Source organism: Phacochoerus africanus, chromosome 6, assembly GCF_016906955.1.
Source record: "Phacochoerus africanus isolate WHEZ1 chromosome 6, ROS_Pafr_v1, whole genome shotgun sequence".
Lineage (NCBI taxonomy): Eukaryota > Metazoa > Chordata > Mammalia > Artiodactyla > Suidae > Phacochoerus > Phacochoerus africanus.
The window spans coordinates 1,207,697-1,345,791 of NC_062549.1; the positions used below are offsets into that span (position 1 = coordinate 1,207,697).

The window sequence follows — 138,095 nt, forward strand, 5'->3', positions numbered from 1 at the left end:
TCTGCAGGGGTTCCTGTGGTTTGGGTACAGGCTCCCCCCTTCCAGCCTTACGTTCTAACTGGCTGTTCTGTCTGGCTGGCTTTACTGAGATGCTGGACCTCTTTGGGGGGTTCCTGCCATCTTACTCTGATTAGGTGCCCAGTCCCCCCCATTTCTCTTTTCCTTCTACTTGTTAATTGACATAATGAGGTTTTGTTCTTGTAAAGCTCTTACATTCGTTCTTTCTGTTGGATCGGACACGTATTCGCTGTTCATGGTTAGAGTGTGTGTGCGCACCTCCTGTCCGCAGGCAGAGCGTGTCACAGCCCCTCCCGTGTTGGGCGTGGGCCGCCGTCCTCGCTGCGCGGTGGGTTTACTTTCGGGCCGACCCTCCGCCTGCGCCACTGCAATGGGCATCGAAGACATCGGCCTGCGAGCATCTCCTCCCCTCGTTTCCTAGTAAGACTGTGCAGGCAGTTCTCGCGTGAAAGCTGCCTGATGAACTGGCTCGGGTTTTACGTCTTCGTCAGCATCTGTTCTCACTTTACCTGTAAAAAGGAAGCGAGCTGGGCGTCCAGTTCTGGGTGGACAGGCAGTTCCTCAGCGCCGTGAAGCCCCGACTCCACGGTCTCCTGTCTCTTGCTCAGGGCAGGTCACTGGCGGAGTGACTGCTGGTGGTGGAGCCCTTCTCGGGCCTCGGTATGTCTGCTGCCTCCACTGTGCTGTGTCGAGGTGCGGCCTCCTGTTTGTGTGGGAGGCTCACACACGTTATGCTTCCTGGGTCTGGGAGTCTTTCATTAAATAGAGGTCTTGGAGTTCCCTTCGTGGCTCCATGCTTAATGAATCCGACTAGGAACCATGAGGTTGCGGGTTCAATCCCTGGCCTGACTCAGTGGGTTAAGGATCCCGCATTGCTGTGGCTCTGGCATAGGCCGGTGACTACAGCTCTGATTTGACCCCTAGCCTGGGAACCTCCACATGCTGCAGGAGCAGCCCAAGAAATGGCAGAAAGACAAAAAAATAATAAAAATAAATAGCGGTCTTGCCGGAACAAGTGAGTGGGCTGTGCAGTGCAGTCCCATGACCGTGACAGTGGCTCAGGGCTGCCACAGGCTGGGGTCCGTCCGAGCCTCCAGGCAGCCTCAGCTGTCGGCTTGCACTTGCTTACACACGCCCGGGGGGGATCCTGGGTCCTGGGAATGGTTGGAACTTTGAGGAGAGATTCCAGCACTCGCCTCTTTAACTGATGGCCTTGTCGCCCGGATTCTGGGGAGGCGGGCTCAGCTGTTCCCTGCCTGGCCTTCGCCCCCGCTGTGGCCTATGGGGAAGCAGAAGCGTCTGCGCAGCCCGGGGCCCCTGCAGGCCCAGCTCCCTCTCCTGTCCGTCGGGGACGCCCGTGACATCTCTGCCAGACCCTCTCTCCTACAGATGTCTGAACACTTCCACCACGTCTCTCGGCTCCAGAGGTTTCTTCCGCTACTAATGCGTCTTCAGCTCTGTCTGCTACTCAGCCTACTCACTGAGGTCCAGTTGCACTGTTTCCATTTCTAAAAGGTGAACTTTTTTGTTGTTGTTGTTGTTGCTATTTCTTGGGCCGCTCCCGTGGCATATGGAGGTTCCCAGGCTAGGGGTCGAATCAGAGCCGTAGCCACCAGTCTACGCCAGAGCCACAGCAACGCGGGATCCGAGCCGCGTCTGCAACCTACACCACAGCTCACGGCAACGCCGGATCCTTAACCCACTGAGCAAGGGCAGGGACCGAACCCGCACCCTCATGGTTCCTAGTCGGATTCGTTAACCACTGTGCCACGACGGGAACTCCCTTTTTTTTTTTTTTTTTTTTTGTCTTTCTGCCTTTTCTAGGGCCGCTCCCGTGGCATGTGGAGGTTCCCAGACTAGGGGTCCAATCGGAGCTACAGCTGCCGGCCTGCACCACAGCCACAGCAACGCCAGATCTGAGCTGCGTCTGTGACCTACACCACGGCTCACAGCAACCCTGGATCCTTAACCCACTGAGGCCAAGGAGTGAACCCACATCCTCATGGATGTGAGTCGGGTTAACCGCTGAGCCACAACAGGAACTCCTCGTGCGAGTTCCTGACGTACAGCAGTGACCGTCTTTATATGTATACTCTCTCACTTTCTTTTCCATCAGTTTATCCCAAGATACGGAGTACCCGTCCCCGTGCCGTACGGGAGGTCCTTGCTGGTCACCTGTCTGCTGCGTAGTGGAGTGGACGCCAACCCCCACCTCCTAACACCGCCCTTCTGCTCTCCCCTTCCCCCTTTGATGAGCATACGTGTGTTTTCTGTTTTGTGAATAAGCTTATTTGTACCGTATCTTAGATTCCACATATAAGCACGATCGCATATTTCTCTTCACTCAGTGTGATAATCTAAGTCCATCCACTTAATGTTGCTGAAGCTGGCATTATCTGACTTTTTATACCTGAGTAATAATATTCCATTGTATACATGGGCGCATCTTCATCCACCCCTGTCAATGGACGTGAGGTTGTTTCTGTCTTGGCTACTGTGAGTAGCGCTGCCGTGAGCACAGGGGTGCATGTGTCTTTCTGAATGAGTCTGGTTTGGATATATTCTTAGAAGTGGGATTGCTGCATAACATGGTAATTCTATTTTTAGTTCCTTTTTTTTTTGTCTTTTTAGGGCTGCACCCAGGGCATATGGAAGTTCCCAGGCCAGGGGTCTAATCTGCAGCTGCCGGCCTACACCACAGCCACAGCAACACCAGATCTGAGTGATGTCTGCAACTTACACAGGATCCTTAATCCACTGAGCAGGGACGGGGCTCGAACCTGCGTCTTCATGGATACTGATCAGGTTCCCTAGTGCTGAGCTACAGCGGGAACTCCTATGTTTGGTTTCTTGAGGAACCTCCACACTGTTCACCACAGTGGCTGCACCCGTTTGCATTCCCACCAGCAGTGCGGGAGGCTCCTTTTCTCCACACCCTCCAGCACTTGCTGTCTGTGGACTTCCCTCTGACCAGTGTGAGGCGATACCTCTCTGTAGTTCCGGTTTGCATTTCTCTAATGATTAGCAGTGTTGAGCATTTTTTAACGTGCCTGTTGGCTATCTGTACGTATGTATTCTTTGGAGAAATGTCTGTTTTGGTCTTCTGCCCATTCTCTGATTGGGTTGTTTGGTTTCTGGATATTGAGTTATAGGAGCTGTCTGTATATTTCAGAAACTAAGCCTTTGTCGGTTGCATCACTTGCAAATACTTCCTCCCATTCTTTAGGCTTTTTTTTTTTTTTTATGGTTTCCTTTGCTGTGCACAAGTCTGTACGTTTGATTGTGTCCCATTTGTTTATTTTTGTTATTTCTTTAGCCTTGGGCGACTGACCTCAGAGGACACTGCTGTGACTGAAGCCAGAGAATGTCTTGCCTCTGTTCTCTCGTTTTCTGGGGTCACATGCCTTAGGGTCAAGCTTTTCAGCCGCTTGGGTCCCACGGTGTGAGGGGTGTTCTACGTTGACTGATTTACATGCAGCCGTCCTGCTTTCCCAGCACCACTTGCCGAGAGACTGTCTTTTCTCCATTTCACATTCTTGCCTCCTTTGCTGAAGAGCGACCGTAGGCCTTGCAAGTTCATTTCCAGGCTGTTTCGTTCCATCAGTCCATGTCAGTTTTTGGCTCCACACCACGCTGTCTTGATGACTGTGGCTTTGTGGTGTTGCCTGAAGTCTGGGAGGGTTATGCTTCCTGCTTGGTTCTTTTTCCTCAGGATGCTCTGGCAATTCTGGGTCTCTTATGGCTCCTAATACATTTTCATCTTTTAAAATTACATTTCTGCATGACTTATTGTGGTTTGCGAAGAGTCACGGGTGCTTTGATGGGGATTTCATTCCGTCTGTAGATCGTTTTGGGTAGTGAGACCCTTGTAACGGTATCCTCCCATCCCAGAACTGAGGTCTCTTTCCATTTCTTTAAATAATCTTGTTTCCTTTACCAACTTTTATTGTTTTTAGAGTATAAGTGTTTCACCTCCTGGGTCAGGTTTATTCCTAGGTATGTAGATGTGTGTGTGTATACATACTGTATACATGTGTGTATGATACATACTGATATATATCATATACACATGTATATGTAGTAATATATAGTACACATATTAAATATGTACATACACAAAATATTTCTATATATATTTGATGCTATTTTAAAAGATTTTTTTTAACTTGCTATTTCATCGTGACTGTAAAGAAATGCAACTGATTTTTGTAGTTAATCTTGTATCCTGCTATCTTGCTAAATCCATGGATCAGTTCTAGAAGTTTCTGTGTGGAGCTTTAGGGTTTTCTGTACAGTGTCATGTCACCTGCATGTAGTGACGTTACCTCTTTCCTTCCAGCCTGGATACCTTTTTGTTTCTTGTCTGACTGCTGTGGCTAGAACTAGTACTATGCTGAATGGAAGGGGTGAGAGCAGGCATCCTTCTTGTTCCAGGTTTTAGCAGGAACACGTCTTTCTTCTTTCAACTCTTTGTAACTACGCTCTTGCCTGCGTCACCCTGCGGTCTCACCAGCTGCAGTTCTCTGTGCTTGTCTGTTCTTGGCTTTTTGTTGAGCCTCAGCCAGTGAGACACCCTCCTGTTTACCTGGTGATTTCTGTAAGCTCCCAGCTCGATCTCATGAGCGGGGCCCTACAGGGTCTAATCTAAGCAGGGGAAGCCTTCCTCCAGACAGTGGGTGCTTTGGCATTTGGTGGCAGCTGGGGGGCACCATGGACCTGGGACAGACAGTTCAGCCCATCTGAGGGTCTTGGCTCAGTGCAGGACTCACAGGTTCCTCTTCCCACCTCACCTCGGCCCGCAAGGCAGCAGCACAGGGGCTGTGGTGCCGCTGAATCTGCTCTGAGGCAGCTCTGCCCCCACAGGCTGCACAACCTTGTAGCCTAAAGCTCACACCTTAAAAAGAAATCGGGGCCAACAAGAGCCCCAGAACTGAGCTACTATTTTGGACATCCCAGCCGGCCACCAGACCCAATGATTCAGTCAGTAGCTGAGCTAGAGCAGAGACGGCTGAGGCCAGGGACACCAAACCAGCCTGAGCGGGAGGATCCGGGTCCTGTTCTGGACCCCGGACCAGGTGACCGCTCAGGTCTGTCTTAGTCATTCCAGTAAACTGTCAACAGCAGGACCTCACTCGTGTCTTTAGGGCGGAGTCTTATGATACGCACGGGGCTTGTCTCCAACAGAAACTCCCTTCCGACGGCAGGTGACATCCACACGTGTCCGCTGTGCTGTGATGTCAGCGATGGGGTCACACACAGAGTTCACCCGGAGCCGTCTCACCTTTCACCTCATCTCCCAGCTGCAAACCGCGAGGTCCTGTGAGTGAGCACGTGTCTCACGCTCCTCACAGTCCCGTGGGCCCTGACCTGTGCTTTGTACACAGCTTCCAGTCCTTCTGCTGAGTAAGCCCTTCAAGCAGCCAGCTCAGGAATCCCCTCCCTTGGGCACTCCTGCCCCAGTCTTGTTTCCTCATCTCTCTGCCACTGGTTCTCTGCATGTGCTTCTGTTCCTGGGCTGTTAGCTGGCAGCCCTTGAGAGCAGACATCATGCTGGCTTTCCCCCCACGGCAGTGGTGTAGAGCCTGGACAGGCAATGCTGAGGAAGTTGAAAGTATAAACACCTTAAGCTTGCTCTGTCTTGGGACACCTCCTGAAGCTGAGCAGCGCTCTGTATGCTGAAAGGGTGCGAAAATGAGAGAGTCAGTTACCTCTTGTTCTGGCCAAAGCCCTGTGGGCCGCCCTCCGTCACGCTCCCCTGCAGAGCTCGTGCCCTTGAACCTGTGTTTCTGTGGAGGGCACGCCCTGTACCTGGGGCTGTGCTAAAATCATTCTGGCTGCAGGGTTCACACTTCGATAGAGACCCAGACGTAAGCACAGAGCGTTGAGGAGAGGTAGCAGGCGACTCTTGCCTTTTCAAAAGTGCTATGAAACTAAAAACACCAAACCCACCAGAGTTCCCACTATGGCACAACAGGCTTGGCAGCATCTCTGCAGTGCCGGGACACAGGTTTGTTCCCTGGCCTTGCACAGCAGGTTAAAGGATCCAGTGTTACCACAGCCGTGGTGTAAGCTGCAACTGGGGCTCAGATCTGATCCCTGGCCCAGGAACTCCCTGTGTCACACGGCAACCAAAAAAGACAAAACAAAACAAACCTGCTGATCCATGGACGAACCTGAAAACATTAAGCAAAGGGGGAGAAACCTGCAAGTGTGTCATCGTATTTATGTAAAGTTCTAGAACACACGAGACGAGTGACAGATCCGAGGGCACAGGTTGCCTCTGAGGATGTGGGGCCGATGCGAGGGCATGAGGAGGTCATCTGGGGGGGAAGTGCTACATTTTGATGGTGTGGTGGTCACACAGGGCAAAACTCACAAACCAAACACTCAGGACCCCTGCGTTTCACCACATGTAAATGAGACTTCAGGAAAACACCAATGCTAAGAAAATGAAAAATTAATTTCAGAGGTGCCAGCACGCTCCTTTCCTTTGGGAAAACCTCTGCTTCCCTAGTGGAGCCTGCTCTCCCCAGCTTGTCTTCCTCCCCCACCGCCCACAGAACAAAGCCCACAGACCCGGCACGGGGGCAAAGCCAGGCGGCTGCTCAGTTTTCTGCTGCACATTCACCCCATCACAGGGTCACTCCGTGCCATGAACCCGCCGGTGCTGGATGAGATGAAAGCTCAAGCGGAAGGCCCTGCCGCACTCGGCACACCGGAAGGGCTTCTCCCCGGTGTGGATCCTCTGGTGCCGGAAGAAGCCTGACAAGGCCCTGAAGGCGCGGCCACACTCGCTGCACTCGTAGGGCTTCTCCCCGGTATGGATGCGCCGGTGCTCGCTGAGGAAGGAGCTGCGGCTGAAGGCACGCCCACACTCCTGGCAGGCGTAGGGCTTCTCCCCGGTGTGGACCCGCTGGTGCTGGATCAGGTTGGAGCTCTGGCTGAAGGCTTTCCCACACTCCTTGCACTCGTAGGGATTCTCTCCGTGGTGGATGCGCTGATGCCGGACAACATTTGAGCTGTGGATGAAGGTCTTCCCACAGTCACTGCACTCGTACAGCCGCTCCCCAGTGTGGATGCGCCGGTGCTTCACTGCATCCGACCTCTGCCCGAAGGACTTGCCACACTCGGCACATCCATACGGCTTTTCTCCCGTGTGGCTCCTCTGGTGTCTGACGAGGTTAAAGCTCTGGCTGAAGGCTTTCCCACACTCCTTGCAAATGTACGGCCTCTCCCCATTGTGGGTGCGCTGGTGCCTGACGACGTGGGAGCTGTGGATGAAGGCCTTCCCGCAGTCGCTGCACTCGTAGGGCTTCTCCCCAGAGTGGATGCTCTGATGCTTCACCGCATCCGAGTAGCATTTGAAGCTCCTGTCACAGGTGCTGCACTGATAAGGCCGCCCTTTCCAGGGGCCTCGCCCATCAGTCACATGGCCTGTGTTCAGGGTGACCTCTGACCCGGACATGCTGTCCTCACGGCCACTCGGCCCTCCAGTTTCCTCATCAACAGCCAGGCCGGGCCTCTCTTCAGCTTCCTCCTTTGCACAGGGATCCAGAAACCCTGGGGCCTGGGGAGGCCCCTGGAACAGTCCTGGCACGGCCTCTCCATGGAACCCCCCCTCTCCCAGGGCTGCCTGCTGTGGCATCAGCCTTGTGCTCGGAGCCCCTTGCTCAGCCGCTGAAGCAGCACAGCTGGAAGCTCAGCCGCCGCTTGACGCTTGTGCTCAGAAAGCTGGAAAAGGGCAGAGACACAGGATGTAAAAAGAGAATGGCGGCAGCGCCACAGCTGCCCCAGAGAGCCGTGTGACGACAGAGCTACCGGAGGGACACCAGGGGGGAGCAGATGTCCCCGGGGGCACAGGCACGGACAAGGGGCTAGGGGAGGGCCAATGTGGAGCCTTCCCTGTGACTGTGGATGGCGCCCACCCCTCTCACCTTAGACAGAGCCCTGGCTCTGGGGGCGGCCTGGTTTGGCCTCACGGCCCGGAACACCGAGGACCGTGGCTGCCGCAAAGCCGAGGGACGCCAAGGTGGGCCCCGTAGGCACAGGGCGGCCGGGCTGATGGCACACATCCAGGCCCTTTCCCTCCCTGACCCTGGGCTTCCACAGCCACACGGCTCCCCCAACCCACCAAGATCCACAGGCAGCCTCCTTCCCCAGACAGGTCAGCACGCGAGGCACAGCCCCTGCTGAGGGAGGCGGAGCTGACTGTGCTGAGGTGGCCTCCTGGTCCTGGCTCGGGGGTGGTGAACAGCTGGTTACACAAGGCCCTTGGCTCGTGGGCACCGAACACCCACCTGTTTAGACCAAAGCTTTAGGGGTGTGGCTCTCAGAATGCTGTGTCGTTACTGGAGCCACCATAGGGAGCGCCTGGGGGGTGAGACAGGGCCAGGGCCGCCTGGGTGAGCACATCCCTGGGTTAAGAGGAAGCCCTTCTGCCTGCAAGCAGTTAGAAGCCTGGCCACACCTCGCAGGCACTCGAGACGGCAGGTGGGCTGGGGTCAGGAGGCTGTCCTGGGCAGGTTAGAGTGGACAAGTGCCCGCAGACTGTCGCCATCCAGGGGGCTGCAGACCTTGCAGCGGGGCGCTGGGGAGGCCCGGCCCTGGCAGGGAGCAGGGGAGGCCTGGGGAGGCCCGGCCCTGGCAGGCAGCAGGGAAGGCGCTGGGGAGGCCCGGCCCTGGTTTCGGAGTTTGAGAGACGTGGAAGTTCAAGAAACTGACTCAGGGGCACTGATTATGACGAATGGAATTACTCAAGGTTAAAATGAGGCCGCACGCTCTCTCTCCAGTCCTACCCGGCCAGGCTCCAGGTCCTGCCAGTGACAGCCCTCAGGGACCCTGAATGGCACCTGTTCTCAGTGGGGGCAATTCAGCCCCAGGCACGTGGGGCCACATTTGAAAACACTTTTGGTGTCACAACCAGGACGGGGTGCTCCTGGCACCTAGAGGGGAGAAGCCAGGGAGGCTGCTCAACACCCTACAAGGCACAGCCACCCCCCAACAGAGACGCCCCGTCCCAGGGCGCCCACACGGGAAGCCCTGACAGGCAGAGGCACAGGCCTGGGAGGCAGAACCTGGGCCGCCAGGTGTCCTGAGCAGGAAGCCCCGGCCGGCACAGATGCAGGTCACCGCGCTGAGGCCCTGAGACCAGCCCCCAGCCTGGGGCCCCACAGGCCCTGTATCTCGGGCACAGCCCAGACAGGGTGTTTCTCTTTGCTCCTTTTCCAAGGGAATGGCTTCACTGTGACTAACCTGTTTTCCTCCACACTGTGGATGGCAGCATTTGTTAAAACTGAGCCCCAAATCACGCGACTGAAGAACCCGTCTGAGCCGAAGCTGGTGAGGATTAAGGTCAGACAAGGGGAGAAGCAGAGTCCTGGGCCAGTGGGGCGGCTCCACGGCTGGGCCCCTGGGTCACCCCCAAAGGGAGAACATGCCTGACTTGGGGGTTCTGTGATTTCTGGAAGGACGGAAACATGAGTGTCCTGCAAGCCACGGCGGCGTTCTCCCCAGGCTCCCACCACTGAGCCAGAACCTTCGGGAGGGTATGATGTAGAAGAGGCAGAACAGGGAGTTCCCATCGTGGTTCAGCAGCTAACAAACCCGACTGACCAGCTTCCACGAGGACCGGGGCCCATCCCTGGCCTTGCTCGGTGGGTGGAGGATCCGGCGTTGCCTTGAGCTGTGCCGTAGGTCGCAGATGTGGCTTGGATCCTACGTGGCTGTGGCTGTGGCGTAGGCCAGCGGCTGTAGCTCCGACTGGACCCCTAGCCTTGGAACCTCCATATGCTGCAGGTGCGGCCCTTAAAAGACAAGGAAAAAAAAGAGAAAAGCCAGAACAGGGCATGTTTGCTAAGGGAAGGTGGTGTGGTTAACACTGGTCACATGACAATTTAGCAACAGGAAACTGCATACGAGCCCTCAGCTTCTGCCAGCCCCCAAATGTGGCTTGAAATTCAGAACACAGAGGCCTGGAGCCAAGGGGGGAGGCGGCCAGCGGGTAGGAGGCCAGCTAGATTTCCATCCACCACACGCGTCCTGCCCACTGGCCCTGAGCCCAAGCCTGCTGACACTGCTGGGCCTTGGTGAGACACAACCGAGAATGAATACGCTCATTCTCCAGAGTTGGTGGCATAAGCCTCCAAGACTCCACAGATCACATTACAAAGCTGCAGTGATTAAAACAGTGTGGCACTGGCGTGAAAACTGACACACAGACCAGAGTAGAGAGCCCAGAAATAAACCCGCACACCCGTGGTCACTTCACCTTTGACAAAAGAGGCCAAGGACGCACAGTGCCTTTTTCCCAGTCTCTTCAGCAAGTGGTGTTGGGAAAACGGCACGGCTGCAGGCAAGTCAGTCAATTTGGAGCACACCCTCCCAGCACACACACAACAATAAACTCCAAGTGGCTGCAAGACTTCAGTCGAAGACATGACACTGTAATGCCAGGAGAGGACACAGGCAAGACCTCCTGGGACATAAACCACAGCACTGCTCAGGCCAGTCACCCACAGCAACAGCAACAAAAGCAAAAATACGCACATGGCACCTGGTCAACCTTACAAACGTCTGCGCAGCAAAAGAAACTATAAACAAAACAAAAACTACAGACTGGAAGAAAATATTTGCAAATGATGCAACCAACAAGGGCTTAATTTCCAAAATGTACAAACAGCTCATACAACTCGATATTCAAAAACCAAACAACCCACTTAAAAAATGGGCAGAAGACCTAAACAGACATTTTTCCAAAGAATATTCACAGATGGCCAAGAGGCACATGAAAAGATGCTCAACATTGCTAATTATTAGAGAAATGCAAACCAAAACTACAATGAGGTGTCACCTCACACAGGTCAGAATGGCCACTATTAAAAAAACCTAGACAGAGAAAATCTGTTACCAGAGCGGGGGGAGGGTAAATTAAGCGTTTGGGATTCGCAGACACAAGTGTCTACACGTACAACCAACCACAAAGTCCTACTGTATAGCCCGGGGAACTGCACTCAGTGTCCTGTAATAAACCAGAACGGAAAATAATGTGAAAGATAAACATATAAAACCGAATCTATATGTAACTGAATCGGTCTCCTGTACCCTGGAAACGAACGATGCTGTAAACCAACTATACTTCGATAAAATGAGGACAGAAAATCTTGTTCTCGGAAGTGTCCAGGTGGGGGAACCAAGAGAAAGCTGGAGGGGAGCGCGCCCGGAGAGCCAGGCAGAGAGGGGGCCGGGGAGCACGACAGGGGAGGAGCCCCTCACCGGTGCATGCGCTCATCAGGGCAGTCCTCTCTGGGCCACTCTGGACCCGGGCTCTGCCTGCTGCTTCCTGCAGAGAGGCCAGCAGTGGGACAACCTGTGCAAGAGCAGGACAGGGGACAAAATGACAGAGTGGGGTGAGGTCAGGGTGTCTTCAGAGAAGGGAGGGCCCTACCAGAGCCACCTCCCTAAAATCAAGGGCCTGAATAAACAGACACCCCAGAAGCTAGAGTTCCATGGGACACACTGGGAACTCCGTCCCGGCCATGCTGGCTCCCCTCACCCCTGCTCCTGGCAGATTTGGAGCAAAGACAGGTGTGGTAACACATGTTAGTGGCCTGCTGTGGTCTCAGCTCCAGGAGGAACTAACCAGCATTTTTTTTTTTTTGGCTTTTTAGGGCCGAACCCTCAGTATATGGAGGTTCCCAGGCTAGAGGTCCAATTGGAGCTGTAGCCCCAGCCTAAGCCACAGCCACAGCAGTGCCAGATCCGAGCCACATCTGCAACCTACACCACAGCTCATGGCATCGCCAGATCCTTAACCCACTGAGCGAGGCCAGGGATCGAACCTGCGTCCTCAAGGATGCCAGTCAGGTTCGCTTCTGCTGAGTCACACGACAGGAACTCCTAACCAGCACCTTTAATCAGCTCTTAAATGCTAAATACGTAGAAATGTCATGTATTTAAAAATTTTCTTGATAAATACAAAGATTCGAACATGAAAGTATGAAACAAAAACAATGACCTGAATGGTGCAACTTTGAAGAAAGCTTTTGCACAGCTTGACACCAAAGGTTTAGTCTGAGAGATTTAACTACACAAGGATATTTAAAGTAAAAAAACAAAGATGGACAAACAAACAACTGGGCAGAGTTCCTGCTGTGGCACAGTGGTTAAGAATTCAACTGCAGCAGCTCAGGCGCTGTGGAGGGGAGGGTTTGATCCCTGGCCCAGCGCAGTGGGTTAAAGGATCTGGCATCTCCACAGCTGCAGCAGTTAGCAGCTGCTGCTCAGATTCAACTCCCGGCCAGGGAAATTCCACATGCAGTGGGTGGGCCATTAAGAACAAAAATAAAGGCGTTCCCACTGTGCCTCAACGGGTTAAACACCCTCACGTTGTCTCCGTGAGGACGCTGGTTCCATCTTTGGCCTTGCTCAGCTGGTTAAGGAACTGATGTTGTCTCAAGCTTCTGCAGATGGGATCCAGGATGGCTGTGGCTGTGGCATACCCTTCAGCTGCAGCTGAGATTCGACCCCTAGCCTGGTAACTTCCATACGCCACAGGTGCGGCCATAAAAAGACCCAAAAAACTGGGGGAGGGGGATATTTGCAACATAGATGTTCATGTCCTTAACATATAAAAACCACTATATACTCATGAGAAAACAAAAAATTAATAAAAGTTATAAACAAGTAATCTGCAAAAGAAAACAAGTAGCCAACATACTTTTTAACCACTGTTCCACCTTGTTTGCAATTAAAAATGTAATTTAAGGCGTTCCCGCTGTGGCTCAGCGGTAACGAAGCCGACTAGTATCCATGAGTTACGTGGGTTCCATCCCTGGCCTTGCTCAGTGGGTTAAGGAACCAGCTCAGCTGTGTGATATAGTTGCAGACGTGGCTTGGCCCCCGCATTGCTGTGTAGCTCCGATTCCACCCCTAGCCTGAGAACTTCCACCCGCCGCAGGTGCGGCGGCAACAAAAAAGCAAAAAAACCCAAAACACACTTAAACAGTGGCACCTTACGAGCACGGAGATTAAGGGAAACAGGAGGTCGGCCCCCCGGGGTCTCACCCCCGTCGGGGAGGCCGGCCCTCGGGGTCTCATCCTGGGCGGGGAAGCGGTCGCCGCCCGCGCGGGGGGCGTGCCGCTCTCCTCCCGGACGCGCGCCCTTCCGCGGAGACAGCCCGGAATGGGCAGGGCCCCGTGCCCCGGTCTCCGTTTCCCGCGTCGGCAGCCCCGCGCCCCCTCCTCCCACCTCCCCGGCGCCCCCCGGGGCACTCACCCGCAGCCTCCGCCGCCCGCCGCCCGCGCCGCCCGCGCCGTCCGCGCCGTCCGCCGCCGACCGGAAGCGCCGTCTCCGCCTGCGCCTCGGCGGCGCGGGCACTTCCGGGGACGCTCTAGGCCCGGAGGACCGCGCACTCGGCGGCTCTGGAGGCCACGGGCCGGCGCCGCAGACGCCAGGGGGCGATTCCCCAGCTTCGCCCGCAGGTGCCGGCCGCCTTCACCTCCACCTGCCCCCGCCCCCCAGCCCCGTCCCGCGCCCGCGGTCCTCGCTCCCCAGGCCTCTGGGCGCCTCCTGAGCATCCCCCCCACCCCGCGGCCTCCAACCAGGTTCCGAGGATTGGGGACCGATGAGAGAATGAATGGACGGGTGAAGTCAGTGCTCGTGGAGAAGGGGGCAGCGCCGCAGGGGAGAGGCCGGCAGAACCGAAGGGGCCACCGGGAGACCCACCCCATGGAGGAAGCCCGCCGAGGGCATGGAGCCTCGAACCTGCCCTGGCCCGGGAGCCGAGCCTCACGGCGGCTGGTGGTGCAGGTGGACTCCCCCTCGTGGGCCAAGGGCAGGCAGAAATCCCCTTCGTCCTGGTGCTTCTGCCAGCGGCGCCGTCCTCCCTCCCGCGGCCCATGTTCGCCCTCGCTGCGGGCACACACCACCTGTCCCGGTGCCCCCAGCACTGGTTTTCAGTGACCGCACGCCCGTTCAGCATCCCAGTTTCTTTGGATTACCCGACTGCTGTGCTGGGGTCTCGCCTAGGCTGCCGTCAAGGTGCTGGCCAGCACTGGGGTCTCCGGGGAGGGCTAGGTGGGGGAGCCTCTGCTCGCAGGCTCTGCGGGTGGAGGTAGGATCCAGTTCCTTGCAGCGGGGGGGGGGGGGGGGGGGGGGGGAATCTGGGGGCTGCAGACCTTCCCGCAGAATGGATGTTTCTGCTCCAAAACCTTCCTGCATCTGCCCCAGACAGTAAAGGGGGCCTGGGCGTGGCTGTCTCTCTGCTCCGGGCCCTCTCCTGTGGTCTCTCCTCAGCCACCTTGTTCTAACATGCTTCTGGAAAGCCCAGGCCCAGAGAGCCCCCAGACGACTCCCTGCTCCCTGACAGTGTCCCTTTACGGGTGGTCTGCTGCTCTGGCATCCAGCCCATCGGCCTCTGCCTGCTGGTGCCGAACCGAAACGCAGAGACAGAGATTTGGGGAAAGGAGGAAAAAATAGCTTTATGGCTTTGCCAGGCAAAGGAGGGTCACGGCAGGCCAGTGCCTTGAAGACTGTGGGGCGTGCCCCCCAACCCCCGTAAAAAGGAGAAAAACAGGCTTTCCCATAGGAATCAGGACGGGGACAAACACGCATTCTTCTCTCTTTGGGGGATCTTAGTCACCAGACCTGGAGTCAGGAGATCTCGGCTTCCTGGCGTGGTCTTCTGGGTTACTGCCGAGAGTAACAGCACTTGCCAAAAGGGCCTATTGATCAGAGAAGATCAGAACAAACTCGGAAAGTTCCTGAAAAACATCGTGTGCTAATCATCTTTAGTGCACAGGCAGTTATGCTCAGGGTGCCTCATCTTTAGTTTACGGGTGACTGTGTTTAGGATGCAATTAAGTCAGGGAGCAGGACAGGGAAGGCCTCTAAGCTGTTCAGTTTTAAGCATTCATTTCTAAAAGAACCGTAAGAAATATAACTTCTCTTTCAGGGGTATGAGGCGCCTGCATCAAATCCCCCCCTTTTCTTTGATGCGCTGCTATCTTGGGAACAGGCCTTGGGCAAGAAAGGGAATAATGGGTTTGGACAGAGATGTTTGTTAATCAGCAAGGACTTCCGTGCTGGGGGGGCTTTGGTGTTCAATCCCCACTTCCGGTTTACTTTCCTGTCGCAAGACATGTTTCTTTGAAAGCTCCATCTTGTCCTTCTTTGCTCTATCCCATCTTCCTGCTTGAAAAACAGTCAGGTGCTGGTGAATGACTTAAGCTTAAGAACTGTTACGTGCCTAGAGGTCAGAGTAAGAGCTTAACCTTTCACCAGCTAAGTGGCTTTTAAAATAGTAAAAGAACTTCTATAACAGTAAACAAGCCCTGTATCCTCCACCCATGGCCCCTCCTCACTTGATGGCATCTAAAGAGCACAATAAAAGCCGTGCGGTTTCTGGAGGCAGGGCTCTTGGTCCCTGAGATCTTGAGTCCCCCGTTCCCACCTTTACTTAAGGTAAATGTCTCTGTGTCTTACTTTATGTTAACTTTTTTCCTTAAGTTCCACAGCACCCGTTCTTCAGCCCCTTCCTGCTGAGCTGGTCTCGGCACATTTCTCCGCGCCTTTCAGGGAACGGGGCCACGACCGCTCTCTGGCTACTTCCTGCTGACATGGGGCGTAGTCCTGCCTCCATGTGGGGAACAGACACCAAACTACAAACCGTCCTGAGCTCCAAGCCCTGGATCCGAGCCCTGTGTGATTAGGCCTCGGTGCCCTGAGCCTTCTGGTGCAACAGACCCTGAAAGAAGTAAGAGTGACAACTGGACTTCAACAGACAAAAATAGATCTCAGTCCCTGAGAATTCAGGAGAATTAGCCCCAAACCCAGTCTGGAACTGTCACTTTGGGGAGACTTGCGGCCAAGCAGCCAGTCGTCCATTTTTGTCTAAGTCCGTGTTTAAATTCCGGTGTGATACTGACAGATACACAGCAGGAGCTGTGGGCCATCACGCATTTCTTCCTTTCCCGGCCGAAGTCTGGTCTGAAGCAACTTCACTGGATTCCTCGGAGCCGTAAGACGGCAGCCACCAGCTGCCAGCGGACATTGCTCTAAGAATGGCTGGGACATCCCAAGTTGGACCCAGCTCAGAACATTCTCAGCGACACAAGAGCTTGTCTGAAATTGCAACCCCAAGGCCGCCTGGCGTTGCTTTGGATGTCTGGCCATGCTGCTCCGTTTTTAATAGTATTTTCCTTGGTGGCCACGGCAGGTGTCATTGGTAATGATTTTAGTGCTTTTCTAGGTATGAGGAGAGGCCAGAATTGGGCTCATAAAATCTTCTCCTGAAAATAACTGTCTGAAGACCTGTTCTGCCAGTTTTCTCAGAGTGCAGAGGGCCTGACTCCTGATTTCCACCCTGAGCTCTTTCAGGGCTCTGACTCAGTCCACGTGGGGTGGAGGGCGGTTGCCCATCTCCAGTTCACAGGGCTCCCTCATGGTCGTAAACTCGACCGTGGTTTGGGAGGCATTTCATGACCATTTCGTCCCACGGTGCTAGGAATGCTCGTTCCCAGGTCCGGCAGAGGTTGCACGGACAGGCCACTCAACGTGCTTCGCTGGGCGGGGCCTTGTGACAGTTGCCAGAAGTCTCCGGACCTCCTGTCTTACTCGTCTGCGGTGGTCCGGGAAATAGTCCGTCTCGCGGCATCTTCCCACATCTAGAGTTACACTATTACAGCAAAGAACCGCATATTTGGGTAACTGCTTCAAGTCCCCCAGTCATAATTATTTTTCTAGGAGGCTCAGTCACACAGTTGGTAAAATAAGGAACAATAATCTCGTAAAACAGGCAAAATACAAGCAATACAGCTGAGCGAGTTATACGTGGGTATTTAAGCCAATAGCTTCCTACTCCAAAACAGTTTTAGAAAATGTTGTCAAGACGAGGGAGCAGGTCACTTAAAGCAGCAAAGGACCTCAGAAGTCAGGAGGCTGATAGCCTGGTTACTATTGTTTAAAGTCTGTTGGGAGTTCCCTTCGTGGCGCACTGGAAACGAATCCGACTAGGAACCATGAGGTTGCGGGTTCGATCCCCGGCCTCGCTCAGTGGGTTAAGAATCTTGCCGTGAACTGTGGTGTAGGTTGCAGACGCGGCTTGGATCCCGCGTTGCTGTGACTGTGGTGTAGGCCGGCGACTACATCTCTGATTTGACCCCTAGCCTGGGAACCTCCATATGCCGTGGGAGCAGTCCTAGAAAAGGCAAAAAGACAAAAAAAAAAGAAAGAAAGAAAGTCAAGTCTGTTGGGTGAAACTCCTTAAGGCTTTGAGGTGGCTGATTACGGGTTCCGATCCCACTGACAGGGCCACGATAGCTGCGAAGCTGTCAGACTCTTGGAATACAGATTGCTTGACCCCACGGGCTCTTCCCAAGGGTAGACCGGTTGGCGTCCTCTTCAAGTTGTTACGTAGGCCACCTTGAGTCTGAGGGCGTCTGGAGTGCATCTTCCTACCCATCCTGGGGGACGCCAAGGCCATAAATGAGTTCTACGAATTCACCATGTTCCACTCCGTGTGACCCAGCGAACCTCCGGTCATCTGACCCCGTCTGCTCCACACCAGCCACGATCGCCAAGGGTAGCAATAGGCAGGCACTGTTCACAAGGCACCAGCCTGTTTTCCTAAGGTTACTGGGCCCGGCTGGTCGCTCTTAGTCGGGGTTGATTGCTCTCTCACCGTAGGAGAGCCTTCGATCGTAAATGGCCACTGCCTGGTGTTAACCGCTAAACCCATCTCACAGCTGTGGGAGGTTCCCTTCTAAGAAACAGGAGGTTACAATTTTTGATTGAGACTTAGCTCATTGTTCTGAGCTTGACTGACCCGAAAAGAAAATTCATAATTCTGGTCATGGTCAGAGCAGGTATTACTAATTGGCCAGGTGAAAAACTCCCATTCAGTAATAAATTTCCTAAGGGTTATTCAGTCAGCGCCTTGGGGAGGAGAAAGCCACCGAAGCACCCCGAAACTGCTGGACACAGGTAATTGGTCACCAACCCAATAATCAGAGGGGTTTTAAGAATTAGCACAGGATCCTGCGCCTGAGGGAGAAGCATTTGATTCATATGCAAAATGTCAGGAAGTCCAGAGGACCTCTTGGGGGGTTCCCGTCCTGGCGCGGTGCTTAATGAATCCGACTGGGAACCATGGGGTTGAGGGTGGGTTAGGTCCCTGGCCTCGCTCAGTGGGTTAAGGATCTGGCGTTGCTACGGCTGTGGTGGAGGCCGGCAGCTGTAGCTCTGATTGGACCCCTAGCCTGGGAATCTTCACATGCCACGGGTGCAGTCCTAAAAAGACAAAAAAAAAAATTATAAATCATCATACGAGTAGGTCTAGCATCCTGGGTCTACTTCTGATGCCAACTTCTCGTCCTGGTGCAGCTTTTCCTCCATGTGGGCATGGTTTTGTCTGCGGTCCTCTCTACAGACCAGGCCAGTGCCGGGGCCTGTTTCGGCAATACGGTCTGAAAATCAGGAACTTGTATTTTCCAAAACAGACCTCCCTAAAGAGGAAACATTTTTGCAAAGGCATTAAAGCCATTAACAGCCTATAATGACAAAAGACTTAAGAAAACACATTTGAGATCTGATTACAGTGCAGTTGACAAAGAAACTTGGTTAGTGCTGAGACCTCACACTGTATCATGTGGAGCTTCTTATCACTCACTTGAGATGCTCTTCCCGGGTGCCCCCAGTCACTCTGACCCTGTGCCCCACGCCTGGGAGGCCTCAGAGGCCTTCTGAACCCTCCCAAGTTTAGCACAAGTCAAAAAACTTTAATTAGACAGGCAGAATTATAGGCCACCGTGGATAACACTCCCCCAAAGTCACCAGAGGTCCTGAAAGCAAACACAGATCACCCAAAGGCAAAGGACTTCACACAATCCGTTGTCCAAAGTGGCATTCCGAGACTTTGTCCTCTTAGGAGAGAGAGAGAAGCCAAATTCCAGTTTTGCGCCACCTTGCTTTTTAGCAGTAACTTCGTAAGTGATTCTAAACTTGGTCCGGACCCTGCATGGAACTCTGCTCGGGTCCACGTCCCCACGCCCTGCCTCGCCTGCCGTGTCCACGGCGGCCGTTGCCTCTTCTCTTCCACGCAGAGCGCCGCGCTCAGGACAGGCGTTCCTTTCCCGCACACAACGCAGCTCCTCTCCTCGTTTCTTCTTTACTGGAAGCTCTCGCAAGTCTTTTTCTAAAGCCACCACGGACTGTCTTTTATAATGTCTAAAAACGTGTGTTTTTCTTGTAGAGAACATCTCAGGATGGCAGGAAACATGTTGATTAATCATCCCAAATACCTTCAGGATCTCTGTTTATTTATTACGTGAGAATTGCAACGATTCTTAATATTTACTTATTTATTTTGGTCTTTAGGGCTGCACCTGTGGCACATGGAGGTTCCCAGGCTAGGGGTCCAAACAGAGCTACAGCTGCCGGCCTACGTCAGAGCCACAGCAACGCAGGATCCGAGCCGCATCTGCAACCTACACCACAGCTCATGGCAACACCAGATCCTTAACCCACGGAGCAAGGCCAGGGATTGAACCCGCAACCTCGTGGCTCCTAGTTGGATTTGTTTCCAATGCACCACGACAGGAACTCCTAATATCTCTGTTTAGTAACCGGTGTCTCAGTGTATCGTTTGACTTCTATTAAACCGGGTACAGTAAGACGTTACACTTAATGTCGTAACTGGAATAACTGTCTATTAGGTGTTTTTTCTTTTTGCCTTTTCTTGGGCCGCTCCTGCGGCATATGGAGGTTCCCAGGGTAGGGGTCGAATCGGAGCTGTAGCCCCCGGCCTACACCACAGCCACAGCAACGCAGGATCCAAGCCGCATCTGCGACCTACACCACAGCTCATGGCAACGCCAGATCCTCCACCCACGGAGCGAGGCCAGGGATCGAACCCGCGACCTCATGGTTCCTAGTCGGATTCGATCGCCACTGAGCCCCGACGGGAACTCCAACATGTCTATTAATTAGATCAACAAACTTCAATTCTAATACAAGATATGAATTTAATACTGAATATTTCCCAGGGCACGTGAACCTAAACGCCACTCTGGCCGGTTCGTCCCTTTCGTGTTTTGAGAATCTGTGCTGTGTGCACTGGTTTCCTTTAGGCCAATTGAGTAGAGCTCACTGAATCTGCCTTTTGATAAAACCATGACACATGGGACATACATTCAATCACACAGACGGACACGGAGAGGCCAGAGCTGCATTTTCCAAGCTTAGTCCCGAGTCAGATAGTACAAATAAAACTCACCAGTTACAAGTTTTGAAAAGAGTTCTTTCCCATTTTTTTCCTCACGTCTCAGGACAGAGAGATGGTCTAGATGAGATAAGTGTTGCTGAGAGGCCCCCGCCCGCCCCGGCCCGGCCTGGTCTCAAGGCGCAGGGCGAGAAAAGCCAATTCTCCCAGAAGGGCTTGTCCCCTCGGGGTCAGAATTCTGCAGCTTGCTTCTTTTTCAATCGCATATGCAAACGGGGGAACGGACGTATCTTGGGCTTCAACGGCTTCAAAAGGAGGAAACGAGGCCAGCTCAGAAGCAGGAGGGAAAGAGGTCGGCCCCGTCGCGTGGCCCCTTGCCCAGCCGGGGCGCTTTGGCCGGTCATCTGCGTCAGGAGACCAGGGACGAAAGAGTCCCGGTGGCGGCCGCGGGGGCCGCTCCATCGGCGGCAGGCTGGCCCTCAAGCGCCCCGAGGGGCCGGGGTGTCAGTCAAGGCCAAGAAGGGATATGTCCCACCAGAACTGCGCGTTCTGAAAAGCTATTTTCCTTCCAAGCTGGTTTCTCTAGGAGTTCCTGTCGTGGCGCAGTGGTGAACGAATCCGACTAGGAACCATGAGGTTGTGGGTTCGGTCCCTGCCCTTGCTCAGTGGGTTAACGATCCGGCGTTGCCGTGAGCTGTGGTGTAGGCTGCAGACGTGGCTCGGATCCCGCGTTGCTGTGGCTCTGGCGTAGGCCAGTGGCTACAGCTCTGATTCGACCCCTAGCCTGGAACCTCCATATGCCGCGGGAGCGGCCCAAGAAATGGCAAAAAGATAGATAAAAACAAAACAAAAAAACAACAAAACAAAAAAGCGGGTTTCTCCAGTAACTGTGCACCAGGAGAGCCCATGTGGACTAACTGTGGAGCAGCTTTTCCCTTTCACACATACTTGAGTAGATTCTCGCAAGAGTAAGTTTGTAAGTCTGGCCGAGGTGTCAGCTGGAGGCGGCTCTCTGGTGCTCCTCCTTCTCCTGTTTGAGACTCTCTTTCCTGTTTTTTTTTTTGTCTTTTTTTGCCATTTCTTGGGCCGCTCCTGAGGCATATGGAGGTTCCCAGGCTAGGGGTCGAATCGGAGCTGTAGCCACTGGCCTGCGCCAGAGCCACAGCACAGCGGGGTCCGAGCTGCGTCTGCAACCTACACCACAGCTCACGGCAATGCCGGGTCCTTAACCCACTGAGCAAGGGCAGGGATCGAACCCGCAACCTCATGGTTCCCAGTCGGATTCGTTAACCACTGCGCCACGACGGGAATTCCTATTTCCTGTCTTAAAATTGAGTTTGTTGGGGGTAAAGTTTCCTCAGGGCACTGTGTGATGGGCCAGTGTGCTGCCTGAGAGCTTCACTGCTCTAGGTTTTAGCCCAGAGTCACTTCCGCTCTCCCTTACGTGTCTCCAGTCTCCCCGTGGCATCTAAGATGCCACGGATGCTCAGATCGCCGGCCGACCGGTTCTCGCGCACATCCCCGGTTAAGCAGGTTTGATTAACGAGTGGGTTTCCCTGTGGGGCGGCTGCTCGGCGTGAGGACCCGGCCCCGTTACACCTCTCAGTCGCCTGCGAAGACCATCCCCGGCCGGGGGGAGTCTGTCCCTTTTCTTCGGAGCAGATGCGCTCACCTGACATCTTCACCTCTGTCCCGACACATTTCAGGCTGGCAGCCAAACTGAGCGACGCATCTGATCAGCCTCGACCCCTCGGTCTCGTCCAAAGAAGCCAGTCGCGGTAGCTCAGGCCCTGGTTCACAGCGGTCGACTCGTTAAGCCTGCGAACTCCCCAGGGGGCCGCCCGATGGAATTTCGGAGAAGTTTCCCAGGCTGGCTTTTCTTCCCTTGGCTCGCAAAACTGAGGCCTGGGCTAGAAGCTCTGGCCAACTCTTTTCTAGGCACCATCAGATGGACTTAAAACTCGTGCCCCAAACCGAAAGCAAAACCAGAATCCTTGCCAGCCAAGAGGAAGCCTCCGAGTTACACACGGGATCCCCCAAAGGAAAATCCCCACAGGCTCCCCAAATGGACAAGGTCCACGGGGCCTGGGAGGGCACGAGGGGGACTCACCCAGATGCTGGTGGAGGCATCGCGACGTCCCAGATGCTACTTTTCTCCTTCCCAAAGGTGTCTTGGACTGGGAAGCTGGGGTCTGCAGGAGCGGAGGGGAAGGAAGGGGCCCCCAAGGCCAGCGGAGCCCGGCAGCTGCTGGGGTGGTCCTTGCCTTCTGACCACGTTTCCACTTCTGGGACGGCCCGTCGGGGCTCCTCAGGCACAGCCCGGCCGCAGGAGACTCTCAGCGCTCTGGCCTCCGAAAGAGTCCTCCAGCCCTCTGCTTACCTGCAGGGAGACGGGCGTGGAGAGGAAGCTCAGGGCGCCCGTCCGGTCAAGCCGGGGAGCCCTGCGGGGCCGCTGCCCACCAGCGGATCCTGGGCGAGCCCACGGAATTTGTCGCCAGAGTTCGGCCTCTGCCTGCCGGTGCCGAACCAAAACGCAGAGACAGAGATTTGTGGAAAGGAGGAAAAAATAGCTTTATGGCTTTACCAGGCAAAGGAGGGTCACGGCAGGCCAGTGCCTTGAAGACTGTGGGCCGTGCCCCCCAACCCCTGTAAAAAGGAGAAAAACAGGCTTTCCCATAGGAATCAGGACGGGGACAAACACGCATTCTTCCCTCTTAGTCACCAGAGCTGGAGTCAGGAGATCTCGGCTTCCTGGCATGGTTGTCTGGGTTACTGCCGAGAGTAACAGCACTTGCCAAGAGGGCCTATCGATCAGAGAAGATCAGAACAAACTCGGAAAGTTCCTGAAAAACATCGTGTGCTAATCGTCTTTAGTGCACAGGCAGTTATGCTCAGGGTGCCTCATCTTTAGTTTACGGGTGACTGTGTTTATGGAGAAGGACGAGGAAAGACTCTAAGCTGTCCAGTTTTAAAGTATTCATTTCTAAAAGAAGCGTAGGGAATGTCACTTTTCTCTCAGGGGTATGAGGCGCCTGCATCAAGGGGCGCTCCCACTGCGGGGCTGGGCCATGGACCCTGGCCAGAGAGGCCGGATCTCAGAAGCCTGGAACTCCTGCCACCTGCTGGCAGGTGCGCCCAGGGCAGGACAGCGGCAGGCGTTGCCTGATCAGCCTGATGCTGGGCCCTCCCCTCCACCCCCCCTCTCCAGGGTCACCTCGTCCTGCATCTCCGCCGCCCCCCCAGCTGTGAGGCCAGTGGCCATTTCCCAAAGCCGCCAGGCTGGCCCCCCGCCGCCCCAGCCTCTGCTCATCCCATCGCTTCCTCATTGGACGAGGGCTGAGCGCCGCCAGCAGGAATCCCGCCACCATGTGTCCCCGGGTGTCACTAGAGGGAAGTGGTGGCGCCGCTCCTGGCTGGATAGTGATGGTTCTGACATGGGTGTGGTCTGGCTTTTCGGAGCTTCCCGCCTCTTGCATTTTGAAGCCCCAAAGCTGCCCGTGGGCTGCGGCCGGAGCCGGGCTCGGGCGGGGCGGGGCCGACACCCCGGCGCAGGAGGGCGCGCTCTTCCCCAAACCGACCCAGCTTCTCCCCCCGGGTGCCTGGAGGCGCCTTCTGTTCACGCGGCTGCCTTGTGGGATGTGCTGGGCTTTTCTTTTCCAGCACGTTCGGGAGTGCCCCTGGGGGCTGTCGTTAGCTTCTGCTCAGGACCCCTCCCCTCATGCGGTCCCTTCCGGGGTGCTCCTCTCCCTCCATCGCCCCAGATGATTCTGGAACCCCCGCCCTCAGGCTCCCCAGGATGGGCCTGTGACCCGTCTCTCTGAGGGTTTTCACAGAGGCTGGGGGAGGGCAGCCAGCGGCCGGAGCCTGAGACCACATGGGGCTGTGGAGACAGGAGGAGAGGGGGCCTGGTCACCTCAGGGCTCCCGTCCCGGCCAGAACACAGGATCCTTCGGGCCCTGAAGCAGCCCCTCGATGCGTCGCACCGCCCAAGCCAGGCCCGAGGGTTACTGTGACCTGCTGTGCCGCATGAAGTGGGTCCTCCTGGCTTCCACATCCAGGCCCTGGGCCCCGGAGAGCCTGGGCAGTGCCGAGGGAGGCAGAGAGGCTTCATGGTGCCAGGGCGGGGTGGGTGCAGAGAGGGGAAAGCAGGGCTCAGACTGGCCTGGGGCTCCGACCAGGCCTGTCCCGACCCTCCACCCAGCAGCCCTCGGGGACGTGGCAGAACCACTCCGGCCTCGCCAGCCACATCCACCCGGGGCGGCCTTCGCGGAGATCAGCACCTCTTCCGACGTCAGCAAGTGCCCAAGGCTGCTCTGCAGACCAGGAAGTGTGTGTTTCCCAAGGGAGGCGCTGCAGCATGGAGAGGAGAAGCCACAGGTCTCACCTGGTCCAGCTAAGCCAGGCTGCGCTGGGCTGACAGACCAGCTCCGAACCTCCTGGCTGGAAACCACAGGTCCCTGTTCGGTGCTGCTCTCGGGCTCGGCTCTGCCGGGCATCCTTCCAGGGCTGGGCCAACAGAACAGGCATGATGGGAACGCGGCTGCTGGTCATGCCAGTGGAGGACGAGGCCTGCTGGCCCTTCAGGGTTCCCTTTTACTGCCCAGAGAGTCTTCGGCACAGCCAAGTTCAAGAGAACGCGGGCCTGGGGCCTCCCACTGCCTGGGGAGGGGGAGATGACGGGGACGGGCACAGCAGGCAGGCCTTCCGTTGGCGGCAGGGCTGGGAGGGAAGGAACCCAGGTAGCCCGAATCCCCGCCGACTGCCCAGGGCCCAGAAGGAGATTCAGAGCCCAAGAGCAGACAGCGGGAGGCAGGCAAAGGCCCCTCGTCACTGAAGGGGCAAAGGGTGGCCAGAGACTGGCCCCATCCCCAGAGGGCAGAAAATGGATGCACCGGAGAAGCCCTCCCAGTGCCTGCAGCTGAAGACCTTCCCCCCTGCACCTGGGGCTCCCAGCCAGCCCTGGGACCAGGGGACGCCCCCACCCCGAGTCCCCCACCCATCTCCTACCAGCCCCCCTCTGCCTCCTGTATCTGGAGGTGTTTCACTGCATGCTGCAGCAGGAAACGCCCAGTAAATGAGCACCACACACTGCACTATTTATTTGTAACAAATTTAAAGAATCATGAAACACACACACAAATGAGACATCTAGGGTTTTTTTTTTTGCTTTTTTTTGAGGGCTGCACCCGCGGCATATGGAGGTTCCCAGGTTAGGGGTTCTAATCGGAGCTCCAGCCACCGGCCTACACCACAGCTCACAGCAACGCCAGATCCTTAACCCACCACTGAGCGAGGCCAGGGATCGAACCCTCATCATTCCTCACTAGCCGGATTCGTTTCCGCTGCACCACAACGCAAGTTCCCAAATGAGACATCTTAAAGAGACGACCCAAAAAGCAGACTCTTCCCCAGCACAGTACCTCCGGAACACAGGAAGGCCAATCTTCCCACAAACGACACGACAAACATGAGTCCAGCACACCATTCCCCAGACTTCCATCCCACGGAAGTGCAGTCCAGGCATAAGAGCCCAGGAGGCCCAGGCAGAGGACCACCTCCAGAACACCGCCCAAGCTAAGCGGGGCCTGTGCCCTGCACTCTTCTCCCGGCACCAAAAGCTCGGGAAGGAACGCCACACGGGGAAACCTGGCCCTGCGCTCCAGGTGAACAGACACAGCAACCAACTCACAATTGAGGCTTCACCCCCGCCCCCTTAGCGCGCCCCGCCCCCTTAGCGCGCCCCGCCCCCTTAGCGCGCCCCGCCCCCTTAGCGCGCCCCGCCCCCTTAGCGCGCCCCGCCCCCTTAGCGCGCCCCGCCCCCTTAGCGCGCCCCGCCCCCTTAGCGCGCCCCGCCCCCTTAGCGCGCCCCGCCCCCTTAGCGCGCCCCGCCCCCTTAGCGCGCCCCGCCCCCTTAGCGCGCCCCGCCCCCTTAGCGCGCCCCGCCCCCTTAGCGCGCCCCGCCCCCTTAGCGCGCCCCGCCCCCTTAGCGCGCCCCGCCCCCTTAGCGCGCCCCGCCCCCTTAGCGCGCCCCGCCCCCTTAGCGCGCCCCGCCCCCTTAGCGCGCCCCGCCCCCTTAGCGCGCCCCGCCCCCTTAGCGCGCCCCGCCCCCTTAGCGCGCCCCGCCCCCTTAGCGCGCCCCGCCCCCTTAGCGCGCCCCGCCCCCTTAGCGCGCCCCGCCCCCTTAGCGCGCCCCGCCCCCTTAGCGCGCCCCGCCCCCTTAGCGCGCCCCGCCCCCTTAGCGCGCCCCGCCCCCTTAGCGCGCCCCGCCCCCTTAGCGCGCCCCGCCCCCTCAGCGCGCCCCGCCCCCTCAGCGCGCCCCGCCCCCTCAGCGCGCCCCGCCCCCTCAGCGCGCCACGCCCCCTCAGCGCGCCACGCCCCCTCAGCGCGCCACGCCCCCTCAGCGCGCCACGCCCCCTCAGCGCGCCACGCCCCCTCAGCGCGCCACGCCCCTCAGCGCGCCACGCCCCCTCAGCGCGCCACGCCCCCTCAGCGCGCCACGCCCCCTCAGCGCGCCACGCCCCCTCAGCGCGCCACGCCTACAGCCACGCCTCCTGACGCGCCCTGCCCCTTTACGCGTCCCCGCCCCCTAGCATGTTGCGACCTTCCCCTTACGTGCCCCTCCCACTACCCTCCACACCACGCCCCCTTACGCACTCTGCCCCTTTAGCGTGCCCCTGTCCTCTTAACGCGCCACGCCCAGCCCTGGTCCCCTATGCTGAGCTGTGGTCTAGGCCTCGGCCAAGGCTGCCTTCAGGGTGCCCACTAACCCCTCTGGCGCTCCCTACATTACCCTGTCAAGAGCAAAGCCAGGAGTTCCCGTCGTGGCTCAGTGGTAATGAACCTGACTAGTATCCATGACGATGCGGGTTTGCTCCCTGCCCTTGCTAAGTGGGTTAAGGATCCGGTGTTGCTGTGAGATGTGGTGTAGGTCACAGACATGGCTCTGATCTGGCATTGCTGTGGCTGCAGCTCCAATTGGACCCCCAGCTTGGGAACTCCATATGCCATGGGTGCAGCCAAAAGACCGAAAAAAAAAAAAAAAACAAGGCCTCCATGTCGTCCAGGGAGAGAAAGGGCACAGCCACCCTGCCTCACCTTCTGTCCTGTCCGCAATAGGGACTCTTTTCATGCTTGTTTCACGTGGAGGCCCAGAGGGCAGCCAAGGCCCTGCTGGAGGTGGGGGCGAGGGAGTATGCCCAGGCATCTTCACCAGGGTCCAGGTTGTGGGCCAGCTTCAGTCAGGGTCCCATGGTGGTCTCCATGCACCCAGAGCGGGGAAACAGGCGTCACCAGCAACCAAGTGCTGTCCACTCAAGGTCTGCTCCACGTTGCAGAGGCCCCAGAGGACCTCTGGGACACACTGGCCACCTCAGTTCCAGCCGTGGGTGAAGTGGAAAGCCTTCTCCCCCAGGTGAACCCGCTGGTGCCAAGAAAGAAGCCCGACAGGGCCCTGAAGGCGTGGCCATACTCGCCGCACTCGTAGGCTTCTCCCCGGCGTGGATGCACCTGTGCTTGCTGAGGAAGGAGCTGCCACTGAAGGCGTGCCCACACTGCTGGCAGGTGCAGCGCTTCTCCTGGGTGTGGACCTGCTGGTGCTGAATGGGGCTGAAGGCCTGGCCACATTCTGGAACCGCAGATGCTGCTTGAGTGAGTGGTGCACGAAGGCTTTCCTGTCTTGGCTGCACTTCTGAGGTTTCTCCCTGTTGGGAAACTTCCGCTGCTTCAGGACTCCGGCCCTCCATGCGCGGAGGCTTGTTCTCCCAGCTGGGCCTCCCCACACTTGCTGGATTCTGAGTGGCTCCTCCAGCTGGGGTCACTGGGGCTCCCTCCTGCGCAATCTTCCTGGAGGGTCACCAGGTTGGCAGCGAAGCTGGCTTGGCTTCTGGGCTCAGGTTCATGGTTCCTCTGCTCCCCGGGAATCGCCTGGTGAGGGCAGGTCTTGTGTGGCTGCCACACCCACCCCGTGACCCTTGATGGTTTCAGCAGGGCCTGGCAGCTCCCTGGCCCTGTTGTCCCCGGGGTGCCCTGGGGTTCTGCCTCCTCCAGGGTTTCCTGCCTGGGAATCTGCTCTCCACTCTGAGCTCCACCCTCTTGGTCTGAAACCAGAAAGAGAGGTAGCAAATGACACTAGACCCTGAACCAGAGCACGGAGAGACTGCAGGGAGGCAGCAGCATCTCACCTAAGTCAGTGTCAAGGGACAAAGGAAATTAGGCCTCCGTCTGGGATGGGGCTGTACAGGGCTCAAGGTCAGGAGAGGAAGGGTGAGAAAAGGGGGCAAACTCCCAAAACGCTATTTAAGAAAAAGAAACCTGGGAGCACGCCTAGCCAGTCCGGTTTGGTGCTGCCTGGTTCTAAATAACTTTTGCTCAAATAATCCCTTAAAATTAAAACAAAACAAAAAAGAATTTTGTTAAAACCTGTGCTCCTTCAGGACCAGCCTTCAATTTCCCCTGAGCTCAGGGACCAGGCTGATTTCCCAGGAGGGGAGGGAGACTGCACAGCCCTCCAGGGGGCTGCACACTGAATGCCAGATGTCAAGGTCAGGGCCTGTGGCCCAAGGGACAAAGACGGGGGCTGGGAAGGAGTACCCAGTCCCTGGACCCCGCCCCCGGAAGAGGAGAGCCAGGCCCTGTCTCCGCGGCAGGCGGAGGGCTGTGTGTGTGTGTGTGTGTGTGTGTGTGTGTGTGTGTAAATCACAGCGGGTGACAGCGCTGCTCGCTATCCCCCGGGGACGAGGACTCCGTGCGGATCCGGATCCGTGGCAAGGTCTTGAGGAAAGCAAATCCCAGCCATGCTGCTAGGTTGGTGCCCAGGGCCTGATGCCCTCCCCAGGGGCACAGCAGCCGGGACTTTACACTCTCAGCTTCTCCCAAAGGGAAACCTAGCCTTTCCCGGGATTTTCAAATCTCTCAGCGGACCCCTTAAAATAAGGAGGTGGGAGGAGAATATTTTGGGGGCCTATGCGCGGCGGGCGGGCTGCGCCTTTTTCTAGGGACGCAGCTCCGAGGCTGGGGGGTCGAGGAGCTTGTCGCGGGGCTGAGAGCGGCGAGGGGCGCTGCCGGCTAGTCGAGAAGACGGCGGGAGGGAAGGCCCAGCGCCCCGCACCGCGAGGGCCACTCACCTGCAGCCCGAACCTGGCTGGAGCCGAGCCGGAAGCGCGCGCCGCGCCCAGGGTGAGCCCCACCCCGCGCCGTTCGGAGAACTTCCGGGAGCTCTAGGAAGCTCGGGGGCCCCCGGGGGCCCCTCCCGGGGCACCGAGCTGGGGGACGGAGCTGGGGGAGGGGCCCAAAGCACCGGCTCGGAGGAGCGGCCCGGGGACCCCGTCTGGAGACCCGGAGAGCCTCAGGGCGGTGGGGCTGCGCGCCGCTGGAGCTGTCCGAGGTGCTGGCCTAGGCGGAAGATGGGGCCTCGGAGAAGTCGGTGGGGCAGAGACTCTGGGAGGCAATGACCAAGAGGAAATGGGTGTAGGCCCCTGAAAGGCCGTGGGCAGGGCTTTGGGAAGCAGGCGAGGGACACCATTCAACTCGTGGCTCTAGAAGACTCTGGTCGATGGGGTGGGGAGTGGGAAGGCGAGTTCTGGGTTGTCGCAGTGAGTAGTTTCCGGGAGGAAGGGCGCATGCGGTCCTTGCAACAGTCTGAAGGGACTGAGTGCCCAGAAAAGAAACGCGGGGGTTACCCTGGCATAACCACTACCTTCGCATCCTGAGGGCTCTTCTTGCCACTGAGTGCAGCCGGGCTATGGCAGGCCCAGAGGGCAGAGCTGGCATTCTGGCCCAAGCCAGAGTTGTGCAGCAGTTTGAGTTGCCTGTCCAGGTGGTGACTGAGCAGGGCTTGGGCAACCACCTACTCAGGTGCGCCTGCTTCGAGGGACTGGATGAGACCAGAGACGCCAAAGCTGGCACACTGTCAGCATCACTGGGGGCATTGGAACTAAGCAGATTCCCTGGCTCTACCCCAGGCCCACTGAATCTGTCCTCCCTGGTGGGGCCTGAGAAGCTTGGAGCCTTGGGTTTAAAAGATTTAAAAGATAAAGTCAGGGGATGTGGCCACTGATACAAGTGGCCAGCCCAGTGACTTTTGAATCATGCAGAGGTGCACAGGCTGTATGCACAGCCCAGAGCAGGTGCTCCAGAAAGGCTTACTGAGCGGATGGCGAGGGGATAGGCAGACATCATCAGCTATTTTGAGGGGTTAGTGCATTATTGCCCAGGTGGAAAGCAAGGCGTTAAAATTCTTACTTGCCACCTTCTGGTTCTGGCTTGTGCTCTGCCAGCTCGTCACATGACGATCTTGTCTAGCGCTTGCAGAAGCCCTGGGACGTAGACTCATTACCGACAACATACTGGTGCGGCTTGGCGAGCATGTGGACCTTGCCCGAGATGGCCTAGAAGCCGAGGCAGAGCTGGGCTACGAGGTAGCGTGAGTGGCGTTAGGAGCTGGATGCTGGGACAGGCTGCCTGCCTGCCCACCTGCTTAGGGGCACACGGCACACAGCAGATGAGTCCATGGACCATGAGTTGGCTTCCACTTGTGGGTCATTAGTCCAGCGTTGCTCAGAGACACCATGGGATACTGAGGCAGCCCGATATGGAATGTCACGTAGCAACTCAAAGACCAAGCATGTGGGCAGCACCGGTGTTGAAAGTGTGTGCAGAGGGACTCATGGTTCTGCCTGCCCATCCCAGCCTCTTGCACCCAGCCATGGCTGTGACCATGAGTCAGCTGAACAGCAATCTCTGAGCCCATCTCCCTGGTCACAACCCCTGGCCGAGGCACGAGGCCCCAGCAGAGCCCTTCTCCGGGAGGCTTCTCTTACCCCTCTAGGGGCTAAAACAGACGGACGGAGGGCTGGGGCCTCTTTGAGCTCTGCTCTGTGTCACAGCGAGAGAGCACGCCTGTAGCAGGAAGAACACGGCCAACCCTATGGCATCAACAACAATTCTTGTCTTTGCTTGTGACAGTTAAGTTCATCAGTCAGCTGGACTGGGCCCCAGGGCGTCCGCATAGTTGGTCAAACTTTATTCTGGGTCAGATCAACATCTGAGTCGGCAGCTGAGTGAGGCAGGATGTTCTCCCTTACTTGGGGGGGGGGGGGGTCCCAGCCAATCAGAGGAAAGACTGAATAGGACAAGGAGGCAGAGTGACAGGGAACCCCGCCCGCCTGACTGGAGCTGGCACATCAGTGCCATTCTGCCTTTGGATGTGGACGGAAACAGCGGCTTCTCCTGGGTCCCGGGTCTCCTGGCGTTCAGACCACATGACACTACCGGCTCTCCTGGGTCTCCAGCATCCCAGCTGCAGGTCTTGGGACTTCTCAGCCTCCATAATCTCATGAGCCAACTCCTAATATCTGTCTACCTACCTGCCTAGGTACCCGACTGCTTCTGTCTCTCCGTAACACTAATACCTCCTTTTTTTTTTTTTTTTTTCTAATTAGAACACAGATTTGGAGATTAGTAAGGTGGCCAACCTTAAAGTTAAATGTAGAGTTGGGTTTTATTTTATTTTTGTCTTTTTGCCATTTCTTGGGCCGCTCTCGCGGCATATGGAGGTTCCCAGGCTAGGGGTCGAATCGGAGCTGTAGCCACTGACCTACGCCAGAGCCACAGCAACGCAGGATCCGGGCCCTGTCTGCGACCTACACCACAGCTTACCACAACAACGGATCCTTAACCCACTGAGCAAGGGCAGGGATGGAACCCGCAACCTCATGGTTCCTAGTCGGATTCGTTAACCACTGCGCCACAACGGGAACTCCTAGAGTTGGGCTTTAAATTCCAAAGTTGATTTTCTTCTTCTTTTCCTTTTGGCCACGCCATGACATGTGGAAGTTCCCAGGCAGGGATCAAACCCTCGCCACAGCAGTGACCCAAGCCTCAGCAGTGACAACGCTGGATCCTTAGCCCACTGAGCCACCAGGGAACCCACAAAGTCGATTTCCTTCCTTTCCTTGCTGTGGCTGCACCGCGGGAATGGACGTTCCCGGGCCAGGGACTCAATTCGATCCTCCGACCCACGGGCCGGGCGGGGAGCAAAGCCTCACCTCCACAGTGGCCTAAACTGCCAGTCAGATTCTTAATCCGCTGCCCCACGGCAGGAGCGCCCAAAGGCCACTTCCTAACCATTATGCCACACTGCTCATACTGATGTAAAAATAAAGACCCGTACCCACCTAAAAAGTCTCCGCACTCAGGCCTGTTTCTGTCCATTGTTCGCGGACCCACAGGCAGTGCGGTCCGTCCCACGTTCCGCACACACAGCCCAAGGCGGTGACTAAGTCAGCTCTCGGGCCCTCCTCCCTCGCGTGGGGCCGGGGAGCGCCCGAGGACCGTCTTTCTTTACGGTTCCAGCCCCTCTGGCGCCTTTGTTTCCTGCTAGGGCCCAAAGTGGACTCCGCCCTACACAGATGACCCCTCTCTGGCCTCTGCTGCTTCTCACTCAGTGCCCCTGTGCTCGCCGGGGCCAGCTCCAGCCCCAGGTGGCTCTCTGCTCAGACTGTCCACTAACTGTCCTTGACCTGTCCCTGTCGTCAGCCGTCTTTCCTGCAGCCCCCTCTCACGGGACTTCGCCGTGTGCTTGGGGGCGTACAAAGTCCCTACAGCCGTCCTCGCAAACACCCTAAGCAGCATCGAGAGACCGCTGTCCCCGTTTCCAGAGGAGGACACAGGCTCAGAGACAGACGGCAAGCGCCCAGGGCTTCAGGGAACATCTGGCCAGATGCTGACAAACAACAGCGGGCACGGAGGTGGCGACGCCCCAGGAGCCCAGGAGCCAGCCAGTCCGGGTTCCCGGCAAGCGCCGAGTGGATCTGACGGAAGGAACGCAACGCAAATGCCACTCAGGCCGTCTCGTGGGCTCTGCCGGACAAGGGGGGACACAGAGACCTTGCTGAGAGTTGACCACCCTCCCCGCTTCCCGGCAGCCTTCCTGACTTGCCTGCCCCGAAAATGGATGGGGGGGTGTGACCACTCCCTCCCCACCTGGTGGCCCCCTCTGGGACAGTGGAGGACTGCCGGGTTCAGCTTGCTCTTGGGGGTGCCCAAGAGGCCCAGTCGTGGCACAGGCATCCAAGTCCAGCCTCGGCGCTGAGGCTGCAGGACGAACCTTCTGGAGCACAGGCTGACCCACTGCTCCCTGTGAAGCCCTGAGGACTCTGCTCACCCGCCCTGCAGCCTGGCTGCCCAAGAGCAGAAGCACTGCGATACCTGCGCAGAATTAGGGTCAGGGGAGTGAGGAGAGAGAAGGCTTTCTCTTTTCCAGGGCCTCACTGGGCACCAGTGGAGAGGACTCAAGGAGGTGCCTTGGCCCTGGGGTTGGGGTGGGGTCAGAAGCCCTCGGTAGCTGCGGCCCTGGGAGTGCAGCCTGGAGAGGCAGGGCGGCCCATCGCTGGGCTGGCTGCTAGCAGCCACTGGGAAAAAGGAAGGCTGGGGAGGTTAGGCCTGGAGCTGCTGCCTTGGGAGAGGCCAGGCTACTCCTCCACGTGGGGCAGGAGCGGGGTCCCAACAGCCCAGGAGGGAGCAGGGAGAAGACACCCCCACTCACAGAGCTGCCCCCTCTACCGCAGGGGCTGGAGGTGGAAGAGCTACAGGGCAGAGCTGAAGCTACCACCCAGCTGCAGCGGCCCACAACTGTCAGGAGGGGAACCCCTGGGCCTCCAAATTCCATAAAGCCTGGGCAGGGGCGCCTTCCACTGAAGCCCGCTGGCCTCAGGCAGCCACCAGCAGGTGCAGAGGCAGGTGAGAAGCACACAGAGCAGCCGGGAGGGCTCGCGGCTGAAGAGCACACTACACGCCTCTCCCAGACGCATGGGGTGGGGTGGGGGACAGGACTGCCGGAGACCGCAGCCCAGGGTGCCAGCGGGCACCCGGCCGGCCCGCCTAGCCTGGGTCTCGGCCTCGGAACACCCATCTTGGGGTGCTGACCACACCCGGCTCCTCCACGAGGACACGCCGGGGCATGGGGCAGCCCCACGGCCTTCCTTGTCGCTGTCAGGTAGAAAAAATTTATTCGGGACACAGCGCACGGTGCCGGTTGTGCCAAACGGGTGGCGCACAGAGGCAGGAGCCCTCCCCAAAGTCCCCTCCTCACCAGGCCGCTGTCCCCGGCCCCTCGCGGCTCCTCCAGGCCTCGCGTGCCCGCTACTCCCGGGAGTGGACCCTCTGGTGCTGGATGAGCTGGGAACTCTGGCCGAAGGCCTTGCCGCAGGCGCCGCAGGCAAAGGGCTTCTCGCCCGTGTGGGTCCGCAGGTGCCGGAAGAAGTGCGAGCGGCCGCGGAAGGCCTTGCCGCAGTCGGGGCACTCGTAGGGCTTCTCGCCCGTGTGGATGCGCTGGTGCTCGATGAGCACAGAGCTCCAGATGAAGGCCTTGCCGCACTGGCTGCAGGCGTAGGGCTTCTCGCCCGTGTGCAGCCGCTGGTGGCGCAGCAGGTTGGAGCTCTGGCTGAAGGCCTGGCCGCACTCGCCGCACGCGTAGGGCTTCTCGCCGTTGTGGACCCGCACGTGTTGCGTGAAGTGCGAGCTGTGGCTGAAGGCGCGGCCGCACTGGCCGCACTCGTAGGGCTTCTCGCCTGTGTGGATGCGGTGGTGCTGGATGAAGCCGGACCAGCCGCGGAAGCGCTTGCCGCAGTCGGGGCACTCGTAGGGCTTCTCGCCCGTGTGGATGCGCTGGTGCTTCAGCAGCAGCGAGTTATACCTGAAGCTCTTGCCGCAGGCCTCACAGCGGTGCGGCTTCCCGCCCCGAGGGCCGCCCTGCCGGGCCCCGAGGCCCGAGCCCCTGGCACAGCTGCCTGCCAGCTCGGCGGCCCGCTCCGGGCCACCCTCTGTCCCCGCGGCTCCCTGCGGCCCCAGCCAGGGGCCTCCTCTCTCCTGGGTGCAGGGCCCGGCTCCCGGCGGCTGCTCCAAGCTGCACTCCTGCCCCAAGCCATCCCCACACTTGGGCCTCCGGGCGAGACGCCTCAGCAGGGTCCGGAGCGCGCCCCGGTCCCGGCCCCCGCGAACCTCCTCTCCAGGGCCGCGCGGGCGGGGAGACGACGGAGCCAGCTGGGGCTCCGACTCGGAATCTGGAGTGAGAAACGCGAGAGGCGGGGCGCACTCAGTGGCCCCCGAGGCCGTCCCTCCCGGGGACCCTGCCCCATTCCAGGTGATGTGGCCAGCGGGGAGCCCCCGCCCCGGTGGAGGCTGCCCAGAACCCCGAGGGAGTGAGGCTCTCGCCCCTGGACTGGCCAAGGTCTGGGCGGCAACTGCCTCTCAGTCCAGCTCTCCTGCCCACCTGGAAGGTCGGCTTTCCAGGGACCAGACCTTGGACACCTCCAGGCTCGGCTGGTGGGGGGGGGGGCGCGCAGACCCCGAGGGGACACCCCAAGGGCTTCTCTGTGGGAGGGGGCGGCAAGAGGAAGGAGAACAAGGGGCTGAGAGCAGGGATGAAGGAAGCCCCAGCCAGGCCTTGGGGAGAAGGGGACCAGAGCTGGACGGAGGGGACAAGTGGAGGCCAAGGGCACTTCGCAAGGGGTGGGGACAGGACGCCTTCCCAGCTGCCAGCCTGGGGTGGCAGTGATGCCAAGCTGGGCACTCTAGCTGGACAGGCAGGGGCCCATGGGGGTCTGGGCTGCACTCGCAGTCCAGAGAGTGTCACAGCAACAAGACTGAGACCGAATGGGGAAGGGCCGAGGGGGACAGAAGAGCACTGTGGTCCAGGGAGAAGTGGGGCCTGCAACCACGGGTAATGCCCTTCTGGGCAGACCCAGGAGCAGGTCTGCTCACTCACCTGGCAGGCAGGTGTCTCTGGCGATTTGGCCCTCCTGCTCGTCCTGGAGGTCCAGGTCCCACAGCCCCTCCTCCTGTGGCAGCTGGGAGGGCACCTCAGGGCTGCAGACGGGGAAACCTGGGGGGCACAGGGAGCTGGGGCTCAGCGTCCCTTCTCTAGAATTGGTCATGACCCCCAACACACACACGCCTCCTCGCCCTCCAGAGGCTCCCCGAGAGCCACCAAGGATTGGGGTGATCAGGAGGTGGTGCCCCGAGGCACTGCTTGGCTGTGCTGCAATACTGGTGGGGTTGGTGGGCGCCAACCAAAAGCCACCCCGGGCCTTTCAACTGCTCTCCCAGCTCCCCCCCGCCCTGGTATGGGCAGGCCTGGCAGCATGGGCTGCTCTGGGTGCTGCCCTCACCCATCTGAGGGCTCAGGGCCTGGCACGGCCTGGTCTTGCCAGGTGGACAAGCTGCTGCTTGTGTGGCTCGTCGAGACGCCCTCCCTCCCACAGTGCCCAGTGCCATGTCCCCCTAGGCTGGGCACCTCTGGGGCGGCTATGACGCAGGGACAGCTCGGCCACCCTCACTAGTGACAGCGACCGGCTTACCCGACCCGGGCCGAGGCCCCCAGGCCCAGGGCTCGAGTGGACACCGCAGCGCTGGGGGGTGGTGCTCCAGGGGGAGGACAAGGAGGCCGGGAGGGCGATGGGTGCTTTTTCGGGGGGCTGGAAGCTTTCCTTGTTTATAAAATGGCACAGAAAGTGTGTCCTGAGGCCTGGATGTGGGGGAGAGGAGCAGGCCGGGCAGAGGACAGCCAGCGGGCACCAGCCACTGGGGTGCCTCCCCACCCCTGGGCTTAGGCCCCAGGTGTCCAGCCTCCGGTGCTGCTTGCCCTTGTTCACAGATAGGGCTCCAGACCAAAGCTTCCAGAACTCACTCTGGCAGCACCAGCTCTGGTGGGCACAGCCTGGGCACCAGTCCCCGAGAAGCTGGATTTGCCCTTGGCCAGCCCAGCATAGCCTGGCTCTGCTGCGAGCCTCAGGGAGCTGCCGGGAGAAGCGGGACGGCGCCCTGCCCACTGCCCGCACCCAGAGGCTCATGAGGGGCAGCCTCGACCGCATTACTGCACGACCCCAGCTTCATGCCCAGCCCAGGCCCCGGGGCCAGAGCCGCGCCCCCTCCGCCCCTGCTGCTCCCTGCACCTCTTATAGCAAGGGCTCCCCTTCTGAGGAGGCCCTCTGCTCCCTAAGCCCGAGCAGCCCTGGCGCCCAGTGCTGCGCTCAGCCCCTCGGGCCTAGAAACTGGCTCCTGGAACGATCAAGGATGTGGGAGGTCGGAGGGACCCCAGGCCTCTCGGGACGGAGCCCAGCATGCTCTTTCTGGCCCGTCTCACGGACTCTGGTTTGAGCGTGGGGAGGCGGGTTCCTGAAACGCCGGGGTCTTTCCTGTGAAAGCCTCCGCGCACCCGGAGCAAAGCAGAAGCCAGCAGCGGAGGAGGGCGCGCCGGGCTGCGAGGGGACGTCTCCGCCCTGGATAACCACGTGGACGCCGGGCCTGTCCTGAGGAGGGGGGTGATGCCCCCACTCGGGGCCTCCCTGACTCTGTCCCTGCCTGCACGGTGCCCTCTCCAGAGCCTGTGGTGGCCCTGCGTTGCTCTTTCATTCCAGCAGGGTCCCCCCACATGCTTCCGGCACAGCGCACGGAGGGCTGAAGCGGCTGGCTGCTCCCCCCTTCCTCCCACCGGGCAAGCCCTGGGCACGTCAGGGCACTTAGACATGGCTCGGGGACCCCAGACCAGCCTTCTGGGCCCTTCTGCCTGTGGCTGGTGGAGAGCAGGTGGGGCAGCCCCACCTGTGTGGGCTTGGGGGCTTGTAGGCGGGTACCAGCCATCCTCTCCTGCGGACAGCCCCTCCCGTCCTGCTGGGCCGCCTCCCCGAAAGGAGAAGCACGGCTTGCTGGGCCTGTGGGGGCCAAGGGCGTGGACTTGAGTCAGAGTGTTGTGGTGGGAGGCCTGCTGGCCTCCACGGGCTTCCGGGTCCCCATCGGAAACACAGAGACAGGAGGTCCTACTTGCCAGGCTGGTGTGAGGGTGACGTGAGAAACTGAAGGTCAGGTGTGGCCCCCACATTGGGACTGCAGGAGGGGCGGGGGCGTGGCCCATGGGGACAGGGTGCTGCGAGCCCTGGGAAAGGTCTTGAAACCACTGCGGAGGGACAGGCGGCTGGCTCGGCGCAGGCCTGCACCCTGTATGTGCCAGGGCATGTGTGGGCTCCTGGCAGGCAGCATCCAGCTCTACCCTCAACCCACACCCCTGGCCTGGCCACCACAGGGACGGCAAGTGGGCCAAGGGGGGTCCTGGAGGCAGGCTCGGCACAGGGCACGCTGGCAGCTCCTGCTCCACCCTGCACTGGCCCATTAGCGCTCTTGCCACCCCCGAGCTCTCTGGGCCTCCGAGTCCTCATCTGTTTGCGCCCGTCTGGGAGCGCTGAGCCCGGGCTTCGAGAGAATCCACCCAGAGCCTTCGGCACAGAGCTGGCGCCCGGCACAGTTCTGCTCGACAAAGCAGCTGCCGTGACATACTCTCTGTGGCACCGGGACCTGCCAAGAGCCAGAGCCCCGGGCGCAGAGTGGGCCCTGCCCCTGCCCACTGCCAGCTCTTTAGGACAGCAGTGCAGGCTAAAGGGACTGGCCCTGAGTGGGATGGGACACCTCTGGGCCCTTGTCCTGGCTGTCACCAGCTCATCTGTGTCCTCGACTGTGAGAAGAGTGAGAACAGGCCTCCTGCAGGCCAGGGGGCATGGAAGGACCCCCCACCCCCGGACTTCCTGACCGCTGAGTGCGAAAAGGGGCCACCACAGGCTTGGACGTCCTCCTCCAACCAGCTGTTGGCTAGTTCTGCACCTGGACACCCGTAGACTCTGCCAGGGGGTGAAGCAAGGCCAGCGGCTCCTTCCCTGCAGGTCCCACCCAGACCAGCTCGCCCAGAACTTTTGACACCATCTTCCTGGCGGGGACAGAGGCTCCGAGAGGGAAATGAGGTGACTCTCCCCTGTTGCACAGGGCCTGCCACTAAGGCTGCTTGTTACACCCCTACTCCCCCAAAGAAACACAGTCCAGGGGACTGTCCCCTAGGGAGTCGCTGCTCATAGAGCTCGGTCCCCAGCCCCCACCACTGCCCAAGGCCCAGCCCAGGCACCAGGGTACAGGGGTCCCAGCACCCAGGGAGCCGCCTGCCCGCGGTGACAGTGCCCAGAGGAAGCAGGAGCACAGTGCAGGGCAAATACCATGTTGCTGACCGTGAAGCTGGGCTCCAGGTGTCCCTGGTGACTCGAGACCAACAGGGGACAGGACGTGAGGGGGCTCCTGACTGTCCACCAGGGCTGCCATCGTCCCCCAAGGCCTGCTGAGGTGTGCGCACCCGGACCTGGGAAATGAAAACGACAGCAGGATGAACGGGTTAGAGGGATCTGAGGGGAGGGCGTGCAAGCCAGCTGCCCATCAGCCACAGGGGAGCTGGAGGCCCCGCCACTGGGTCAGAGAAACAAAATACCAAGGAGGGACATGTGAGGCCCGGGACGCGGGGCTACCAGGTCCCTGGCATGTTAGTTCGCCACGTGGGTGGTGCCAGCACACCTACAGAGACTGAGCTGAAGCTCCCATCCCAGCAATGGCCTGGAATGTCATCCCACCCGCGACCTTGCCCACAGAGCACAGCAAGCTGCTTCTCCCAGAAATACTTCCCACATCACAGCTGGGGGCGGGGGGGGCAAAAACCTTCAGCTGCCTGCGGGAGCGTCAGCATTCCAGGTCACATTTTCAGAGGAAAACCCTCCTCAGAGGCTGCAGGCTGGGACCTCCACGCCCAGCCCTGCCCGCGGTGCTCGGAGGCGCCTCTGGCCTCAAAGATACTTTTTTTCGTCTGGTTTGCAGAAACGGTGATGCAGTAGGGTCCGTGTTTGGGGTGAAAAGGAGGCAGGGGAAGGACAAAAGTGAGGGCACACCCAGCAAGGGCACGGGCAGTACCTGCTTCAAGGAGTTGGGGAGGCAGCCCCCACAGGGCTCAGCAGCGCAGGCCTTCTGGGGCGGCCTCATCGGACCTCACCCCCTAGGATGGGGAGGGCGCTGGCAGCCAGGGAAGCCGACACAGGGTGGGGCTGCAGTCGTGACATCTGGGTGCAGGTCCTCACCGCCCTAAGTCACGTCTTAGGTTAACTGCCGGGGGACTTGTCTGGGAAAGGGGACGCTCACCCTCTCGGGTTGTCTGAGGGGAGGTGGCGGTCACGCAGGGAGGCCAGTGCAAACTCACGTTCATGCTGCTGCAACGGCCTGAAGGCAGAGGCGACACAAACGCCACCGGCCCAAGAACATGCCTTCCTCCACCCCCCCCTTCCAGCTTGGAGCCTGTGCCCAGTGGGAAAGGGCCCGAATTCGGGGCGCTCCGCAGCAGAGAGCAGGCTGCCCGGGCTGAGTCCGGCCGCGAGCCGTGGGCCAGACGCAGCTCTGAGCCTCAGTCTCCTATCTGCAAACTGGGCATCACGACAGCTCCCGTCCTTGGGGCTCCAGGCGGGGGGAGAGGGAGACGCCCCACAAACGGACGCCGGCGGTCGCCAGGGGCCAGCGCGCCCGCTGCGGCCCGCCACCCGCGCCCCCAGCCCCCAGGCCGCGGCGGCAGACCCGGCCCGCGAGGGCCGCACGCGAGCGCAGGCCCGGCCGGGGACCCCCGCCGCCGCCGCCCAGCGCCCACTCACCTTCCGCGCGGGAGGCGGCCGCCCGCGCGCCGGCCGGAAGTGCGCCTGCGCCCCGCCCGCCCCGCGCTTCCGGGACGCTCTGGGCGCCGGGAGGACGGCGGCTCGGTGACCTCGCGAGGTCCGGAGCCCCCGGGGCGGCCGGCTCCCCTCCCCGCCGCGCGTGCTGCGGTCCGGTGGGCGAGGGCGCTCGCCGAGCGGGGGCTGCTCCGCGGGTGCCCGAGGCCCGTCACCACCGCAGCCGCGCTGAGAGCCGGCTCCTCCGCGTGCAGCGGACCAGCCCGCGCCCTCGGGGCGGGGATGCCCAGCCCGTCGAGGCCGGTGGCCCCTGGTTGGTCGGCTGAGCTCGCGGCACCCGGTCCGCCGCTTCCAGGGAAGCCGGCGTCCGGCACGGGCCCCTCCGTGCTGAGCGAGGGCTGCATCGCACACGTACACCCAGCAAAGCCCTTTTACCCCCTGGATTTCTCCCCGCGACATCCGCAATATGAAAAGCTCCCCCCACATCTAACTGGAAGGTATTTTTCCTTCCTCCGGATGTTTCATGGACCCGCATGGTTTGCTGGGGAATTGCTGAAGACATTCTTCCTCCCTTTTTGGGGGGTGTCTCAAACGTCCCCTAAACGGTGAGGCCACGTGAAACGCGCTCCCAAACTCCAGGGCTTGAGGCGTGTGTTACAGGTTTTCCCAAACACGTTTTCGTGGAATCCTCCCTGAAGGTCATCAGAGTCTCCTTCTCAGCCTGGTTCTTAGAATGCTTCTTCCAACTTGCAAGAAAGAAGGTGTGACCCAGCAGGACCCTGTGAGGCCTTCCGAGGGTGGACCCCCCACTCATGGCCTCTGCCTGCCTGTCTCTAGGGAAACTTTAGTCAAAGAATCAATTTAATCAGAGAAGTGAGAAAATAGAGGAAAAAAAAGGAAAATTAGAGTTCCCTTCGTGGCTCAGCGGTTGACAAACCTGACTAGGATCCATGAGGATGCGGGTTTGATCCCTGGCCTCGCTCAGTGGGTTAAGGATCTGGCGTTGCTGTGAGCTGTGTAGGCTGCAGACGCGGCGCGGCTCAGATCCCATGTGGCTGTGTCTGTGGTGCAGGCTGGCAGCTGTAGCTCTGTTTCAACCCCTAGCCTGGGAACCTCCAAATGGTGCTGGTGTGGCCCCAAAAAGCAAAACAAACAAAAAAAACAGAAAATAGTCAAGTAAGACAGAATAGTTTAGCCATTCAACGAAGTCAAGGACCTTTAGTTAGTTCTTTTTCGAGGACTATAGATAACATTCTGAGTCATGTCCTTGAAGCTGTTTGGAGGTGCTGGAGCCCCACCAGGTGGAAGACGTCAACTGGGTGCTGCCCACACGCCGGTGGACCCCTCACGGGTCAGAGCCCGGAGGTTGATTACGCTGACTCCCAGGGACCTCCCCACCCACCAATCAGGAAAATGTCCCGGCATGGATCACACCCTGCTCCTTGATGCCGTAAGACTCCTCACTACCCCCTCAGGGGACACAGTTGTGGAGGCTCTAGCCTGCTGTGGTCCCCTCTGCCTGCAGTTAAAGCTACTTGTTCCGTTTCCTCCAACTCCGGCTCTGATTCTCCTTGGCACCGGTGCCCAGAGGCAGCCGATACTGGCAACAAAGTCAAGGGTCACCCCCTCTTGCTGGGAACAGCAGCCAGTGGGAGAAGAATCCCACGAACCTGTCCAGTAGGGATGGCAGTCCAACAGGGTGGCTTGCCCACGGCCACCCCTGAGCCTGGGGGGAAGGATGGCAAGAAGACAGCAAGGGAGGGGCCACAGCCCCAAGCCTGAGCATCACATCACAGAGGAAGAGGCATCTGGTCCCAGGGCGGGGGCCGAGGCAGCAGGGAAACTGGACAGAAGAAGGACCGAGTGTGTGGGGAAGGGCTGCCCCTGTGGGGGTGAAGAGCTGGGAGAGGCTGAAGCACAGATCGCCTGGCGCTGGAGAAAAGGTGCCCGCGCCTGGAGGAGCTGACTCGTGCCAAAAGCTAGGGGTGGAGATAGTACCGCCACCTGCTCCTCCAGCCCTGCTCACTGTAGGGTCTCTAAGTTACTCCTGCTCCTCTCTGCCCAACCTAGTACCAGGCCCTGGGCCACAAGCTGGTCCCTGCCTTGAAGGGCTAAGGAGGTGACATTAGAGAAGAGAGGGAGGGAGGAGGCGAGCTAGTCACACAACGGCTGGAGGTGAGAGTAATCAGAGAAGAGCGTGCAAAGGTCCTGGGGCATCACGGAGCATCACTGAGGATTTGGAGGGCCAGGCAGGCGGGAGAGTCATGAGCAAGCAGGGACAGAACGAGCCGGACCCTTTGAAGCCAGTCAGGAGCCCGGATTTCATTCTCTGTGCACCAGGAGCCACTGCAGCTGGGGAGTGAAGAGTGCAGCTAAGACCAGTTTGGGGCGGCGGCGGTGGAGAGGCAGGAATGAAGGGGAGGGACCGGCGAGGAGAGGAGGCTCGGTGGGGCCCCGTTGGTGGACACAAATGACAGCACTCGCTGCTGGCTGGGACATGGGGCTCAGGCTGGAGTGTGGCTGGTGGCTGCTTCCGGAGATGGAGACGGGACGGAGTCAGGGAGCTGGTAGGGAGGAGGGGCTTGCGACACGAGCGCACAACCTCCTTCTGTCTGGAGCGTCCTCCCTGGCGGTGGACGGAGGTGCCTGGGGGCTGGACTCCCCCCACCCCCGTTCCCTCATTGGCCCCCTGGTTTAGTTTCAGGGGGGTGGAGGGGGGCCCTTCTGTTTGCCCTGAGGCGGGAGACCTTGGGTTCTAATTACTGCTACCAAGACTTCTGGCCCATCACCACATTTCTGCCTTCCTCTGCAACCCCTTCAGGGGGACCTGGGCCCCGTCCCCAGGCCCTTCCCAACCTTCAGGGGCGCCTTGCCAGGTGCAGGGGCTTCTGCTGAAAGCCGCCCCCTCCAGTCTTCCAGCTTCTGAACCTCGGCCCTCCTGAACCTTGCCTTTAGCCCTTCACCTAACGTCCCAGCAGCACCTCTCCTCGGTTGTGACAAGCAAAATGTCCCCAGATATCACCAGCGTCCCCTTCTGAGGGCAGGACTGCCCCTTGCGAGAAGAGGGGCTGTAACAAGGCGAGTAGGGGCACAGGAGGGCGGTCAGGGCAGAGCTGCCGGGGGGGTGACTGCGGGGTCTGGGCAATGACAGAGCCTGGGTCCTCCAGGTAGAGAGGTCCCCCCACCCCTGGTTTTTCAAAGTCTGCCTCACGCGACTTCACTTTTATGAAAGACCCATGTGCGTACCCGTTTCCCAACAAATCCAAAGAGTATTTTAGCTTTTTTGAATAAAGGTAAAAAGTGAAGAGTGCTCAGCTGTCACGTAGCAGCTTTTCCAGACGCAGCGAGGGCGGCTCCTGACACGCTTGTTCCTGGAGCCACCCTCGGCACAGGCGCCAGGGCCGGGACTTGCCTCTGTGCTGCATCTCCTCTTGTCCCTGCTCTGCGAGCAAGATGGGCCCGAGCGCCTCTGCGCTTTGAGCCATTTCGGCTTCGGAGGGTGTCCCCGGTGCCTTGGCTTCTGGACAGTGGGGGAGCCTGCACCCAGGGTCGGGGCGGGGGGTGTCTATCGAGGGACACGCATTGTGCCACAGGGAGGTGCCGTGCCCATTCTAAGTTTGCACATTCTTTTTTTTTTTTTTTTGGTCTTTTGTCTTTTTAGGGCCACACCCGTGGCATATGGAGGTTCCCAGGCTAGGGCTCGAATCAGAGCTACAGCTGCTGGCCTACACCACAGCCACCGCAACACGGGATCCAAGCCACATCTGAGACCTACACCACAGTTCGAGACAACACCAGATCCTCGACCCACTGAACGAGGCCAGGGATCGAACCCGCATCCTCACGGATACCAGTTGGGCTCATAAAGCCCTGAGCTGCGACAGGAATGCCACGTTCCTTTTCTGATTTGTGTGTTGGCCTCCTACAAGTCTGGTTAATGTGAGGTGGCCCCCAAGAGACCTATCCAGGGGCAGCGACCATCAGGTCTCTGGCTCTGCAGGCCTGGGGCTGGGAGATGCCGGCAGGGGGGCCTCCCTGGGAAATCCTGGCTGCAGGCAGAGCAGCTGAATGCAGCCAACAGGGCGGGTCAGATGTTCACTGTGGCAGAAAGCAAGATCCAGAGGCAGCAGGACAAAGGGCGTCCTGTGATGGATGCTGGGGCTGCTGGGAAGAGACGTGGGGGGCAGGGCAGCACCACGTGGGTTCAGAGGACCACGTGACAAGAGAGCCGCGAAGACAGGAACACCGGCCCACACGAAGGCCACGCTTCCTGTCTCCGGATGACGATGACGGGAGGGAAGATACAATGAAGCACAAGTGCAACGACCTTGACTAGCTGGATGGCTGCATCTCTAAACAGTGAAAACAGCGGGGCATCCCCTGGTGGCCCAGCAGTCAAGGACCCAGCGACGTCACTGCGGTGGCTCAGGTCACTGCTCTGGCGCAGGTTCAGTCCCTGGCCCGGGAACTTCCACGTGCTGTGGGGGTGGCCAAAAAAACCAGCGGGGAAAACTAGACTGGAGAAAGCGTCTACACCAGCAGAGGCCCAGGACCGCCAGCTGCAAGTGACCGTTTTCAGCCCACAGCCACCTCAGTTTGCCAGGGAGCACGAGGAGGAGTCCGGTACCCTGTGTGCTCCAGCTTCCAGTAACCCCAAGAGTGGAACCAAAAGGGAACGACCAGGAGTTCCCGTCGTGGTGCAGCAGAAACAAATCCGACTAGGAACCATGAGGTTGCAGGTTCGATCCCTGGTCTTGCTCAGTGGGTTAAGGATCCAGCGTAGCTGTGAGCTGTGGTGTAGGTCACAGATGAGACTCAGATCCTGTGTTGCTGGGGCTGTGGTGCAGGCCAGCAGCTGTAGCTCCCATTAGACCCCTAGCCTGGGACCCTCTATATGCTGCAGGTGTGGCCCTAAAAAAAAAAAAAAAAAAAAAAGGGACGAACTGAGTGCCTCGTGGGAGAGGCCACAGTGACACAGTCACATGCCACAGGAAGCTCGAGGGTGTGTGTGCTGGGCCCAAGGTGCCTGGGAGCTCACCCCATGAGATGCCTGGCCTCAGGCCTTGGACACCCCTGGCTGCAGAGTCTGCAGCGTCGGCCTCGGCCTGTGCCTGGGCCTGGACCCTTCAGGGACTCTGGACAAGGGGTGGAGCAGCAGCTTCGTGGTCGCCAAGACGTGGCTGCAGTTTGTGCCTTGGGAGCCAGGACGCAGCAGACTCCGAGCTCAGCACGGCCTGAGCCCACAGTCAGGACATGGGTGGCCGGGGCCTTTCCTCCCCCCACGGCCTCTCTTCTTTCCTCTCATCTCCGTTCCTCCCTGGAGCCGAGGAACGAGGTCCCGCTGCTGGTTCTGGGGTTCTTTTCTACACCTGTTTCTGGCTTTGGGGCCCATCTGCTCTCACAACCTGAAAAGGATGGACGTTCCTTTGGACTAAACGAAGCAGGACAATCAGCATGGGGTCCCTCTGCTGGGAGAAGAGCCAGCCGTGCGGTAGGGACATGGCTCTGGGCACACGCACGCGGGCACTTGCAGCGGTAACGCTGTCGATCCTGGGGCGCCACAGCGGGAACTCCTCGATAACAGCTTTTAAACGTTGAGTTTTGTTAATAGTGCATCCTGTGTGACGAAGTCAGTGGCGTTAAATACTCACAATGCTGTGTATCCATGTCCACCACCCACACCCCAAACCTTTTCACCCTCCCAACCGCACCTCTGAGCCCAGCAAGCCCCCAGCGTCCCACTTTCTGTGCATCTTGCCTGCTCTGGGGACCTCGTATAAAAGGAGTCGCTCAGTACGTGTCCCTCGTGCCTGGCTTTCACCAAGCATCGTGTCTTCAAGGTTTATCCCCGGCATCGCGTGTGAGTGCCCAGTTCCTCCTGCGGCTACTATGCCTCCGTGTGCAGGGCCCACGCCGTTTACCTGTTTACCTGTTCATCGGCAGAGGGACCCGTCCGTGGGTCCCACCAGAGGCGACCGTGAGTCCCGCTGACGCGAATGGTGGTGTGAAGACACCTGCTTGAGTCCCCGCGTCCACTCTTCCCAGGTGTGAACCTCCGCCGGTTTCTGCACGTTGGTCGCTGTGACAGTCTTGCTAAATGAGCCCTTCATAAGTGACCTCCACAGCTGGTGGTCACTTCCGTGGCCACATGCAGGCAGTGACAGCCGCTGAGAATGACAGTTAAGGGCTGCCCTCCTAAGGCTGCTCCTGGGCTTCACTCCTTGTCTTACTGCCCCGGCCGGAATCTCCGAGACGGAAGAGCAGGGGTGACGGCGGCCGCTCCGCGTTGCTCCTGTTTGCAAACGTTTAACACCTAAGCCTAAGGTTTTGCTTGCTGCGTGTTTTGGGAGACGTCCTACATCCGGTTTGGAAACGCCCATTATAGTCCGTGTGGGTGAAGAGGTATTAATCACGAATGGATGTCCAATTTTAGCAAATATTTTCTGTGGCTGTTGAGATGACACTATGGTGCCCCAGTTCTCCGTAAAACTGAAAATGTGAGAGATCACACCCTTTTTTTTTTTTTTGGTCTTTTGTTGTTGTTGTTATTGTTGTTGTTGTTGCTGTTGCTATTTCTTGGGCCGCTCCCGCGGCATATGGAGCTTCCCAGGCTAGGGGTTGAATCGGAGCTGTAGCCACCGGCCTACACCAGAGCCACAGCAACGCGGGATCCGAGCCGCGTCTGCAACCTACACCACAGCTCATGGCAACGGCGGATTGTCAACCCACTGAGCAAGGGCAGGGACCGAACCCGCAACCTCGTGGTTCCTAGTCGGATTCGTTAACCACTGCGCCACGACGGGAATTCCGATCACACCCATTTTGAGCCAAATTTGCCTTTCTAGAAAAAGAACGGTCCTGCCACAGTCCCTCTTAATCGCTCCGGATTTGATCTGCAGTGTTTTGTTTAGCGCTTTTTCATCTCTAAGCCCGTGGCACTGAGCTGTCACTGAGACAGCGTGTTATACGAGCCTCATAAAGGAAGGCGGGAGTGTCTCCTCTTCGACATCTGGGAGGCGGGAGGCACCTGCTGCCTGAGTCACCTGCACACCGTCTGGACTCGCCGTCACTGCGAGCGAGACTGTGGTCTGTGGCTGCAAGTCTGTCTGGGGCTTAGCGGTTCTGCGGGCTGTTCCCTCTGGCGTCGCTTCAGTAACTCGTCTTTCTTCCGTAACCCGCTTCATCCAAGTTCTCCCATCTCCTGACTTGACGGTTTAGCGTTTTAGTCTCTGCCCCTCCTCTCTTCCTGGATCCCGCTGCCAGCGATTGTCAGTTTCCGCAGTCCTGTCAAAGAACCGACTTTTGCTTTTTTTTTTTTGTCTTTTTGCTATTTCGTGGGCCACTCTCACGGCATATGGAGGTTCCCAGGCTAGGGGTCGAATCGGAGCTATAGCTGCCAGCCTATGCCAGAGCCACAGCAACGCAGGATCCGAGCCGCGTCTGTGACCTACACCACAGCTCACGGCAACGCCGGATCGTCAACCCACTGAGCAAGGGCAGGGACTGAACCCACAAACTCATGGTTCCTAGTCGGATTCGTTAACCACTGCGCCACCACGGGAACTCCCGACTTTTGCTTTTAAATTCTCTCCGTGGCATCCATGGGAGGTTCCCAGGCTAGGGGTCAAATTGGAGCTGCAGCTGCCAGCCTGTGCAGGATCCGAGCTGTGTCTGTGACCGGATCCTTAACCCACTGAGCAGGGCCAGGTATCAAACCCACATCTTCATGGATACCGGTCAGGCCTGTAAGCCACTGAGCCACGATGGGCACGCTGCCGTTTTTCCCTTTGGGATGTACAGCCTGTAGACGGCCAGCTCTGCTGACCACGTGAGGCCACAGATTTCCACCTCGCCTTAGCTGCACGCAGAGGTTCTGGCAAGTTGTATTTTCATTATCATTACGGTTTAAGTATTTTATGACTTTTAAAATTTTTAACTGTAATTTTTGTCTTTTTAGAGCTGTACCGGCGGCATATGGAGGCTCCCAAACTAGGGGTCGAAATCAGAGCTACGGCGGCCAGCATACACCACAGCCACAGCCACGCGGGATCTGAGCCTCATCTGCGACCTACACCACAGCTCACGGCCACACCGGATCCTTAACCCACTGAGCAAGGCCGGTGATCAAACCTGTGTCCTCATGGACACTAGTCGGGTTTGTTACACAGCTGAGCCACGATGGGACCCCAAGTGTTTCATAACTTTTATTATGTTTTTTCCTTTGACTTAGGTAACTTAGGTTTTCTTTTCCTGGAATTTGAGTTTCACTTGAATAGCAAGAGCAAAACAAAAACAAACCCCCCTAAACAACCCATCAAATCTGATGAATCTGAAAGACTCGGCTTCAGAGCTTGGCGATGGTGTGGCGTCATGATGGTTCACTCAGAAGAAGCAGGAAGCGAGCCCTCCCGTCTTCACCAAAACGCCACGGGCAAAAACACCACGAGCGCAGGTCAGCAGCCGTGGCCTGGATGCCACTCCCGGCCCGGGAGCTCCATGTGCCGTGGGTGTGGCCATTAAAGAGGAAGAGAAGAAGATGACGAAGTGGTTTTAGTTTGACCGCGTGATTTTCCTCATGCCTCCTGCTAAAAAATCACTTTTCCGTTGTCTTCCGGGTTGATTTCGCTTTCCTGAGAGAAGCACGGAGGCCGCCAGCCGGCGCCGCCGTCTCACGCCGGGAGGCAAACGTCCCCTCGCTGAGGACACTGACATGTGACCAGAGGACAGTGGCGGACCCCTGGGGCCAGCGCCGCACTGAGGATGTCACTCACAGTCACAGGCGAGCGCTGTCAGCGTCCCCCCGGGGAACGCGAAGCACGAGGAGCAGGACTGGCCCGAGAGACCGAGCACCTGGCCACCCGCTTCCTCTTTAGGAATCGAAGGTGTCACATCAGAAGTTGCTTCTCCTCTACCAGCCCGGCGAGATGACAACTCACCTGCTGTCTGTGCGCTGCTGGGGCACTTAGGCAGCAGCATTTGCCAGAATGCTCTCTCCCTGCAGTTCACGTCTGGAGACCCACCCCGTTGGCCCTAAATGTGGAGGAGACGCCGCATTGTTTATAACGACCTAAACAGGAAATGGCCTACAGGCTCTTGTTAGGAGATGGTTAGAGCAACTTTTTTTTTGCCTTTTAGGGCCTCACCCTTGGCACATGGAGGTTCCCAGGCTGGGGGTCCAATCCGAACTGTAGCTGCCAGCCTACACCCCAGCCACAGCAACGCGGGATCCAAGCGGCGTCTGCAACCTACACCCCAGCTCCCGGCAACGCCAGATCCTTAACCCACTGAGAGAGGCCGGGCATCGAACCCATGTCCTCACGGATGCCAGTCGGGTTCACTAACCACTGAGCCACGACGGGAACTGCTGAACCAGTGTTTCTAATCCACGGATTGGCAGGCAACTGCAGAAAGACGGCTTTTCCGTGGGAAATACCATGGAAACGTGGTTACACAGAAAACGGCGGCTCTTCTCTCTGCGCGTGAAGCACCGTAAGCTCGGGTGCACGTCACACGATGCTCTTCACACAAAATACATCCGTCAGGGCAAGTCAACAGCGACCCAAGGGAACCAGATGGAGCGGACGCAGAGCCCCTGGCCCGCGGGAGCACCGTGGCTGACGGCCGCCTCCACGGCCTCTCCCCGGCGCAGCAAGGCCAACAGCGGGGCCGCCGGCTCCGGGCGTCTCCCCGCCCCTCCCCGCGGCCTCTCCGGGCCTCCGCGCCCAGCCCTCCTCCTGCCGACGCTGGGTCTGCAGGACCTCGGGACTCCCAGCACGCGGGGCCTTTCTCGCCCCGGCCCCACCTTCCTGCTTCTGGAAGCAAAGCTCCGCGGATACGCACGCCGGTCTCTGCCTGGCACCGCCGAGCTGCGTCGGGACGGGACCTCGTGCCAACAAGCCGGGAACCACCTGCCTCGGGCCCCTCACAGCAAAGGCCTGCCAGCCCTCAGTCTAGATTCAGGGACGCCCGACGCTGAGCCGGTCTGCGTCGCCACCGCTCAGGGTCCGTGTGGGTCCTGCCGTCGTCGCTCCCTTGTCAGCCTCTGCGCAAACTTCCAACATCAGGACGCCGTGGCCTGGAGGCCGTGACCTTCGCATACATTTTCGTGACGAGGATGCTGCCTGGGACGGCCACAGGCCCTCGGACTGGGGAGCAGTGACCCTGTGTGTCCCCCCCTCCCCGGGACAGTCTGGACTCAAGTTTGCCAGACGTCCCAGTCGCGTCCCTCACAGCACCTGCCCCACCCGGGACCAAAGGCGTGTCCCCCCTAGGCCAGCCCAGCACCTGCTCGGAGATTCTGCCTCAGCGCCCCGCCATCTCCTGGTCGGTGAGAGCAGGACCGCGGGCCCGTCACCTGGGCCGGGCTGTCGCGTGGGAGGAGGGCCTGCCGAGCCCGGGGGGGAGGCGCCAGCTCGGGCAGAGCTGCTCTGCCGTCGCAGCTTTTACGGAGAAGAGGTCAGCACCTGTCAGGCTGGGGAGACACTTGTCGTGGGAGCCCCCGCGACGAAGGCTGCTCTGTTTTCTGGGTCCAAACTGCTGAAAACCTAAATATCAGCATTTTCCTATTACCTTCCCTCCTGGATGGCAGTCGCCTCGCCCCTCCCACACCACGTGGAAATGCTGGGACAGAGCACCCCCCCCCCAGGAGAGCACAGAGGCCGTCCAGACCCCTCCCGGAGGGAACCACGGGCAGGCCCAGCATGGGGACGTGACGGGGGCAGGATGGAGCCTGGGGGCGAGGCCCGCAGAAGTGGGACAAACCTGAATGGAGAGCTGGCCCTGGGGACGGACCCACCGCCTGGCGTCTGAAGGGATCCCAGCTACCATGGGCGTCCCAGGGCCCCGCGTGGCCGGGGCAGGGATCTCGCGTGGCGGCAGCATTTGGTGTCACGGTGGTTCACCTGGTGAGTCAGGTCCCTCAGCCGGGATGGGGGCTGAGCTGCGAGGACCACAGGGGGTCCAGTTCCTGGGGAGGGGGGCCGCGTTCAAGTGGTGCCCCAGCCGAGGAGGGAAGGCAGAGGACGAGGCCCAGCACTGCCACCACAGCCAGCCGGGGGACAGCGGGGTCCCTGGAGCTCATTGCAAAGCACTGCCGTCCAGCTCAGGGCCAGGCCACATGGAGATGGACTCAGGACGCTGAGGGCTGAGAGGCTGCAGACCAGTCTCCAAAGGAGCAGTGGTTGGGGAGCCAGCGTGGGCACCACAGGCAGAGACAGCAGCGGGAGGTGGGGGCTGTGCCAGGGCCCGAAGCCTGCCCCTGGTGCCGCAGCTGTCAGAAGCGTCCTTGTCATCGTGGTGACACGATGGAGGTCTCCAGCCAGACCTGGGTGTTCCTGGTGAGGGTGGGACCCCCAACCTGAGTGGACAAGGCCCGATCGAGGGGGCGCCAGGGCAGCCCTGCCAGGATGGGTCTCGAGCCCACAAAGCCCGCCCGCATCTGGCGGATGACTCACCCTGGTCAGTGCTTCTTCCGCGGGTGACGTTTCCGATGGCGAATGAGACACGAGCTGGGGTGAAAGTCCCCCCACATTCCTCACACCCCTCCAGTTTCTCTCCAGTGTGGGTTTGCTGGTGGTTTAGCGGATCTGAACCGCAGTTAGATGCCGCACACACGGCGTTGAAAGGGCTTGTCTCCATGGTGAACGCGCTGGGTTTGGTCACGTCAGAGCTGTGCCGGAATGGCTTCCCGCCCGAGCTCAGGGGAAGGCCTCTCTCCAGCAGGGACCCGCTGGTGGCGAACAGGGTCCGTCGGATGTTTAAAGACGCACCTGCCCCAGCTGCGTTCCTCGGGCTGCCTCCCCTGGAGGGGCGGGAACCCGGGAACCCCTGGAAGTCATCTTTCCATGAAGCACCAGAGGCCTCAGGCACATGTCTCACCCTCAGGGCTCAGGCTGGGCTCCTTCCTGTGCGTTTTGGTCAAAGCGCATCTCTGGTTGGTTTTTCCGCAGACACGTCTTCTTTTGGGGAGTCCTTCCGAGCACCTCCTTCTCCCTCCGGGGTCTGGTCTCTTTTCTGCCAGCGGGCCTTTCCATCCCTCTCATTCCCAGGGGAGGGGAAGGAGCACTGGAAGCCGGCAAGAGCCAGGAGACGAGCCAGCAGCACAATCCCCCGGCCGTGGGAGTTTCCGCGTCGCTCCGCTTCTTCAGAGGTTGTGCTCTGGCCAAGAGTCTTTGTTTTTCTGAGCTTGTAACCGAAGTTCTGGCACAGAAACTCTGCAACAGAGAGAAGCGCACACCAACCCTTGACGGTGGACAACCAGCCTGCGAACATTAAACGGGAGTCCGGGAAGAACAAGGCCGTGAGCTCTGCGAGCGCCGCGTCTCCACGGATGGACAGGCAGCGAAGGTGTTTGGAGGCGCGGGATCACGGCCCCCTTCCTGCCCCTGCTCATGTGTCCCCCTTGGACACCTAATCAGCCCCGGGCTGGACACGACCAAAGAGCACTCAATCTCCCAGAGCACCTCTCCTCTCTCCGGTTCCCCTTGTCTTGGTGGATGGCAGTGTCACTGACTCAGCTGCTGACCAGGAAGCCCTTGCTCCTGTGCCAGGGGGATGGCGTCCCCACACCTGCGACCAGTGGGACTCATGTGGACCATGGACCAAGGACGGCTGGGCGGTCCCCCAGGCGGACTTCTGGTCTCTTACTTGCTCCTCCGCTTCTTGTACTTGGGACCAGACAGAGTGTTTTGGGAGCTACTGGCGGCAGGAGCCACGCGTGACCGTCTCGGAAGGCACCTCCCATCAGCTGGAGCCTGTATTCTGAGCTGCACGAAGCTCAGGGCTGGCCCCTGAGTGGGTGCCCTTGCTCTCTCCCCAGGGTCCATCCTCCACACAGCAGCCAGTGAACGCCCGTCACATCCCTGCCCGAGTCCCCAGTGGCTTGCGAGCCCTGCTGTCCCCCCCCCCCCCCCCCCCGCCGCCTTAGGTTCCCCACGCATTCCCGGTCCTTTCTGCACAGCCCCTGGCAGCAGGTGGTGGTGCTGCCGGCCCCCACTCACCCGGAGCTCTGCTCGGAGGGCTCGTCGGAGGCCTCCCCGCCCACACTCCCCGCTCCTGTACGGGCTCTGGTTCTCCTCGTGGCATGTGCCCAGAGCTGACTCATCCGCGGAGGGCCAAGGCTGCCAGGGAACCACCACCGAGGAGCTTGCTTGCATTGCCTAAAAAACTTGATGTGCTCTGTCCCATCTAAAAGCATTCCAGGAGTTCCCGTCGTGGCTCAGTGGTTAAGGAATCCGACTAGGAACCATGAGGTTGTGGATTCGAGCCCTGGCTTCGCTCAGTGGGTTAAGGATCCACTGTTGCCGTGAGCTGCGGTGCAGGTCGCAGACGCGGCTTGGCTCCCACGTTGCTGTGGCTGTGGTGTAGGCTGGCAGTTACAGCTCCGATTCGACCCCTAGCCTGGGAACCTCCACATGCCGCGAGAGTGGCCCTAGAAAAGGCAAGAAGACAAATAAATAAATAAATAAAAGCATTCCGGTTTCACCACAGCCTCAGACAGGAGTCAGTCGGGCCCAGGTGCTTGTAGAAACTCCACCTGCATGGTTCTTGTTTCTTTGGTTAAGGACCTCATCAACTTTTTTTTTTTTTTGGTTTTAGTTCTGAGCTTCCTTGATCTGCCTCTCCGTGCCAAATGATGGAATTCCAGGACAGAGCCTTGACAAACTTCAGGCTCTTTAAATAACTGCTGGCCGAAGAAATCCCATAAGGTCAGGAGAAAGCAGTTTCTCCTGAGCTCCGAAGGAAGCACGTGTTCTGAGCCCTCAAACCGTCCTGAGAAGCCCTCTCCTGGCCTGGGCTGCTTACCCGTGTCCTGACAGGCTGTCTCAACCAAGAGGGCGGCCTCCTAGCTGCGAACATTCCAAGTGGCCTGCGTTTTGGGATATAAACCCTTTGAATCCCCTTTAAGTCAAAGGGGATCCTTGGGCTCTTGTCCGCTGCTCTCCCACACAGAGGCAGCACGTGAAATGACGGTACATTCCCCACCTGGACGAGACCTAGAGACTGCTTTCTTCTCGATGATGGGTCTGGTTTGGATTCAGGCCAGCGTCACTCTCCGAAGGCTCGACTGGAAGTGGCTTCTGGAAAGAGGCTGTCTTCAGCATCAGGCGGGAGCCAGAACTGAGGATGATACAAGCCATCTCGGTGGAGGGAAGCGTGCAGACATAAGGGGGCATCTTGGCTGGGGAGGTAGGTGGCACCAGGGCAGAGGATCACAGCCCGTCAGCCAGGCTGGCGTTTGAGCTGGGGTCTAGTTCTAGGAAGCAACAGTGAAAACCAAGAACTGACAGGAAAGTGCCATCAGCCTCTAGCCTGCGCCCCTCCAGAGCAGGTGTGGACTCATCCGGGCTCCATGCTGACCCACGTGGTGGAGAGCAGCGACCCCTGACACCTGCCGGCTGTGCCCCACGACTGCTCCCCTACCAGGTCTCCTGCTACCCTGGAGACGTGTGGCAAAGTCTCCAGACAAAGTCAGGGTTCTTCAGGGCAAGGATCTCATCTTTTTCATCTCTGAATCCCTTGTTACTTGGCTGGAGCCTGCACATTTTGCTGCTCAGGAACATTCTAGACAACCGTCTGCTCAACTCGAGCTGGCAAGTACTCAATGGCAGAGACCTGATGTCCTCACTTGGTCCCGTGCACACCAAGGAATACAATGATAATTAAAATTGGAGGAGACCTGAGGCCATTCTCTTGGTCCTCTCATTTCACAGGCCCTTGGGCTCGGTGACTGCTATGACCACACCGAAAACCCAATCCACCTGGCCAGAGCCATTGAGAACCCTGGCTGAAAGGCAGGGATGTTGGTACCTGCTGTGCGACTTCACTGCAGCGCCTTCGCACTCTGGCCCAGGCCTCTCCTAACACGAAGTTTTGGGTATGCACCGTCCCTGGAAACCTCGCTCGCCCTCAGAAGCCTGGGTCTCAGGGAGAGACTGATTTCTAGCTGGTCTGAGATCCAGGGGCAAACATGCACCCAAGCCGTCTGTGGGCACGGTCTTCCCCGCAGCAGTGTCGAAGCCGGGAGAGGGGCCCCGAGAGCGCCCCGCCAACGACAGAGCCTCTCCAGGCGTGTGCAGGGCCCCGGACTCCTCCGCCTCGATCCGCACCCGGCTGGTCCTCGCGTGACTTGCCCTCCTATCCGTGGCGCCCAGGAGCCGAGAGGGGGCGGGTGCAGCTCTGGGAAAGGGACCCACGCGGCGCCAGAGGGACCCAACGAGTCCCGTCTGGAGGGCGGGGCGGGCGCGCCCCCGAAAGGGCCCCGGCCTGGAGGGGACGCCTCCCCGCGCCGACCCCCAGCCACCCCTCGGGCCGCTCAGCGCCCGCCCTCCGGAAGCGGCCCGGCCGAGCGGCTGGCGGAAGCCCCGCCTCAGGGTCCGCCCCTTCCGGCGCCGCTCTAGGAGGCGAGACCCCCCCCGCCTCTCGGTGGTGCGCCGTGGATGACTCGGCCGCGAGCCGGCCCCTCCCACTCTGCTCGGGTGCCCCACGCCCCCTCATCCCCGCCCCTCCCTTACTCTTGGGTCCCCCAACGCACCCCCGCACCCCCTGACTCGTGTGTGCCCTCCCCTCCAGGCCCCTGTTTGAGGTCCTTACCCGGCGGGCACGCGGTGGCCTGCGTTCAGTTGCGCTGGCTGCTCGCTCTGCCTGGGAGTCTGGTCCCCAGCTCTCTGGCTCACTTCCTGCCTGCTGAGCGCTCACCTCCTAGAGCCCCCCTTTGTACCCTAGGGTCTGCTGGGTACCACTATCTTAGTAGCTTAAAACAACACGTGTTTGTTATACCACGTTCCTGTGGGAACGGAGTGCAGGCGCGGCTTAGCTGGTCCTCTGCTCAGTGTCGCAGAGCTACCGTCGCAGTGTCCGCGAGGCTGTGTTCTCAGCTGGCTGCCAAGCTGCGGAAGGATCTGCTTCCACGCTCATGCAGGTGTTGGCAAGATTCGTCTCTGGTGGCTGTGTGCCCGAGGGCCAGCTTCTTCTGGGCTGTTGGCAACTGACCTTAGGTCTTAGGGTCAGCTCACAGTTGCCTGCCACGTGGGCCTCTCTGCGCTCTTTCAGGGCCAGAGGAGAGCCTCCCACTCCCGTCGGCCTGGATGGAGTCGGATAACCTAAGCTTAGGAGCGACCTCCCGTCTCTGCCCTGCTGTTTAGAACGCGGTCCTGGTGCCGCCTGCACTGTCGGGGGTCACGTCCTGGGCCACCACAGCATCCTGCCTCTTCCTCCACCTCCCAGCCCCCACCTTCCCTCCACTTTTCCATAGCACTTTCCAGTTTCTCACGTTAAGTAACTTCTGTAACATACTAACTTCCTTACTATTGTCTTTATTCTGTTTGTGTTCCCCTTCCACCGAAGAATCAAGTCTTTGAGGGCAGAGGGGTTTTGCTAGTTCTCTCGGTGAATGTGTCCTTACCGGCCCTCGGGGTCTCCTTATGTGCTGTGCGGTGAATGGGCACGTGGACAGTTACCCGCTCATGGGCTGCGCCACAAGCCAAATGCTGCCCTTCTCCCTCATATCTCTGTCTCTAGCCCCTCTGTCCCGCTGTCGCCCCGACTTCACCTTGGCAGGGGCTTCGTGTACCCCGATCTCACCATATTCAAGACCAGACTCAGCTCTGCTCCCTCTTTGACTGCTGTCAATGTAAAGAATATATTAATAGCCAGGTATTGTACCAGCAAAAGCGAATTTTTTCCCAGTCTAGCCGGAGGAATTGCAATTCAGGAGATGCGAGCTATGGTAGACCATAGGCAAGTCCAGAGAAGAAGGAAGAGGAACTTGCTTTTATAAGAAAAAGGGAGAAGGCGGGAGGTCGAGGGTGAGGCTTGATGGTCTCTTCAGGCTGGAGAGGTCCCCTCACCTCGGCCCTGCAGCGACTGCTGGCCTCCCTCTTGCTGGCCCTTCCCCTTTCCTGAGAGCCTGACAAGAAACATTCCTTCCTTCCTTCCTCCTTCCCTGTTTCCCGCCTCCCTCCCTCCCTTTTTTGGCCACCCCTGAGGCATTCGGAAATTCCAGGGCCGGGGACTGAACCCTCTGCACAGCAGCTACCGACCCACCCACCCGAGCCACTGCGGTGACTACGCCAGATCCTTAACCTGCTGCGCCACCCGGGAAGTGCCAAACATACGTTTCTACACAGCCTGAGCTCCACTGCGCCTTCCTGACTGGCGCACCCCCTGTCCTCCAAGACTCTGCCCTGTTTAGCCCTCAGTGGGGGCCTCTGTCCCACGTTTACAACCTAAAGTTGACGTGGTGTGCTTGTGTGTCTGTCTCTCCACATGACACACCACCCGTGACTTGGGTCAGTGCCTGCATGTTCATCTTTGTACCCCCGGAACCCCAAACACGGCCCAGCCCACAGGGGGTGCCAAATCAGTATTATGGGGTGACCCATGACTGGTGGCTGGACAGAGAAAAAGAGACGGAGAAGCAGCAGCACAGCAGGAAGAAAGGCATTTTCCTGTTTCTGAGGAGAAACCAAGCTTGGCCTCCTGGTGGCCCTGGTGGCTCCCTCCTGCGCCCCTTTGGTGAGAACTCTACCAAGAACTCCAGGTGATGCGGGCAGCACTGGTGTGTGGTCTGGTCAGAGGCCATTTCCCCGGCCAGGAAGGCCTGGTGTCGCCCAGCCCAGCCCAGCCACCCCCGCCCCAGCTGCCCTGTAGGACGTAAAGCCAGGTCGAGGGGCGGAGGAGGAAGGCGGGCCTCTTTACACAGGGTGGCCTCTGTAAGGAGGAGCCCTGGGGGACCAGGAGGCTTTTCTGGAACAGCCTTTGCTCCAGAGCCGTGTGCTAGCCGCTCACCTCCCAGCACACCCACTTCTTTCTTGGTGGGTGCTGCCTCTCCACGGCGGCGGGAGCAGCTGCATACAACGTGCTTGTGTTCTGATGTGGGGACCTGGTGGTCATGGATGGGGGGGGGACCCAGAAGGAGAGAAGGGAATTCTGGGACACAGAAAGCCATGTGGGAGGTAAGCTTAGCTTAGCGAGAAGGAGCTGTGTTCACCTCGGTTGAATGTTATCCTTAACCCGTCCCGTCGCTGACACACATTCGGAGGGCTTGTCCCCATTCCTTCTCTCTCGCCTCCTCACGTTGTGTTTTGTTGTATTTTTCTTTTTTGGCATGCGCAGGATCCTGGGCCAGGGGTCCAACCTGTGCCTCGGAAGCAACCTGCGCTGCTGCAGTGACAACGCCAGATTCTCAACGTGCTGTGCCACCAGAGGACTCCGTGTCCCCACTTTGTAGAAGTTACGTTACTTCTCCTTGGTCGGAACGTACAGATGAAGCACATTCTTCCACGCAGTTTCCCTTGCTGTTAGGTCCCCAATCTGTGCATGAAATGATCACACCATCTGTCTTTTTGGAAGCTCCTCTTATCTCTTGGTTGGAGGAAGCTTCTAGCACTTCCCTCCGGATGGGCTCAAAGGAACAGGATCCCTGCGCTCCCGCAGGATGACAGCTTGAGTGGGTACCCAACCCTCAGTTCACAGGCTTTTCCAGTTTTCTTTAAATTTAAATTGGGCTCCATTGTGGCCTTGTTCACTGCTGTGGATTTGGAGAAGTTGGATGCTGGTGAATTCTCCTGCTCTGAGAAATTATTTGACCTTGGCCTGGGAGCCTTGGCTTTTTCTTTATTGTTAAAGCCTCGGAGTTTTTTTGGGTTTCCCTGGGGGCTCGGTGGGTTAAGGATCCGGCCTTGTCACTGCTGTGTTGTGGGTTCAATCCCTGGCCTGGAACTTCTGCAAGCTGTGGGCTCCGCCAAGAAAAGCTACAATAAAAGTCTCGGAGTTTTTCTAGGAGGGCTCTGACTTGGTCCTTGTGGTTTCGATTCCTGGTACTTGGTGGTCCCTTTCAAGATGTAGATTTAGGTCTTCTATATTTCCGGAAACTGTTCTTGGACTAGAGTCTTAAGTACTCTGTTCCATCGTCTTATTTTCTTGAGGAATTCCAACTCTCCATACATTCTCTCCTCTTGGCCCATCTTCCGTTTTGATCATTTTCTCTCTGACGCTTCTTACTTTTTCATTTTAAATTCTCTTTGTTATTTTCCTGCTTTCCTTATTAATTCATTCAAATGAATTCATTCCTCTTGCACCTATTGTTCAGGCTTCCTTCCTTCCTTCCTTTTTTTTTTTTTTAAGGGTCCCACTGGTGGCATTGGAGGTTTCCAGGCTACAGGTCTAATCAGAGCTGTAGCCGCCAGCCTACACCACAGCCACAGCAACATCAGGTCTGAGCCGTGCCTGTGACCTACACCACAGCTCATGGCAATGCTGGATCCTTAACCCACTGAGTGAGGCCAGGGATCAAACCTGAGTCCTCGTGGATACGAGTCAGATTCATTTCCACTGAGCCACGATGGGAACTCCCAGGCTTCATTTCTGATTGGCTGTTGATTTTTCTTCTGTTTTCCTGAGTTCCCTTATTTCTTCCTGGTTTTTGTTCATTTCTGTTTTTTTTTTTTCTTTCTTTCTTTTTTTCTTTTTGCCTTTTCTAGGGCCAAACCCGCAGCATATGAAGTTTCCCGGGCTAGGGGTCTAATTGGAACTGTAGCTGCCAGCCTGCACCAGAGATGCAGCAACGTAGGATCTGAGCCGCGTCTTTGACCTACACCACAGCTCACGGCCACGCCGGATCCTTAATCCACTGAGGGAGGCCAGGGATCGAACCCACAACCTCATTGTTCCTAGTCAGATTCGTTAACCACTGAGCCATGATGGGAACTCCTGTTCATTTCTGTTCTGATTCAAGGTGTTTTTTTTTTTTTCTTTGTTGGTTTCCATATTTCCAAATGCTTTTGGATATTTGATTCAGTTTGGACTTAGAGTTTCTTTCTATTCTGCTGTTGGCTATTTTGGGAATTTTCACCAGGGGAATTGCTGGATCCCCATTTTTCCTCTTGGTATAGTGGTTTCGAGAGATGGCAAATTCCCCCCGGGCATTTATCTGTAGGACGTGCGTATGGGTCATCATACAAGATTCCTTGTCCAAGGAGGACCTCTTGCGTCAGTGTAAAAAAGTGTAGTTGTGGAGCTTCCGTGGTGGCGCAGTGGAAATGAATGCGACTAGGAACCATGAGGTTGTGGGTTTGATCCCTGACCTCGCTCAGTGGCTTAAGGATCCGGCGTTGCCGTGAGCTGTGGTGTAGGTCGCAGACGTGGCTCGGATCCCTCATGGCTGTGGCTCTGGCGTAGGCCGGCGGCTACAGCTCCGATTCGACCCCTAGGCTGGGAACCTCCATATGCCGAGGGAGCGGTCCAAAGAAATAGCAAAAAAAAAAAAAAAAAAAGGATAGTTTCTTCACCGAATGGCTTTTATTTGTGGAGGGTGGGGTTGTCAGTGGGGAAAGGTTGTGTGATTGATTTTTAAAAACTTTCGGAGTTCCCATCATGGCTCAGTGGTTAAGGAATCCGACTAGGAACCATGAGGCTGTGGGTTCAATCCCTGGCCTTGCTCAGTGGGTTAACGATCCGGTGTTGCCGTGACCTGTGGTGTAGGTTGCAGACGCGGCTCGAATCCCGTGTTGCTGTGGTTCTGGCGTAGGCTGGCGGCGACAGCTCCAATTAGATCCCTAGCCTGGGGACCTCTATATGCCAAGGGTGCGGCCCTATAAAAGGCAAAAACAAAAAACAAAAACAAAAACAAAACAAAACAAAAAACTTTCCTTCTTGTCTACAGCCACAGCACCCTGAACAGGCTCGATCACGTCTAAAAATTTTCTTTTGTTTCGCGGGACCTTAAATTCCCCCTCTTGCATCTTGTTTTATAGGCACGTAGAATTTTGGATGTTTTCTGCCTTACAGTTGTGCCCAGGGCATGAGTTTCCTGTTGTTTCAGTCGTTCTTGTTCTTCACTGAGGTTGAGAAGGATGTGCTGGAAGAGTCGGGTTTATGCTGCTGTTCCTTCACTGGGTAGAATTCCCTCAATACATATTTTTTCCAATGAATGATAATAGCTGATGTTTAATGGATTTTTAGTAAGAGTTTATTGAATGTTCTAAGCATGTGACATGTGTTATCTAACCTTCACAGCGACCCAATGATTTAGGTACTATTGCATCTCCATAATGTGGCTGAATTAATTGGAGAACAGAGAAGTCAAACACGTTTCCAGAGGTCACAGAGCTGGTGCACGCAGAGCCAGGATTTGAGCCAAGTATTCTTAACCACCACACTACCTGCAAACACACACACACACACACACACACACACACACACACACACACACACACGCATATGCCACCAGACATCCATAAAATGACTGTCCTCAAGATATTGTTAAGTAAAAAGAAAGCATGTTTTATTATGAAAGCAGACGACAGCTAAAACAAAACCTTTCCTGATGTATTTGTTTGGTATGTCCGTGTGAGCACAGAGACATACACACTAAGCTAGGGGCCAGCAAACATTTTCTGTGAAGGTCCAGCTAGTACATACATTAGGCTTTGCAGGCCGGATGGCTTCCGTTGTAGCTGTTCAATTTCGCCCTGGAAGTGTGCAAGTGGCCGCCTAGACAAACGCAGACAAATAAGCGTGGCTGGGTTTCAGTGCATCTTCATTTACGAAAGCAGGTAGCTGTCTGATTTGGCCCCCGGATGTAGTTTGCTGTGCTTTGGGTACCTGATGGGGTATATGTGGGTGAGATAAAACAAGAGGGAAGATGAATGGAGAATTAAAATTGTGCCAAAATACGAAACACACACACTGTAATATTAAAATAAAGATGTGGTATTTATTGTAACCAGGCAAAACTTAAGTAAGTGTATGGACACATGAAAACAGAATTTGATTAATTAATGGGGTTGTGGAAGATTTTTTGTCTTAGATTTCTGAAGTTATTTTAATAGTGCTGTGAAAATTAATAAATAGAAAGCTTATTTAAAATGGAGTCAGGGAGTTCCCATCATGGCTCAGCGGTTAACAAACCCAACTAGCAACCATGAAGACGTGGGTCTGATCCCTAGCCTCGCTCAGTGGGTTAAGGATCTGGTGTTGCCGTGACCTGTGGTGTAGGTGGAAGACTCGGCTCGGATCCCAAGTTGCTGTGGCTGTGGCGTGGGCCAGTGGCTACAGCTCCGATTGAACCCCTAACCTGGAAACTTCCATATGCCATGGGTGAGACCCTAAAAAGACAAAAAAAAAAAAAAAAAGGTGGAGTCAGGAGGCCATCATAGCTCAAATCAAAGCCACTACACCGGGAGCTCCTTTTCCTCCAATGGCGTCTGTGTTTATGACAGAATCTCCTAACTTCCCTTCTCCTCTACAAAAGTTCCTCTTCTTTGTTCTCCAGACTTAGCTGTGATTTCCCATACATTTCAGGTCCTGAATTGCAGTTCTTTGTTGTCCTTCAAGAAGCCCATTTTGTTGGCAAAATCACGAGCTGTTATATTGCTTTAGATTAAAATTACTCAGTGTCAGATAAGTGGGATCCAGAGAAGACCCCCCCCCCCCCAGTAACTTCCAGGCCAGGGAGCAAAGAGGTGACCCACTGAGCTCACTGCTTTCTTGCCAGTCCAGGAGCTTGAGGGTTAGTTTTCTCTTGGAAAACCACAAACATTTACATCCATAGTATGCTCTTGGAGTAACCCATGACTTTAGGAGGCTATGGAAAAGATTAAAAATAGCTCTTTATCCAAAATCTATTTGATGCCAAGTTCTCACTGGACTGCTGGTCTGAAGGTAAAGATTTCTGAGCTGAAATCAACAGCATCTGATGAGACAGCTTTCCCAAGGTGTCCAGAGCAGACCTGTGAGCAGGTTTAGAATTCTCTTTCTTCTAGACTATAAGCTGACTCTGATTGTCTTATCCAAACTCACAACATTTGAATTTGCAGCTTACAGACTGTATTATTAACACATTTCATTCCAGTTTCTTTTAAGATAACAATACTGTTCAATTCATGTTTTTTTTTCTTTTTTCTTTTTTTCTTTTTTTATTACTCAATGAATTTATTACATTTATGGTTGTACAATGATCATCACAATACAACTTTATAGGATTTCCATCCCACACCCCCACACCCCTAAACTGTCTCCTTTGGAAACCATAAGTTTTTCAACGTCTGTGAGTCAGTATCTGTTCTTCAAAGAAGTTGATTCTGTCCTTTTTCTGGATTCCACAAGTCAGTGAAAGCATTTGATGTTGGTGTCTCACTGTCTGACTGACTTCACTTAGCATGATAATTTCTAGGTCCATCCATGTTGCTAAAAATGCTGTTATGTTGTTCCTTTTAATGGCTGAGTAATATTCCATTGTGTATATGTACCACAACTTCTTGATCCACTCCTCTGTCGATGGACATTTAGGTGGTTTCCATATCTTGGCTATTGAAAATAGTGCTGCAATGGAAATACAAAGGATCATGAGAGACTTCTATATGCAACTATATGCCAATAAAACAGAAAACCTAGAAGAAATGGACAAATTCTTAGAAAGGTACAATCTTCTAAGACTAAACCAAGATGAACTAGAAAAGATGAATGGACCCATCACAAGAACTGAAATTGAAACTGTGATTAAAAAACTTCCAACAAAAAAAGTCCAGGACCAGATGGCTTCACAGGCAAATTCTATTGAACATTTTTAGAGAAGAGCTAATACCCATCCTTCTGAGACTATTTCAAAAAATTGCAGAGGAAGGGATACTCCCAAACTCATTCTATGAGGCCACCATCCCCCTCATACCACAACCAGACAAAGACACCACAAAAAAAGAAAACTACAGACCAACTTCACTGATGAACATCGATGCGAAAATCCTCAACAAAATACTAGCAAACCATGTCCAACAATACATGAAAAGGATTGTACATCATGATCAAGTGGGATTTATCCCAGGGATGCAAGGGTTCTTCAATATCCACAGATCAATCAGTGTGACACACACATGAACAAACCGAAGAATAAAAACCATGTGCTCTTCTCAATAGACACAGAAAAAGCCTTTGACAAAATCCAACACCCATGTCTGATCAAAACCCTTCAGAAAGTAGGCATAGTGGGAACCTACCTCAACATCATAAAGGCCATATGTGACAAACCCACAGCCAACATCATTCTCAATGGTGAAAAGCTGAAAGAATTCCCGCTGAGATCAGGAACAAGACAAGGATGTCCGCTCTCACCACTACTCTTCTTCAACATAGTTTTGGAAGTCCTAGCCACGGCAGTCAGAGAAGTAAAAGAAATAAAAGGAATCCAAATTGAAAAGGAAGAAGTAAAACTATCCCTATTTGCAGATGACATGATACTATACCTAGAGAATCCTAAAGACGCTACCAGAAAACTGTTAGAGCTCATCCATGAATTTGGCCAAGTTGCAGGATACAAAATTAATACATAGAAATAGATGGCATTTCTATACACTAACAATGAAAGATGAGACAGAGAAATTAGGGAAGCAATCCCATTTTCCATCACATCCAAAAGAATCAAATACCTAGGAGTAAACCTACCTAAAGAGACAAAAGACCTGTACTCTGAAAACTGTAAGACACTGATGAAAGAAATCCGAGATGACACAAAGCGATGGAAAGACGTACCATGCTCTTGGGTTGGAAGAGTCAATATGATCAAAACGTTCAATTCATGTTTATTCCTGCACTGTGTCCTCTCAAGACCCTGGTTTAATTTCCTGCATTTTGAGCATGTTCTTGCTATAGTCTGTATCCTAAGATGTAGATTTTAGATGGGAAATGACTGAGAGAGCTTCCTTCTAACCCTTCTTCTTACTCAAATGTGACCTCAGGAATTTTCCAACCTGGGCACTTTCCCTCCATCATGGGACAGGACACCTAGGAAAGGTCCTTCCTGGTGTTGAGGGACAAAAGGCACAATTCTGGAAAAAGCCTGACTCTTGATCTGCAATGCTTTCAGAGAAAGATCTTGATCAAAACGGGGAAATGTGAAAATTCATAAACAGAAACATCGGAATTCCCTTGTGGGCCAGCAGGTTAAGGGTCCAGCATGGTCACTGCAGTGACTTGGGTCACAGCTGTGGTGTGGGTTTGATCCCTGGCCCAGGAACTTCCACATGCCATGGGCACAGCCAAAAACAAACAAACAAACAAACAAACAAACACAAAACAAACCCAAACCCCAAACCAGAAATATCCCTAAAACGGAGTCAGGAGGCCAGAGGGGGGAGCTCGCAAGTGCTCCTGCTCCACATGGTTGGAGATTCTTGGCTGTGCGATGTCTCCATTTGCATAATCTCATCTGGCCTCACCGACCAGAGTAAACAACTCAGGCTGATGGTGCCGACCCCACTCTCCAGAGAAAACAGCTCAGGCTCGGAGAGTTAAGGGACCTGCAGTCCATCACACAGCTGGACCCAGACGCCTGCTGCACCGCATGGGAGCGTGAAGCCCTCAGCACATCCCCACTGGTAAGGTCCACTTGCTAGTGGCAAGCGGGGGACCTAGGGGGATGTCCAGGCTGGTCCCAGCTCTGGGAGAGGCCTCTGAAGTGATCCTTACGTGGCAAAGCAGGTGCTGCTGAACCCTGGACCCCTTTGCCCTGCTTGGCAGGACCGCTGCTTCCTTACTGGCTTTTATCATTCCGTGTTCTGGTTCCCAAACCTGCTCTCCATCAGCCTCACCACACTTCCTCAGGTGCCTCCAAGAGCGAGTGGAACAGAGAACCATGGGGGTTATACCCCCACCCCCATAATCTTAGACATGTCCAGTGATTCTGATGGTCGGTCAGGTTTGAGCAGCATTGCAAGGCACGGTCTCTCAGCGCAGTGGTGGTCACCCCAGCTGTTCATCTGGAACACGTAAGCCCTCCCAGGGGCACTAAGTTTTTTTTTTTTTTTTTTGGCCAAACCCAAGGCATATGGAAGTTCCCAGGGCAGGGATCGAATCCGAGCTGCAGCTGTTGCAATGCCAGATCCTTAACCTGCAGCATCACAGCAGGCACTCCTCAGAGGTGCTAATTTGATGGTGAACTGGGGGAGTAGGCACCTGTCTTTGGTATTTTTTTTTTGTCTTTTTGCCATTTCTTGGGCCACTCCCACGGCATATGGAGGTTCTCAGGCTAGGGGTCCAATCGGAGCTGTAGCCACCAGCCTACACCAGAGCCACAGCAACGCGGGATCCGAGCCGCGTCTGCAACCTACACCACAGTTCACGGCAATGCCGGATCCTTAACCCACTGAGCAAGGCCAGGGATGGAACCCGAAAGCTCATGGTTCCTAGTCCGGTTCATTAACCACTGCGCCACGATGGGAACTCCTGTCTTTGGTACTTTCTAAAGCACCTCTAGGCGATTCTAGGTCATTCTGAGCCGCTGTGCATGTACACACCAGGGAGAGACTCACAGGGGTCAGGCCAGCGGTTCAGTCTGAGCAACACTGATTCCTGACCCGTGGACGTGTTCCTCGACTCTGTGTCACGCAGGCTAACACCTGCCTCGGAGGCTCAGGGCTGACGAGAAGGTGGGTGGTTAGTACACTTGCGAGTCAATGACGTAAATGTCCCCACGTGCCTCCGCTCACACACCTACGAGGAGTTAGATCCCTAGGTGGTACCCGGGCCTGGAGGGGGCGGGTGAGGGAGAGCGGGCCCCCAGCCGACATCCCCAGAGGCCTTCGGTGTCGGTTCTCTCTCAGGTCCACCCTGGGCTGAGGCTGTGTTCGTCTGGGCAGCTTCTCTTTCATGGCAGCTGGTGCGTCATCCACTGTCTGGAGCTGAGGGTTTTCCTGCAACCATTGCGTTCAAGAGTCTCTTGCCAGAGAATGTTCTGAGGCTGGGGTTCCACAGGATGGCTCCTCTCCAGGATGCAACCTCTGCCCTGCTGAGATCCCTCGTGCCCCCACCTCCACCACGTACCCCGGGTCTCTGGCAGGATGATGGGTTTGAGGAACAGGGCACCACGCGTGGAGGCTTTCCCCATGTTACTCCAGTATATTCCGTGCCCCACGCACCAGTTCTCCAAGGCTGGGAGCCGCGAGCCACCCTGGTCCTCTGGGTGAGGGGGGCTTCGCTCGGCTCAGCACCCTTGACGCTGAACCGCCTTCCTGGTCTGAACCCGAGGGGGCGCCTCTCTCACCAGCTTTCGGGCGGGAGCCCTTGACGTATGCAGGCCTGGGTCTCCCGCTGACACTGCCTCCCTTCTGGAGAGTTCCTGGCGGGACTGGGTGCCAAGGAGCCCGTGGCCTTGCTCAGCTCTGGCCGCTCTTCTGCAAACCTCTGCGGTCGCCAGAGGGCACCTCTCAGTGTCGTCTGTCCAAGGCCAGCGGCCAGGAATCTCTGTTCTCAGGAATGTCCTGCTTTGGGGCCACTGCCTCATCCTCACCCAGTCCTCACGGTCAAGAACAAGGACAGGAAATGCGACCATGGCCACCTGCTTCCTGAGCTGGGAGAAAGGAAGTTGCGTGGAAAACACTAACGGAATGGAGCCTGGGTGGGGTCCGGTGGCCGGGGAGCCCCTGCACACTGGGCAGGACCCCAGCAGCCCTTCGTCCAGCTGGCAGCTCTTGTGGGCCCCCCGAAAAAGGGAACACAGTGTCCTTCCTGAGCTTGCTGCCAGGGCTGTGCCAGGGGAACACAGGGCCTGAGAGGGCCCCCCTCGGAGGGGGGTGGCAGCTGAGAAAAGGGCTCATTTGTTCCCTTTTGTCCCCTTCTCATGGGGCTGGTTTCTCATGGGGGAGGGGAAGGGGGCAGGGCAAGTGGGCCCCCCCCCAGTACTGGGAGGAGACAGAGGCACGCCTCCAAAGCCCAAAGTTCAGGGCCCTGAGGAACTGCACCCCGGCATCGTGGAGCACCAGCGCCTGGCGGCCAGCACCCAGCCAGCCTGCACAGGGTCCTAGGAGACAGGCTCGGTGTTTCTCCAGTCTTGCGGAAGAGAGAGTGGGACACAGAGGGCTTGCCAAACACCCTCGGCTGGGAGGCCTCGCAGGCGTCTCAGCCCTGGTGCTTTTCAGGCCCCTTTATTGCTTCTGGGTTCCACGTCACGCTGGAAAGACCAAGAAGCCCCAACAGCATCCCAACCGCAGGGCAGAGTCCTTACCCCGGACCACCAGGCTCCAGAAACTTCTAGTGTTCTAGAGACGTGCCCCTGGGGGCTGAGCACCTGCTCATGGAGAGGGGCAAGCTCTGGAAAGTCCCAGGGCCTGAGCGCCGAGGCTCAGAGGCTGGTCCTCAGCCCATGCCCCCCCGCCCTGCCCCGTGCTGCTGGCCATGGGTGAGCTGGGCTCCTGGAGAGGGCAGCCAGCTCTCATCCAGAAGAGGGGACCTCACAGAGCACCTCTGTCACCGGCGGGGAGCGTTAACAGCTTGCCTGTGCGAAGGGCGCTTCGCAAGGGCTGTGTCTGTCTGAAGCCCGCGTCCTGGGCCAGCGCCTTCACCGCTTTGATGATGGAAAGTCACGGAGGCTCCCACACCCACATGCGCCACAGCGCCCCAACAGCAGGCGGGGCGGGGCGGAAGAGGGGGCGCGGACGGTGAGGGGGGGGATCCCGAACAGCACCCCAGACGGGCTGTTGGGGGGCCCTCTGTGGGGTGAGCGTTGGGATGCTGCAGGCACGGCCCCCTTTTTTTTTTTGCGGCCTATGGAGCTTCCCAGCCTAGGGGTCGAATTGGAGCTACAGCTGCCGCTCTACGCCACAGTCACAGCAGCATCAGATCCGAGCTGTGTCTGCGACCTACACCACAGGTCACGGCAACGCCAGATCCTTAACGCACTGAGCGAGGCCGGGGATTGGACCTGCCACCTTGTGGTTCCTAGTCGGATTATTTCCAGGCACAGGCTCTTGAGAGGCCGAGGTGGACTCAGGCCAAGTCACCGTGGAAACCGTGCCCTCTGCAGGGCAGGGCCAGCCTGGGGGATGGGGCTGGCAGGTGCGCAGGGGCTGTTTCCTTTGGCCAAGAAGGTCTGAGTGCTGACGCGGGGCTCCCAGCTTATGATGTCAGGTGCAGGTGCCGCTGCCTGGCCACCAGCCGTGCTCAGGAGGGCCACAGGCACGGCCTGGCACTATGAGCGGAGTCTTCTCTTTTTGAGCACGTGCTCCAGCCCGCCCTCCGTCTGCCTGCAGGTCCCCCTGGGCCAAGCCTTCGCTGCCATCCCCACCATCCTGGCAAACACTTCCTCTAAGCTCAGCTCAGGGCTGCTGCCCACCCTCTGTGCCCCCGCGGAGCCCTGTCGCAGCCCCTTGTGATGGGCTGGATTGTGTCTCCAAAGTCATAAGCTCAAGTCCTCACCCCAGGACCTCGGAACGGGGCTGTGTTTGGAGATGGAGTCTTTACGGAGGTGGTGAAGGTCCAGGAGGCCACGAGGGGTTCCGCACCCAAGGCGACTGGGGTCCTTAGAAGAGGAGACCAGGACACGGACGCGCACAGAGGGCTGACCGCGCAAGGACACGGGGAGGAGGTGGCTGTCCCCACGCCAGGGAGAGGGGCCTCGGGAGGAACCAGCCTGGCTGATGCCTTGGCCTAGAACGTCCAGCCTCCAGGACTGGGAGACAGTATGTTTCTGTCACTTAAGCCACCCCAGGCAGTGGTACTTGGTTACTTTGCAGTGGGATGGAGGTGGGCACAGGCTGATGTCAGGGCTTCTGGTGGCGGGTGGATTTTTGGGGTCCCCACGCTGCGTGCGACCGTGAAGTTTGAGGAAAGACAGTGAGTACTTTCCGACAGGCTCGGAGCCCCGGGCCCGCGGGAGTAAGAAAGCCTGAGGTCCTGCGGCGGGGGCTGGGCCCTCTTACTTCCTGGGAGTTGGGGGGATGCCCTCTGTGGGGGAGGGGGAGGGAGCGAGCTTTGGCCAGGGTGCCCCGTGCCTTGCAGCCCGTCTCAGAGCCTTGTGGGGAGATGATGAGGAAGAGAGGCAGGAGCGCGGGCTCAGGAGGTGGGGGGGCTTCTGCCCTGCCCCTCGGGTGGTGTGTAGCTGGCACGTCGAGCCCAGTGGTAAGAGGCAGGAGCCTGCTGGGGAGGAACCTCGTCCTCCGGGTGCCTGTTTCCAAGGCAACCCCTGGGTGGGGCAGACACCTGGGGGAGCACCTGGGGGAGCACCTGGTGGGCTCGGGAGAGTCTGTGGTCCTCTGCCTCCCTCCCCGCCCACCCCCCAGCCCCTGCCTAGGCTCTGTGCACGTACGTTTCTCTCCCGCGGGGGCATTGGATGACCAGGTGACTCTGCGCCCGTGTCCTCAGCTGGTCAGAGCCGAGGGGAGGGAGGTGTGGTTAGAATTTGTCCCATGTGTCGGGTTCAGGTGCCACACCAGGTTCCGAGACGTAGGGGGTCGGGAGGTGGGGACCAGGTGGAGGAAAGGGCTGTGTGTGAACTGGGGCGGTGGGCGCCTCCCTCAGAGCCTGCACGGCCCAGGCAACCCGGCCGCCTAAGGCCGAGGGTGACCCGAGTGCTCCAGACACGGCCCCCCCGGGGCCTGTCTTGCTCTTCCTCCCTCCCGGGCTGATCATCTATTTCGCCTTAAACATGCCAACTCTCCAGGAGCCTGAATCTCTCAGCCAAGGGCCAGGGAGTCTGACTCTTGTCTGGATGGCCGGAGGGTTGCTAGAAGCCGAGCAGGGGCCAGTGACCACACCTGACGTCCAGGCCGCGGCTCCTGTATCCAGAGCTGCCTCTCCTGCTGGGCCCCGGGACTGGGTCCAAGCCCAGCACGTGTCAGGGGTCAGGGGGTTCTGATGGGTGGGCACTAAACTCAGTGATGGCCCCCAAACACGCAGGCCCTGATCCCTGGATCCGCAGAATGCGTGGCCTTGCAGGGCCAGAGGGACTTGGCAGAAGGGATGACGCTGCCAATCTTGAGAAGGAAGGTTGTTCTTGATTTTCCAGCAAGATCAGTGTCACCACGAAGGTCCTCATAGGAGGAGGTGAAGGGAGATTTGAGACAGGAGGCGACAAGGAAAGCACAGGTCGGGGAGATGCCCTTTGAAGAAGGAGGAAGGAGCCTTGAGCTAAGGAATGAGGTGGGCTTCTAGAAGGTGGAAAGGCAAGGACACACACACACACCTGGAGCCGGGGGCGGGGAGTGGGGCTCAGTACAGGACCCGGTGCGGAGCTCACAGCCCACTCAGCCGGCTGGAGAACAGCCAAGCCGGTGCTGTGCTCCCCGAGTCCGAAGGCCCGAGAGCCAGGATCTCCGATATCTGAGGGCAGGGGACGATGGGTGTCGGGCGGGGTTTGTGCTTCCTGCCTTTGTGTCCCGTCTGGGCCTTGGGAGGGAGCGTGGTGCCCACTCACCTTGGGGACAGGGATCTTCCTTCCTCAGGCCAGCCGTCCAAATGGTAAGCTCTTCTGGAAATACCCTCCCAGACACGCCCGGAAATAACGTTTTGCCAGCCCCGGGGGCATCTCTTAGCCCCGTCGAGTGGGCACAGAAATTTGATCATCCAGTCTCCAAAAGGAACACAGCCCGGCGTGCCCTCTGACCTCTGGAGCCATCAGGTAATTCACAGGCGTGGCTTTTAAACGAAAGCTGTCTTGCAGCTTGGTCGGTTGCCACTGTGGGGATCATTTCTGCTGCACGGCAGGTGACTGAGTTACGCACATCCGCGTCCACGTGCCCCCGCCAGCCTCCTGGCTACTGAGGTGCAGAGGGGCTGCCAGGCTGCTTGGGAAGGAGGGGCCTGCCACGTAGCCCCCAGAGGCCTCTGGCCGCTCCCTCTCGGGGCTGGGCTCATGCCCTGGGCCCTGTGACCGGTCCTGGACCCTGACCGTCCACTGGCATCTCAGACTGGACTTGGCCTGGGGTCCGGCTTGGCCTTGGCCACCATCCAGCCACTTCCAACCTCTGGCTCAGGCACCCTGGCGCCACTGCCCCTCTGGGCCCTGGCCCCCTTGGAAGGCAGCTGCTCTTGGCAAGAAGTCTGGGGCTGGGTCCTGGACCTGCCGCCACCGGCTGCGTGACCTTGAGTGGAGGTCTGCCAGGTGAACTGTTAGATGTCAGGACAATGGGCTTGTTGGGGTGGGGAGGGGCGGCGTTTTGGGTGCCCAGCAGGCACACCAGGGCCCCACCCACAGCTGGACCTGCCACTGTGCTCATGGTGCCTCCTGCCTCTGCCTGCGCCCTGAGGCAGGGGTGCGTTTAAGCCCTGGGCAGGGCTTTGCTTTCTGCTCCCCAGGGCAGGACTTGGGGGCCCAGCCGGGGCCCTGGACCCCAGAGAAGAGGCTGTCGCCAAAGCAGAAGCTGGAGGCCAGGGCAGGGCCTGCAGCCAGTGGCCTTCGACGGAGCCGGACCCCGGCTCCCACCCGCCGCTAAGGCCCAGGAAACCCCAAGGGTGCGTGCTGTGGTTTGTGTGCTCCGAGCCCTGGGGAGTTGAAGGCCGGGGGCAGGGGGGGTTGAAGGAAGATGCCACGAGGGCGGGTAACGGTGCCCAGTGTTTCTACAGCAGGGGGCGGGCAGGAACGGCAAAGGGGCTTCTTGTCAGGTAAGGGACTCTGGTGGGCGTCTCCCATGGACGCGTACAGGCAGGTGGCACACACGGGCAGGCCGTCAGGGTTGTACCAACCATGGCAGCTGGCCTTTGCTCTCCAACAGGCGTGGGCTGTGGGCAGCCGCTGAGGGGTTCAGTCAGTTCGCACAGCAGCCCCACGGGAGGGGTCTGCTACTCTCTCACTTGACAGACGGGGACCCCCAGAAGGGGCTCGCCTGGCCGTGGAGCTGAACCCAGGCCGGTGGCCCCCGAGCTCTGCTCTAATCTGCTGTGCTTTAGTAGGGACTGTGTGTACAAGTGCGTGTGTCCATGAATGCGTGTGAACGGTGTACGTGTAAATAAGCGCACGTGTGTGAGAGTGTGTGAAAACGCAAGGGGCAGAGAAACTCCAAACGCAGAGGTTTGTTTTCCTCCCAGGTAAAGGGCTCCTGAGCTAGGCGGTGCTGGGCGGGTGTGACGGTCCTGAGGCCGCTTCCTCTGTGCTGCCCTGCCATTCTCAGTGTGCTGCCTCACGGTGCAAGGTGGCTGCTGAGCTCTGGCTATCATTCCAGCCATTCCAGCCACATGAAGGAGAAAGGGGGCGCGAAAGATAGGCCATCTCTGCCCAAGAGATTTGCCCCCCCCACCCCCAACTGGGCCTTGAGGTTTTCATTAGTGAGGAAAGGGGCAAAGGGGAAGTGGGGGACTGCTCTGCCTACTGGGACACCTGACAGGAAGGACAGGGCTCTGGGCTTCCCAACGCGGGGATGCTGAGCTGGTGGGGATCAGGGGTCCTCCAGGCCTTGGTCTGTGCTGCTCTGATGGGGAAACCGAGGCTCAGGCCCAGGTGTGCTCCCTCCCACCCCAGGGCTCTGTCCCCGCACCAGTCAGGGAAGCCAAGTGCCCGGCAGCCCATGGCACCCGCCCAGCCAGAGCAGACGCTGGGGAAGCCGAGGTTCTCCGACCCAGCCCCCTCCCACCGTTCCCTCTTCTCCTCAGGAACCCAGAGGCTGTTTTGCTCCTCCCGGATGCAGGTGGCCTGGCTGCGCCCTCCACCGCCCCTCTGCCCCCTGCCCCAACAGGCTGAGTGGCTGGCTGCCAAGTCCTATCTCGGCCAACCTTCCTGCCTCCCTGTCGTTTCTTCTCCTCTTCCAGCCACTCACTAACCCCATCCTCAACCCGCTGCAGCCTCCTGGGCTGGGGGAGGGGCTTCTTCCTATGGGCGGGGCTGGGGAGGAGCTTCTTCCTATGGGCGGGGCTGGGGAGGGGCTTCTTCCTATGGGCGGGGCTGGGGGAGGGGCTTCTTCCTATGGGCGGGGCTGGGGAGGGCTTCTTCCTATAGGCCTGGGAAATCTTCCTCCCAGTCCCCTCCCCCAATGGGCTGGGAGACCCACAAGACTGCCCATAGCGCGATGGAGGTTTCTGTTGGTGGGAAGTTGGGGAGCAAACTGGGGAGGGCTCTGCTGGCCTATGGTGAGTGTTTTCTCTGCAAGGGTCGGGGGGAGCTACATGGACCCACCTTGTGAGTGGCTGCGGCTGGACCGAGGCCCAGATGCTGGCCATCCTGCCATGCACAGGTGGGGAGAAGAGGCCAGGATGCCAGATGAGGGATCGGAGGAAAGTTGGAGGTGGCTGGAGGAATCAGTGCTGGCTGGCCCGTTACAGACACTCCAGGTTTATTCTCCAGAGCTGGCATTGGGGGCGGGGAGGGGAGGGTTGGGAGGGGGAGAGAGTGGACAGAGTGCTGGCCAGCCCGGGTACAAGTGGGCTTCGGTGGGGCTGGGACCACCCCACTCAGAACCCCACCGCCCGAAGACAGGAGGTGAGGAGGCTGAGCAGGAGGGTGGCGGCCACAGTTGTGGGGCTCCCCTGGGGGCCCCCTGCCCCGCTTCCCCCCGGGTACTGCCAGGGTGGGGCGTTGCACAGGCTGGAGTGGCAGCAGCTTATGGTCGTCAGGGCTCCATCTACTGTCTTGGAGATGGGTTGACACATGTCTGCACACCACCCTGAGTACGTGGTCTGGTGACCTGACTCTGGGGGGAGGGGGTGGTGGAGAAAGTGTGTCACACTGGGCGGGACGAGGCACGGCTGAGGCCGCTCACGGGCGTGGGTGCCGAGCTCCTCCAGTCCGGCCGCCCCAGGGTGGCCTGCTCACCAGTATTCCAGTGGGAGATGATGGTTTTGCAGGTGTGGGCGAGGATGCAGTTCTGCAGCTTCTTGCAGCTCTCATCCCTGTGCAGGGACTGGCAGGCGTAGCACTGCAGCAGCACTGGGGGCCGGGCGGGCTCAGGCGGGGAGGGGGCGCAGTCCCCCGAGCGCCCCCCACTCACCCACTCATTGTCATCTCCGGGGCCTCCTCCTGGTTCCTGTCCATCTCTCCCTTTCTCTGCTCATGTCCTCAAACCCCGAGCGCCCCAGCCTCGGGATGGCCCCTTTCCCTCCCCTCACCCTCCGCCCCACCAGCGCCAGGACCCTCCTGTCCTTCTGAACAGGACTCCACACCCAAGGCCTTTGATTCGCGGATCTCTCCATCCCTGGGCCTCTGTGTGCCCCTGTCTGCTTGGCAAACTCCTATTTAATCTGTCTGCCCGACGCCATTGCTCCTTCCAGCAGTGGCTCCTTCTGTGGGCCCCCTACTCTGGATGGTCAAGCCGCGAGGCCAGGGTGGGCGGAGCACAGGGGGCGCCTAGCCCTCCCCGCCCAGACGAAGGAAGCGCACAGCTTCTCTTGTTGGGGGCTCCCTGCCAGCCTCGCAGACCCTGGCGCTCCGCGGTCCCCAGGCCTGTGTTCAAAAAGAAGGACGAGGGCCCCCACCCTGGGGTGGGGGGGGACAGGTACCGCTGCCTTTGCTGCCCGCAGCCATGCTGGCCTCGTCCTCCTCCTCGTCGTCGTCCTCGTCCTCGTCGTCGTCGTTGTAATCTTCCGGCTCCAAGTCCACGTTGTTCTCGTCCTCCTGCGCCCGCCCCCTCCCTGGCCACGCAGGGACACCTGTCAACCTCCACGACCCAGGCCCAGAGGACGCGCTCGGGGCCAGTGCCGCGCCCCGACCCTGGATCCACCACCCGCTTCCTGGCGGCCCCTCTAGCTTCCCTGGCCAAAACTCTCCCAAGCTGGCCTGGCCCTGCTGCGTTATCCACCAGCGGCCTGGTGTTGCCCTCACCAACCCCCGGGGGTGTGCGCTGGCCTTTGACAGCCCCCCCCTCAGCACCCCCCCCGGGCCCCCTAAACCCTCAGGAGAGCCTGTCCATTTTATGGAAGAGGGAACTGGGGCTGGGAGAGGAGAAGGAACCCCAAAGCCTGCATCTTGGAGACACTGAGCCTGGAGCTGGGTGGGGAGGGGCGCCCATGCCCCCAGGGGCTGGCCGGGGCCAGGGCTGGAGGTCTGGGGACTGGTGGGAACCCAGGTCAGTCCCCATCCACTCCCCCTGGCATCCTTCTTCTTTCTCCCCAAGCCATGCCGTGTCCCCCGCTGGGGGTCCCTGGCGTTCCCGTGGGCCCAGATCGTGTTGTCCCCTCGCTGCAGGGTCGCCCTTCGCCCCGAGTACCTTGCTGCCCACACAGCAGCACGGAGAGCAGGACAGCCACCAGCGCCTTCATCCTGCCGTGTCTGCTCTCCGGGTGTCCTCGCTGGGCCTCGGGAGCTGTGGGAAGTGGGACAAAGGGCGTCGCTGAGGGCTTTCCGGACACCCTGGGCCCCCAGCTCCAGCCTCGAACAATGGGCTTCACCCTGGCCCCCGGGCCAGGCGCTGGGCCAGAGATGGCCATTTCCCTCCCTGACTCCGGGGCTGAGGGAAGGGGAAGTCCTTGTGGCCAGCCTTGGGGTGTCCAGGCCACCTGTGTGCCCTGGCCACGGTGCCTCAGCCCTGCGGGGTGGGCCAGCCAGCCCCCCGCCCCATGTCTGGACCCCCAGACCCGGGACCAGGCCCCACAGCTGCAGGAGCTGGGCCCCAGGTATTTTTCAGTCACAGACCACCAACCTTCGGCCGTGAGTCAGCCTCCCTGACATTCTGCGGCCTGATTAAGAGTCTTTCAAAGAAAAACGCAATCCTGTTCCTCCTACTAGCCCCCCTCCGCCCCGCCACTGCCCTCGCGCGCTGGCAGCCCCCCTGCCCACTGCAGGGCTTTGTCTGTGCTGTTCCCTCCCCCTGAGTGCTGTTCCTGCCAAGGTCCACGAGGCCATTCTACCTGAACAGGTGTTGCCTTCTGGGAGACCCCCCCGCCCCCCACCGTCTCACACCCCATGCCCCCCCCCCTTTCATTTGCCTCCTGCCCTCTGGAGCTCCCATGTGAGTGCCCAGGGTGGGTGGGGACCTCCTGTTCTGGCCGCTGCCCTCCGGCCGGGTCTGCATTGTGTCAGAGGCCCGGGCAGCCCTCCTGCTCCCCCTCTGGGGGCTGCAGAGACTGCAGGGTGGGTGCTGGGAAGCCCCTTTGGGAGGCCATGGAAAGGTGGGGGCACGGCCAGGAGGCCTAGAGCTGGGGAGGTGAGCCGGCCCACTGTTTGTCTGGGGTGCTTCCTTGATTCGTCCAGCCTGAGTGTCCCCAGGGGCCAGACGTTCTCAGGGGCCACCTGGAGTGGAGATTTAGAGCTGGCTCCGGGGTGAGACCAGCTGGGCCTGAGCCCCTCCTCTGTTCCCTGGTTCCGTGTGCTCCAGCGTTCTCAGAGGGGTCTTGGCCATCAAGGGCCAGTGCCCGCTGGCGTGCAGGACAGCGCCAGGCACAGTCCCCAGAGGGCTGGCTGGAATGACAGTTCTCTGCAGTCTCAGCCATCCAGTGTCCTCCCTGTCCCCTGTCCCTTGGGAACCGGAGCTCTCCCCTCCCCGTGGCGCCTGGCCATCCTGGCCCATCCTCAGCTTCTGCAGAAACCACCCAGCCTCCAGTCATCAGCTGCCCCCAGCCCTTCCCCAACCAGAAGCCAAAGTCACTTTCCAGCCAGTGTCTCAGGGCTCTGGACCTCTTTCTTTCTTCCTCAGGCCTGTGTCCACGGCCTCCTCACCTGCTGCCCTGCAGACCGGGTTCCTCCTGCAGGCACTTCGATCTGGGGCCACTGGAGTGACTCCCAGGAAAGACCTCAAGGGGCCCCCAGAACCGATGGGGAGCAGGGGCTCTCCACCTGCCACCTGTCCCCCCAGACAGGCCCAGCTCCTCCTTGCCCGGGAGCAAAGAATAATAGCACAGTTCAATTCACTATTTACAATAAATGTCATTTTATTGGTTCTCAACAGCTCTGGGGGTGGGTAGTGTCAGCTGTTGCTGCCTTACTGATGGGGTTACTGCCGAGGCTGCCCCCTGCCCTGAGGCTGCACCCCCCCACACACACAGCTTGCAAGCACCGCTCCCTCCGCCCCTCCCCAGAAAGGTGGTGGGATGGAGTCCGGTCCATGCAGACGCAGCCACATGGCTAGGTCAGGCCAGGGTCGGTGGCCCACAGGAGTGGACAGGGCCCCCTGTCCTCAGGTCAGAGTGAGTGTGTGCCCACCTTCTCCACGGCCAGGTGTTCTGGCCCCGAACGCACCTGCTGGTGGCACTTCCGGGACAAGGGCACCCCCTGCAGACTCCCATCCCATGAGGACACCCATAGATGTGCCCACAGCCCCACTCACAGCTCTGGACCACAGGTCCCAGTGCCACCTTGGTGCCAGCACCTCCTGCTCCCATCTGAAGCCCAGGGAAGTCCTTCCACTTGCAGGCAGGTGGTTGGGGAGCGGCGGGGGGGTGGGGAGATGGGACGAGGGGCTGGGGAGCCTCTCTACCACCCACCCCTGCCGCATGAGCCAGGGATTCGGGGGGACATTGGAGGCAGTGGTCCTGCGCGAAGGTGAAAGTCTCTGGTGAATGCCCTGGGGGCCTGCCCCTTGAAGGAAATTCATCCAGGGGCCTCTTCAAAGCAGAGGCCGCCCTGGTGTCCCAGCGAATGGCACACATCTAAACCTGAGGGGCCTGCACCTGCGACGAAACCCAACACGCCCTCACCGCCCTCCAGCCCAGCCCTGGCTGGCTCACCTGCCCCAGAAAACAGGACGTGCTGTGGTCTCCAGGACACCCCAGTGCCTGGCCTGCAGCCTGTCTCCCCCTAAATCCTCCACTGCTTCTAAGGCACGGTACCCCGCGTCCAGGGCTGTTGTCCCTTGAATAAAGGACATCAGAGTCATGACTAAATAGGAGTTCCCTTGTGGCACAGTGGGTTAAGGATCTGGCCTTGTCACTGCAGTGGCTCAGGTTGCTGCTGTGGCTTGAGTTCAATCCCTGGCCCAGGAACCTCCGCATGCTGTGGGTGTGGCCAAAACAAAAACAAACTCCTGACTAAAGCGCATTATTTTCATCATTTGACTCCTGAGCGCCCTCTCAGAGGGACGGCCGAGGGGCTGGGAGCCGGAAGGGGGCTGTGTCAGCATCTCTGGCAGGTGACCAGGGCTGGCGGGCAGTGCTGCTGCGGCCGCCGGGGCATGGCCGCTGCACGCGGGTCTTCGGATGCCAGGACCATGGAGACGGCACGAGGCCACGGCAGGGTCTCCGTGAGCCAGGCGTCCAAGGGGACTGTGCTCAGATCCGTTTTGCAGATTCAGCCTTTATGGATGGTTTCCTTCGAGGATGCTTTTGAGCCTGGTGCTTAGCTAACGTCTGGAATCCGGTGGGAGGAGAACTTACCTTGGGTGAGAGCGGTGAGGCTCTTTTCCTTACGCAGCCGCTATTTCCAGGCTCCTTGCGGTGCCTCTGTCTCTTCTTCCTGGGGGGGGCCTTGCCTTCGCAGGGTGTGGCGGTCACTATGCTTGTGGCTGCAAATCTGACAAAACCTGATTCAAAATAAATGTCGTTAATGGTGAGAAAAAAAGTATCACATCCCGTAGCCGGGAGTCTCGGGTTGGGCTGCTCGCACACCAGACACCTTCCCTCTGTCCCAGCCTGGGACACCCTGCACCAGTTTCCTGCAGCAACTGCAGCAACTCACTAACTCGGGGCTTAAAATAACCAAAAGGCTCCAGGGGAGGCCTGTCCTGCCCCTTCCAGCTTCTGGGGGCTCCAGACAACCCTGACTCGGGGCCCCTCCCTGTGCCCGCCCTTCTCCTCTGTATCATAAAGACACTGGACATTGGATTGGGGGCATGCTCCCCCAAAGCCAGGATGGCCTCATCTTGACATCCTGACTTAGCCCCCTCCGCAAAGACCCATTTTCCAAACAGGGCGACCTGCACAGGTTCTGGGGTGTAGGACGTGGACCAGCCCAGCGCCCAGCTTGTTGGCTGCCCTGCACTCCAGGGGCGGGGTCGGGGGGGGGGGAGGGGGCGCTGGGATCAGGGACTTTCTCCCTCTGAGTGTGGCCGCCCTTCGGGAGGTGTTGGCTGTGTGAGTGACAATCCCGTCCAGCCTGGCGCCCTCTCCGAGAGACGGCGCTGTGTTTCGGGAAGTGCTGCCCCCTCGCAGTCCAGGTCATGGCCCCGGCCTCACACAGCTTGGTGGGATTCTGATGCTCCTGGCCCCAAATACAGGGCAGGAAGCCCTGCAGCACAGCTCAGGACCCTTGCCCCCCTCTGGGCAGGGCCTGACCCCAGGCCAGTCCTCTGCTTCTGTGGGCCTTGGGACTCCAGATGCTCAGCCACCAGCGGCCACAGAGCTCCAGGCTCTGGCGCCGTCCCCGGTTCTGACCACCTGGGAGGTGGCTCTGCGGTGGGGACAGCTGACCTCCAATCACTCAACCCCGAGCAGAGCAAGAGACTCGGGCCACGGCCACACAGTCGCCCCGGCTGTGGGCACCTGTCAGAGTGTCTCAGCAGGGGGGTGAGAGCTTGGTGCCCTTCACCAGTATCTGGGCACCTGGGTCAGGTCAGGCTGGGAGGAGGGGGGGGTGGCGGGTTCAGCTGTCACCAGCTCTGTGCAGGGGGTGTCCAGCCTGAGAGGGCCAGGGCCACACATGAACACATTCTGCTCTTTCTTCTGCTAGTCACAACTGCTTGTCATTCCTGTTTGCAAAACCCTGATAGGGTGACGCTGTCCCACGTGCATTGGGAGGAAGGCAGAGTAGCTTGGAAACCAGTTAGAATCTCCGTCTCCCTGGCAACCAAGCCCAGCATGGGGACAGCAGGGTCTCTGCTCTCTGAGGAGCAGACCGGGAGCTGCACTCCCCAGGGGCTGGCCCAGACTCCTGGCACATTACTCTTTGGACACCTGGCATCTGCCCCATCATGTCCAGCCCAGGTCCTACTCACCTGTACTATCTTTTCTTTTTCTTTTTTTCTTTTTAGGGCTGCACCTGTGGCACATGGAGGATCCCAGACTAGGGGTCGAATCAGAGCCACAGTTGCCGGCCTACACCACAGCCACAGCAACTCTGGATCCTTAACCCACTGAGCGAAGCCAGGGATCGAACTTGCACCCTCACGGATACTAGTTGGATTTGCTTCCACTGTGCCACAACGGGAACCCCCCGTGTGATCTTTTGCTGCATAAAAAATTACCCCAAGGAATTCCGGTCATGGCTCAGTGGTTAACGAATCTGAATAGCATCCGTGGGGACGCAGGTTTGATCCCTGGCCTGGCTCAGTGGGTTAAGGAGTTGCCGTGAGCTGTGGTGTAGGTTGCAGACGCAGCTCGGATCCTGCTTTGCTGTGGCTGTGGTGTAGGCTGGCGGCTATTGCTCAGATTCGACCCCCAGCCTGGGAACCTCCATTGGCTTCAGGTGGGGCCCTATAAACAGCAAAAAAACAAATTACCCCCAAACTTAAGGGCTTACAAAACAGCATTTATGCTCTCAAAGTGTCTGTGGGTCAGGAACCCAGGTGCCAGGATCCTGGGCTCACATCCTCTCACGTGACTGTCGTCGAGCCGCTGGCCGGGACTGTGGTCTCATCTGAGGTTCAGCTGAGTGTGGGGGCCACTTCCAAGCTCCCCTGCGTGGCTGTCAGCAGGCCTCCATCCCTCTCCACAGGCCCGCCTCCCAACACAGCAGCTGGCTTCCTCCGGGATGAGCAGTCTGAGAGGGAGCGGGAGACAGAGGCCACATCAGACGCCACTGTCTTTGTAACCTAATCCCAGAAGTGACATCTCGTCGTCACCTGTTGCCCCACTCTCTTCACTGGAAGCGAGTCAGTAAGTCGAGCCATGCTCTGGGAGAGGGGCTGTGCCAGGGCAAGAATACCAGGAGGTCACAGGGGGCCCTGAGAGCCTGCCCCCCACACCACCGGTCCCAGATGTTGGGGGTGGCCTGCCTTGTCCTGGGCCTCGTGGGCACTTTCCAAGTCTCTGAACAGACTGGCAGAGATTCCTACTCCAGGAGTGGGTTGTCTGCGGTCAGCAGGGACCCCCAGCAAGTGCCACTCCACTGCCACCCCCTGCCAGGGGAGGCGCTTGGCGTCCCACCGACCGAAAATGACAGAGGCTGGCAGGCATGGCAGCCCTGCCTCCAGCCCCACCGGGAAGGCTGTGTGAAATCTGAAATGCCTGCGTCGGTTCTGGCAGGGCTGGGTCTGGACTCTGCCCTCCGCCGGCCTCAGGCCTTTGCCCGGCTCCAGAGCTTATGGGACAAAATCCCACCCTGGCCTGCCGCGTGGGGAGCAGCGGCCCCGCCTCTCGCCCCGCCTCCCTTTTCACTGGCTCCTCCCCCAAAGGCTCCTGTCTTCCTCCCTTCTCCAGGCTCACCGGCGCCTTCAGAGAGGTCTTGTGGGCGCCCCCAGGCCTCTGTCTTTGCTGCCGGTCCCACGCCACACTCCCGTAGCCCTTCCCGCCTGCCCTGGGGCGGGTTCCCAGCGAGCCTCTCCCCGTGGGTCGTGTGCAGCCCTCACACGCCTTCCCGTGGTTTGTACCAACACCCCCATTTTACAGAGGAAGGAACCAAGGCTGGCAAGGCCGGGCGGGCGGGGGGGGTGTGTGTCACACGGCGCACCTGAGGCCACACGCCCTGAGTGTGGTCCTGGGCGGTCCACATCCAGAGCCCGAGTCTCAGGAGGGAAGCCCTGGACAAGGCCGGCCCCTGGGGACACGGAGCGCCCCCCGGAGTCTTATCGGGGAGCTGTGCACTGGCCTGCAGCGACTGAGTTCCCAGCAAGCATGTGTGCGTGTGCAGGCGTGTGCAAGAGGCTGAAGTGTGCCTGGCCGCGCCGTCTTCACCGGCACCAGCCCGGGTTGGCTCCCGCTGAGCCTGGCGGGAGGTAGGGTGGGGTGGGCGGGCTGGAGGTGAGGCCTCAGAAGCTGGACTTTTTGCAGCTGGAGCTTCTTGCAGCTGGGACCTCAGTGCTGTTGCTTTCATGAGTTTCTTACAGGCTTACTGTGATCTGGGGGGGGGGGGCGGCGGATGTGGGGGTCCTTTGGAACAGACTTGAGCACCCAGAAAGTGCAGGTGTCTCTAAGGAGACCCCACTTGCTGAGATTCCGTCCTGGGCAAGGGAAGTGCAGGCCTGGTGGCCCAGAGCCCTGGTGCATGGGCGGGGATCAGGTGCTGTGTGTGCCAGCGGGGCTGGGGGCTAGGGAGCGGTGGCAGGTGGTCTGTGTGACGCATTCCAGTGCATCCGGGAGGGCACGGGAGGACCTGAGATCCAACCTTGGCTGTGGGTCCAGGGCCCCTAGAGGGCCAGCTCGGAGGAAAAGTCGAGGACCGTTTATCACGTGGTGGAGGATCTGGTGAACCCCGAGGGGAGGAAGCCAGTGAGGAAAGGCTGAGCTCAAGGCCCGCTGAGGCTGTGGCTGGACCTGGAGCAGCCTCATCTTCGGGAAACAGCCTGCCGTCATCTCCACTCTTGACTCGAGGGGGTAGTGGAGGCAGCAGGTGGGGGCGGTGCAGGTGCTGGGCGCTGGCAGCAGAAGTGCCCGTGAGACGCCAGCCGAGAAGGAGCTGACTGTCCTATGGCGAGCGGTGTTACCACCTTGCGCTTGGACACGTGCAGGGGAGGGGGGGGAAGGGGAGGGGGTGGGGTCGGAGCGGGGTGATGGGTCCCAGAGGAGCGTTTGGGTGGAGAGGAGAAGCAGAGGAGACTCCGAGGCAGGGTGGGTGGGGGAGGAGCGAGGGGCGTGTCCAGCAGGCAGGGGCCTGGGGGGAGGTCAGGCCTTGGCACTGGTGGCAGCGGGGCAGCCAGCAGCCAGGGGAAGGGGTGGCTCTGCAGGAACAATGGGACTGGACGAGGGGGGAAGGGGCCCTGTGGGGACCCTTGCTGGGACTCCATCCGAGGTGGGCCCAGCAGATCTGAGTGGTTGGCAGACAGACAGGAAGCTCCCAACTCAAGGCTGCTGGTAATGGGAGTTCCCATCATAGAAACGAATCCCATTAGGAACCATAAGGTTGCAGGTTCGATCCCTTGGCCTCGCTCAGTGAGTTAAGGATCTGGTGTTGCCTTGAGCTGTGGTGTAGGTCACAGACATGGCTTGGATCTGGCACTGCTGTGGCTGTGGAGTAGGCTGGCAGCTACAGCTCCAATTAGACCCCTGGCCTGGGAACTTCCAGATGCCTCGGGTGTGGCCCTGAAAAGACAAAAAAAAAAAAAAAAAAAAAGGCTGCAGGTGATCAGGCAGCAGTGCCGTGCCATGGGGCACCCGTCAGCTTAGGGACAGCCAAGCCCCTGTGCCAGGACCTGGCTAGCCCCCTTAGCAAGACAGGCTGCGTGTCCCCTGTGCAGGGCTGGGCCCCGTGGCCGCATGTCTTGGCTGGGCCTCCGCCTGGACAGCCCATCCCCCCCTTCCCTCCCCTTCCCCCCAGTGATGACGTCTGCCCTCTTTGTGCCAACCACACCAGAATCTGCAGCCCAGATACTTCCTCTGAGCCCACATGTCCTTTGTCCCAGGAGCCTCGGACTTCAGTGCCCCTCAGGTCAGCTGCTCTTGCTGCACCGCCAAGGCCCATCTGCTTCCTGGTCAGGACCTGGGAGGCTGGCGTCCTGGACAGACCCGGCCACTGTGGCCATGGCCCCTCTCCCCTGCGGTCGGAGTCCTCCTCACTGCCCTCCCCCTTCTCTCTAGGGCCCGCCGGCCTGTCCTCCACTCAGCAGCCACCGGGATCTTTAGGCCAATGCTGATGTTTCAGACCTGTTTCTTTCTTTCTTTTTAGGGCCACACCCGTGGCACATGGAGGCTCCCAGGCCAGGGGTCTAATCAGAGCTGCTGCTGCCGGTCTACACCACAGCCACAGCCACCACGGGGTCCGAGCCACATGGAAAAAAAAATCTCTAACCTTTTAATTATCTGACTATTTTACTTTGCCCTAATTTTTTGGAAAACAGTATACAAAACTCTTAGTGGGCAGTCGTTTCCTCCTAGCACTCTTAAGGTACTGCCTGTCTTTCAGCCTTCAGGGCTGCTGTCAAAATTCTGCTGTCAGTTTAGTTGCCATTTCATTAGAGCTGATCACCCTTCCTTTTTTTTTAATTAAAAAAATTTTTCTTAATGGCTGCACTAGCGGCACATGGACGTTCTCAGGCTAGGAGTTGAATCCGAGTTGCAGCTACCAGCCTACACCACAGCCACAGCAGCTCCAAACTCCATCCGTGACCTACACTACAGCTCATGACAACACCAGATCCTAAACACTGACCACAGCCAGGGATCAAACCCGCACACTCACAGACAATATGCTGGGTTCCTAACCTGCTGAGCCACAAAGGGAACTCCTGGACCAGCCTTTCTTTTTGACTGTTTTCAGATCTTCTTTTGTCTTTGGTGGCCTGCAGTTTCTCTATCTTGTACCTAGGTGTAAATTTCCTTTTTCTTTTTTCTGTTTAGTTTATACGGTGCTTCTCTGTAAATACTTATTTCATTCGGGAATATCCTCAGGCACAGTCTCTTCAAATATTGACTCTCTTTCCTTTGGGACTTTGACCAGCCTTATATTAGCGCTTGACATATTGTCTTTTGTGTGTCTGAACGCGTCTTTGGAATTTCCCACTGCCTGATCCCTTGTGCTACATTCTTGGAAGTTTCTTTAGATTTACCTTCCAGTTCCCAAATCCCTCTTTGGCTGTGTTTAATTCGTTGCCTAATGCATCGACTGAGTTGTTTTGTTTTTGTTGTTTTTCTTTTATTATTTATTTATTTATTTATTTTTTGTCTTTTTGCTATTTCTTTGGGCCGCTCCTGCGGCATAGGGAGGTTCCCAGGCTAGGGGTCAAATTAGAGCTGTAGCCACCGGCCTACGCCAGAGCCACAGCAACTCGGGATCCGAGCCGCGTCTGCAACCTACACCACAGCTCACGGCAACGCCGGATCGTTAACCCACTGAGCAAGGGCAGGGACCGAACCCGCAACCTCATGGTTCCTAGTCAGATTCATTAACCACTGCGCCGCGACGGGAACTCCAGTTTTTGTTGTTTTTAAACAAGCTTTATTGAAATATAATTCACATACTACAGAAGTCGCCTTTTAAAGTATACATTTCAGGGGTTTTTAATCTTCACGGAATTGTGCCACCATTATCACCGTCTAGTTTTAGAACAGTTTCATCTGAAAGAAATCCTTGACCACCAGCAGGAACTGCCCACTCCTTCCCTTTCCCAGCCCCAGGCAACCTCTTTAGTCTACTTTCTGTCTCTTTTGGGTTTTTCTATTCAGATCATTTCATAGAAATGAAATCATACAACACGTTTTAAAATTACTTTTATTTTCACTTAGCTTAACTCTGTCAAGGCTTCTGCTGATCTTTTAATTTCAATGATCAGTTTTTCATTTATAGAGGCTCTATTTTTTTCAGCTAGGCCTGGTCAGTTCTGACGGTGCCCTGTTCCTGTGATTTGAGGGTGTCTGTTGCTCTATCAAAAGCTTATAAAATTGATTTACGTTATGTTCTGCATCTGATACCTTCAATTTAGAAAGTTCGTGGGGATTTAAATCGGTTATTTGGCACTGTTTCTGCTACGTCTTAGCTTAGAGGCTTATTTCCTTTGGATATTTGCTGATTTTTAACTCTGAATGCGTATTTGAATTCTGTCGAATCTGTGGGAAGCCCAGTCTCCAAGCTGGGGTTGCTTGTCCATCTCCTGGGCAGCATTGGAGCAGTGAGGGGTCCAGGCCCGGGAGCCAAGCTACATAGGTTCCAACGTAGGCTGTGTCCCCTGGTTGCTGTGTGACCTTGGCGGGAAGCTCAACCTCTCTGTGCTGTATGTAGTTTCCTCTTTCGTAAGATGGGAATGATAATAGCTGGTAGCAGGGTTGTTGTGAGACTGTAATGAGATAACACATATCAAGTGCTCAAAACAGTTAGAACACACAGCATGTGCTCCGTCAATGCTAGCTCTGACTGGCACGTCTCCAGTGACATATTAGCGACATGCGTTGGTCTATGGGTAAACGTCAAGGGTCCAGAAAGCCACTTCTCATTGCGTTGTCCAGGGTCCAGGGCGTGCCAGGCCAACAGTGGATACTCCATAAGTAATTGTTGGACCAGTTAAGGCGGGACTGCAGGAACACCTCCAGCCCTGGCACGGTGTCTGTCGCTCACTCAGTGCCCAGCAGAGACTGATTCCAGGCACAGGGGATGGCAGGTGCAAAGGCACAGCACGTCGGACTCCTAGTGGGACCGGAAGGCGAGGACAAAGCTGAGAAGCTGACGGGAGCAGGAGGCGAGGGCCTTGAACGCCCAGACAAGGATTTGGGACTTGTCCTCCGTCCTCCCGGCGTGGGTGTGGTTGCAGGCAGCAGTCCCTGGGGCTGGGGCTGCCGGTGGGGTCCTCATGGGTGCTGTGGGGAGGAGAACAGCCTGGGCTGGGGAGCGCAGGGCCCCAGGGCTGTGAACAGGGACCTGTGCTAGCACCTGCCACGCGTTACTCTCTCCCTCCCTCTCTGCGTCTTTGTGCGTTTCGCTTCCTTTCGCAGTAAACGTTCTTCCGAGAAATTCCAAGGGGATCTCAGCCAAACGGAGGGGGGAAGGGATCCTTCCCAAGCCTGGGTAGGGGGAGGCGGAGGGGGAGGCGCCCCGGGGACCGGTGGAGGGAGCGGGAACCAGAGGGGGCGCGGGACAGGCCGGGACAGGGACAGGGCCCCGGACGCGAGCCCCTGGCGCCCCCACCCGCACGTCTCCCGCCGCCCTCGCCCCCCGCGCGCCCCCGCCCCAGCTCCGCCCCGCCCCTCGCGCGGGGTCCGCGTCTGCGGCTGCGTTCCCCGAAAGACGAGGCTGCGCCCGGGTTCCGGTCCGCAGGGAGACCGAAGGGCACCGCTCCCCGCGCCGTCCGCGTCGCCCGGAGCCCGGAGTCGCGACACCCCAGGGATGTGAGTGCGCCCCCAACCCGCGGTCCGAGCTCTACGCCCCGATCCGCGGTGAGCGCCGAGGCGCGCAAGGGCAGGCGAGAGGAGGGGGCTCGGTCCGCGGCTCCCGGCCCACCCCGGGTCCAGGGGCGGGGGTGGGGAAGAGGCGCGCGCCCCTCCCCCCACCCGCAGGTACGGTCCGCTGGCACCTTGTCCTGCCCTTTCCTCTCCGGACGCACCTACCGCTCCCCAGGGATAAGATGCGCCTCCGAACCCCCCTTCCCACAGGTGCGGAGCGCAGGGTGGGGGCATCTCGGGCTGTCATCCTGCAGGAGAGACGGACCTCTTCTCCCAGGAGGGGATGCAGTGATGGTGGCCGCTTGGAGGGATGAGCTGGGGGTGGGGCCTTGGGAGCTCCCGGAGGACCCCCGCCCCAGGTTCTGGAGAGGTGGTTGCGTTAGGATCCTGGAAAAGGGGAGGGTCCTTCGAGCTGGACTGGGACTGGGTCTCCTGATCGAGGCTTCTCCCTGCCAGGCCTGCGCCCCAGACGACCCCCCACCACAGCCCCCGCGCTTTCCCAAGGCCTGTCTGGAGCATGTTGCCTGCAGCCATGAAGGGCCTCGGCCTGGTGCTGCTGGCCGCCCTGCTGTGCTCTGCGCCGGGTGAGTCTGGGGGCAGCCCATTGTGGGGGGGAGGCAGGTCGCCTGTAAGCCGGTGGGAGGCAGCTCCCGAGAGAACCGGGTGTGGGGGTGCGGCCCTCCTCCCATGGAGCCTACCAAACCCACAGCCCTCCCAAAGACCTCCTGAGACCCCAGCCCCGCCCCGACTCTGTCTGCTAGCTCGGGATGCCTGCCTCCTGCCACCACGGGTCTCCAGGCTCCTGAGGGCATGGGCGCTTTTCTTCCAGGGGCCTTGGTCCAGCCGCTTGTCCTGCTCGGATGCCCCTGGCTTAGTGCCAGGGTTCTTGTGCTCCATCTCTTCTCAGAGCCCCACCTGGCCTCCATCAAGTCTGTTTGGCCTTTCCTAGCTTGGAAGCAACTGGATTCTGGGGGGGATGCGTGTGGGGGGGGGTGCAGGAAGGCACAGAAGACGTGATACTTGTGGCTTCACACGGACGCTGTGCACACGTCTGTGGGGCCGGGGAGAGGGCTGAGGGGTGTCCAGAATCCCAGTGGTGGGGCGTCCCCCAGCCTGCCCCCAGACTCACAGCTTCTCTTCGCCTGGGCTCCAGGTGTCAGTTTGGCCTGGACACTCCTGGCCAGGGTGCCCCGCCTCCCGCAGCTACATGGTTCTCCTGGGAGTGCCTGCGGCAGGCAGCGGGGAGGGTGCAGGGGGCTGGCTGGCCTGGATCCCAGTTCCCCTGGTTATCCTCCCCCCATGCCCCACCCAGCTCAGGGCCTGTGGTGCCAGGACTGCACGCTGACCACCAACTCCAGCCATTGCACCCCGAAGCAGTGCCAGCCGTCGGACACGGTGTGTGCCAGTGTCCGGATCACAGATCCCAGCAGCAGTAAGTCAGACTCCAGGCCGGGATGGGGCCGTGGCCAGCGGGTGTCATCAGAGCCTCTCTGGCTCAGGACAAGAGCACGGGCCCGGGGCAGGCTGCTGCCCTGCCGTGTGACACTCAGCAGTTGAGTGACCCTCCCTGGCCTCTCTGTAGCCTTTTCCGTGTCGCTGTGGAAGGCCTGGTGGGTTGAAGCCTCAGTTCTGTTGTTCCTGGTCCCTGAGCTGACCCACGGTCCCCGGGCTGGGTCCCCGGCATGAGGCAGAGAGGCGCAGCGGGACCCCAATCGCAGGCTCCCTTCTCTCCCCCAGGCAGGAAGGATCACTCCGTGAACAAGATGTGTGCCTCGTCCTGTGACTTCGTGAAGCGGCACTTTTTCTCAGACTATCTGATGGGCTTCATTAACTCTGGGATCTTGAAAGTGGATGTGGCCTGCTGTGAGAAGGACCTGTGTAACGGGGCCGCCAGGGCGGGGCGCAGCCCCTGGGCGCTGGCCGGCGGCCTCCTGCTCAGCCTGGGGCCCGCTCTCCTCTGGGCTGGGCCCTGAGGTCCCCTCCCTCCCGCAGGGCTTCTGAGCCTTTCCCGTCCCACCCGAGCCTGTGGCTGCCCTCCCCCCAGCCTGGTCTGGCTGGCGCTGGGGGCAGCCTCGGCCCCGCTCCCAGTCTCTGCCTTCGTTCTTTCCTATCTCTGCACCAGCTCCAGGTCTCAGCCAGCAGGACCTCTCCAGGAATCGGGGGCCTGGCAGGAGGCCGGGGGCGGGGGGAGGGGGGGCCCGGGACCCTAGGTCTCAGGCTGCCCAACAGCCTGGCTCTGAGGGCATCTTCTCCGGAGAAATAAAGTCACTTCTAAGTCCAGACACCCGGGTCTGAGCCTGGGTGGGGTTGACGGGGGCTTCCTGGTAGAGAAGGCGGCAGGAGGCCCGGGGGCAGGGCAGGGGGCACTGGTCTCCTGGGGCTGTGTGTGTGCTGGGCTGCCAGGGCCACGGGCCCGGTGAGGTGTGGGGACAGCCTGGGGGCGGCGAGGATTGGAAAGGACAGGATCACAGGGTGGCCTGAGGGGAGGCCTCGTAACGGCGCGTACCCCCCGGGGACACGGGCATGCCCAGACTCACACCCTCTCCGCAGAGGGCACGCCCTGACCCCCACGCTCCTGCCCTCGCACACCCACAGGAGCCCCTGCGAGCACACACTGACACGCTCGCGTCACACCAGCTCCTGAACAGGTGTGCCCCAGCGTGGGCTCCTCCGCAGGCATCCACGCGTGTGAGCACACAGAACAGCCAGACAGGCCGGCGTGCTTGCTGTTCAGCCCCAGGGTGATCGGCTCCCCGAGAGCTGTCAGGGCGGCTCCAGGCTCACGTGCAGACCTCATGTGCCCAGACTCTGCCTCGGAAACCAGACTCACCCCCCTTCCCCACCCTGAGTTGGGTGCCACTGTGGGCAGCGTCTCGAAGGCCGGTTCCCGATCAGGGTCTGAGGAAGCCCTGCCCCTCCGCGGGATGGCACAGATGGACTGGGTGTTTCAGGGGTGGGGAGGGGGAGGCGGGGGAGGCCCCTGCTTTTCCTGGCCCTTTCTGCTCCAGCAGTTGGGCTGGGGCTCGTCCCTGCACCTGAGTCCAGCCCAGCCTCTGCCCCCACGGGCTGTGTGGCCGTCTTGTGGCCCAGGCACACCACGTGACGCTCAGCAGCCACTCCAGGCTTTCTCTTGGGTCTGGACCTTGGCCGGCTCTTCTTCATCCCTCTGTGGCTGACCCAGCCCGTGTTACCTCTGGGTCCCGGGCTCCTTGGGAAGAATGGTCGTTCCTCTAAGTGCTGGCCTTGACCGGCCCGCCAGGGCTCCTCTGCCCGAGTGATGGAGAGGGGTCTGGGGGTCCCAGGTGAGTGGAGAGGAGAGTCGGGTGGCTGGAGGCTGGTGTCACCTTCCTGCTGGTGGACACGGCTGAGGGACTTGTCCGAGGGTCGTCTCCCGCTCTGTTTTAGGTTGGCTCTGTGGCTCTGCGATGTCAACCCCACGCCCCGCCCAAACCCCAGTAAAGTGTGCTACCCTGCTGCTTTGGGGAGTCTAGGGCGCCTGCGCAGATGGGGGGTGGCCTGGGAGACGGAGCCTGGCTCGGGGAAGCGGGAGGACCCTTGGGGATTTGCAGGCTGCCAGGAGCTGCGGCCAGAGGTCTGGAGCAGTGGAAGGCCCGGGCCTGGAGGCCGTGGATGTGCCGCCCCACGGGCACAGGGTCCAAACAGACCACGTCCACTTCTGCTGACCCTGCTACTTGAGGGACATGTTTAAAACCCCAAGAGGAGAGACGTCCCCCAACCCCGTCAAAGAAGGTGCACGGTCAGCAGTGGATGGGGCTTCCAGGGAGGGCGGCACGGCCTGGGGACCCTGGCCTCCGCGCCTCAGCTCTGGCTTCTGAGAAGCCAGCCCTCAGTGTGCGTCCCCACCTCCGGAGGCTTTGGCATAGCCCCCACCTTTGCCAGCTGCCGCAGAAGGGCCGATGCCCCCGCTGGGCGCCACGTGCGGGGGCCCCAGGCGCGTGCACGGCGCTGAGAAGCCAGGGAGCCACGGATTCTTTTTCTGACGATTCATCAAGGACGTGTTTCTGGGTCAGCGTGTCTGGGTGGAACCTTCACTTTCAGTATCAGCTGCTGAGTGTCCCCTGGGCCCACGAGCCAGGACCCATGCTGCCGGCAGCACCGCTGTGACCGTCCTTGTCCTCGTAGCCTCACGGGGGTCACGTGATCACGTCTGTCGCTCGATTGTGAGTCGGGGGCCGCTGAGCTGCAGAGCGCATCGACTTAAGCATGAAATAGCTGCCCGCGAAAAGGCCGTGTCGCGCTGCAGTCACACCGGCTCCGTGTGCATCCCTTGCCGTGGGCGTCATTCGATGTCAGGAAGTTTTGCCAGTCTGGCAAGTGGGCTCCTGGCCCGAGTGCCATGTAAGGGCTTGTGAGTGAGGTCGACTGTCCTGCGGGCTCGTCAGGCACTTGGGTTTCTCGCGTGACGTCCGGAGCGCGTGCTTAGCCCGCCGTTGCTTGTCCTCTTACGGTTGGGGAGACCCTGTGTGTGTTAAAGGAACGGGGCCTCCCCATGGGGCGCCCTTGGCAAATCTCTCCCGGTGTCTTGGTTTTGATGTCTTTGCTGCACTCGCGCGTCCTCGTGTTTCCTGTGGTTGAATCTCATTGCTCCTTTGCGGCTTCTGGGTTTCAGGTTTTAGGAGCATGTTCTCTGTCTTCATCCAAGGAAAGCAGTTGCTGCATCTTCTTCTAATATTGTTACTGATTGGACCTCCTCGTTCAGGCGTCCGGCCACGTTTACGAGGTGGCAGGAGGCAGTGGGGCGGAGTCCCCCCCCCCCCCCCCCCCGTGCCTTTTGTTAAATACTCTGTCTTCCCCTGGCAGCACAAGTGCCACTTGGATAACAGGACACATTTACACACGCGTGTGCATGTTTCTGGCCTGCTGCCCTGGGGACCCCTCCCCATTTGGGGTCCCCCAAGCTGCTCGATTCCAGCCTAGTTTCAGCAACTGGTGAGGCTCCTCTTACTGAAAGATTCTTGCAGCTTCTCACGGGGTCTTTTTACAGGTGAGTTTTAGAACCCACCTGTCCAGCTCCAGAGCCGCACTCTCGGGGTTTCGGATTTCACTCTCTTGGGTATGAATTTGGGGACGGGCGATGCCTTCGCCGCTGGAAGTCTTCCCACTCAGAAGCGCCACGTGCCTCAGTGTTCGTTTAGTTCGTCTCTACAAGTTCATGGTTTTCTCTGCGCAGTTCTCGTGTCTTCCTGGGTATATTGATTTCTGAGTAATCTGCAGTTTTGGGGGTGTCGTAAGTGTGATTTGATCCCACCTTTAAGATCATTCTTGGCGTGGTGAGCGGAGGTCTTTCATTTTCTACGTGATGTTCTTTCCAGAAGTAGCTGCCCCCCCGCCTGCCCCCCACTTCAGCAGGTGATGAGGGAAGGGATTGAGGGGTCCATAGAGGCCCTCGGTGGTTGGCCTCAGTGTTTGTAAAATCCTCAACCCACCTCGCCACGGAGCTCCCTGAGACAGATGTTAAGATAGAGGGAGCAAGGCTTCGGAGAAGCCTCTTAAGACCCTTCCAGCTGCCGCATTGTTGGGCGGGGACTCCCCCAAACGAGGATGTGGGGCCCCTGGGTAGAGGGAGTTGAAGGAGTGGAGGGAGAGGCGCGTCCCAGAGACAAGCCCCTGAAGGGCGGGGTCTCCGAGTGGGAGAGGCGAGGGTGGTGGCAGAGGGCCTCAGGCAGCCTGGCCTTTGCCTGCTGGCCGAGGGCTGGTGGGGAGGCCTGCAGACAAGGTGAGGGCGACTCGAGGGGCTGGTGTACCCTGGTGGGTGTGTGAGACCAGATGGGCCGAGGGGCGATGCGGCAGACGTGTCCACCAGCCCCGACTGGACACGAGCCTGGGGAGGGGGATGCTGCCAAGACAGTCAGGTCTCTGCTGCTCGGTGGCATGGGGCTCCAGAGAGAAGCTCTTATAGAAAGATGAAAGTTATGCTCCTTGCACACCTGAGGTTGGGCTGTGCTCACCCACTCCAGTGGATCTGCCAGAGGTGCCCTGAGGGGGAGGAACCTCCTGCTGGGAGGACACGGGGAATGGGGTTGGGGGGGGGGCAGAGCTGGCGGCAGGGCACTAACCCTCGCCCAGCCAGAGCCCTCGGGGGTGTTGTCTGGATGCCTCGCAGAACCGGCGTCATGCAGCAATACTTCCCTAGCGGGTGGGAGGCTGCTGAATGAGGCTTCTGAGTCTCAGACAAGTGGGGTTCACAATGCCGGGACTGTCAACTGTGTGCAGAGGGTTTGGGGGCAATTTGGGGCAATTCTGGGCAGCCACAAACAGCACTGCCACCAGAGCAAGGGAAATCGGCTCATTTTCCAATGCGTATCTCCCTAAATTCTGTTATTAGCAGAATCTCTTAAAAATTCAAGGCCTACCCCAGATAATCTACACAGGAAGATAATTTTGACTGTGTTTTCCCACTCTTTGGACTGTTTATTTAATTTTGGCTTCTGTCGCATTAGCAGGGACCTGCAAAGCATGGCTGAGTAGTGACAGTGAGCCAGTGCTTCTCTGTTAATGGAAGGTCTTTCCTGTTGCACCTGAAGTGATATTTGCTTTTGGATTTGAAAATCAGTCTTTATTCAGCTTAGACTCTTTATTTATTCATATTCCAATTATTATTTTTTTTTGTTAGGAATGGCTGATGAATTGGAAAAAAAATAGCCTTCTATTGAAAGAGCCCCATGCTCCCTCGTTTCATTAGCAGTTAATACAGCGGGTTCCCTCAAGCTCCGTGTCCTGTTGGGGCTTTGACACACGCCAGTCGGATTCAAACGGCCAGTATTTGGCTGCGACCCCTGCGCCCCGTGACAGCTGCGTCGGATTCATGCGTGAGGCTTGTCACTCGCTTGCCTTTATCTTGTCGGAGGTGAGCTCCCGATTCGGCAGCATCAGGGGACAGACGGGTGCTTTCCCACCGCTCACACCCTGGAGCCGTCGGCTCCTGGGGGTCCCTGGCGTTCACTTCCCCGGCGCCCCCTCGGTGGGGCTGGGGGCCCTGCCGCGCTGGCCCCGGGGAGCTGCGGGATGCTGGTGCTCTGAGCCCCTCCCTCAGCCCCCGCCCGGCCTGACCGTCTCTGAGCACCCAGGCTTCTTCTCCCCACTTGCCTGGGCGCAGCCCAGTCAGGGGTCTTCCTTACACTCTGGACCCCTGGGGAAGCAGAGTAGCAAGCTGTAAGACACAGAGCCCCCAGCTCTGCGCAGGATCCCCCGGAAGTGCCTGGAGGGGAGAGGCCTCCTTGCTGTGTGATTTGGGCTAAGTTCTGCTTCGCCTCTGAGCCTCTTTCTGTATCTGTGAGCTGGGAACACACTCGGCGTGCAGGGGGGTGTCTCTCCCACTCCTCCAGCCCCCTGCCTGGGTGCTCCTGTCACCTCTGCCCTCCTGGGGTCCCAGGGACAGCTGCCAGCACAGCCAGCTCTGCACACGGCAGGTGTTGACTGGTGGGGAAGAGCTGGGCCTGGCAGGACCCCAAGGTGCCCCCGCTCCTCATGCTCTGTAGGAGAGCCCTTTATGTGGGACGTTTCCAGGCATCTCCCACCTTATCCCCACGTTAAGGGCCTCAGGTAGCCTGGGTGGGGGGGAACCCCCCCCCCGAGGTGGGTAAGGAAGCAAGTGGGTGTGAGCAGCCCCCTCTTCCCTTCAAGCTTCCTGGGCTGCGTGGGGCTCGGGGCCGCAGTTCTGAAACCCAGCAGAACGCCTTCAGAGGAGGGTTCTAGAAGTCTTGCTGTCACTTGTTTCAGGAATCTGCCTACCACGGCCCACGAGAAGCCGCTGGCGCCCACCATGGATCAGAGGGGGAGCTGGGGGCTTCGTGTGCTTGTTTATTTACTGCACTACTTTGGGGGCCAAGGGCTAGGCCCTAGGCCTGGGGGACAGAGCCGGGGGTGGGGGTGGATGGACCAGTCGCCCTGGGTCCTGCCCCCGGGGAGGGTGCCAGGAGGGACCGATCCCTCTTTGGTTGCAACAAAGTGGCCCGAGTGAGGCGGGGTTGGCGTTGAGGGCTATAGAGCTGGGGCTGGGTCTTCCTCCATGCACCACCAGCTGAGACTACCTTTGAGAGGCGCCGATTTGCTGAACGAATGAATGAGTCAAATAAAAAATGAGTGAAAGCCGGGAGAAGTCGAGAACCGTGAGCTGGGACACAGGTTTGATCCCCGGCCTGGCACAGTGGGTTAAAGATCCAGTGTGACTCCAGGAAATCCGTGTGCCCCTGGAAGGCCAAAAAAAAAAAAAAAAAAAAAAAAAAGAACCATGAACTGATGAGAAGGGGGCTTCCGGAACATGCCTGGGGGACGACCACTGTGGGTGGAGTGAGCCCCAGCTGGAGGCTGCGGCCCCCAGGCTCAGCATCCCTATGGACCCCACATTCCAGAGCTCCCTAATCTGAGAGGAAAACTTGGGGTCCCCTGCTCCATTCCTCCAGAGCACAGGGCCCTCGTCCCCTACTTTGGGACCCCGGGCAGACTGTGTCTCCAACCAGGCAATGAGATAAACAGACATCAAGACGGACAGGAAAACAGGCGTCTGCCTTCCTGAGGTGACATGGTGTCTTGATCCGGGGGAGGCCTTAAAGGGGAGGGCAGGTCTGTCCAGGGGAACACGGCTGGGAGGGAGACTTAGCCACTAGCTAATCAGACGTTGAGTGGTTCCTTGGTGAATGTCCCCTAGTGTTTCCTGCAGCGATCACCATGGTTACCATGCCTCCAAGGCCCCTGCGTGTTCTGGCAGAGTCCTCCTGCTCGAGCCAAGCATTCCACTTCGATTTCGTGGGGGTTTCCTGGGGCACGGGCGCGTCCCCGGCGCCCTGCAGGGACAGGCACGAGCTTCAGGGAAGCGTGCGCACGGGGGAGAGGTCCGGCTTCCGAGCTGACCAGGGAGGCGCGGGCCATGGATGCAGAGTTGTAGCCCTGGGCTCCGCGGATGGTCTGCCAGGCCCTCTGGGATGGCCCTGGGGAACGCGGCCTGTCCCACTCCCAGAGCTGGTGACCCTGCTCCCCATAACCACGCCGTCTCCCGGCACATCCCCCGGTGAAATGAAGTGTGTGTTCCAGAAGGTGTGTACAGGTGCGCTGTTCGCAAGAGCAGAAGCCTTGGAGCAGCCCACATGCGCATCAGAGGGAGCGTGGGTGAATGCGGCACGATGGACTCGCAGGCTGGGATGTCACATGGCAGCTGCTGTGAAGGCGCATGTGTCCCAAAGCAGCATGGACGGACGTTGGCGAAGTGAGTAGAAGAGTCCCAACAGATCAGAGGAAGCGGACACTCAGACAAACATTATTTTATATGTTGCGTTATATAAATGTGATAGAAAAATATTGCATTATAGACAGTAAAACTCTATATCACCTGTCAATTATCTACCCATCTTCATCATCTATCAACCTAGCATCTGCCTGTCTGTCTGTCTATCTATTTATCTATCTATCTAATCATCTGTCCATCTACCTCTGTATCATCTATCATCCATCTGGAGACAAGAAGAACAGTCAACCCAAGATTCCAGAACCCGAATTTCCTTGGTGGCTCAGCAGGTTAAGGATCCAGCGTTGTCACTCCTGTGACGCGGGTTTGATCCCTGGCCCAGGAACATCCACATGCTGTGGGCAATGGCCAAAAAAAAAAAAAAAAAAGCTTCCAGAATCTGCTGCTGTCCTAGGATGGGGAGGTAGGGGCATGTCGGGGACACAGGGGATTGAGGAGGGTCCCACAGGGAGCAGTTGTCGTCCTTTAAGTGTCGCCTTCCTGTCGGTGGGCGAGTCCATGGACAGTGGTCACGTTATTAAGAAGGAACGAGGGCCGTGTGGGGAGGGGCCAGTGATGAGCATCACAGAGCAAAGATCACGAGGAAAATTCGGCTTCATGCACCTGGAGTGTCAGAAATACCCTCACATGGAACAAAAAGGAGCAACCCCTCCACGCTTGTGTCTGTGCCCTGCAGCTCATGCTTGGAACACGTGAGCCAGAGAGCAGCCACAGGCAGGCTCTTCAGGACGTGCCTGGGCTGACCAGGAAGAGGCAGGGGTTCGAGAGGCTCTGGGCCCACAGAGGTCCAGGTGCAGACGTGGGGATGGGCCCTAGACGGAGGCAGCGGGGACCACGGCTATGAGGGCAGCCGGCCTCGGAGCCAGCCCAGCAGAGCGGATTTACCACGTGAGCGTCCCAGGGCTGCTGTAACAAAGCACCACAAACAGGTGGCTCAGAGCAAGAGAAACGTACCCCTTGACCGCCTTCATCCGTTTCCTCCAGCCTCCACCGCCCGCCTCTGGCAACCACCACCTGCTGTCTGTTATCCGGGAGTCTGGTTTGCTTGGGTTCCTCACACAGGTGAGATCACACAGGTGAGATCTTTTCTTTGTCTGACTCACGTCACTTTGCATGAAACCCTCGAGGCTCGGCCACGTTGTCCTATCTTCCTGATCTGTTCTACTGACACGTGCTTAGGTCCCTGTCCTGTCTTGGCGGTTGTGAATGATGCCGCTGTGAACACGGGGGGCTGCTGTCCCTCCGCACAGAGCTTTTGTTTCCTTTAGATAAATGCCCAGAGGTGGAATCGCTGGATCACATGGTAATTTTGTGTGTACTGTTTTGCGGAACCTCTGCACTGTTTTCCGCCGCGGCTGCAGCCTTTTGCCTTCCCACCAGCCGTGCACGCGGGCTGCCTTTCTCCATCCTCACCAACACTGGCTGTTTGCTGTCTTGCTGACGACTGCCCTTCGAGTGGGTGTGAGCTGATGTCTGTTGTGGTTTTGACGCGTGTGCTGTTTCCCTGATGGTTAGTGATACCCAGCATCTTTGCCTGCATCCATTAGCCATCCGCCTGTCTCCTTTGCTCAAATACCTGTTCAGGTCCTCTGCCCGTTTTTAAATGGGTTTGGGTTTTTTTCCCCCTTTTGAGTTGTCTGAGTTCTCTCTCTATTTTGGATGTTAACCCCTAGTCAGATGTGTGGTTTGCAGATGCTTCTGGGGACTGGCTGGTGGAAAGGTGGCTACGTACAGGCCTTCGGGAGCCTAGCCCTGCGTTTTTGCAGGAGCAGTGGCTCTGTACTCTGCAATTTCGTGTTCTCGCTGACCTCGTGGAATAGAACCACCATAAACACCAAGAACCAACTGTGTTTGTAGCCTAGAAGGGTCCTTGGAAGAATCTGCCTCAAATGACGGGCTCGGGAACCAGGGTGGAGGGTCCCGTTGGCCCTCAGGGTCTCCACTTGCCTGCCCCTGGCTTGGGGCTTTGAGCAGCTAAACGCTGGTTTTTCCCTTGGCCAGGAGGGGGGCCACCATTATTAAATCGCCCCGTTTTCTTTTAAAAAAAAACTTTTTCCTGGAGTTCCTGTCGTGGCGCAGCAGAAACGAATCCGACTAGGAACCATGAGGTTGCGGGTTGGATCCCTGGCCTTGCTCAGTGGGTTAGGGATCCAGGGCGGCCGTGAGCTGTGGTGTAGGCCAGTGGCTACAGCTCTGATTGGACCCCTAGCCTGGGCACCTCCATGTGCCGCAGGTGTGGCCCTAAAAAGCAAAAAAATAAAAATAAAAAACTTTTTTCCTTTTATTCATTTTTGAAATTTTCTTGAAGGATCGCTGATGGACAATGTTAAGTTAATCTCTGCTGTACAGCAGAGTCAGCTATTAAACGTGACAGACACCCATTCTGCCACAGATGCTTTTCCCATGTAGGTGGACACCGAGTCTGAGCAGAGTTCCCTATGCTATAGAGCAGGTCCCCCGACCATCTGTTCCATAGACAACAGTGTGCCAAGGCCAATGCCAACCCCCTCCCCCCCCCCATAGGGCCCTCTCGCACCTGTCCCCTTGGGTAACCGTAAGTTTGTTTCCGAGTCTGTGAGTCTGTTTCTGTTTTGTAAAGAAGTTCGCCTGTGTCATCTTTTTAGCTTCCACATATAAGTGATACCACGTTACCTGTCTTTGACTTACAATCTCTAGGTCCATCCATGTTGCTGCAAATGGCACAATTTCATTCTTCTCGTCTTTTTTTTTTTTTTTTTTAGTGGCTCCACCTGGGCCACATAGAAGTTCCCAGGCTAAGGGGTGGAATTGGAGACGGAGCTGCTGGCCTCCGCTACCGGCGCAGCAGCACCCATCCAAGTCTCGTCTGCGACCTACACCACAGCTCAGGGCAACACCAGATCGTTTAACCCACCGAGCGAGGCCAGGGACTGAGCCCACATCCTCATGGACACTAGTCAGGTTCTTTACTCCTGAGCACAACGGGGAGCTCCCTGTCCCAGCGGCTGCTTCAGGCCCAGGTGAGTGTACCATGCAGGCGCTGATGCCGCAGAGGGGGCCTCCCCGCAGACCCCAGGCGGGCATCTGAGGGCGCACTGGCTGGACCCGCCTCGCAGGGCAGCGGGTTAGGGGCGAGGCTGAGGGCTGCTGGGCCCCGGCACTGAGGATAGCGGAGGAGCCGGACCCAGAAGAGCCGGACCCAGAAGAGGGTTTCCCGCCGTCGCCGTCCCTGCCGCCCCGTGCGGTCCCTCCCGGCCCCGCCTGACCCAGCGGAGCAGCCCTGTGCCGCTCGCAGGGCCGAGACTGGGTGTTTGGAGCTGGGGAGCTGGGCGCACGTGTGAGGGGCGACTGGGTCCCCCGGGCTGCAGCCGTCGGATGCTCCCGCCCCCGCAGTGCCCAGGACCGCGAGGGCCCCGCATTGGGGCGGCTCTGGCCGCCCGTCCCCGGGCATCACACGGGGCCTGCCGTCCTCAGCTCCCCTGCTGCCACCTGTGACAGTTTGCCACAAGATCCAAGCGTCCTTGCGACGGAGCAATAACCGCAGGGACCGGGTCCCCCCAGCCCCCCGCCCTGCCTCCGCCCCCCCCAGCCTGAGCCCCCGGAGGCCTGCTCCCCCCGCGCCCCTGTGGCCCGTGCCAGCATCGCGGGGCCCAGGGGCTGTTCGCCTTCACAGGCCGTGTCCTTTGCGCGCTGTGGCGCAAGGCAGTGGAAGGGTGTGGTGGGAACGAAGCCCACCCGCGGGCACTCTGGACCCTTGTCTGCGGCCTCCTGGATTCTGCACCTGATGCCTGACGGAGGCCGGGCAGGCGAGGGGCAAAGTGGCCTTTGTCACACGCACTGAAACGCCTCTTGGGGAAAATACTCTGGAACCACAGAAGCGCCTCCTGCTACTGTTTCTCTCGTGTTTAATGACTCAGTGGATTTTATTCCATTTATGGGTGTACAACACTCATCACAACCTGATTTCATAGCGTGTCCATCCCAACCCCCAGCCCACCCCCCACCCCCCAACGCGGCTCATTCGGAAACCATAAGTGTTTCACAGTCTGTGGGGCAGGGTCTGTTCTGCAGTCCTGTTTCTGTTCCGACTCCAATCCTCATTGTCGGCCTTGAATCCTCCAGAGCGGGTGGAGGCAGCCTCTGAGAGCCGCACGTGGCCCAGGGGCTCCTGGGCCCCCCGCCCTTGGCGGTGTGACCGCCTCCTCCGTGCCAGGTCAGTGGCCTCAGCCTTCATCCCGGCACTGCATGGTCATCCCCAGTGCCACCCACCCCAGGTCTTCTCATTCTTCTCTTCGTGTCACCTGTCTGTGATAGCCTGCGTCCTGTCCCCACCACGCCTTGTGCCCCCCCGCCCCCCCGCAAAGAGTAAGGCTGCACAAGTTACTGAGGAGACGCCCTTGATCACAGCAGCTGTCGTGTCCTGCCAGTGGCGTAAATAGGTGTCCCCTGTTCATCACAACGCCAGCCATTCGTGGGGTGGCGGGGAGGGGGGGGACAGATAGGCTCCCCCCCTTACCCACTGCAGCACCGTAGTTGTTCAGCCACCTGGAAGTGCTGCTCCCAAAGTCTGTAGCCCGTGGGGCCCGGCCGTCCATCCAAAGGACCACTCCAGTCAGCGGTGTCCAGGGCATCCGTGTGCCCGCCTCGCATGGCTGGTTCAAGCGCCGGCAATGAGTCATCGCAGTAAGGAGTCAACAGATTTTCGGCTCTTGCCTCTTCCCGCCGCGGCCCGCGCTTTGCAGGAGCTCCTGTGGGGTCCCTGGTGCCCCGCACGGCGGCGCACCTCTGCAGGGTTTGGCGAAAACGGAGTTCTCAGCTGAGTTACTCTCCACGTGACTATGGCGTCTGTTTAATCGGTCACAAGAGAAAAGACTGGAAGATCGGTGGGACTTTCTCATTATCCCGGCTCCTCTGAAGGTCTCGCTTTTACATGTTAACTACAGCTGGGGGATAAAGTCGTCCTGATGTCCGTCTGTCTGTCCCCAGGCAGCTCCGTGTGGTCCAGGTCTGTCTCCTCCGTTTGCCGCTGGTAGGACCCACTCCCCGTAGGGGATACAAGACTCGCGTTGTCTGCGCCCACGGTGGGTTTTGGGGGCCTCTTGTCGGCATAACAAACACATTCCCCCTCAGCACCGACCGGACGCAGCAAGGAGCTGGAGGGCCGAGGCCTCCGTGAGCCGCGGGAAAGCGTGGCGCCGCATCCCTGCACGCCTCCCGCCTGGGGTCCGGGTGGAGGAGTGGCCGGCCGAGCCCCAGGCCGCGGCCATCACCTCTAGCAGGTGTCTCTGCTGTGAAACGCTGCCCTCCCATCCAGTAATCTCAGGGGAGACACTGACACTGCCCGGGCCAGGCCCCCCCTCCTGACGCGTTTTTTATGTGCTGACACGGCCCGAGGTGAGGACAGCCCTTTGTCCACGAGTGGGGCCCAGCAGCAGCTCTGAGCGGCAGGGTCACCAGGAAATTTGCCTGGTGGCATTTCCTTTCCTGGCTTCTAATTTTTCTCCTTCTCTAGGGCGTCCCTGGGGCCGAGGGAAGGATTGCCACCTGCTGTGAGCCTTTCCTTTCCATGTGTGTTTGAATGCGTGTGGCATTACCCACATCTCTGTGTGTGCTGAATGTGAGTGTGTGTGTGCATTTACATGATTGTGTACATGTGGGTGGACCTGTGTGTATTAAGTGTGTGCACATGTGTGTAGGCGAGTGTGTCTAAGCGTGGGGATGTGTGTGTGTGTGCGCGTGTTTGTAGGTGTGTGTACATGTGTATGTATGTGAGTGTGTATATACGTGTGTGTGCACACTCACATGCCGTGTTTCTCGACATGGGTCATGGTCAAAAAAGCTCCACGGCCCCCAGCGTAAAGGACGGCATGGCACCTGTTTCCAGATTCTGGGCGGGGCTCCCACGACCCCACTGTTGCGAGCGCTGGCCCGCAGCACAGCCGTGCACACAGCAGCGGCACTGCTTCCCTGAGTGGACTCCAGCATGGTGTCAAGAGGCCTGTCCTGCGTGGAGTTACCAGGGAGCCCCGATCCCTGTCACTGGCTACTCCGAGGGCCGTTGGGCTGGAATTTCGGCATCCAGGGCACTTGCTCCGCTTCGGCTTCGGGGCACAAGAAGGGGCACCTGTCTCGTTTCCTTCTTGTGAGATTCCCACCTGGGTACCTCACGCCCTGCGCCCTCCACAGGCGGTGGCTCGGCCCTTGGGACGGTCCCAGGCCCAGCCTCGCTTCTGCCCTTCCCCTCCCACTGATTCTCAGAGTCAATGGTCAGGGCTTCTGTGGTTCTTTACCCTTTGGCTCTAAACGGGGGCAGTTCGGTCCTCTGCCCGGCCTCCTGTTCTCTGGTCCCTGCACACAGCAATGCCTAGGAAGGCCCCCTCGCTCTGCCTCCAATTCCAACTCTGCTGTACCACCCGAGGGGTCTCGCTCAGACCCCCTTCTCTGCCGGGGGACAAGGCAGAGGGAACAGTTACACACGATGACTTCGGCATTTGTGTGCACTCGGCAGGGGTGAGCTTCTCCGCTGCCGTGGGAGCCTCACAAACGCCTCGCTCCTCAGCCACGGCCCCACTCTGAACACGTGACCAGGTCTCGGGCCCCGAGGGCTGTCAGCCTTCTCCTCTTGACTCTTGAAGATCACAGTTTAGACAGGACTGGTGGCCTCCCTCAGGCCATTTCTCCTCCTGCTCCCCACCCCTCTGCAAAAGCAAGCGTTTCAGGAATTCCCATTATGGCTCTGCGGTAACGAACCTGACTAGGATCCATGAGGATGTGGGTTCGATCCCTGGCCTCACTCGGTGGGTTAAGGACCTGGCGCTGCTGTGAGCTGTGGTGTAGGCTGCAGACACGGCTCGGATCAGGCATTGCTGTGGCCCTGGTGTAGGCTGGTGGCTGCGGCTCCGATTTGACCCCTAGCCCGGGAACCTCCATATGCCATGGGTGCAGCCCTTAAAAAAAAAAAAAAAAAAAGAGTACACTTCGATGGACCAAGCAGATAATATGGCAGTTTGCAAAACCAGATGAAGTGGGAAAATGCACGGAAAAGAATGCCTTGGCTGGACAGGGAGCTGGGGGTTGGAAGATGCAAATGATTCCATTTAGAAGGGATAAGCAATGAGGTCCTGCTGCACAGCGCAGGGAACTCGATCCAGTCTCTTGGGACGAACCGTGATGGAAGACAGCATGAGAAGAAGAAGGTGGGCATATGTTTGACTGGGTCACTTTGCTGGACGGCAGACATCGACCCAACTGTAAATCAGCTATACCGCCCTCCCCCCAAAAAAAGAATACCTTGAAAAACAGACTCCTAAATAGATAGCGTGACTTGTCCTACAGCCGACCTAAATTAAAGCAAAAATCTCCCTAAAGGACACGTTAGGCCCAGACGATGTCACAAGTGGCTTTCCCTTCAGATCACCTCAAGCTCTTGCACTTTCTCAAGAATGAGAAGAGAGACGGCTCCCAATTCAACCAAAAGGCTGCGATAACGGGAAGACCTGAAAACCTTGGCAAGACCATTACTGGCCCATTCACGCAAAACAGAAGCAGGGAAGTTCCCTTGTGGCAGCGCCGGTTAAGGACCCAGCATTGCTGCGGCAGTGCCACAGGCGGGAACTGCGGCTGCGGGTTTGATCCCCGGCCTGGGAGCTTTCACAGCTATGGGTGTGACTTCAGACCACCCCTAGGAAACCCAGAAACAAAACTACAAGGAAAATTTTAGCAAATTAAATCCAAAAAGTTGCATAAAAAGATAATTCAGGATGACCAAGGTAGGTTTTACCCAGGAACCCAAGGAAGGCTTGAAATTAGAAAATCTACAAATGAATTTTAACCTCAGACCCTGACTAAATTTTTTTTGAAAAAAAATTAACACACATTTATGAAAAACTTCTTATAAATAACACCAGGAGTTCCTGTCGCGGCGCCGTGGAAACAAATTCGACTAGGAACCATGAGGTTGTGGGTTCGATCCCTGGCCTCGCTCAGTGGGTTCAGGATCTGGCATCACCATGAGCTGCAGTGTAGGTCGCCGATGTGGCTCGGATCCTGCGTTGCTGTGGCTGTGGTGGAGGCTGGCAGCTGTAGTTCCAATTCAACTTCTAGCCTGGGACCTTGCACATGCCAAGGGTGTGGCTATAAAAAAGCCAAAAAGAAAGTGTGTATTAACTTGAAATGTGTTTTTTAGATTTTTCCATGTGTTAAAATCGTATTTATCTTTTTGTTATCAATTTCTAACTTAACTGTTATCCAGGTCAGGGACTCTGCTCTTGGGGCATGAGATAAAGAAGACTTTTGAGAAATGATAAAACCTGGATGGACACTGACCCAAATCAAAGCACTGGACGGTCTTGCTCAAGTTTCGGTTCAAGCACCTGAGTGCCAGGGGCAGGGCGTTTAATTACTGCCCCAGCGGGAGTGCCCGAGGGCGCCTGGGCCACTTGTTTTACGGAACTTCACGCTGTGCACCGCCCTCTCTCATTTTGATGAACTGACAATAGCAAGCTCTCCTGCAGTGTGAGAGACACACCCGGGGCAGAGGTCAATTCCGGAGGGTTTGGTCAGTTTCTCAGGGCATGCAAAGTGAGCGAGGAATATTTTGGATGCCCCAAGTGTTTGCGGTTTAAATTCTAGTTCCACGCGCAAGCCCTGGAAATGAGTTGATTTTCATCTTTTCAGGAAGTGGCCGGGGAAAGTCAGAGATGGACTGCAGGGAGAAACTAGAAGAGGCGCTTTTCCCAGGCCGAGCTTTACGCAGAGAGCCGAGCAGGGCCGGGAGGAGACAAAGATGCCCAGATCTGAGAACCAGGGATTGGAGAGTCTTACTTAGAAGGAGGGAAATGAGAAAGTTTTCCAGTGTGTGACACGGAAGGCAGCCAGGAGCATGGCTACAGGAATAGCGGAGAGCTTTACACCCTTGCTGGGGGAGGTGCAAATGGGGATCTGAGCTTCCTGGCACCCAAGGTGAGAAAGAAAGTAGATTAGCATATAAGTAGTCTTACAGATAGACAGGTAAACACACCCCACACAGGTAGGTAAACATCACTTTTATAGATGAAAAACCAGAATGTGCACATTCAATATACTTTCATGTACGTATCTGTGCAGAAACTTCATAAACAACGCTGATGTGACATTTTTAGGTGGCTGTGTGTTGTTTTCAGTAAGGCTGCTACCCTTGAACCTGGTTTCACTACCCACAAACTTTTCCCTCCGCAGCCCCAGCCCCCACACCGTGATTTCTGGCTATTTCCTCAGTTCTCTGGAGGACAAGTTGCACTCAGGACAAGAGCGCCACCGTCTGGGAACCAGACAAAGCTGATGGGGCACAAGTGTGCCTGGGTGCCAGGCTGCTGGGGGACAAGTGGGCCTGCGACCTCGCAGATGCCCTGTGAGCCGGCTCTTGTCTGTGAGGTTGGGTTTGTGAGGCTCTCCTAGCTCTGGGGTCTTGCTCTGTCCTGTGGGGGGCCCAGCCGTGGCGACTGAGGCAGAGCTCAGCTATGGCCACACGGTGCTCAGGCCCCCATCTGGTGGAGGAAGGGCTGCAGTGCCCAGGAGACACCTGACACCTCCTCTGGGTGGGGGTGGGGAGGAGGCAGGTAGAGCCCAGGAAGGAGTGGGGGGCGGGGGATGACTGGCTGCCTTGGTGGAGGAGGGGAGCCCCTCAGAATTTGGGGCTGGGAATTTGGGGCTACTTCCCTCCCCCACACACAGAACACAGGAGGCTCTGGGCGGACAACCTGGACCAGGCACCCCTGGAGTCCCACAAAACACCAGTGAGCCCAGCAGGCCTTGGGCAGTGAGGCAGCGGGAACCCCAGGACTCAGGGCAGCGGGGTGAGGGAGCAGTAGCTGTGCCCAGAACCCCCTGCTGGCCTGAGAGGGATGGGAGGAGCCCTGGCTGTGGCTCCCCGGTCTCTGGGGGCTCTGGCAGGTGGACCTTGAAAGGGTCTGACCTTCCCAAGGATCAGAGACTTGACCCTGCTGCAAGCGTGTGACCCGGCACAGGCCTGTCACCGAGCCCCCAGCAGAGCTGACAGCCTGCGCCCACGCCCAGCTGACCCACGCTGCCGCCGCTGCCCTCTGACCTGGCCCGTCCTGCTCCCTTGCATTGAGCACAAGCTGGTGAGTTCAGGACCTGCCGGGGCCCTTTGTAAACACTGCCCCTGCCCCCGAGCTGGGGCGGGCCGTGGGGACAGCCTGCGGGGGACAGCGCCGCGACAGGGGCCCCGCTTGCTCTAAACCAGTGTGTGCAGCGGGGAAGGCGGGGCCCCTCCGATCCGGATGAGGGCTTGGGACGGGGCGCTCCAGGTGAGCGATTCGGCCACGTCTGCGAGGTAAGCCGAACCACTCTTTCCCGCCGAACGGGGCCACCCCACGGGGATCGGCCGTCTCCAGGGCCGGATTCTGAAGCCCGGCTCCGTGAGCGGCTGGGTGCGAGCTTCCCGCCTGCCCTGCGGCTGGAGACTGTGGTTTGGGCCCTGCGTCTCGGTGACCACGTTGGCTTAAGCCTCCTGGTTGGAGAGGACCAGGGCCCAAGCTCGGCCGCAGAGTGACGGGGGTCGGGGGTGGGGTGGGGGTGGGCGGGGTCGGGGCGGGGAGGGCGGGGCTTGGCACGGAGGGCTGAGGCTAAACCAGAGCGCCCCCGCCACGCGTCGCATCTTCACGCGGGCCACCCCCTCTGCTTGGTCACTGTCTCCCGTTTCCCCACAGCCCACAGCCTCCTTCCTTGCTCACCAGTGGTTCAGGCCTGGCCCGTCTCCACCTGACATCCAGGCATCGCTCTCTTCCTTCTTCGCTTTGGCTTTATTTTTTATTATTATTTTTGCTTTTTAGGGCCGCACCCGCCGCATATGGAGGTTCCCAGGCTAAGGCGCTGAATCAGAGCGGCAGCCCCTGGCCTACAGCAGAGCCACAGCAACGCCAGATCCAAGCCATGTCTGCGACCTACACCACAGCTCGTGGCAACGCCGGATCCTGAACCCACTGAGCAAGGCCAGGGATCGAACTCACATCCTCATGGATACCAGTTGGATTCGCTTCCCCTGCACCACGACGGGGACTCCTGCTTTTGCTTTATTGATCCATGTCCCCCTGGCCTGTGGGGCACACTTGGGAGGCTTCCCCCAGGGATGTGAACTGCAGGCTCCATGTGGGGACAAATGTCGCCACCCCTCACGGGTGTAGAAGGGACAGGGTGATGCTTCGTCTGGGCGAGACCCTCTGAAGGTGGCCTGCAGGCGGGAGCTGGACCAGAAGGAAACTGCCCCCCAACCCCAGGGCCAGGAGGACACGTGGGGCTGGGCCAGTTCTCGGACTTGCCAGCCTGGGGGGTGGAGCGTGTCATCTCAGAGGGTCGGCCCTGTCACCAGTCCCCAGGGAGGGAGGCCCCAGGGAGGGGCCTGGGGGAGCAGGAAGACGGTCCCCACAGCAGAGCCTGCTGGAGGCTGAGCCCCAGGCCGAGCCGCAGGAGCCAGGCACTGGCGTGGACATCCCGGTTACACAGGCTGACTGGGCAGCACACGGGCGCGGCGTGGCTGATGTTTTCCGAGGGGATCGGGTCCAGCTCAGGAGGGCTGCCGATGGCGCAGAAGCTCGTGCAGCTCGTGGCGATCAGTGTCCTGGGCGGTAAGCCTGCGGGGACAGCACGTGCTCCCAGCCAGGCGTCCGGGAGCGAGGAAGGCATTGACACGGGGTTCGGCAGGTGCCCGCAGCCCCTGCAGCCCCGGGGCCTGGGCGTGCTGCGGGAGCCGGGTTATGTGTGCAATTTAGGGGAACCGACCATTTCTAGCACTGCCCCGGGCACAGCCCAAGCCTGGCCGCGCAGGTCCCCTGCGACACCCCACAAAGGGAAAGCAAATTACCAACAGCCCCCTGGGAGAAGAGCGGGCCTCTGGGCTGGGTGGCTGAGACCCAGCCTCAGGAGGAGGCTTTCCAGCTAGAGCGTGGCTGAGAAGCTGTGCGGAGGCCCAAGGCTCTGTCTCCTGGGAACGGCAGGCAGCTGGGCACGGGAAGAGCCAGCCCCAGGGCAGAGCAGCTCCCAGCCACCGGTCCCTACACCGGGTTCCCCCCCGAAGGGTCTTTGCCGCCCCTGAGCCCCCACGGCTGGGAGAGCAGAGGTGGACGAGCAGAAGCCAGGACCAGCCTCTCCAAGGCGAGAGTGCTACCCAGGGCCACCTCCTTCCTAGAGGCAGGGGGAGGTCTCTGTGGGGCTCCAAGGGCCTCGGGCCGCACGCCCCTCCACAGCACCCCTGCTGAGGCCCCTCGGTGACTCCCTTCATCCCAGCCTAGTCCCGTGAGCTTCACGTGGGAGGAGCAGCAGGGAGACCAGGGGTGTGGGGTCCACGTGGGGTCCACTGAGGGGGAGGCGCCTGGCTGCCTCCCAGCCAGGAGCTCCCACGGAGGGAGCAGCCCAGGGCCAGCCCTAGGGACCACCCACTTGGAAATCCACCACGTGGGAGAAACAGAGGACGTGTGCGGGGGGCTTGTACGCACAGGGAGGTGGGGTGACCTGCAACCAGTGGTAGCAACACAGGCTGGGGTCTGCGGGGAGGCCAGGGTGAGGCAGAGTGGGCTCGGGGTGCCCCGTGCCCTGGGGACCCCGCCTCCCACCCTGAGCACAGAGGCTCCTGGACCCGGGCCTGACACTCGGACCTGCAGGCTGACGTCGGAACCGCCACCTCCATGCAGATGCCTAGGGCGCGTGCACAGGCCCTGGCCTCCTCAAGGGTGCCCGCCACGTGCACACACGAGCAAACGCCCCACGCAGCCCTCACCCCTTTCGAGGGAGACCCTCTGCCCTCCCTGCGCCTGCTGTTGACCTCACTTCTCTGCACAGGACCAGCCAGAGGAGCCGAGGACCCCTCTCGCGGTGCCTGAGTGAGGGTGAGGCACAGAGAGCGCCTTGTCCAGGGCCCCCCCCACCCCATTCCCGCCCTCCTCCCCCTCCCTCGTCCCACGCCCTGGGCCACCCTTGGTTCCCCTGGCGTGTCCCCTCCTAGCACCTCTGGTCCTCCTCACCCCAGGGCCTCCCGCCTGACCCCGCTCCCCTCCGCCTCCCCAGACCCGAGCCCCGCCCTGCTGGAAGCCCGCCTCCGGAAGCCGGCCTGGGTTCTGGAGTCTGCAGCCTCCGAGGCCCAAGGAGGGGAGAAACTGAGTCCTGGTGTGGGTCCGGGGTCCCGGAGAAGGGGGCGGGGACTGCGCCCTCCACCTGTGGGTCCACCCACATGCGCAGGCCTCAGACCCGGCCATCCGCTCTGAGGATGCTTTGGGGAACACCCCCCCCAGCAGACCCTGAGTTCTGCACCGCGCAGGATGCGGGGCAGAGATGCAGGGGGGGCGGGATCCCACGGTGGAGGGAGAGACCCAGAAAATCCTGCGTGTCTGAAGGAGGGCGGGCAAGAGGCGGGGTGAGCAAGGACAGGTCGCGGGGTTGTTTCAAATGAATGGCCCGCAGCTCCCTCGGGCGCTCCCTCGGGGGCAGGAATTAAACACCCGGCCCCTGGCGCTGCGCAGCTGCAACTGAAGCTGGAACAAGACCGTCAAGTGCTTTGAGCTTGTCCAAGGCGTCCAGATCCTATCATTTCAGAACGCTTCTCTTATACCTCAGGGCTGAACTCTCTGTCTTGGATGCAGTTAAGTTGGAAATCAATAACAAAAAAAAGATAAATACAATCTTTCCCATGCACAAACGAAAAAGAAATACATTTCAAATGAGCACACTTTTTTAGAAGAGGACATCTTAGATATGGTTCTAAATACCCAGAGAGGACGAATGAAGGAAGAACCACTCCCCAAAATGTGTGGGATGCAGTGAAGGCTGGTGGTTTGAGCAAAATTTATATCCGTCTGTGCTTAGGTGAAAGAAGAGTAAAGACGAATAGTCTCTCTCTCTCTCTTTTTTTTTTTTTTGGCTTTTTCGGGCCACACCCTCGGCCCATGGAGGTTCCCAGACTAGGGACTGAATCAGAGCTGTAGCTGCCGGCCTACACCACAGCCACAGCAACGCAGGATCGGAGCCACGTCTGCGACCTACACCACAGCTCGTGGCAACACCGGGTCCTTAGCCCACCGAGCAAGGCCAGGGATCAAATCCAAAACCTCCTGGTTCCTAGTCGGATTTGTTTCCACTGCGCCATGATGGGAACTCCCAAGACAGATGTTCTGTTAAGAGGCTCATAGCTTAAAATTTTCTTGTGGAAATAATTTCAGGAGTTCCCTGGCGGTCTGGTGGTTAAGGACCTGGCATCATCGCTGCTGTGGCATGGGTTTGATCCCTGGCCTGGGAACTTCTGCATGCTGAGGGTGCAGTAAAAGAAAGAAAGAGGAGTTCCCGTCGTGGCGCAGTGGTTAACGAATCCGACTAGGAACCATGAGGTTGCGGGTTCGATCCCTGCCCTTGCTCAGTGGGTTAACGATCCGGCGTTGCCGTGAGCTGTGGTGTAGTTTGCAGACGCGGCTTGGATCTCGAGTTGCTGTGGCTCTGGCGTAGGCCGGTGGCTACAGCTCCAATTGGACCCCTAGCCTGGGAACCTCCATATGCCGCGGGAGCAGCCCAAGAAATAGCAAAAAGACCAAAAAAAAAAAAAAAGAAAGAAAGAAAGAAAGAAAGTTTCAGATTTATAAAAAAGCAGCAGGAGGAGTCGCCATCATGGAGGAAACGAACCCAACTAGGATCCATGAGGACGAGCATTCAGCTGGCCCTGCTCAGTGGGTTGAGGATCCGGCCTTGCCCTGAGCTGTGGTGTAGGTTGCAGACGCGGCTCAGATCCCGTGTTGCTGTGGCTGTGGTGTAGGCTGGCACCTGTAGCTCCGATTGGACCCCTGGCCTGGGAACTTCCATATGCTGTGGGTGTGGCCCTAAAAGACAAAAAAAAAAAAAAAAAACCCAAGATCTGGGCCAATGTACACGTATGGGTACTGAGAAGTTTCATTCAGAGGATGTATATTCACGCTAGCACCTCTCCAGGCAGCATCGTGTTTCCCACTCCCCCCGGAAATTTTTTATCTCATTTCCCCACAGTGAGAATGCTGACAACATCAAGGCATTAAGCGGTTAGTGATGATCTGTCTGAGGGTGTATTTCTTTAGATTCTTTCCTATTTGGAATTCACTGGGCTTTTTTTTTTCAAAGTTCTATTTTAACTTCTGGGAATACTAACTCCCCTCATAACTTCATTTTTTTCCTAACTGGTCTTGAATGTTTTTGTTTACAAATCTTTCAACTTGTGCATTTCAAGGAAAAAACTGTTATTATTTTTATGGTAATCCCATTAAATTAAAATTTGTATAGGGAGAACTGACATCTTAACGATATTTAGCATCATCAGGTCCAAGGACAAGGAGTGCCTTTTTTTTCTTTTTTTGCCTTTTCTAGGGCCGCTCCTGTGGCATGTGGAGGTTCCCAGGCTAGGGGTCGAACCAGAGCTGCAGCTACCGGCCTGCACCACAGCCACAGCAGCTGGTCATCCGAGCCGCATCTGCGACCTACACCACCGCTCACAGCAACACCGGATCCTGAACCCACTGAGCGAGGCCAGGGATCGAACGCGCAACTTCATGGTTCCCAGGCGGCTTTGTTAACCACTGAGCCACGACCGGAACTCCGACAAGGAGTGTCTTTACAGCAGTTTGAGACCCCTGTTGCATCTCTGGGGAGTTGGTTATAGATTTTCCTCCTTTAGATGTTGCATATTTTGGGTCATGTTTATTTTTAAGTATTAGCTCTATTCCCCAATTGTAAGTTAAAATTTATATCCCATCATGTCTTCTGGTTCGCTATTGCTTGCGTATAAAAAGGCTATTGATTTTCATTTTCATTTCACATTTTACTACTGTACTGAACGATGTTATTGATTGTGCTAGTTGTAGCATTACGCTTTGAGGGCTTTTGAAATATGCTATTAAGTTAGTTGCAAGGAGCCTTTGGGTTTTCCCCAGTTCTCATGTCTCCAATTGTTTTCTCTTATTGATGTTTGTTTGCTTGCGTCTCAAAGACAATATTAGGAGCAGAGTGATGATGGGGATCTTATCCTGTTTTATTTGTGGCTTTTTAGGACCCCACCCGAGGCATGTGCCACAGTCACAGCAACGCCAGAGCCAAGCCGCGTCTGCGACCCACACCACCTCCCAGGTTCTGCCCACGCCACTGCCCTAGATGGGCACGGTTGACCCCTGTCACACCCCCAACCCCCTCCCCCAGCGGCCAGCGGCCCCTCCTGAGGACTCAGACCTGAGCCTGTGACTCCTACTTGCCCAACGCTGGTCCTGACCCCAGCTCAGTTGGCTGTAGCCCAGCTGGACAGTTTTGTCCACCCCTCCAGCCCTGGCCGGCACAGCCACAGCGGTCTGCGGGAGCTGGCCGGAGGGTGCAGTCTGGATGCGGCGGCTGGAGACAGAGAAGAAGCAGCAGGGGGCACAGCCAAGCAATGACTTTATTGTCTCTGGGAGGTGAAGGCTGTGGTCCCACCGCACCTCTCTGCCTGGGCCACTGACTTAGGTGGCCACCGACAGAGGTGGCCCAGATGGCGGGGGTGGAGGCGCCAAGACCGCAGAGCCGGTCGGAGCCAGAGCTGGGGCTGGGCCACCCTCTACCTTGCCGGGCTCCCCCTGCCCCACACAGGGCCCCAAGCCGTCCACTCAGGGCAGGCGTTGCTCTCCCCCACGGGGAGCCAGGCTGAGCCCCGGGATGTGTCAGCGAAGGGGCCCTGCCGGGAACGGGAGAGGTGGCCGGGTCCAGGGCGAGGGGACGGCCCTTCCTCCTGCCCAGACTCCCAAGAGGGATGGAGGCAGGCCCGAGGTGGGAGGACAGGCTGGGCCGCGGGCGGGCCGAGGAGCTCTCACCGCATTGCCCAGAGGAGGCTGAGGCCCAGGGGGAGCAGGAGCCCCCCTGACGAGGCCCAGAGACGCCCCTGCCGGGCGGGCGGCCCGTTGCAGAGAGACCCGGAGCAGCACTGCCTGACGACCCTGCGGGCCATCCCGGAGCCTGACAGCCACGCAGACTTCATGTTGCTGTTGGGACATCTGGGAGCACAGCGCTTGCTGAGCAAAACTCCCACCCCGAGTCCTGCGCAAGAGAAGGGAACGCGTCCAGGGCGGCGGAGGCGCCGTGGGGGTGGGGGGTGCCCTCCACGAGGCAGCAGAGGCCGGGGCCACACCTCGGAGTCAGAGAATTGTTGGTTCCTCGAGGGCTGCGGGGCAATTCCTCCTGATCCCCTCACAGGCTGGGCCCCGCGCGGCAGCGGGCGCCTGGCTGCCCAAGGTCACCTTCCAGGTCACAGCAAAGACAAGGTCCAGGACTACTGGCCCTGGTCGGGGCGCTTTCCTGAAGCCACCCTCGGCCTGGACACTCGGGCAGCCCAGGGGCCTGGGGGCCGTGGGCAGAGGCGGCAAAGCCAAGCAGACGGAAAAGGGAGGGTCAGCGGAGGACCGGCCGCCTCAGCCAGGCTCACAGGCGACGCGCAGGGACCTGTGAGGGACCATCGGGGGGAGGCAAGACACTCAACGCGAGCCGAGCTGTAGCCGAAAAGGGCCACCTCTCCTGCGCTGGGCTGGCTGTGCCGTGCTGGCTTGTCCCACATCTGCTGTGTGCCCTGCACCACACTGAACCACACTCTGCTGTGACACGACAGCTCTCTGCACGGATGGCATCGAATCTGAGGCTGCTCAGCGCACGTGGCTTAGGACAACCCCAAGGAAGGAAGGGACGGGCCAGCCTCCTCCAGAAGCCCCCAACCTCGAGCAGCTGCCTCCCCCTCGTCCTTTGCTCGGGGGGATGAGGCAAAGGCTGGACACAGGCGAGGGGGCCCCTGAAAGAAGCCCTTAGCAACTCCTGCTCCCTGGATAAGGGGTCTCCATCCCCCCAGCCTTCCAAGCCAAGACATTGGGAACATAAAACTTAGGGCAGCCAAAGAGGAAGGAAACAGTGCTTTGAAACGAAGGGCCTCCCTGGTGGTACAATTCCTCTGAAAAGCCATCTAAACCTGCCAGAAAGGTAAAGGCGGAAAGGAAGCCTCGTGCTCGCGATGCGGGGGTGACGCTGGTTCCTGCGCGGAGCAGCCCTGGAAGGGACCCCAGAGGCAGGGTCACACATCAGAGCCGGTCCTGCCTCCAGAAGCCCTGCCACCCAACATGCGCGTTCTTGTATCTTTGCTGGAAAATCAGAAGAGGGGAGATCTCCCGTGGTTCATTGTGGGGACCCCCCTGGATGAAGGCCCCTGGGTCTTGAAGCCACAGAGAGACACAGAGAGGTCGCGGCTCTCCCAGCTGGCGGCCCCGGGCCATCCAGCGCAACCGGCGGCTGGCGGCGGAGCATGAGCACTACCGGTTCTCTCTGGGGGGTTTTTTGCTTTTATAAAAGAGCGTTTCTAGCAGTTTGCTAGAGGACATTTCCGAGGCGCTAGGGATCTGGGAGCCTGGCTGGTGAAATATCACTTAAGCCCCCCAAGTCAGCCAAGTGGCTGTGTGGCCTGTGGGCAGGTGTCCTGGAGCGCCCCTGCCTGGGGGGACCCTTCTCTCCACCGGCTGCCCTCTCGCCCTCCAGCTGCTGACTTCCTAATGCAGTTATGTTGAAGGATCGATTTTTTTTTTTTTGTCTTTTTAGGGCCGCACCCCCGACATATGGAGGTTCCCAGGCTGGGGGACCAATCAGAGCCACAGCTGCAGGCCTACACCACAGCCACAGCCACAGCCACGCCAGATCCAAGCTGCGTCTGCGACTTACACCACACAGCTCATGGCAACTCCTTAACCCACTGAGCAGGTACAGGGATCGAACCCTCATCCTCATGGATACTAATCGGGTTAGTTACCGCTGATCCACAAGGGGACTCCAAGGAACTCATACTTAGAAAGGAGAAAAAGATGGTCCCACAGCAGAGTCTCAGGTATCGGCCGGGGTTGAGTGCAGAGGAAGGAGAGGCCGCGCCCCAGGCCTCAGGGCGCCCCTGCCCGCAGCCCCCCAAAGATTCGGCTCGAGTCACCGAGAAGCCCCTTCCGCGCTCGCCGGGGACTCACTTCGGACGAAGAGCACCGTGTTGGAGACGCAGACCCGGTCGGCGGAGGCGCAGGCGGCGGGCCTGCAGGACCCCAGGCTCGTCACTTTGAAGCACTGGTAGCAGCTCAGGTTCTTGCCTGCGGGGAGCACCCGCCGCGGTGGAGCCGCGCCCCCGCCAGCCTGGAGCCCCTGCCGCCCCCGCAGCCCCCGGCGGCCCTTACCTGGCTCTGCGGCGCCGCCGGCGCACGCCCGCGACCCCAGCAGCGCCCACAGCACCAGAACCAGCTGTCTCATGACGCCGGGCGGCTCAGCCTGCGGGGAGGCGGGTGGAGCAGAGGAGGAGGCTCCCCCGCCCGGGCGCCCCCAGCTCCCCCTCCGTCCCCGACGGACCCTCCTCATTGGAGGCCTCGCCTACCCTGGTTCTCAGGAACCTCCCTCTCAGCCTGATCCTTCCCCCTGCACCTTCCCTCCCGGCTGCGGAGAGAGTCGGCCCACCAAGGGCAGGAGGGGGAGCGGGGAGCTCCCAGCCCCTCGCTCAGCATCTCCCGCTCAGGGGAGGGGCTCCCGGGGTCCCGGAGGCCTGGGAGAGGCGGCTCCCCGGTGGGTTCATGCCCTGGGCCGGCCTCGGCCCGGACCAGGTCCGGAGCATCCTTCTCTTCCGGTAACAAACTCGTGTGGAACGGGGCCGGGTCACCCCCCCGGGCACAAGGGACCACACTGCTCCCGCCCCAGAGGCTCAGGAGCGCTGCCACATCCCGCAGGTGTGGTGGGCGGTGCTGCGGTTTTGGAGGCGGAGGGATCCTGGAGCCGAGAGCCGGGGGCGCTTGGCCGAGGTGCAGGGCCTTCCAGAAGCGAAGCGTCGCGAGCCAGGCGCGGAGCTGGAACCCGGGAAGTAAGGGTCCGGGGCCAGTTGGGGAAGAGCGGGAAAGGGAGAGGGGGGAGAAGGGGGGGAAAGGGGGAAAAGGGGGGGAGAAGGGGGAAGGGGGGAAGGGGGGAGACGGGGAGGGAGGAAGGGGGTAGACGGGGGTGGGGGAGAAGGGGGAGACGGGGAGGGAGGGGCCGGACCGGGCGTGAGCAAGAGGGGTCCGAGGCAGCCTTGAGTCCCTTCCTTCGCCGGCCCAGGAGAAGGGGGAGCGGCTGGGGCTGTCCTCAGGGCAAGCAGCGTTAAGGAAAACAATTCAAGGACGCTTGATCTTAGGGGCCATGGAGACGGGCACCGGGACGTCCACCTGTGTCCCCGCCCCCCCCCCCCCCCCCCGGCTTCTTTCTCATCTCACTCAAGAAGGAGCTTCCAGGAAGCTGGGGGTCCGACGAGGTCGGGAGAGGCTGGGACGAGGCGAAGAGGACGCGCAGGCAGACGGGGAGCGGAGCCGGAGGAGCCGGAGCCGAGGGTGAGCCCGGGTCTGCGGCTGGTGCGGGGGCGGTGCCGTCTCACATCCTGGGGGGGGCTCTTAGATGATCCTGGCTACTGTGACCCCAGCTCCCCCGCAGGCAATGCCCCTCATTTCCGCAGGGAGCCTTGTGGGCTGGGGACGGGCGGGAGGGCCCTCCCTGAGGGCCTTTGGCCCAGATGTCTGGGCTTTCGGGAACCATCAAGAACCAGGGGGAGCGAAGCCCGTGTCCCTCCGTGGCGTTGGGACCTGGGCCGGGGTGACAGGTCTATGAGGAGGAGAGAGGGGCACTTCCCGGGCCTTGGCGGGTGTGGCGCCCAGGCACCAGGACCAGGCTGCTGCCACCTAGGCCTTGACCAGAGCTGGGTGGCGGGTGGGTCCCTCTGGGGGGGCCGGGAGGGCCGCTGCCCAGACCACCTCCCTGGCCCCCGGCCCCCGGCCCCGCCCCTCAGAGTCCTGCCTGTGACGCTCCCGCAGAGCCCGGAAAAATCAACGGTGGGGTTGAGTTGGGGGCTCCCCAGTGCTGAGATTGCTCCATAAATCAGGCACGGATTTGGGGTTTGGGTTTGTTTTTGCCCCAAGTGCCTGGGTCAGGACCGTTAGCCCGGAAGGCACAGAACCTTGCAGGGCAGCGCCTCCCACACGCAGGCTGCCTCCCGCCGGTAGGGGTGCATGTTTCCCAGGGCTGCTGGGACATGCTTCCATGGAGTTGGGTGGTTGAAAGCAAAAGAAATTATTTCAGCGTTCTGGATGCTAGAGGCCCCAAGCCGCAGAGGGGCTGCGCTCTGAGGGTGCCAGGGGAGGCCGCACCTGGTCTCTGCCGCTCCTGGTGGTGGCCAGCGATCCCGGCGTCCCATGGCTTGTCCCGTGCCTTGGCCCTGTGGCCTCTGCCTTCATCTTCACGTCGCCCCGCCTCTCCGTAGGCTCTGACTCCTCTCTTCTCAGAAGGACACCGCTCATGCTGGACGTGGGGCTCAGCTAGCCCAGCATGACCTCATATGTACTTGACGGCATCTGTGAGATCCTATTTCCACAAAATGTCACGTTCACAGGTTCTGGGGGTCAGGACTGAGTCTATCTTTTGGGGGGACAATTCCACCCAGTGCCAGAGGAGTGGTATCGAGAAAGGCACATGGCACCATATCCCTCAGAAGAGAAGCCGTGCGGCTTGCAGGATGCTAACGTGGCCCCTCAGAGACAAGGCAACCACCGCCTTGTGAGGCAGGAAGCAGCCCTTGACTCCTGGGGATCTGCTCACCTTGAGCCAAGGGCAGACCCGAGCCCAGCAGTACATGAGAAAGGAGGTACCACAAGCCGTCTGGTTTTAGCCAGGGAGTCGAGAGTTGATTTACCTCTTGAAAATCAATGAAATGTGCCATATGAAAAGCCCAAAAAGGGTTCCCTGGTGGCTCAGGGGGTTAAAGAGCTGGCGTTGGCCCTGCTGTGGCTCGGGTTGCTGCTGTGGTGCTGCCGGGGTGCTCTGCTCCCCAAGAAGGCAGGCGGTTCCAATGGCCCCTGCGTGGCGAGGCTGCTGACCCGCAGCTCTCAGTCCGGCTCCCAGCACCCCCACACGGGAGACGGACCGTTTCTTTCTGAGGGTGGCTTTGGCCTGAGCCTGTGGCGCTCAGATCCTTGGTTCCTTCCTCCCGTTCCCTTCCAGCCTCTCCAGCGATACCCACTCTGCCCAGCAGGTGCCCCAGGTACAAGGTCAGATCTGCCAGAAGTTTGCGTTTGTTTTTCATCGTGAAGGTAAGTGGCGTCTGTGGTCTCTCCATCTCCTGAGCGTGCTCAGGGCTCGGGGAGGGTGGGGTCCTGGTCCCTTGCTCTGTGGACCTGAACTCCTTGCCTTGCCAGAAAGTGCAGAATTGGACATAGGCGGCTGCGTTTGTCCTCGGGCAGCCCAGAACTCAGCGGGCTTTTTCAAATTGAAGATTCTGAATTTCTTATTGCTAATATAAATACATTTGGCTTATACAGATCTTATAGACAAGAACCCTTTTAAATTCATGGGTTCAGGAGTTCCCTTGTGGCATAGCGGGTTAAAGGAGCTGGCATTGTCACTGCAGCAGCTCAGGTCGCTGCTGTGGCACAGGTTCAATCCCTGTTCCAGCAACTTCCGCATGCCTGCTGAAAGCACAGCCAAAAATAATTTTTAAAAAATAGATAGGGAGTTCCTGTTGTGGCTCAGTGGAAATGAGCCCAACTAGTATCCATCAGGATGTGGGTTCCATCCCTGGCCTCACGCTGGGGGTTAAGAACCCAGGATAGCCACAGCTGTGGGGTAGGTCACAGGTGTGCCTCAGATCCTGTGTTGCTGTGGCTGTGGTGCAGTCCTGCAGCTGTAGCTCTGATTTGACTCCTAGCCTCTGAACTTCCATATGCTGTGGGCGTGACCCTAAAAACGCCAAAAAACAAAACCATAGCTAGAATGATAAATTCACACATTCTTTCCAATAGTGCTCTCTGCATTAGTCGGGTTCTTTACTGATGAGACACAATGGGAACTCCCTAGAAATTTTCTTTTATTGTCTCCTGTGTATGCTGGTAACTTTTATGAAGATTCCTCAGGATTTTCTACGTAGACAAACATGCTTTTGCAAATAAAGACAGTTTTACTTCTTGCTTTCTGATCCGCATGCCTTTTATTTCTTTTCTTGCCTCTTCGCCTGGTAAAAGGAGCAGAAATAGGCAGCCTTGCCTTGGGGAAGCGCTAGTCTTTCACCTTGAAATGCCCTCTTAGCCATAGGGTTTTCACACATTGCCTTTGTGGGTGTGGGGAAGGTCATTTCTGATACTAATTTGCAAGGAGGGTTTATGTGGATTGAGTCAGATTTTGTCAGTGGCTTTTCAGCCTCTGTTGCAATGAACATATTTTCTCCCCTTTATTTGCTTATTTTATTTTATTTTTCCGGTCAGGTCAGGAGCATGGCCAGGCCAGCTGCTGCGACTGCGACCCTAGACCACGGGCTCCAGGGAAAGCTGCACTTCCCCAGGAAGCCGGAAGAGGGCGGCCTCGCGCCAGGAGTCCCGGCGGCCGCGCTCGGGCAGGTGCCCCCGCGCCCACCTGGGGGGAGACACTGCAGGGAGAAGGGTTGAAGGGAGAGGAAAGCCGTCTCTTGAAAAAGGTCCCAGAAAACCAACGAGGAAGCAGAATGAATCTGCCTTATCTGAATTAAAACGTTTGAAAATATGAACGCACACCTCGCATCAGACGTTCAGCGCCTCAAAACAAAAACAGGCAATAAAAAGAAGACACGAAATGAGAAGTACTGAGCGTGAGGAAGGACTTGGAGGAAAACGGCAAGACCGGCCCCGAAGTAAAGCCTCACCTGCCAAGTTCCAGGCAGCAAGCCCTTGAGACTGCGAGTCGGAAGCCGCAGGGAGACAGGCAAAGGAGAGGACAGTCTGGCCTGGGTCGGCAGGAAAGGGGGTCGCCTCTTCCCGGACAATGACCCGGAATGGTGACCGCTGAGATAATGCTAGCAAAAATTTTAGAGACAGAACAACCCTTGGCGCCTACGTCCACAGCGTGTACAAAAAAAAGGGTTGATAGCAGCCTTCTCAGTGACATAGAAAGCAAAACGCTGTGAAGCAGAAATGATTTTTTTTTCAACTCAAGAAAATAAAGGCTGAGCCAGGTATTTTATAGAGTCGTGGATATAATCAAGACGCAATGCTATAGAAAGTTTTTGAAGCCCTTAACTTTGATTTCAGCAAAAAAGGAAAAGAAATGGCAATACACGAATCAAATTCCCAATTCAAAACAACTGTGGGGAGAAAAAACAAGAAAGCAAACAGAAGCAAAGCACAGGGAGAAAAATCATAAGGAAGCAGAAGGGTGCAGAGAACAAAACCCAGATGTGATTAATAAGGCAAACGCCTGGTTCTCTGAAAAATGGAAAGAACTAGGAGTTCCCGTTGCCTCTCAGCAGGTTAAGGACCCACTGTTGTCTCTGTGAGGATGTGGGTTCAATCCCTGGCCTTGCTCAGTGGGTTAAGGATCTGGTGTTGCTGGGAGCTGTGGTGTAGGTTGCAGACTTGGCTCAGATCTCAAGTGGCTGTGGCTGTGGGGTAGGTCGGCAGCTACAGCTCCGATTCCACCCCTCGCCTGGGAACCTCCATATGCCCCTGGAGTGGCCCTAAAAAAAAAAAAAAAAAGTTTAAATGATAACAGACTCTTTCATGTGCCCTTATACAAATGGAAGACCTCAGATGAAGTGAATGCCTACCTAGGCAAATACCCTTCACCAGTATTTTAGTGAGAGAAAGCTTGGAGAGATGAATTTCAGTAGAAAATAAGGAAACATAATTAAGATATACCCCAGAACAAAGGGCCAGGATCAGATGATTTCACGTAAAAGCTCTTCAAAGACCAGACGTTCCCCAAAGGCATATAGATTATTTGAGAACATAAAAAATAAGAGAAGGCTTCCAAATTTTTTTAAACAAAGCTGCTATTATACTGATAACCAATCTAATAAAATTTTTAAGAAAGAAAAATTACAGACCAATAGCTCTTAAATATATTGGTGAAAAAAAAATCTTAAAGAAATATTAACAAACAGAATCCAACCACATGACAAAAATAATACCCTATGACAAAGTAGGATATATTCCTAGGATTCAGCGATAGTTAAATATCAGGGAATTTGTTAGTATAATTCATCATATTAATAGATATAAAAATAAATATCATAAGAGTAAATCTATAGATTTTGAAAGTACTTTCGAATAGATTAATTATCCTTTTTATTATTATTATTTTTTGGCTGTGCCCATGGCATGCAGAAATTCCTGGGGCAGGAATCGAATCCGTGCCACATCAGAGACCTGAGTGGCAGCAATGACAATGCCAGCCTCTTAACTCACTGGGTCACCAGGGAACTCCAGATACCCTTTCTTAATTAAAAATAGTCAAGAAAAATATAATCTCTTAAAGTCATCATTTTACATTACAAGAAAAATACCCATTATAAGAAGAGCGTGCCTGGAGTTCCCATCATGGCGCAGTGGTTAACGAATCCGACTAGGAACCATGAGGTTGCGGGTTCGATCCCTGGCCTTGCTCAGTGGGTTAAGGATCTGGCATTGCTGTGGCTGTGGTGTAGGCCAGTGGCTGCAGCTCTGATTAGACCCCTGGCCTGGGAACCTCCACAATGCCTCGGGTGTGGCCCTAGAGAAGACAAAAAGACAAAAAAAAAAAAAGCCCGTGCCCATTACTTTTTGAAATTCCGTCCGAACGTAGTTGCTGATACAATTATAAAATATTAGACAATTAGAAGCCTTAAAATTGAAAGAGAAATTGGAGTTCACGTTTGACTCAGTAGTAACGAACCCATCTAGGATCCATGAGGATGCGGGTTCCATCTCTGGCCTCGCTCCGTGGGTTAAGGATCCGGTGTTGCCGGGAGCTGTGGTGTGGGTCACAGATGTAGCTCGGATCTGGCGTCGCTGTGGCTTTGGTGTAGGCCTGGCAGCTACAGCTCCGATTGGATCCCTAGCCTGGGAACCTCCATATGCCGCAGGTGTGGCCCTAAAAAGAAAAGAAAAAGAAGTTACATCAGTTCCATTTGTAGATGATATGACCGTGTACCTGGAAATCCTAGAGAATAAAGAATAAAAGGAACAGTTTTGGAAAACAGCCAGTAATGAGTCACGATGCAAAGTAAGCACACGGAATTTGTCGCCACCAGAGGGAGCCCGGGATTTGAGAGGATGAAGCAGCCTGGCGGTCAATTGCTCCCACTGAACCAAGAAGAAAAAGCCAGGCCGCCTGCAGGTGTCACATTTCAACGTGTTGGGGACCTGGGCGGGACAAGGACGGTGGACTTGCCGGCACAAGCGTGGCTGAGGGGCCAGGGACCGGCTTGGCCTGCGCAGGCCGAGTTCTGGGAAAGCGAACCCGGTGAGAACCCGGCAGCCCCCCTCGCGTTTCCCCACGTGGATGCGGGCGGAGCCCCGGCAGCAGGTGGCGGCCCCCACGGGGCGGGGGGGTGGGGGTGGGGTGGGTCCAAGGCAGCAGGCACCCGAGTCTCAGGAGCGGGGTCCCCACCACAGGAAAGAGGCCCCCTTGCAGACACACAGCTGCTGTTGCTCTGAAAAGACTGGCCAGGGTTTGAGCTGGAGTGGGAGGCTTGGAAGCGGAGCCCAGAGACGCAGAAGGCCTCTGTCACCATTCCAGGCAGAGGAGCCGGGCTGCCCGGGGGCTGGGAGGAGGGAGCAGGAGGTTGTATGTGCGTCTTTCTAAAGCCACACTCCGTTTAGCCTGGGTGAGCAATGAGGTCCTGCTGGACAGCGCAGGGAACTAGATCCTGTCTCTTGGGCTAGAACACGATGGAAGAGAGCGAGAGAAAAAGAACTTATATACATGTGCGCCTGGGCCGCTTTGCTGCACAGCAGACATTGACGCAGCTGGTAAATCGGCTGTACTTACATAAAATAAAATGCACTCTACTCTAAAACAAGTAAATACACAAACAAACCTGCAGTCCAGCCCGAGCGAGCTCAACTTCTGGCAAAGTGACCTGATGAATACCTGACACACTTGGAGCCCAAAACAGAGGAAAGGAGGCCGCATCTCCTCAGGGTCGCGGGTGGCGCCTCTGGCTCTTATTCAGGCCGTGCCCAGACGTGCCCACTAACAAGGCGGGAGGAAAACCGCGGACATAGACCAGTAGTTGGCCCTGACAGTGGAGTCACCCAAAAAGGACTTTAACTGTGACCAGTGGGTTCGGTAATAGAATTCAGGAGTTCCCGTTGGGGTTCAGCAGGTTATGAACCGACCAGTATCCATGAGGACACACGGGTCCCACCCCTGGCCTCACTCAGTGGGTTAAGGATCCCGAGTGGTTGTGGCTGTGGGGCAGGCCGGCAGCTGCAGCTCTGATTTGACCCCTAGTCTGGGAACCTCCCTATCCCGCGGGTGCGGCCCTAAACAGGAAAAAAAAAAAAAAAAAAGAAGGGAAGAAAAAAAAATACTTAAAAGCTGAGAGTTTTGATAGCGACTATGTGTTTCTAAAACAAATTAAATAAATATTGTGTGTACTGGCCGGGATTCTCCAGAGAAGCAGAGCCCAAAGAATGTGCCTATAAACAAAAAGACTTATTTGTGAGAAACTGGCTCGTGAGATCATGAAACGGCAGGCCGCGTTTCAGGCCTCAGCAGAGCAGAGGGTCTTCTGTCTGGGCACAGAAGGAATTCCGCAGGAGGCAGAGTGACGAACAAATAACACTCGGCGTCCATCCGCCCGGGACGCCGGGAGAAAGAGCAGAGCCGAGGGAGAGCCGCCCGAAAGCTGGTGGGCTTTTATGATCGAGGGGAAGGTGAGGAGGGGGAGGGGGAGAAGCCCAGCTTCTTCCTCATCCTCGGGCATCCAGGCAGGGGTTTCTTGTTCCCGCGTGGTCAAGGTGGTACCGTGATGGCAAAAAGGCACTCACACCTCCTGAAGCATGGCAACAGCTCCGCTTCTAGCGTAATGTCGCCTGTGCCCCTATGTTTGTGTTTCGTGCACTCGGAGACGCACGTCCTAGGAAGCGCTGATTCGGGACCTCGCTGGGCAGGATGTGGGTCTCCTAACGCCACTGTTTTATCCTTCGGGGCAGGCTTTTGCGGCCGAGCACGCCTGGTGGGTTTTGTCGTTAAGCAAGCCTGCTTTTGAAACTGTACACCTCAGACCAAGGCTTCAGCCTTTTGTGTGTGTGTGTCTTTTTAGGGCCACACCCTCAGCATATGGAGGTTCCTAGGCTAGGGGTCAAATTGGAGCTGCATCCGCCAGCCTACACCACAGCCACAGCAATGCTGGATCTGAGCTGCATCTGCGACCTACGCCACGGCCCGCAGCAATGCTGGATCCCTGAGCCACTGAGTGAGGCCAGGGATGGAACCTGAGTCCTCACGGACACTAGTTGAGTTCTTAACACAATGAGCCACAAAGGGAACTCCCAGTCACTTTTTTTTTTTTTTTAAGGGCTGAACCCGAGGCTTGTGGAGGTTCCCAGGTTAGGGGTCCAATCAGAGCTATAGCCAATCAGAGCTACACCACAGCCACAGCAATGCCGGATCCTTAACCCACTGAGCGAGGCCAGGGATGGAACCTGCGCCCTCGTGGATGGTAGCCGTATTCGCTTCCACTGAGCCGTGACCGGAACTCTGACCCACGGCTTTTAAATGAAAGTCGCACACCCGTTCCCAGGACTTGCTGGAGTTCAGGTTCTTGATGCCTCAGCACAGAAGGAATTCCGTGAGAGGCAACGTGAAATAACTCTACTTTAGTAAGATTATTGAAGGTTTATTGAGAGAGGTAAAGTATGGGCTGTCTCAGAGGTGAGTTTTTACGAGCTGGGCAATTCCACCTGTTTCCAGGAAGGGGCGGGGCCTTCCTGGAGGTGGGCCGCCGCCCACTCTCTGGCCTCCTCTGGGCAGGCCTGCGGCGTGTCATTCAGCTGCTGAAGTTTACGGTGGGGGTAAAGGGCTCAAGGCCTGGGGGAGCCAGCCCCCCCCCCCCCCCCGCCCCCGCCACCTTGGACCCAGTTGGTTCTCAGCAGCTTTTGGCGTCATTCTGGAAGGGCTGCACCTTGTCCCCGTCCCTCGTGCTTCCTTCTCTTGAGAGGTCACTGACTGACTTAGCTCTCCCATATCCTTCCTTCCTATTTATGGTCCCCTAGTGGGATGAACGTTTTTCAACACTGCTGTGTCTCTAAACTCTGGCCCCATCAGTTGTAGAGGTTGTGAATCCAAAATGCTCAGGTTGGCTCGTGTTGGAGAGGGGTCAGTTTCTGGCTAATGGAAGAATTAAGTTGACATGAGACAGATGAATGAAAAAAATTGAACAAAAGTTTAATAAAAAGCAAAAAACAAAACAAAACAAAAAAAAACAGCTGAAGGAAAACTTAGAATAAAATCATGGAAAACAAATTAATGGGAGCATAAGGGCCTGAACCTCAGTAAGTCCACACATTGGGTGAGTGATTCTGATATATATATATATATATTTTTTTTTGTCTTGTCTTTTGAGGGCCACACCCGTGGCATATGGAAGTTCCCAGGCTAGGGGTCTAATTGGAGCTGTTGCTTCTGGCCACAGCCACAGCCACAGCAACGCCAGATCTGAGCCGCGTCTGCAACCTACCCCGGCTCACGGCAACACCAGATCCTTAACCCACTGAGCGAGGCCAGGGACCGAACCCGCAACCTCATGGTTCCCAGTTGGATTCGTTTCCACTGTGCCACGACCGGAACTCCACGTGATGCTAATTTAAAACATGGGTTCAAGTCCCGATCTGGGCTCTGGCTCGGTTCAGGCCCTTAGTGCTGTCTGTTTCAAACCCACCACCGAATGGAAGAAGTTGACTGCCTGATGATCACGAGCCCCCAGACCTACGGGGGCCTAAGGTTGGATAAAGGCAACTCCCTGTTAGGGCACCCTCTGCCAGTCAGAGACCTGTGCCCGAGCCGAGCCCGTGCCCTGTGCTGCCCCTCCCCCACCTGGCCTTGAAAAAACGCTTTGCTGAAACCCTTTGGGGAGTTTGGGGTTTTAGAGCCCAAGCCACCCGGTCTCCTTGCCTGGCCCCGCAACAAACCTTTCTCTGCTCCACACTCCGACGTTTCAGCTTGTTCGACCTTGATGGGGTTGGAGAAGGACAATCACACGGGTAGCTGCGGAAGTCCCGGTAAGGGACCCTAGACAGAGAGGGAAGCCCAGGGGACTTTGGGAGACGCTGTAAGTTAATAACTGCTCGAGAAAGCCGTCGGAGTGAGGCAGGCTTGCTTGACCATAGTGGGGGCAGGAGATATGCCTCAGGTTATGGGGGGGGAGGACGTGGGGTCTGCATTCAAGTTCAGACCAAGGTCAGGAGTTTAAGGACCTCCCCTCCGCTGATTTGAATAACACCGGGTCAGTCCTAGTCTGACCTCATAGGGTCAAATACTCTCTTTCCAGATACCAAGGAGGAGCTACCACTGGAAGAAAGGAGAAGAGGCGGTCTTTTCCCACCCCTCCTCCCCTTGGAGGGTAAAACTGCAGCCCACCCGATCCCGGGGCAGAGCCTCGTCGCCTGCCTGCTTGCATCTCTCACAAGCATCCCGTTTTAATAAATCTACTTCTCGCCTGTCACTCTGCCTCTCGTTGAAGTCATTCTGCCAGAGGCACCCAGAACCTGAACCTCAGTGTATCCAGACACCGGGTGCGTGATTCTCATTTAAAAATTGTGGGTTCAAGTGCTAAGTGCTGTCAGTTTCAGCCTCCCTGTGCGCTGGGCACGTGAACTTGTGCTAACACATATGTAAGGAAGTACTAACAGCAGAAGCACAGTGGGGAGTGTGCACTGAAAAAAGTGCACAACTACAAGCTGGGAATTATGTTGTACTCAGTGGACATCCTGAGGACGTCAAGCCTGGGGGCCAGCCTCTCAGATGGCTCTAAGGCACTGCTCTGAAGGGGTAAGAGGGTAGCCAGGCTCTACAGGGGTTTCTGCAACAAAGACCAGGTCGTCTAAACATCAAAAGGTTGTTTTTTGTTTCTTTGCTTTTTAGGGCTGCACCCGAGGCACAGAGAGGTTCCCAGGCTAGGGGTCAAATAGGAGCTACAGCTGCTGGCTGACACCACAGCCACTGCAACATGGGATCTGAGCCGCCTTGCAACCTCCGCCACCATCAGGGCAATGCCGGATCCTTAACCCACTGAGCCAGGGAGCTTCGAACCTGCGTCCTCATGAATGCTAGTCAGGTTCGTTAACCTCTGAGCCACGACGGGAACTCCAGGCCGTGTCATTTTTTAAAAGGTCGTGCCCTGCCCGCTTTCCTCCTGTTTCAATTGTTCACTGAGGGAAAGAGCACAGATCCTGCCAGGAATAGGGGAGACTCAGGGAACTAAAACTCGGAGGAAAACAAGCCTCCATCATCTCACCAACCCAGACACGCGCGTGTGCACGTGTGTGCCATGCCTGTATTCTTCTCTATCAAATAGGATGCAAAGACACCGCATGTTCTAACCGCTCACGTAACTGAGTGGGTGTAAAACACCCCAGTGTTGGCATGTGCTCCCTGATCCCTTTACCAGTCCTTATTTTTTATTTTTTAGGGCCGCACCTGCCGCATATGGGGGTTCCCAGGCTAGGGGTCCAATCAGAGCTACAGCTACCAGTCTACACCACAGCCACAACAATGCCAGATCCAAGCCACATCTTCAACCTACACGCCAGATCCTTAAGCCACGGAGTGAGGCCAGGGATCAAACCCGCATCCTCGTGGTTACTAGTTAGGTTCTTAACCTGATGAGCCACAACGGGAACTCCTCCTTATTTTTTTTTCTTTCTTTCTTTCTTTCTTTTTTTTTTTTTTTTTTTTTTGCTAATTTTCTCAGTTGTTAGTACGGAAATCCTGTTGACTTTACCCTCAAGGTATCCTGGGATACAGTCACCGGTCCCAGCCTCCCAGACACGCCCCCTCATCCTGTCACAGTCGCGCCACCTTGACCTCACCAGGCCCGCAGTGGACTCTCCGCCAGGATGAGCCAGCGTCCAACCACAAGCCTGCCCTCCCTCCCACCGCCCCCCTCCTCCCTCTCCTGGAATATTCCAGGCACACACCAACTACCCGCTCCCCTCCCTGTGGGAAGCCGTGCTCCTAGATTTTCCCCACGGCCAACTCCTCACACGCTTTTCTGTTTTCTGTCTTCGCTCAAAGGCTGCCTTTTCTGGCAGGATCATTTAAAATTTAAATGGGAAATGACAAAATTAAATTAGAAATTGCAGCTCCACTCACCCCGCCGCAGACTCTGCTGGAAAGGCATCACATTCCATTATCTCGTCTCTCTCGCACCCCTGATATCTCGGCTAGGTGCTTATTTATGACTTATTTATTCGTTGTTGATTGTCTGTCTCCCAGAATTAGAAGTGAAGTTTCCCTTAAGCCGGAGCAATTTCTTTTCTTCACTTTAGAATTCCAAGTACATCAATACTGAGCGCAAGACAGAGTGAACTGGACAGGTGCCCCTGGTAAACGGAGCAGCCCGACCCAGAAGTGACCTCCGTGATTGCAATTTGGGGAGCAAAGGAGAGGACGATGTTTCTAGCTTCCTGATGACACACGTTGCCAAAGTCCCTGGCAGATTTACCGCCCGTAGGTTCTCACTTCCACGTGCGAAAGAAAGAGCTGCAGTAAAGCTGCACCTCCGAATTAGACAAGCCCTGCGGCTCCCGGCCTCCACCCCTCCTTTTCCTGGAGGAGGGCGAGGCCCCAGAGCCGGTCCTCCCTGGGGGGCCGCACCCCCAAGAGCAGCGTTCCTGCAGTAAAACGCAGGTGCTTTTTCTTGAACCGCCCGGGGCTGGGAGGCTGAGGGAGGTGACGCACGGCTGGCCCCTGCCCCGGGTGTGCAGGTGGGGAGGCTTCGCCTTCACTCCTGGCTGGTGGTGGCGCCAGCCGTGCGTCCGTGTAGACGGAGAGGGACGTCCTGGCCTGCGGAAGCACGGCAGGGTCGGGTGCGGATGCTCAGCGTTCCGAGGGTTCGCTGGCGGCTGGGGTGGAGCCCAAGCCTTGGTTTGGGAAGGTGCTGGGTGTGTCTTGGGGGGCACCATCAGAGTACCACCCACGGTGGGCTGGCTTCCGTGACAGACGTTCCCACGGTCCCGGGCACTCGAGGCGCTGGCAGGGCTGCTCCCCGGGCCTTCGTCCGCGGCGGGCAGACGGCACCTTTGGCGTCTCTCTGTGCGTCCAGATCGCCTCTTGGAGGAGGCATCACTCCCATGGGACCAGGTCCCGTCCGGAGGACCTGTTTAACCTTTGTCACTTCTTTAAAGACCCTCTCTCCAAATAGTCACATGAGGAGGGATGGAAGGTGAGGGTTTCACCATATGAATTGGGGAGCGCGGGGGCGGGGGGGGTCTGCACGATTTCGTCCCTAACAGACGCCATTGGTCGGGGATTCGGGAATCCGCTCTGAGGTCCGCTCTGGTTGGGACTCCGTTTTTTGTTATTGAGGGCGTGGTTTCGTTTCAGACACCCTGTTCGGATTGTCTTCCTTTGCTGCCGTCACTGTCACTGCTCTCATCCCCACGGGACATCCCCACTCTTCCGACGTCCCCGGGGAGGCCACCCCTGGCGGCATGGAGGCCACGAGGGCACCACCTCTGTCCACGCCCTTCCTTGTTGGCAAGTCCTTCTTCGGTAAAAACCCTTGATTTGACCAAGGGTGGCTTGGAACATCCAAGGCTTCCTCGGGAAACTTAAGATCTCCCAAACTGGCTCGTTGATGTGTTCTCGGTCAGCCTTTAGGCTGCCTGCCTCCAGTGGGGGCTCTCAAGGGACCAGGGACCCTAAAAACACCCCCTTGGGCCAAGAAGGGTCAAGGAAACAGACTGCAGGCGTTACCCCGTAGGTGAGCTCTGGGGACACCCAGACAGCTGCTGGCTACCCCCTCGGCACCTCAACCAGAATTTGGTGCACAGCCCCTGCGAGGCTGCGGGTCACGGCAGCAGGAAGCCTTGAGTCTCCCGAAGCGCTGGTGGGAAGAACCCATCCTTGCGTGGGCCAGGTGACCTCAAATTGCCTCATTTGCCAGAGACAAATTCAGATTTTTCTCTTTTTATAGAAAGTGGGGCAGAGACCAGAGCCGACTCTTTTTCTCAAGCAGTGAAGTGTGCTTCTGCCTGACTCACAGCTAGGGTTTCGGTGAACGCCAAGACTCCATCTCTGTCGTCCTGGATGCTGATGCGTGTATGTATATGCACTCGGCTGCATCCGGATGGTATTTTCTTACCCCCAGATGATGTTATTGAATTAATTTATAAAATCCCCTAGAGAAGCTTGTTCTAGCCTGATGGCTGAGACATAAATACTTACACAAGTAAAATATTCCTTAAACTCTCATAAATATAGAAACTAACCCAAGAGCTGTTCAAGCTCAGGTGATTTGGAAAATCTTTGGTAAATAAGCCCGTTTAATATTGTCAGCTTAATGAAAACAGTGGCGTCTTCTGAGTTGTCAGCATTAAAGATAACATGAGCATACATTTTGATGCTATTTGGATTTATTAGTTGAATAAGCTAGCGCTATATCTACTAGATGTTGAAGGTTATAAAAAGTATAAATTCGAACTAAGAGCAAATGGACAAGAAAGATGCACTAAAGATGAATTACTTGATGTCTGTTAGCTCATGTATATTAAGTGCAGCCATAAAACAAAAAGAAACCAAATGTATTTTACATTTAAATTTGTTTTTCTGTGATTTGGGGGGGGGGGTACTGATGTACACATGCTGTAAAAATAGTTCACAGGAAAATAACCTGAGGTGATGACCAGTTTAGTTTAATATCTCGTGAAATTTTCAGAGTTCCCGTCATGGCTCAGCAGTTAGCGAACCCGACTAGCATCCATGAGGATGCAGGTTCAATCCCTGGCTTTGCTCAGTGGGTTAAGGATCCGGTGTTGCCGTGAGCGGTGGCGTAGGCCGGTGGCTGCAGCTCCGATGCGACCCCTGGCCTGGGAACCTCCATTTGCTGCAGGTGTGGCCCTAAAAAGACAAAAAAAAACCACCCCAAAACCTTATGAAATTTTCATGACGGATCCAATCATATTAAGTTGATGTAAATGAAATGGAAGTTGTATGAATGGACTTTTCAGTAATCGTTATGTTTTATAGCATGTCTGCTTAAAAAAGTTTCCAAAATCTTTTTGGCAGTTTCAGGTATCTTTAGACTTATGCTAAATTGATGATAGATATTTGTTAAATCCCCAGATCATGTTTAGGTAATAAACTACAGAAATGTTAATGACTCAGCATAAGATGGCTTTTATATATTTTGGCTTCTTATTTAAAAATATTACCGGAGTTCCCATTGTAGCTCAGCGGTAACGAACCCAGCTAGTGTCCACGAGGATGCGGTTTGATCCCTGGCCTCGCTCAGTGGGTTAAGGATCTGGCGTTGCTATGAGCTGCGGTGTCGGTTACAGACGTGGCTCAGAGCTGGCATAGCGGCAACCCCTAGCCTGGGAACTTCCATATGCTGCAGGTGCAGCCCAAAAAAGAAAAAGAAAAAAAAAAAGGACTTTGATATCAATGGTACGGTAATGGCAAACTAGAGTTTGATTTTTCTCTCTGTTAAAAAAGTGAACTCTTCTTAGTTCCTGGTCTAGTCTTGGTAAGAGATTGTAAAACAACCTTCTTTAGCTCGTGAGTCATCTGTAATCCACCCAGAAAATAAAAATTCTGTGTTTCCTCAGAATAATTTCCGGTGCTGGGTATTGACTTTGTCTTGTTCCTGATTATTTAAGAGAACGCGACCCTCCATCTGAAGAGAGCTGGGGTTTGATTTTTCTCTTTACAGCTGTGTTACCTCCTATATTTACTCTTAGAGCCTTTTATTGTCATGTTGGCTAAATAGGTAACTACTGTTTCGCAGTGACCTGCGATCCTATTTAATCAAGTGTTCAAACCTTTTGACATTTCTGATAACGTTGCCTTCTCCAGTAGAATCCTGAAGAACTCTCGTGGATCTCAAACAGACATTGACGTATTCTGGAGAGGCCCTGGAAAACAAAAGCGTTGATTCTTTCACTTCGTAGAAGGGGAGACATCAAAAACAATGAGATTTAGGAGTTCCCGTCATGGTGCGGTGGAAATGAATCCAACTAGGAACCAAGAGGTTGCGGTTTCGATCCCTGGCCTCGCTCCGTGGGTTAAGGAGCCGGCATCACCATGAGTTGTGGTGTAGGTGGCAGATGCGGCTTGGATCCCGCGTTGCTGTGGCTCCGGTGTAGGCTGGCGGCTACAGCTCTGGTTCGACCCCTTGCCTGGGAATCTCCATATGCCGCGGGTGTGGCCTTAGAAAGACGAAAAAAAAAAAAAAAGAGAGAGATTATTGCCATGCTGTTACTTCCCTGTCTGGCAAGTGTCCCGGGACTTCTTCGCCTGATATTATACAACTGCAGAATGGCTTACAGGACTTTGAGACGGTTCCACTGGACTGAGCGGGGCTTTCCAGAGCTCTGGTGGAGAAGCCAACAGCATCATGAAACTGTTAAGCCAAGAGCAAGCAGAGCAAAAAATTATGACATGGGACGGAGTGGGCGAAGAATGAGTATGATTTTGTTTTCAGAAACAAGGAATGCTTTTCTCTTTGCTCTTTATTTATGACTCATTAACAATTCAGCAGACTGTATTTCTGTAAACAGAAATGAAATATTTATCTCTTTCTTCCTGCCTACTCTTCCCAGAATTCAGAAACCCCAGTTGAGTATTCTTTTTTTTTTTTTTTTTTTTTTTTGCTTTTTAGGGCTGCACCTGTGGCCTATGGAGGTTCCCAGGCTAGGGGTCTAATCAGAGCTGTAGCACCAGCCTACACCACAGCCACAGCCACATCAGATCTGAGCCACGTCTGAGACCTACAGCACAGCTCACGGCAAGGCCAGATCCTTAGCCCAGTGAGTAAGGTCAGGGATTGAACCCACATCCTCTTGGATGCTGGTCGGGTTCGTTAACCACTCAGCCATGACAGGAACTCCACAATTTTAAACCATCTGGTAGGTGCACTAAAAATTGTAAGAAAGGTGAAGTTAATATTAATAATGTACTTTATTTAAACCAATATATCCAAAATATCATTTCAACATGCAATGAATATTTTCAAATGTGAGATATTTCATGTTCCTTATTTTGAACTGTCATAAATAAAACTCCAATGGGTATTTTTAACTTAAAAAGCACCTGAATTTCTACTACCCACATGTCATGTGCTCAGTAACAACACATGGCTGGTGGCTCCCATTGTCGGACCCCAGATCTGGAATATCCCCAAATGTACATATTAGGGGATATATGTATCAGGACCATACCTGCTGCACATGGAAGTTCCCAGGGGAACTTAGGGGTCGAATCAGAGCTGCAGCTGTTGGCCTACACCACAGCCATAGCACTACCGGATCTGAGCCACATCTGTGGCCGACTCCACAGCTCGGGGCAGGGCCGGATCCTTAACCCACTGAGGGAGGCCAGGGATTGAAGCTGCATCCTCAGAACATACGCATAACGGAAAGTCTCCTAGGAGTACAACGTCTGCGACTAAATCATGAAGAACAGAGAAGCTGACCGACATCTAACTGCGAAGGAGATTGAATCAAAAATCAAACCTTCCTAACGAAGGAAAGCTCGGGGCCAAACGGCCTCCCTGGGGAGCTCACGTTTCAAAAAGGGTGCGCATCCATCCTCCTCCAGCTCTTCCAGACAAGTGAAGAGGAGGGGACCCTTCCAAATTCATCCTGCGACACCCTCATGACCCCGATACCAAAGGCAGGTGGAGACATTACCAGACGAGACAGTTACAGACGAGTGTTCCCTCTGAACACCGGTGCGGAAATCCTCAGCAACGTGGTGACAGCCCAAACGCAGCAGCGTAGGAAAACAATACACACCACGAATCAGCGGGGTTTATTTCTGGTATAAGAGGATGAATCAACATATGAAGACCACTAACTGCGACAGACCACATCAACCGCCCGAAGGGGAAAGACCCAAGGTCATCTCAACTGGTGCAGCCGTGGCGCTTCACAACTTTCATCCTTTCGCCTTATAAACACGCGACGAACTTGGAGTAGAAGCAAACTACCTCAACACAACAAAGGCTGCAGAGGAAAAACCCAAAGCTAACTTCCTGCTCGATGAGAAGAGACTGAAAGCCTTTGCTCTAAGATCAGGACCAAAGGTGAGCATGCTTGCTTCCGCCACTTCGACTTCGCAGAGTACTGGAGGGCCTGGCCAGAGCAACTAGCAAGGAAAAAAAAAAAAGAATCTGAATTGGAAAGGAACAAGTAAAATTGTCTTTGTTCACAGTTGATATGCTCTTGTAAATTAATCTGAAGACTGCACGTGCACACACACACACACACACACACACGCCTGTTAGAACGGATAAACAAATCCAGCAAAGTTGCAGCATACACAACCAACATGCAAAAATCAGCTGCATTTCCACACACCAACAATCAGAAAAGGAAATTACAGAAACAATTCTGTTTACAAGAGCATCGAAAAGAATAAAATCCTTAAGAATAAATGTAACCAAGGAAGCGAAAGACTTGTATGCTGGAAACTGTAAAACGCTCCTGAAGGAAATTAAAGAAGACACAAATAAATGGAAGAATATCCCATTCATGAAGTGAAGACTTAATACTGTTATGTTATCAGGATACTAAACGGATCTACAGATTTAATCCATACACTGTCAAATTCCCAGTCATGTTTTTAGGAGGTATAAGAAAAACCTGACCCCTGAAGAGCCAAAACAGTATTGAAAAAGAAAAGCAAAGTTGAAGGTCTCACACTTTCTGATTGCAAAACTTATTACAGAGCTGCAGAAATCAATCGAGTGTGGTACTGGCAGAAAGACAGACTATAGACCAATGGGGTGAAATAGAGAGCCAAGAAAAAAAATCCTTGCGTATGCGGTCAAGTGACTTTCAGCAAGGCTGCCAAGATCATTCAATAGAGAAAAGACAGGCTCTTTTACAAACTGGCTATCCACATGCAAAAATTAAACTCAATGTGGATCAAAGACTTAAGGCGCAAACTCTGAAAAACACAGGGGAACTGCTTAATGACATTGCCTTTAGCAATGATTTCTTGGCTATGACACCCAAATCACAGGCAACCAAATTAAAACTAGATAAATTTGACGACATCAAAATTTTAAAACATTTATACATGAAAGCACACAACAGAGTGAAAAGACATTCTGTGTAATAGAGAAAATATTCGCAAGTCAAATACTTGAGAAGGTGCTAAAATCCATAATATATAAAGATCTATAGCTCAGCAACAACAACAAAATAACCTGACATGAAAATGCGCAAAGGGGAATTCCTGTTGTGGCTCAGCATGTTCAGAACCTGATGTTATCTCTCTGAGGATGTGGGTTTGATCCCCAGCACTTCTCAGTGGGTTAAGGATCTGGCATGGCCTCAAGCTTCAGGTAGTTCACAGATGCAGCTTGGATCTGGTAAGGCTGTGGCTGTGGCATAGGCCACAGCTGCCACTGCAACTGCCCCCTAACCTGAGAACTTCCATATACCCCAGGTGTGGCCATAAAAAGAAAAAAAAATAAGCAAAGGGCTTGAATAAATGTCTTCAACGAAGAAAGAAGTGGCCAGAGACACTCGAAAAGATGCTGCACATCAGTAGTCACTGGGGACATGCAAACAAACATGCCAGTGAGATAGCGCCTCACGCTGATTAGGGTGAATGCATCCAAAACAAAATGAGGCGCTCCTCCGTGGCCCAGTGTTGTCACTGCTGGGGCTCTGTCCATTGCTGGGGCACTCGTCCGATCCCTGGCCTGCGGATTTCCACGTGCTGTGGATGAAGTCAAAAATGTAAGAACAAAGTGGTAATAATTTAACACGCGTCAACAAGGACGTGGAGGAACCAGAACACTCGGGTCCTGCGGGTGGGAGTGTAAACTGGTTCAGCTACTGTGAAAAACGCTATGCTAGTTCCTCAAAAAATCAAACCTGGCACTACCATATGATCCAGAGTTCCCCTTCTGGGTATATGCCCATACCCAAAGGAAAGAAGGGTCTCAAACAAATATTTGTACGTGTTCCCAGTAACATTATTCAAAGTAACTCAAAAGTGGAGACAAAGGTCTGTTGGGATTTGATAGGATTTTTGCACTGAGTCTGTAGACTGCTTTGGGTCGTGAAATGATATCACATCAATATTGCCTCTGAATCCATGAATAAATAAACACAACGGGATCCATCCACTCCACAAAATATTATGCAGCTTAAGAAAGAAAGACAAGCCTCCCTCTCGCCACTACTATTCAACATCATGTTGGAAGTCCTAGCCACAGCAATCAGAGAAGAGAAAGAAATAAAAGGCATCCAAATTGGAAAGGAAGAAGTAAAACTATCACTGTTTGCACATGACATGATACTATACCTAGAGAATCCTAAAAACGCTACCAGAAAACTGTTAGAGCTCATCCACGAATTTGACAAAGTCGCAGGATACAAAATCAATACACAGAAATTGACTGCATTTCTATACACTAACAGTGAAAGAGCAGAAAGAGAAGTTAGGGAAATAATCCCATTTACCATCACATCAAAAAGAATAAAATACCCAGGAATAAGCCTACCTAAAGAGGCAAAAGAC

General features: G+C 57.4%; 4 protein-coding genes across 21 annotated transcripts; 1 reads left to right on the forward strand and 3 right to left on the reverse strand.

Moving 5' to 3' along the window:
• Positions 1 to 4,171: 4,171 nt before the first annotated feature.
• ZNF696 (zinc finger protein 696) lies at positions 4,172 to 13,319 on the reverse strand. 3 transcript variants are annotated; one of them, XR_007135642.1, is made up of 2 exons: positions 6,595 to 9,699; positions 4,172 to 5,693 (listed from the first exon to the last, which is right to left on the reverse strand). XR_007135642.1 is itself a non-coding variant. In XM_047785653.1 (2 exons), the coding sequence occupies exon 2, from the start codon at positions 7,661 to 7,663 to the stop codon at positions 6,659 to 6,661; it is 1,005 nt and encodes a 334-aa protein (XP_047641609.1). In that variant the 5' UTR covers positions 7,664 to 7,749; positions 13,292 to 13,319; the 3' UTR covers positions 6,225 to 6,658. The 3 variants fall into 3 exon arrangements, 2 of the variants coding, with proteins under 2 accessions (XP_047641609.1, XP_047641608.1); XM_047785653.1 differs by lacking the exon at positions 4,172 to 5,693 and adding an exon at positions 13,292 to 13,319 and having other exon boundaries at positions 6,225 to 7,749; XM_047785652.1 differs by lacking the exon at positions 4,172 to 5,693 and adding an exon at positions 11,290 to 11,652 and having other exon boundaries at positions 6,225 to 7,749.
• A 20,904-nt stretch (positions 13,320 to 34,223) lies between these two features.
• Positions 34,224 to 56,045, reverse strand: GLI4 (GLI family zinc finger 4). 16 transcript variants are annotated; one of them, XM_047785557.1, is made up of 7 exons: positions 55,553 to 56,045; positions 54,548 to 54,862; positions 51,506 to 52,956; positions 39,266 to 39,405; positions 36,590 to 36,756; positions 35,998 to 36,114; positions 34,224 to 35,293 (listed from the first exon to the last, which is right to left on the reverse strand). In XM_047785557.1, the coding sequence occupies exons 3-7, from the start codon at positions 51,623 to 51,625 to the stop codon at positions 34,374 to 34,376; spliced, it is 1,464 nt and encodes a 487-aa protein (XP_047641513.1). In that variant the 5' UTR covers positions 51,626 to 52,956; positions 54,548 to 54,862; positions 55,553 to 56,045; the 3' UTR covers positions 34,224 to 34,373. The 16 variants fall into 16 exon arrangements, with proteins under 16 accessions (XP_047641513.1, XP_047641514.1, XP_047641512.1 ...); XM_047785558.1 differs by having other exon boundaries at positions 51,506 to 52,077; positions 52,198 to 52,956; positions 54,548 to 56,045; XM_047785556.1 differs by having other exon boundaries at positions 54,728 to 56,045.
• An 18,710-nt stretch (positions 56,046 to 74,755) lies between these two features.
• Positions 74,756 to 76,810, reverse strand: GPIHBP1 (glycosylphosphatidylinositol anchored high density lipoprotein binding protein 1). The gene is made up of 4 exons (XM_047783105.1): positions 76,642 to 76,810; positions 75,935 to 76,066; positions 75,252 to 75,365; positions 74,756 to 75,129 (listed from the first exon to the last, which is right to left on the reverse strand). Exons 1-4 carry the CDS (start codon positions 76,691 to 76,693, stop codon positions 74,891 to 74,893), a joined length of 537 nt encoding a protein of 178 aa, XP_047639061.1. The 5' UTR covers positions 76,694 to 76,810; the 3' UTR covers positions 74,756 to 74,890.
• Positions 76,811 to 88,023: 11,213 nt separating this feature from the next.
• LY6H (lymphocyte antigen 6 family member H) lies at positions 88,024 to 90,479 on the forward strand. The gene is made up of 4 exons (XM_047782841.1): positions 88,024 to 88,270; positions 88,781 to 88,908; positions 89,637 to 89,756; positions 90,062 to 90,479. Coding segments are annotated over exons 1-4 (486 nt in total). The 5' UTR covers positions 88,024 to 88,268; the 3' UTR covers positions 90,298 to 90,479.
• The last annotated feature ends 47,616 nt before the right edge of the window (positions 90,480 to 138,095 follow it).

Coding starts and splice junctions, on each gene's coding strand:
- ZNF696 (XM_047785653.1), bottom strand. CDS start 7,663: ATGCCACAGCAGGCAGCCCTGGGAGAGGGGGGGTTCCATGGAGAGGCC.
- GLI4 (XM_047785550.1), bottom strand. CDS start 41,230: ATGTGGGGGGAGCTTTTCATATTGCGGATGTCGCGGGGAGAAATCCAG. Junction 36,115..36,589: donor GGGGCCTCGGCCCGGGTCGG/GTAAGCCGGTCG, acceptor TGTGCCCCCCAG/GTTTCCCCGTCTGCAGCCCT. Junction 35,294..35,997: donor CAGAGACACCTGCCTGCCAG/GTGAGTGAGCAG, acceptor TTCTCACTCCAG/ATTCCGAGTCGGAGCCCCAG.
- GPIHBP1 (XM_047783105.1), bottom strand. CDS start 76,693: ATGAAGGCGCTGGTGGCTGTCCTGCTCTCCGTGCTGCTGTGTGGGCAG. Junction 76,067..76,641: donor GCTGCTGTGTGGGCAGCAAG/GTACTCGGGGCG, acceptor CTGCGTGGCCAG/GGAGGGGGCGGGCGCAGGAG. Junction 75,366..75,934: donor TGCGGGCAGCAAAGGCAGCG/GTACCTGTCCCC, acceptor CCCGGCCCCCAG/TGCTGCTGCAGTGCTACGCC.
- LY6H (XM_047782841.1), top strand. Junction 88,909..89,636: donor CCTGCTGTGCTCTGCGCCGG/GTGAGTCTGGGG, acceptor TGCCCCACCCAG/CTCAGGGCCTGTGGTGCCAG. Junction 89,757..90,061: donor GATCACAGATCCCAGCAGCA/GTAAGTCAGACT, acceptor TCTCTCCCCCAG/GCAGGAAGGATCACTCCGTG.